The sequence below is a fragment of the Chrysemys picta genome, chromosome 12 (assembly GCF_011386835.1).
Source record: "Chrysemys picta bellii isolate R12L10 chromosome 12, ASM1138683v2, whole genome shotgun sequence".
In the NCBI taxonomy this organism is placed as follows: Eukaryota; Metazoa; Chordata; order Testudines; family Emydidae; genus Chrysemys; species Chrysemys picta.
Window position 1 is genome coordinate 11,648,018 of NC_088802.1, and position 120,897 is coordinate 11,768,914.

Consider the following 120,897-nt stretch of genomic DNA (forward strand, 5'->3'; position numbering starts at 1 on the left):
GATTCCCCACTTGCCGCCTGTGCACTGTCTTCCTCCTCCTCCTCCTCCTCCTCTTCGTCCTCCAATGACTCTTCCTCCTTGCTCCGTGCAACTCCCTCCTTGCAGGTGTCCACGGACAGTGGTGGGATAGTGGTGGCATCACCCCCCATAATTACATGGAGCTCACAGTAGAAGCAGAATGTATGGGGCTGTGACCCAGAGCACCCATTTGACTCCCTGGCTTTTTGGTACGCTTGCCTGAGCTCCTTGATTTTTGTATGACAGTGCTCTGTGTTCCTGGAGTAGCCTCTTTCCATCATGGCCCTGGAGACTTTAGCGTAGGTATTTGCATTCCTTTTTTTGGAACATAGTTCTGTCATAACAGACTCGCCTCCCCATCATGCGATGAGATCCAGTATCTCCCGTTCGGACCATGCTGGAGCTCGTCTGCAAATCCGGGATTGCTTGATCTCTGGTGATGGTGGACTCTGCATGGTCGCCTGTGATGGTGGACTGTGCTGATGGTAACCTGTGCTCATGGTGACCAAACAGGAAATGAAATTCAAAAGTTCCCAGGTCTTTTCCTGCCCACCTGGCTAGTGCATTGGGGTTGAGAGTGTTGTCCAGAGTGGTCACAAGGAAGCATTCTGCAATAGCTCCCAGAGGCCAATAATGTCGAATTGCATCCACAATACAATACAATAGCTCGGGATTGTGATCTCGATTTAAGAACTACTTCACTTGCTGAGGTGGCGTACAGAAATCGGATTAAAGAGCCCTTTAAATCGAAAAAGCTGGTTTGGTCATGTGGACGGAATCATTTTTTTTTTCAATTAACTTGGCTAATTCCAAAATAACAGACTAGTGTAGACCAGGCCTAAGGAGTGATAGTCAGGGATGGTAGAATTTTTTTTGATAATATATAATTTTTACAGCTAATGTTTATTTTAAACAATTTTTATATTTGTTGATTTAAACTTTCACAGTTGCACAACAATCTGGGTTTTAAGCATTTCATTTGAGTTAAAATTTTCACGGTTGTGGGAAATTATGGGGGGATCAGACAATATTTTGGTCAGACCAGAACTATTTAATGACACTAGACACTGAGATGCAAAAAGTTGAAGCTTTAGAACTGTTAAAATTGTCTGTGAGCAGGTAAATCTACTCCCTCCCCCAGCAGCTCCCCCAGGGCAATGACCCAGTGCCTCCCCCACCACCACACGGACTGAGGCCGAGAGTCCATCTGATGGTGGCTCAGGGGCCTGTGGAATGTGCTGCGATCTCTGCCTGGGCCCTAGTGGGGCAAGTGACCCTATAATACAACCACACCCAGCAAGGCCTGCACCTATTTTCTCCCTTTTTGTCAATCCCAGCAGAGAGACCAGGGACTGCAGGGAGACCAAGTTCCTGTCCCCCAGGTGAGGGTTGAGGCCCAATGGCCGAGGGCAGCGAGTGTGTGGGGAGCTCAAACTAGGGGCCTGCAGGGTACCTGGTGTGGGATAAACAGAGACCTCTCAGGCCACTTACCCATTGCGGCTGCAGGAGGGGATGTGGGGACAGACTGAGGAGGCCTGGGGCAGTCTGGGAAGCCGCCATCGGGGGAGCTGTGCTGGGCAGAAATGCTGCTGTGGATGCAGCTAGTTCCCTGGGTCCAGTGTTGCAGCAGTTTAACAACGTGGTTAATAGAAATGTTGTAGCTCAGCAGAGTGAAGTGCTGATCTTTTGCTATTCTCCGCGTGGCTTGAGATTTGCAGCCACCATTCAACCACCTTTCCCCTGCTGCTGTCTCAGGTACCTGGGTCTTCACTCAGCACTGCAGAGCAGAGCAGATTCAGTGCTTTGGTACAGGGTTACAGGAAGGAAAAAGACTGGAATGGTACATATAGTATCTGTAATTTCTCTCCCCTGGCTGTCGGACGTACCATGTGCAACTGTCAAGTATCAGAGGGGTAGCCGTGTTAGTCTGAATCTGTAAAAAGCAACAGAGGGTCCTGTGGCACCTTTAAGACTAACACAAGTATTGGGAGCATAAGCTTTCATGGGTAAGAACCTCACTTCTTCAGATGCAAGTGTGCGTGTGCAGCTGGTTACTTTGAGACATTCAGTCAGACAGCTGGGGTGGCTTTTTTGTGCTCTGCCCCTTTCTCAGTAAATGGAGACTTTTCAGGATCGGGACACTGAATCGTAAGCTTTTCAGGTCTATTTAATAACGTCTGCTTATAGCTCAGCACCATGGGGGTCTCGTCCTCCATAGACTGTAATGCAAACAGACATACAGGCATTGAGCAGATGAGTAAACTGAGGCAGGAAGAGGCTGGTTCAATAGGCCCCCTCTTCAGTGTCTGTAAGGGCCAATGCAGACCTTAGAAGCAAGTCCTGAGCTCCAGCTGCATCCCTGGTTTAATGGTCCTAAGGGGCTTTGCCAGGGTCCAGAGTATAAGAGATGCAGCTTCACCCTGGCCACCCCCCTCTATCCCTTTCTGCCCCTTCCTCCTCCAGCCTGTCCGTGCCCCAATCCATCTCTCTCCCGCCCCTCCCAGGAGCACTCCCTGTGCCTGCAGCTGCTGGGGAGGAGGCACAAACAGCCATGCTAGCCGGCACAGGAGCCAGACCACAATGATGGGCTGGGTCCAAATGTCAAGAATGTCTATTGATTTAGGGTCCAAATTTGGGTCCTGACCTAAGTGCTTAGGAGCTGATTATCCAAGGGGCTGGGCACCAGTAGCACCCACTGACTCGGGTTCCTGCTGTCGATGCAGATGGAACACGTGCCCTGGAGTCCTGTATTTTGAAGAGGTAAATCAAGACACACAGAATTAGGCCATTGTTTTAAATTGAGGCCTTACCGATTTGCCCATTGTGACATTATTGAAATGAACTGTGACCGTATAGATCACTGTTGCAATCAAGGTCCCATCGTTGCACCAACTATTGTACAAAGAAGGTCAAGTAAGGTGTCTATGAAAAGGTTGTAATTTGCTGGTTATGGTTATGCTTTCTGTATGTGTGTATCATTTTTGTATTTGAAGTTATGAATATTGGCTATCTGCTTGTTTCTCAATGTGTTTGATTCTAAGTAGCATCAGTGAAGCATTTGATCAGCATCTTGAGAAAGGACTATTCTGAGTAAGTGCTCAATCAAGAAACACTTAACTGACAGTGGACCTTGGGAGACTTCAATCCGCATCTGAGGAGCCTTCCTGGGAACTTTCAAGGTAATATGTGAGCAATGGAGGAGCAGTGAAGATCCAGATCTGCAATTGGACTTAGGTGCCTAAAGCCCAGGTTTAGACCCCTGACTCCCAGAATCGGGTGCCACTGAAATCCAGAAAACCTCGGCCTGGCTGCTCACTCAGCACCAACATTTCTATGGTAAAATTTCCCAAGGTTCCTAAATTTCTGCTTCTGGGCCTGGGCACTGCTGCTGCCTCACTCTAGCCACCCAGACACCTGCCTCACACCTAAACCCCAGAAGGATCCTCAATCAGAAGGCCTGCAGTGGAAATCCTATCTTGCCTATGGGGCCCAATCCTGTAAGAGTGCGCTGAGCACAGCTTTTGTATCATGGTTCAGACAAAATCCAGAGGAGGTGCTGGCAGAGGCTCCATTATAGCTTTGAGCCCAGTGGTTAGGGCAGTTGCCTGGCACATGGGAGACTCAGGTTCTACTCCCTGCTCTGCCTGTTGGGGAGGAAGGGTTTGAACAGAGATTTGCCACATCTTAGGTGACTGATCTGGGGCTCCCGCAATCTCTTCTGATCAAACTGTTCCACTTTGGCTAAATAATTAAATAGTCCTGGGTCAGATCGAGAAAGTGACAATGACTCTGTAGCCTGGGGGTCAAAACACTGGGAGGTAGAAGATGCAGGTATAGGACCCTACTGCAATAGCTGTGTAATTATAGTCCCTTTTCTGCAGGAGGGGGCGTTTCATTGCAACCTTGTGACTTAACACTGGACCTTTCCTGGGGTTGTGACCTAGGCTCAGTCAAGAGAGTCCCCTAGAGTTGCTGCTTCTGGAGCACTACCAGCCCCCAACACTAGGGGGAGCAACAGAGTGAGACCATGCGCAGAGTCACCAACATGTCAGTGCCTAGAACTGTCACTGGAATAGGTCACTTGTGGGAGGGCAGGGAGCAGCACACGCTCTCCTGCTGGGACGATCTCAGAGAGACTCAAGGAGAAATTATCACCGTGATTGATAACTGCACTGTGATGGCAGAGTTTGTCAGAAAACAGAATTTTCCTGTTTTGTGAAATTTTGACCTTTTGCAATTACTTCCCTCTTGGGATCAGACTGAAATGTGAAGGTACTGAAAATGTTCCCGGAACTAACTATTGTGAAATGTTTTCTTGCAGAAATGTGGAAACCGAAAATGTGGACCCTTTAGGCTGAAAATGAAATGATTGAACGGTTTGAAATTACATTTTGATTCTCCTCATCAGAATCTACAGTAATGTCATAAAAATCAATATTTCCAGGGAAACCTTGATTTTGCTGAAGCCACACTTTCAGGTGAGAGATGTCAACAAGCTATAATTATGGAGCGCTTAAGCTACAGAGGAATAGAAATTTCTAATAGAGTTTATTTGAATTTTTCATATGTGACACGTGGCTGGAAAGTTTTAAGCATCCTGCAGGATAAATGACCCAAATTCAAACTTTAAGGGCATTTTGGTAGATAATGTTTGTGTGTTTGCATGTATATTGGTAGAGATTAACAATGTAATCAAATGGTCCCTGTCTGTGCTGTATTCTGTTAATTCAGAGATCAAAAGAAGATCTTAACATTTAAATGAACTGTAAATATAGTAATGTCATTGTACTGATTTCTCTTTGAGGTATATAGCAAATCACCTGGGAATGGTACAAAATGGGCAGTTGCCTTATGTTAGTCTGTGTAGCTAGATACCGATGAGTCTACATTCCATATTATCTACACATTATCTACACAAGGTCGCAACAGCTTCTCACACAGTTCTTTCCCCCTTGCCTCACACATTCCTCGCTTCTACAAATTTCACGTTATTAGGGTTACAGTTAGCCTGACTCTTGCTAACGAACTGTCATGCATTGCAATCCCCTTCCTGTCAGTTCTTTCTCTGCTTCCACAGACTGTAACCTATGGACGAAGGGTTTGTCTATACTACCAAGTTGTCAACAAAACTTTTGTCTTTCACAGGTGCTTAAAAAAGCCCCCACCCCCGAAAGACAAAAGTTTTGCTGCGACAAGTGGCAGTCTGAATGGCACTTTCTCAGAAAGAGCATTCTTCTGCCGACAAAGCGAACACTGCCTGCGGGGGTAGAAGCATTTTTTCAGCAAAAGTGGTGACACAGTGCTGACAAAGAACGTTTACACACGCTGACTTTTAGCAGATTTATTTGGGCATAAGCTTTCGTGAGTAAAAAACTCACTTCTTCTATGCATCCGAAGAAGTGAGGTTTTTACTCACGAAAGCTTATGCCCAAATAAATCTGTTAGTCTTTAAGGTGCCACCAGACTGCTTGTTGTTTTTGTAGATACAGACTAACACGGCTACCCCCTGATACTTGACTTTTAGCGAGAGGGCTGTGTTGACACAGCCCTATCACTAGAAGCTGCGTGGTGTAGACAAGTCCTAACTCTGTAGTAACTCTTTGCTACTGCAAAGCTCAACATCTGTACTCTGAATCTGCTCTCAGAACTGTATTCATGTCTGTATGTGTGCGGATCTCTTTTAACCAATATTCTCTCTCTTTTCTTTTTTAATAAATAGTAGTTTTAGTGAATAAGAATTGGCTGTAAGTATGTATTTGGATAAGATCTGAAATACTCATTAACTTGGGAGGTAATGTGTCTGATCTTTTGGGATTGGTAGAACTTTCTTATATAATGAATACAATTTTCAGTGATCCTCATCATATTTGACTTGGGTGTCTGGGTGGAGGTCTAAGGCTGGGTTTCTTTAAGGCAACTTTCTTGTTGGCTTCTGGGTAACCAGTGAGGTATCATAGAGGCAGTTTCATGCTGGCTGGGTAAATCTAAATATTGGAATATCCACCAGCTTTGGAGAGTGGCTTCTGAGTAGGGTGACCAGATAGCAAATGTGAAAAATTGGGACGGGGGTGGGGGGGTAATAGGAGCCTATATAAGAAAAAGACCCAAAAATTGGGACTGTCCTTATAAAATCGGGACATCTGGTCACCCTACTCCTGAGATATAGTTTTAGTGAAAACAAACAGGAGTTTATTAGCTAAGATTGAAGGGATAGTAAGCAAAGCAATAAGACCAACAGGTTACACACCAAACAGCAGGTATAACAGGATCCAGATAGGCTGAGTTTAACTTTAACAGGTAAAATCCATGGCTAAAGCATTCTCCCAGGGTCACTAGCAACCACTGCTGCGATCCCCTTCTTCATGAATGCAAAGAATGCTCTCCTTTTGGCTTCCTGAAGGATTGCAGGGTGCTGTTCTTGTCCCCCAGTTGTAGTCCAGTAAACCGCTGAAGTGGTCCCCCCACTATTGTCTGTTCTCCAGTGTGCTCTCTCTGTTGGTCCTATATGCCCAGTGGCTCTCAGCCTTTCCCCACCACTGTACCCCTTTCAGGAGTCTGATCTGTCTTGCCTCCTTGGCTGACTTAAAAATGACTTGCTTCCAAAATCTGCCGACTGCTCAGCTGACTACCCTCTACCCGGAGAGCCAGTTGCAGTGTTGGACACTGAGGAGTTGCTGATATTCAGAGCAGAGTTTGAGCCACTGTTTCCATAAAAAGAACAGGAGTACTTGTGGCACCTTAGAAACTAACAAAAGCTTTCGTGGGCATGGGATGGGGACGAGAAGGGAATGGGGAAGCGGGGGCAGGGAGGGAAGCTGGAGCCCGGCATGAGGCATCCCCTTGTCAGAAGCTGGGCTCCCCTGTTAAGCAGGCCCATCTAACCCTCATCCTGACAAGCCCCACCTCCCCTGCATCTGTATCACCCCAATGAGCCTCCCGGACACCCTTCCCACTAAGCCCCAGCCACCTGCACCTGGACCCCCATCCAAATGAACCCCACCTCCCCTGCACATGGACCCTCCCCGCTGAGCCCCAAACACCTTCACCTGGGTGTGGTGGGGGGAGGCTGCAGGGTGATCTCCCACCTCCATGCAACCAGTGGCCTGTGTTCCCCACTGCCATGTTGGAGCCTCCACATTTATTTATTGACAAATAAAATTTGCAGAATTTTAAAATAGTGTGTGCAGAATTTTTAATTGTTTGGTGCAGAATCCCCTCAGGAATATGGGGTGTGTGCAGCTGTGATGCTGATAGTGTGAGGAAGGAGGTGGGCAGTGGCGAGATCCATGGGTGGGGGGCACTGGGTGAGCAGTGTGGTGTGCAGGGTGTTCTGCAGTTGTGGTGGGAGGCCAGCCGGGGAGGTCTCTGGGGGAGGGGGCACAGGGCATAAGGATGGGGCTCTGGGCAGGGGGTGGTGTGGTGCGGATTCGCCCGCAAGGGGAAGGGGCACGTTGGCAGCACAGCGCTGGGCTGGTTTGTAAACAGCGCCCTCTGCTGGGTTGCGCAGAGCGAGGCCACTCCTGCCATGCTGTGCCTCATAGCGCCCAGCCCGCCCTTCACTCTGGAGACTGACCATCCCAACCCCTGCACCTTGCCCCAAGGGGGCCCACAAGTATGTTTGGCACCGGGCCCACGAAAAGTTAATCTGGCCCTGCAGAGTGGAGCTAAAAGTTTTCCTTTCACCTTTCCGATTGTGTCCTGATTTTTTTTATTAGCTGCTGTTTAATAAATTGCATTTGTGCTGAACTATAGACAATGGTCAGGGAAGCATCCAGAGCAGAGAAAGTACCCGGAGTGGGGACACTCTAGCCCGTGTCCTGAGTGGTCACAACCAGGGTTGGGGGCGAGCCCCTCAGGAAGCCTGGGCCCAGCCTTGTCAGGGTTATAAGGACTTTTCCACACAGGAGAGTGGAAGGGGAGCCCGCAAGGTGAGGCAGGCTCTGGGTGAAGGGAGTGGGAGCGAGGACTCAGATCCTTCTGCTATTCGACTCCACCCGAGAGGTGTTTAAGTCAGGAAAGTTCCCCCCAATAGCGGGACCATGTCCCCGCTTACCTCTGTGCATGTTTACTGGTTTCTCCTAAAGTTCACTAAGTATTTTAGAAAGAAGTGTCAGCGGCCACCATCCAGAGTTGCTGGCCTTACTCTGAGGCTGCCAAAAATTTGTTTGTGAGAACCCCTGGGCTAGATGCTCATGTCGGGCCCTACTAACCCTAGAGCCTGTGAGTCTAACAGAAGCCAGACACAGAGAGGCGAGTCAAAGTGCGGTGGCAGGGGGCTGTAAAGGGATAGGTTGATCGCTAGGACCCAGGAGCAGATGGGAGGCGGCTCTGGGGGGAGCGATCGCTGGGCTCAGGCCCGGCAGCAGGAAGTGACTCGCAGCCGCTGCGGTGACTCTGTCTCCAGGCTCCTGGCGAGATCCCCGAGCCCCGGCGGCTGGTGCTGGGAGCCCGGAGCCCTGGCTGCAGCCGGGAGAGGGGAATCTCCAGCAGGGCCCTTCCCGCTGCTCCCCAGGAGCCTCTCCCAGGGCAGAGCCCCCAGCCCGGCCAGGCCCCTTCCCGGCCCGGCCCCTGCCCCAGGCGGGCCCCGCTCGGAGGGAAGGTGAGAGAGACCCACCCCCCCCCCCCGTCACCCCCGGGCTGCAGTGGGAGGTTTGGCCCCAGGCTGCTCCCAGCGGAGCTGGCTGCGATTCCCGCCCTGGCCCCGGGAAAGCTGCCGTCAGCTCCCGTTGTGTGCGGGGCGGGGGCAGGATCACGTTGCCACCCATCCTTTTCCCCCCTCCATCTGCTGCTTTGTTTCCCTGCCCCTGGCCGCGCTGGTCTGGACGGAGGCTGCAGCTCAGGGAGATCTGAGGGGGGCAAATAGGAAGGGGCAGAAGGTGGTCAGGGGCCAAACTGAATGCAGGATGGGGGACCCTTGGGGGCCGGGGAAGGAGAGGGGCCCGGGGCACAATCAGGGCCGTGGAAGGAGGGGGGCAGCACAGGCGCTCGATCTAGGCTGGTGGGGCCCTGCTGCACCCCCTGGCTTGAAGGGGTTTCCATCCTATCCAGGGTTTACAGTCTGGTTCAATGGATCTCAGCGTCCCCCACTGTACAGACTCTTTCAGCCCCCCTGCCTGGGACTGGGAGCCGGGGATAAGAATGGGGTACAGCCAACAGGGGGTGAACCTAGGGCTGGGGGAGGCAAGCTCCCCTCCCCACTGTAGGGGCAGGACCCCAGCCCCTGAGCACCACCCAATATCCACCCCCCCACCCGCTGTGCATGTGGCCCCAGCCTCCCCAGCTCCAGGGCCCAGGGAGGGCACACGGCCAGCCTGAACCCCTGGGGCAGCCTAAGGAGAAGCCTGACCCGCTCCTCACAGGGGTTGTGCACCCCACCTCCGCAGTCAGCTGTGACTCTCAGCCAGCTTGGAAAACAGACGGGTTTATTGGTCACTGGGAACACAGCACAGAACAGAGCTTGTTAGCACAGAAATCAGGAGCATTCAGCAAAAACCAGGAGACTGACCCACTTCCAGCCCCCCATCCTCAGTGATGCCCAGCTGCCCTCCTCCCTGCTTTCTCTCTTTCCCAGGAAAACAGGTCATCTGGCCTCCCCCTTGTGGGGAAAAAGAACTAGGTAGCCCTCTTAATTGCAACCAAAGTAACACCGAAGGCCCAAATTCAGGCCCTCTGACAGAAGCTTTTTTACACAGACGGCCTTTACATAAAACAGTACAGGCCAGAGCCTGAACAAAACTAGGCTGTGCAATTCCCTGCCAAATACGGTCATGGGCCATGACCAAAGAAGGGAGGGGCGGAAGCCATGCGAAAGGCCTTAGCAACATGATAACTGCTTATAGATAAAGAACATGATAACTGGTTGGTGATGAAACATAGTAACAGCTTATATGAAGAAATTGCTTCTAGTAAAGGTCAGCTCCTTCTCTGGCTCCAGTTACCTGCTATCAGCCAATCATATATCATCTTTGGGCTTCCTATAATAAACCTCCCCGGAAAACAATAGGTACCCTGACGAAAAACAACACCCTCGCTGGTGCCAAGCCTCCCCATGTCAAAACCACGAAAAAAAACCCCACCCAATAGGCACCCAATTCTCGTAAATAATGAGGAAGCTACTGGGAAAAAGGAACAGACCCCTACTCTTATTTTCGCATAAATGACGTATTATTTGTAATACGCTTGCGGTTTGACGGAATAAAGCAGCCTGCGAGCTGCTGCTGGGTATGACAGTTTTCGGACTGTTACCCCAACGCGTTGGTATGTATTGCGATAAACTGGCCTCAGGCTTGAGTCTGTGAACTAAAATCAATGGGTGGGTGAGTTTTTCCACGACACCCTGTCCCTTGGTTCTCCAACACTTTCAGCTGGCTGGCTCTTTGCAGAGGACGGGCTTCGGTCATCCCTTGCCCGGATACAGAATTTTGGCCATTCTTTATGCCCAGGCAGCCGCTCTGCAGTCACACCTGCCCTCTAGAGGTCTCTGCAATGATCACTCACCTGTATCCCACCAGCTTGATACCTGAGTAACACTTGGGGAAACTGAGGCACACAGTCGGTATTCAGAGAAAACATTAAGAACATTCCCGCTTCATCACACCCCTCTGAGACCAGCCCAGGGGCACTTTCTCCAGTGGCTGGAACCACTGTAACCATACCAGCTCCTGAGCCTCCAGGTGATGGAGAGACCTGGGGAAAGGACTGGAGCCGGGCAGGGAAATGACTCTGTACAAAGGGCCCCTTTCAGGGACCAGCTGGTGAGTTTGGCCTACAAGGGGAGGGGCTCCCTGTGTCTGTGAGTCCCAGAGCTGCTACCCTCAGTGACAGAGCCGGGTTCAACCCCCGTTACCAGTGTCAGTGGCTGAGCTGCCTAATGAGAGCAAAGGCCCACGACAATGGGGCAGTCGCCCATTCTCCCAGGGCGAGGGAAGAAGATAAAAGGGGAGAGTGGAGAGACTTGAAGGGCAGCAGGAGCAAGAAGTGGGGAGGGAGGTTCCCAGCCCTGCCCAGATCCATTCCCTGCACCCCCGGGGCAGTCAGCTCTCCTGGGAACAAGGGGAGGAGCTGAGAGAGGAAAAGCCAGTTGCTCACTCTGCTGAGCACCGCAGGACTGAGGGAGACGGGGGAGAGCTAGAGGGGTTATAATACACTGTGGGGCAGTGCCGTAAAGTGACTCCTTTGATTCTGCTCTTTTTCCAGCGTTTGGCTCAGAGCTGCTGTTCTGGGGAGGTTTAGAAGGGACGTGCTGGGTTTAGTTCTAATGTGAGGGGAGGGGGCCTGGCTGGGGTGGTAATGAACTAACTGTGTTTCTTCCAAGCATGGCAGTCATAGAATCATAGCATCTGTCTGCAGGGAGCGAGCCTGGGGGAATTAGGGAGTGACATGGATTCCAGCCCCTTCTGTAACCTCCCCCATCGCCCCTCTCGCCTGACAGGCTGAGGATCGCGTCCACATTTTGCTTCAGATCCTCCCAACTTCCAGAAGACAGGGCAGGGTAATGGCTGTGCTGGAGCCAGCTCAGGTAGGTTATTTTTAGGGAGCTTTTGGTGGTGGGGGAGGGGTATTGTAGAGGGGTTAAACACACAGGGTGGGACGACGGGGTGTGATAAACCTGCTGGAACATGATCACCCTGGGCCTGATTTTCTGAACAGGCCCATTGGCGTGTGCGGGGGAGGGGAAACATTCCCATATTTCTGAACCAGGAAACACCCTGCTGGGCAGGGCTGGGAAAACTGACCAGACTCCCAGTGCTGGAGCCTGACCCCACTGGCCAGAGGCTGCTGTGAAATACAAAGGGAAGCCCGTCCCCGGGTCAGAGCTCTGCTTCCAGTATCAGCGTATGGCTGGCAGGTGTGTGGTAAATGACAAGAACCTGCCTTGCTCAGTCTGCTGCGGGGGACAAGGAGGTCTTGCTTGAAAAATCCCCCCCCTTGAAGCCTCCTGGCTGCTCTGAGCAGGGTGGGGGGAGGATTCTGCTACTCTGGCCCTCCCCTGTGACTAGAGGGATTGTGGCTGGGGCAGCAGGATCTGAGTGGGGGATTCTTGTTATTTCAGATGCCGGTGACTTTCGAGGAGGTGGCTGTGTATTTCACCCAGGGGCAGGGGGCTCTTCTGGACCCCGCTCAGAGAGCCCTCTACATTGACGTCATGCGGGAGAATTACGAGACGGTGACCTCGCTGGGTAAGGGATTCCTGATGCCTTGGTTATTGGAAACTGGGGTGGGGGGAGTCTGCATGTCTGACACCGGTTAGGTTCTTCCCTCATCACTCTCCAATGAGACCAGAGAGTCAAAACCTAAGGCACATACTAAATCATCCCCACTCAACCCCGCTAGCTTGCAAGGTGGAGAAGCCGTGTGTTGTCCTGTCTGTGTTGTTTCTCAGTCCCACACAGAATCCCTCTTCTCCCTCCTCCTTGGGAATAGATCCAGCAATGTTTAGGGCTCTGGGCTCTGCAGGTTTAGAAATAGGCAGGGGTTTAACACTGGAGTTGGGTGTGCGTCACAATTCCCCTCAGCTCGCCAGATGTCTGCCTCCCCCGAGGGGGCTCAGTGACCATGTTTCTGTCCTCTTAGATTCCACATTCCCCAGCACAGCACAGGGACAGTTTCCGCTCACGGAATGTCCTTTCTGACAGACGCTCTCTCTTTCTGAGAGATGCTCTCAGTCCTCCGCACACCCTGATCTGGTCTGATTTCACTCCCTGCACAGGATTCCCCATTCCCAAACCTGACCTGATCACCCAGCTGGAACGAGGGGAAGAGCCGTGGGTGCCCGATCTCCAGGCCTGTGAGGAAAGAGAGATCCCGAGAGGCACCCACACAGGTGAGGACTGAAACACAAACCATCTGGGGAATGAAGGAAAAAGTTGAGAATCCCAAAAATGTGATATCAATAAGTGCCCTCAGTTCTTCCTCATCTCACGCAGGGCAGGGCTAGAGTCAGCAGATATCACTGACATTGCTTCCCACGTGTCCTGTTAACAGCAGGAGTTTCCTTCCCAACGTTCCTTCTCTGTAAAAGTTTGGGTGGGAAGTTGAGGCAGAATCCAATTGCTCCATCTGCTTTAGTATGGTGGGTTTTCCCTTGGTGCTATTCCTCTTAATTTCTCTCCAGCACAATGACTCCTGTCTGGATTCTCTCTCTCCCCACAGGTGACGAGACAGTGAGTGAGAACGAGGAGGTGAATCAACAGCAGGATGTTCCTGGGTCTGGGGAATCACAGGGGACCTTTGTGGGAAGAGCTGAAGGGAATTTTCCCCAGTGCTTGGAACAGGGAGAAGCCTGGGGAAATTGGCAGAGGTCAGAGAGGCTGCCGGGAATCCACTCAAAGGAGCAAATGGATGAATCTGTTATATATGTGGAAGGACACAGGAATCCCGCAGACCAGCAGACAACCCCCAAGGAAGACAAACACTATAAATGCCTCAGTTCTGTTACGCTTCAGGCAATAAATACTGGAGAGAAAACACTTCAATGGTTGGACTGTGGGGAACACTTCAATAAGGGCTCAGATCTTGCTAACCATGGGAGAAGCCACCCGGGAGAGAGACCCTCTCAGTACCTTGAGGGCAGCAATTGTTTGATTTGGAAGTCAGCACTGATTAGACATCAGAAAATCCACACAGGGGACGGACCACATAAGTGTTTAGACTGTGGGAAAAGTTTCACATGGAGATCAGCCCTTGTTAGACATCAGGCAATCCACACCGGAGAGAGACCCCATAAGTGCTTGGAGTGTGGGAAAAGTTTCAAACAGAGGTCAGTCCTTGCCAAACATCAGGCAATCCACACAGGAGAGAGACCCCATAAGTGCTTAGACTGTGGGAAATGTTTCAGACACAGGTCAACCCTTCTTAAACATCAGGCCATCCACACAGGAGAGAAATCCGATAAGTGTTTGGACTGTGGGGAAAGTTTCACACAAAGATCAAATCTTATGGCACATCAGAGAAAACACACTGGAGAGAGACCCCATAAGTGCTTAGACTGTGGGAAAATTTTCATACAGAGGTCAGCCCTTGTCCAACATCAGATACTCCACAAAGGAGAGAAATCCCATAAGTGTTTGGACTGTGGGAAAAGTTTCATGAAAAGATCAAATCTTATGGCACATCAGAGAATACACACTGGAGAGAGACCCCATAAGTGCTTAGACTGTGGGAAAAGTTTCATACAGAGGTCAAACCTTCTCGTACATCAAACAATCCACACTGGAGAGAGACACCACAAGTGCTTAGACTGTGGGAAAAGTTTCAAACAGAGGTCAGCCCTTATCCATCATCAGGCAATCCACACTGGAGAGAGACCCCATAAGTGCTTAGACTGTGGGAAAAGTTTCACATGGAGGTCAAACCTTCTCGTACATCAAACAATCCACACTGGAGAGAGACCCCACAAGTGCTTAGACTGTGGGAAAAGTTTCAAACACAGGTCAGGCCTTGTCAAACATCAGACAATCCACACTGGAGAGAGACCCCATAAGTGCTTAGATTGTGGGAAAAGTTTCAGACACAGGTCAACCCTTCGTAAACATCAGGCCATCCACACAGGAGAGAAATCCCATAAGTGTTTGGACTGTGGGGAAAGTTTCACACAAAGATCAAATCTTATGGCACATCAGAGAATACACAGTGGAGAGAGACCCTATAAGTGCTTAGACTGTGGGAAAAGTTTCATACGGAGGTCAAACCTTGTCCAACATCAGAGAATACACACCGGAGACAGACCCCATAGGTGCTTAGACTGTGGAAAAAGTTTCAAACAGAGGTCAGCCCTTCTCATACATCAAACAATCCACACTGGAGAGAGACCCCACAAGTGCTTAGACTGTGGGAAAAGTTTCACACAAAGATCAAATCTTATGGCACATCAGAGAATACACACCGGAGACAGACCCCACAAGTGCTTAGATTGTGGAAAAAGTTTCATATGGAGGTCTGACCTTGTTAAACATCAAGCAATCCATACAAGTGGTAGACCATAAGTGCTTGGACTCTGGGAAAGGTTTCAAAAACAAATCAGCCCTTCTAAACATCAGGCAATCCACACATGAGAGAGATCCCCATAAGTGCTTAGATTATGGAAAAACGTTTCAAATAGATGTCATCCCTTTTTTTTACATCAGAGAATCCACACAGAGGAGAGACCCCATAACTGCTTAGCCTGTGAAAGACGTTTTAAATGGAGGTCAGAACTTGTTTCACATCAGGCAATCCACACAGGAGAGGGACCCCATAAGTGTCTGGACCATGTGAAAAGTTTCACCCAAAGATCAAATCTTATAACATTCAGAGGATCCACACAGGAGAGAGATCCCATTAGTAATCAGACTGGAAAAAGATTCATATGGAAGTCAGCCCTTATTAAACATCAGGCAATCCACACTGGAGAGAGACCCCATAAGTGCTTAGACTGTGGGAAACATTGCAGAAATTGATCAGTCCTTGTTTTACATGAGAGAATCAGGAAGACTCCATAAGTGCTTGGACTGTGGCAAAAGTTGTACACAGAGATCACATCTCATTAAACATTGGAGAATTCACACACGATCTCAACTTCTGTGAGATCTGGCCCGAAAGAGTTAAGAACCTTGCCAGCTAATTGACCCAGCTTCAACCTTTAGAGACATGTTAGAAAAGTGTATAAATGGTATCTGGGGCCATTCCAAGTAATATAGACTAGAACTTTGAAATGTAACCTGGTATTGTTAAGAAATTGGAAGAAGATAGTAGTGCTGTTGATTAATTGCAGTTAACTTGCGTGATTAACTAAAAAAAAAATCATCGTGGTTAGAAAAATTAATCTTGATGAATCACATTGTTAAACAATAGAATACCAATTGGAATTTGTTAAATGTTTTTGGATGTTTTTCTACATTTTCATATACATTGATTTCTATCACAACAAAGAAGAGAAAGTGTACAGTGCTCACTTTGTATTATTTTTATTACAAATATTTGTACTGTAAACATGCAAAACAAAAATAGTATTTTTCAATTCACCTCATACAAGTACTGTAGTGCAATCTCTTTATCAGGAAAGTGTAATTTAAAAACATAGATTTTATTTCTATAAGTCCACTCAAAAATAAAGCAATTAAAAACTTTAGAGCCTAGAAGTCAACTCAGTGCTACTTCTTTCTCTGCCACTCGCTATGACAAACAAGTTTGTTTACATTTACGAGAGAGAATGCTGCTTTGTTTCTGATTTATTATGTCATCCGAAAGTGTGAGAAGGTGTTTGCATGGCACGTATGTAGCTGGCAATGCAGGTATTTATGTGCAAGATATGCTAAACATGCATATGTCCCTTCATGCTTCGGCCACCATTCCAGTGGACATGCTTCCATGCTGACGATGCACGTTTAAAAAAAAATGCATTAAATTATATTTGTGACTGAACTTCTTGGAGGAGAATTGTATGTCCCCTGTTCTGTTTTACACACATTCTGCCAAATATTTCATAATATAGAAGTCACGAATAATGACCTAGCACATGTTTATTTTAAGGGCACTTTCACTGCAGATTTGACAAAATGCAAAGAAAGTAACTGTGATGAAGTGGGACTGTTCTTACTGTTTCCTCTGAATACTGTGTGGGTGCCTCAGTTTCCCCTATACATTTCTTAAGTCTCCAGTGTGCATGAATGGCCGACACTCTGTCTCCTGGCAACAAATGGCCGGGGCCCTTCCCCCCTGCAAGGGGATAGGTAAAGGTGAACAAAAAGATCAGGTGACCTCCTGGCCCGGGAAAGAGACAAAGGCCAGAAAGGAGGGGCTGGAGGGAGTTTTGCAGTTTGGAGCTGGCTGGGGACGGGAAGTGAGTGCAGACGGGGTTGTCTGGCTCGCTGGGCCCCAGAATGGACCTGTCTGAGGCATCCCGTTCTCTGTACCTACAAGCTCTGTTTTAGATCGTCTTCCTGTCATCTAATAAACCTCTGTTTTACTGGCTGGCTAAGAGTCACGTCTGACTGTGAAGTGGGGGTGCGTGCAGGACCCTCTGGCTTCCCCAGGACCCCCCCTGGGCGGACTCACTGTGGGAAGCGCATGGAGGGGCAAAGGATGCTGAATGCTCCAAGGTCAGACCCAGGAAGGTGAAGCCATGTGAGCTTCTTGCCCTGAAGACAGTCTGCTCCAAAGGAGAGGAGGCTCCCCAAAGTCCTGACTGGCTTTGTGGGGAGAAGTTCCAAAGCATCGCCCGGGGACTCCGTGACAGCTGGTGGAAGCGGGGGATGTACTGCACCCCGTGGATGGCGTTTCTTGCAGTAAGTGACTGGGGAGCAGTAAAACGAAGGGGGGTTGATGAGGACTAGGCGTGCTGAAGACTCAGAGAGGGACGGTTTCAGGGGGCGATTAATCTCTGGGAGTGTGTGACCGGTGAGAAGGACGTTTGCAGTAATGGGGTTCCTCTGGGGATTGCAGCAACCAGTCTCGGGGTGGAGGAGCCTACAGCTCGACCCTGGCAAAGAGGTGGTGACCTTGAGAAGGGCTGGCACACTAGGGGTTCTTTCTGGTGTGGGGGAATAGGCCTGGCTGGCCTCCCTTGCACCGATCAGAACACCGGTGAAGACTCATCATATAGGCCCGCCCTGCAGGCCACAAGCCTGAACTAGGCTAAGTGACACAGCCTCCTGCCAAACTCAGTCAAGGGTCATGACCAGAGGAGGGAGCGGGGGGCAAGGAGAGAAAGAATAAAAAGCCAAAGCAGCAGCACTAATGAAATATGTTCATGGCTGATAAAATATAATAACCACTTGTGTGAAGCAATAGGTAACTTTAGCTAAATGCAAACTGACTAAATGCAGCTTCTCCTTTGGGTGATCTGTGACCTCCCCCGCCGCCCCCTGGTGATTCCAGCTAACTGCCAAACTAGCCAATCATATATCTTCTTTGGGCGTCCTGTGATAAACCCCTATGCCCTTAACCGTAAAACCCCGGAAAAACAATATGTACCCTGACAAAAAAACCACCCCAACTGGTGCCAAGTACCACCCATGGCGAAAACCACCAAGAAACCCCTCACCCAATAGGCACCCAATTCTCGTAAAATAATAAGGAAGGTACCGGAAAAAGGGACAGACCCCAACTCTTATTTCACGCAAATGACGTATTATTTGTACCATGCTTGCGGTTTGAAGGAATAAAAGCAACCTGCGTGCTGTGCTGGGTGTGGTAGTTTTCGGACTGCTACCCCAACGCGTTGGTATGTATTGCAATAAACTGGCCTCAGGCTTGAGTCTGTGAACTAAAATCAATGCGTGGGTGACTTTTTCCACGACAGTTTTGGGGGCTCATCCGGGATCACTCGACGTCCCACCAGACCGGAGGACCGTGGACAGCTTTCACACCGATCCCAGGTGTCAGGTAAGAGACCCTTGTCTCTATTTCGGCTTCGGTGGGGAGCTGCCCGTAGGCTCTGGGTTCAGGTAAGGGCGCGCTGTGATCCGAACCTTTTGAGGCTAGGCTCATTTGCCTGACGCCTGTTTGTTTTGTGTGTGTCCGTTCTGTAACTTGTCTGTGTTGGGTTTTGTTTGTTTTGTGTTAGTTGGCTTCGTGTGGCTCAGCCTTCGGGGATTGGTCCCCCTGGAGGACGATTGACTGGCTGCTGGGTGACCTTGGAAAAGTGGATCCTACCATAGGTAGGGCGGAAATCCAAGGAATCCCTGGATCCTACCATGGGTAGGCCGGAAATCCAGGGAATCCCGGAGCGGCCGAGGGGATTGGCAGGGCTCCCACCAGCAATAGGCTGTGGTAGATTGGCGAGAATTGCCCGGCAGGGCTCCCACCAGCAATAGGCTGTAGTGGACTGGTGAGAACTGCTGTAACAGATATCCCTCCTGAATTAGGTGTGCTGTGTGACTGTGGGTCGTAAGGGGTCCCCTATCCTTGCCTTTCTGTGAAGTGCCGAATTACGCCCCTCCTTGCTCAGAGAGCAAGGAGGTCCCGGGAAACCGCCCACGTACTCCTGGGCATTAGAGTATCCCATCCCATTCTCTTAAAGGCAGGCCGGTGCTCTCTGCCAGAGGAGAGGTGTGCAGGGACCATGCCTTTCCTAACCCTTTGTATGGCTGACCTACAACCGAAACCTTACCCCAGACCTTCCTCTTGGAGCCGTGGGCTCCCTCCCCTTGCTCGGAGAGAAGGAGAGTCCCTGGAAATCGCCCACTGCACCAGAGGCAGTAGGATATCCTACCCCCTTCCTTTAACGGGTGGGCTGGTGCTCTCTGCCAGAAGGAGCGTGTGCGAGGACCTCCCTTATAAATCCTCCCTATTGGTGTGAATGTTGAGGAGTTAGCTTCACCTGAACAAGGAAGCTTGGGGATTGGCCTCGCCTGGAACGGAGGCCAGGGCTTACTGCAGTATTCTAGTCTTGTTTAACTGTTCTTTCTGTATAATAGCAGTTGCTTTATTAAATAATTTATTAAATAATCCTCCCCTACGAGGGGGGGTTGCATTGTCTAAATTTAATTCACTATATGTATATAGAATTGAGGTAAATCGAGCCCTTCGTGTTGTCCCCGGTCGGGGTGCTGCATCTAGTACCAACAGGGATACTACAAGTCTGCCGGGCTTGGTGTGGGGCCCTGGTGGGGGGAAGGGAACACCATCCCTTGTTTGGGGGCGGCTGGTTTTGTTTGGATTACCTTTGTGGCTCGGTAGGTGGTCCACGCGAGGGGTTGTTTGACTGCTCACCTGCACCTGTTAAAGGGGGGTTTGTTCGGGCAAAGCCATCTGACCATGGGAACCTCACAATCCAAGCAGGTCTCAGTGCCGGAAAAGGGCACTCCGGCCACGTATATGTATTCCTACTATGGACCCTTGACCTGCAAATTTCTAAAGGAGTGGAATTCGAATACCAGGGATAATCCAAGTTTGCAGTTCCCAGAGGAAGGGACTTTTAATTAAATCAAAAAGGGGGAATTGGAGAAACGTATTCGGGATGACCCTCTCCGCTTTAAAGAGGAGTTGGAGGTTGTTATTAATTGCTATAACCCCACTATGGGAGACCTAGACCAATTCCTGAGAAGCATAATGCCCAGAGAAACACAAAGGCGTCTTTATGAGACAATGGAGTGGACAGACAAAGTGGAACCGGATAGAGAACAGTTGGCCGAGAGGAGAGGAAAATTGTTAGAAGCTATTCTTAAGGTCTGCCCACCAAAGGCCGATTGGACTAAAATAAACACTTGTAAACAAAATAAAGGGGAGAACCCTGCTGATTATTTGGACCGGTTAAAATCTAAGCATGCTAGATAGGAGTCCTCCAAGGTCATAGAGACTGGGGTCCATGAGGCTAGAGAGGCTGATTTCTGGTTCTCTCCTCTGCAGTGTGTCTCAGGGACACAGTCTGAGCTAGGATCCCGCCACCATCCGGAGCCAGGGTCGGATTCTCTCCCCAGGGATGGAGCCCGGAGGGAAAGTGAAGGTCGGGACCTCATCACCACCATCAATAAATGTCACCTGCCCCCGGGCACAGTCCAGAGAAACCCGGATCCTGCTGGGGGCCCGGCCCAGGGGCAGGGGGGTCACAGGGGAGGTGAGAGCTCGGAACTGACCCACCCACTGCACAGCCCAGATCCCCCCCCTGTTGTCCCACAAACTTATACAGGATCGTTTTAGGGGTCAAGGCAAAGATGCCACATTTATTAATCTGTAACTATTAACAAATACCTCAATGCTTATACACATACAGTCACACACACACACACACACACACACACACACCCCCCAAAATGTTCTGCAGCTGCTGGATAGTTACCAGTCCTGAGTGTAGTTTGAGTTCGCAGCTTGGGATCGTAGCTCGTGACAGCTAACTGGCCAGGAAAGCTGAGCACGAGGGGGAGCCGGGTCTCTGTCGGGCGCGCACCGATGCTCCTTGATGTTGATAGCAGAACGTTACCCAAAGTCTCTCATCTCACCCTTCCTTTTTTATAGGAGTTTTTGGATTCAAAGTCTCTAGGTCTCGCTGTGTCACGCCGCCTCTGGGTTTGACTTGATCACCCGTCAATTGCAGGCATGACTGTCAGCCTGGGACCTGGCTTTGATCTTTCTTCTGTTGTTTCTTTTTAAGGTGGATGCTTCTTGCTTGAGTTAGGGCTGTTGTCTAGTTCTTCAGCTGTTGGTATTTGTTGGTATTTGAACTTTATCTCATCAGGACGGGCTGGTGCTGGAGGTTGATTCTATCACCCATACATCCCTCATTCACACATTTTAACTAGACTAATAAAGTTACAGCTGGGTTTGCAAAAATGAAGGTTGCAGCAAGCCCTTACCAAATGGAGTAAGCGTTTTAAAATGGGATTTGAATTACAATATGGCACAGAAGTTACAGTGTAGGCAAAATGGCAAGTGTAATGAAAGTTACAATGTAGTAACAGAAGTTACAATGGTACAGTGGATAACTTAAAAACAATTTCATTCACATTGGTTCTACACCCCCAGGACTAAGGCTGATCCATCCCTTCCTCCCCACAGACTCTCTGGCCACCCAGAGAGAGAATCAGAGCGTTAGGGGCAGAGCTCAGCCCTGGGGGAGGCTGGGACCAGTTCTCACACTCCCCAGCAGCCCAGTTCTGGCTGGGACAAGCCTGGATCCCAGGGAGTTGCCTCTGTCCTGGGCCCCCGAGACTGAGCAGGGATGTCACTGCAGTTCCTCAGTCTGTGTAAGGAGACCCACTTCATTAGTTTCCCATTTGCTTGCATAAGCTTCAGCTCCCAGCTACTCCTGTTGGTTCTGCTCCATACCCAGCGTCAGAGTCACAGTAAGGAAGGTTTTAGTGAGGAGGGAGCAGAGGAAGCAGGTACAGTTTTGAACCCCAGAGGGAATCTCCCTCCTTTAATGCAGCCTCCATTCCCAGATCTGGGAACAGAGGAAGGTGCAGCATTGGGGAAGAGCTGCTTAATATCAGACAGTAAGAGGTGGCATTGGGTGAAGTAGCCCCATCCCCAGCCCAGAGAGAAGGGAGGAGCTACCAGCATCAGAGGGAGAGAATCTCCCCAATCCAAGAAGCAGGAAGCAGCTTCAGTTGGGGAGCCCAGCCCTGCCCAAAGGAAAGGCAGGATGTTGGAGAAGTTCGGGTGCTGCTCAGGGAGAGTGTCTTTGTTCATTAGAATGGGCATGAACTCAGCACTAAGCTTGGTGTCAGGATTATTTGTGTGATGTCAGCTTGGGATGTCCCCAGGTGTTCCGGCACCTTGGTAGAAGTTGGGGAGGGGGGTACTAGGTCCCACCACTGGTGGCCCTGCCCTCTCCATGGCCCTGCCCCACTCTTTGTCTTCCCACCAAGGCCCTGCCCCTGGCCAGGCTGGGAGCCTTGGCTACTATGGAGAGCCCCTAACCCTCCCCCTTCCCATGTCCCCACTCTCTGGTGTGCACCACCCAGGGCAGGTGGAGGGTCCAGGGGAAAGAGGAGCAGGGGTGGGGCCATTGAGAAGGGCCAGCTCCGGGAAGAGGCTGCGCTGCACAGAGGGGAGCTGATCAGCTGCCCAGCCACAAAGCACAGCCACTGCCTGTGATGGTCCATGCCTTCCCAAGGCTTCCAGTTTGGGGTGGCCAACATGGCCCCCTGCCCCTAAATTATGCCTATGTTAAGAAGTAGGTGGGCTTGGCCCCTGACCCCCTATATTCCAGTGCCCCTGGATCTCCTCACTGTTTAATGGGTTATTTTTAGGGCTGTGTGTCATGGCCACTGTTGATTTGGTTGGTGACTTTAGTTATAGTCTCATGAAGATGCTTTCACTGGAATTTTCTCATAATTTAAAGACAATCTTCACCTGCAAACTCACCCTGTCTGTGTGCTCCTAGGGGTTCCCCAATCTGTGTCTCCAGTGCAGATGGCAGAGTTTCTGGTGGGGGAAAGGAGAATAGAGACGAGATTTCAGGCTTTCACATTTATAACAGCGTCCCCACTCTGAACACATAGAACTGTGTTTTCATCATGACAGAAACAGACAGAGAGACCCAGAGACACACTCAGGCATTCAATATAAACTAATCTGAAAACTTCTATTTCCTCTCTCATCCCAGGCATCTCCCAGCAATGGAACCAATGTCCTTGCAGCCTCACAACCATCACAGGACGGACAACATGTAAGTGCGATTTATTTTTCCCCTCATCATGCCCTCCCAACCCTCAGACTCCAGTTGGTTTGTCTCATTCACTTACGGCCTTTTGTCATACCATAGACCCAGATCATACAAAACCTTTGTCATAAAAGTAACTTTACCCACTTTGGTCCCTTTGGCCAGGGGTAGGCAGCATCATGTTGTGTGACAGACACTTGACAAAATTACCGGACTTAGTGATGGACATTGGGGGGAGGGGGAGGGTTATGTCATTCAGTCATCATTCAACCCATAAAATAACGCACAATTTTCCACACTGAAAAAACCATGACCTAGCTAGCTAGTTAATAAATAATAAACAATAATAATAATAATTAATAATACATTCAACTCATTTTAGTGTTTTTGAATGTACCTCACTGTCACAGTCAATATTTTTTTGTAGGATGGGGGCATTGAAATAAATATTTATCCTAAAACCATATATCAGTGCATTATTGTCACTACTTTTTAAATTTTCTTGTTTAAATAATATGTCTTATGGGAGGAGGAGTGTGTGTGTGTGTGTGTCCCATCTCTACACCGCTTACCCTGTGTCTCTCCCCTGTCTGTGTCCCTTACATGGAAGCCCCCCCGTTATGTCACAGGATGTGGGAAGCAGAGGAGGGGGGTCTCTCAGGGGAGCAGGGTTTCCCATCCCCACACTGTGACCAGGGCACCCCCCTCCAGGCAGGGGTTATCTCAGGGTGGGTGGGAACCTCCTCTGCCTCCTGGCCAGGACATAGGGACAAGCTCTGGCTGTGGGTGGGGGTCTGTTGTGAGCAGGGGCCAAGGTGGAACAAATTCTTGGTGGGAGGGACTCACCTCTGGAGGCTCCCTGAAGTGGCTTCCCATTGTCCCTCATCCCTGCTGCTGCTGGGGAGCTAGGCTGAGGGGGTCTGTGCAGTTGGGGGGGGGGGCGGCACTGAAGGGCTGGAGCTAGTCTGAGGGGGGCTGTGTCAATTCTTAGTTTGTAATTGTAATTGAAAGGTATGTTTTTGGTGCAATCAAAGGTTTGAATTAATCAACCTGAGTGTCTTGGACCCAAGTGCATGACATTCTCACCCAACAATTAAATAGAAGCATCATCTAATTGTGAACCAATTGACCAGCACCATTCTCTTCCCACAGTCTCAGAGGCTCATCCCAATTTCTATTCCTAGATCCATTTTAGGTACCTTTGAACTTCCTCAGAGTCTCCAATAGCAGAATAGCTTTCTGGGAGAAATCGCTGACTTGCTCTTCCAGTTCAAGAGAAATCTCCTCTGGCTGCTGGAACTTCCCCTTCTCACACCTAGAGAGAAACAATTTCATGTGATTATATTTCACTGAGTGACTCATTATAAGTTCTGGCTAGTGAGTCGGTGCTCTAATGGGCCTGGAGTTCAAATTCCTCGTTCGAAGTAGAGAAAGAATTGACGGGGATTTGAAGTGGATGTCAAATTCAAACAGTCCCCTTATGTGAGCAAGAGTCAGGCTAGCTGTAACCCTAATAACGTGAGATTTGTAGAAGCGAGGATTGTGTGAGGCAAGTGGGAAAGAACTGTGTGAGAAGCTGTGACCTTGTGTTAGGGTATGTCTATACTTACGCGCTGGTTCGGCGGCAGGCAATCGAACTTCTGGGTTCGATTTATCGCGTCTTGTCTGGACGCGATAAATCGAACCCAGAAGTGCTCCCCGTCGACTCCGGTAATCCTGCTCGGCAAGAGGAGTACGCGGAGTCGACGGGGGAGCCTGCCTGCCGCGTCTGGACCGCTGTAAGTTCGAACTAAGGTACGTCAACTTCAGCTACGTTATTCACGTAGCTGAAGTTGCGTACCTTAGTTCGAATTGCGGGGTTAGTGTAGACCAGGCCTTAGATAAGTATGGAATGTAGGCTATAGTCTAAATAGGTGAGAAAAATAAGATATCAGGATGACATATGTATAAACAAAATGCAGCTGTTGCTCATTATTGTATGTAACAAAAGATATAAATGCTTGTGTAATTGTTTACCTGGTGAGAGACCTGTTCTGCTCTCTCCCTCCATGCAATTACTAGAGAAAATAAAGAATCTGATTTGCTGCACCCAATCTAAGAGTGAGAACTCTGTTTTTCTCTGACATTCTGGCTAGTGAGTCGCTGCTCTAATGGGCCTGGAGTTCGAATTCTTTGACTTCTCCCAGCCTCAGAACAGGGGCAACACAGCCCATGGCTGTGCAACCTTCCCTTCAAAGGACTCGTTAATATTCTTCAACTCTGGTCTGGAGAGATCAGCTCTGGGGACAAAAGGGGAATTGAGTCTCCATGGCCAATTCACTCCTTGGCCTCCATGCTCTGAGGGACAGGGGTTCCTATGTGAAGTGCTGTTGAATCTGTCCACTAGGAACTAGACTGAGACACCAACTCCCCCCTCCCCAGCTCATTCCACACAGGTCTCCTAACAACCCTCAGGCTGGGAAAGACTCAGATGGGAAAGACTCTTGGCCACAGCTGCCCTGGGCTGAATGGTGACCAGGGCCCCAGCAATGATAGGCCCATATTCCATCCCCACAATCCTGAGGCAGCCAGTCCCCAGGGATGTGACATCTCTAGCAAACACTTGAGGTCAGTCCTTCCCACTGAATGAAGAATTCCAGAGTCTTCTGTACCAGGGTGAGAACCTCAGGATTAAATTTATCTGAGAGATTTGTATCCAAAATGTGACCTTCCCCACACTTGTTGCTGTGGAGATGCAGTGCTAACATCATCACCATGCTCTATCCCAGCATTGCCAAGTATGTGTGGGAGTAAAAGAGAGCCACGTACCTACTCAAGGTGCTTCTGACATCCTAGAGGAGAGAGAGAGAGGAGAGAGAGATTAAAAAAAATGTCAGTACCATCTGACACACACTTGGGATTCCAGGAAAGGGATTTTGCAAATACAGGGAAAAACAGCCCTGCCTGGCCCCAGGGCCATGGTTTCCTTGAGCTAATGGGGCTTTTCCATTTCTAATATCAATGTGTCTGTGAGTCTGCAAAGAACAATAGTCATTCTTGTTTCAGCAATGCACACATTGAGTTACATGCAGATCTCTGACTGCTGGACCCCTGTACCCAGAGTCATATGTGCCAAATTTCCCTGGCGCCGGTGGGTGCTCGCGCCCCCCGGCCCCGACTCCACTCTTGCCCCGCCCCCGTTCCAACCCCTTCCCCAAAGTCCCCACCCCAACTCTGCTCCCTCCCTGCCCCTATTGGACCCCTTCCCCAAATACCTCCCCCGGCCCCGCCTCTTCCCTGAGTGCAATGGGTTCCCCCTCCTTCCCCCCTCCCTCCTAGCTATGCAAAACAGCTGTTTTGCAGTTCAAGGGCTGGGAGCTAGGGGGGAAAAGCGGGCACGTGGCATGCTTGGGGAGGAGGTGGAGGCGGAGGTGAGCTGGGCGGGGAGCTGCCGGTGGGTGCTGAGCACCCAGCAATTTTTCCCCGTGTGTGCTCCAGCCCCGGAGCACCCACGGAGTCGGCACCTATGCCCACAATTCAGGAGCTGTCCTGTCCCTGTGCTGGGATTTGGGATGTTTCCAGCTCAGTCTCACCTGCAGGAATTCACTTGCTGGCTTCTGACACTTCCCCTCCAGCTCACTGATCAGTTCACTGAGACGGGAAATCTGCTTGGAGAGTTTGGTGATATTTTCATTCTGGATCTTCACAATTGCCTCATCCAGCTTCTCCAGCTGGGCCAGCAGGAGTCGCTCTTATTCCTCCAGGAACTGCCGCAGTTGCTGAAATTCAGACACAATCTTCTGCCTCTCGGTTTTGGTCTGTTTCTGTAAGAAATAAGGAAAGGGCTGGTCAGAAACATGGACAGAGCCTGATGACCTTTCATACAGTCTTACAAGAGAGAGTTTCTTTACAATCTCTAACCCATCTGTGTAGAGACCAGGACATGAGCCGTCAGGAACTACAGCCAAAAGTAAGGGGACTGTTGCCCCCTTACTAACATTCAGTGTGTTGTTTTGGTTGGCTAACTCCCAGCACAATGGGGAGAGGCCAATGCTCCAGATCAGCCTGACTGACAAGGTGGGGAGGCTAATCAGGGAGTCAGGAGGCCAGGGGGGGTTCCGTCCTCTGTGTGAGCTGGAATTGCCTGGGTCAGACAGAGTGGGGCCGAGCTAAGGAGTGAGCAGGGGCCCAAGATAAGCTGCTGGGAGCAGAGCTGCAGCCCAAAGCCAGAGCACGGCCCAGAGAGAGCAGAGCTGCCCTGGAAGGAGAGCTGCAGCAACCAGAGCCAGAGGGGTCAGACAAGCAGCCCAGGAAGCAGGTCAGAGCTGGGAGCAGAGTCACAGAAGCTAAGGTTACCATATTTCAATTTAAAAAAAGGAGGACACTCCACTGGGCCCTGGCCCCGCCCCAACTCTGCCCCTTCCCCGTCCCAACTCCGCCCCCTCCCCTGAACGCTCTGCCCCCCTGCTCCTCTCCTTCTTCTGTTTCCCGCGAATCAAGTGTTCGCGGGAAGCCTGAAACAGGGAGGCAGCAGGTAAGCTGGGGCTGCGGCTGGCGCTGGGGCTGGGGTGGGGCGCGAGGAGGCGTGGCCCAGTCCGGCCCCCCCAGCCGAGCAGTTCCCTCCGGCGGCCGGCCGGCCCCAGCATCTCCCGCCCAGCTCGGCTCAGGCCCTGGGGCGCCGGCCCTGGTTCTGGCCGAGCAGCTCCGGCCCGCCCTGGCCCCAGCAGCTCCTGGCCCCAGCTGGCCCCAGCCCAGCTCGGCTCGGGCCTCGGTTCCGGCCGAGCGGCTCTGGCCCGGCACTGGCCCTTGCCGAGCACTGCCGGCCGGTGGCCGAGCACTGCCAACCGGCGGCTCTGGCCCGGCACCGGCCCTGGCCGAGCACCGCCGGCCCCAGCAGCCCAGGCACCGCTGGCCCCAGTCCCAGTTCTGGCCGAGCGGCTCCAGCCGAGCACTGCCGGCCCCAGCAGCTCGGGCACCCCCGGCCCTGATCCCAGCGGCTCCGACCCAGCTCGGCTCGGGCCCCGGTTCTGGCCGAGCGGCTCCAGCCCGGCCCGGCACCGGCACTGGCCCTGGCCAAGCACCCCCGGCTGGCGGCCGAGCACTGCCAGCCCCAGCGGCTCCAGCTCCAGCGGCTCCTGCCCGGACCCAAGCCCCATGACCCCTCCCTCCCTATTTTCCCAGACATTTCCGGCTTTTGGGGATTTCCTCCCAGACGGGAATTTGAGGACCAAAAAGACGGACATGTCTGGGAAAATCCAGACGTATGGTAATCCTACAGAAGCAGCCTGCAGAGCAGACCTGCCCTGGGAGCAGAGCTGTAGCAGCCAGAGCCAGAGAGGCCAGAGAAGCAGCCCAGGGAGCTGAAGGCAGAGCAGCAGCAGCAGCCGTGCTGAGGCAGAGTGGAGCTGGAGCTGGAGCCAGGGCTGGAGCAGTCCGGAGCTGAGTGCGGTGAGCAGCTGGGGAGAGTGAGGAGGACCCTGGGCAGTGGGCCCAGCGCAGGGAGACGCCTCAGCCAAGAGGCTCTGCAGGCCAGACTTGGAGGGGGATCGTAACCCTGACAGGGTGGGAGCGACGCTGGGAAGAAGGGTCCTGCCACCTAGAGCCTGAGAGCATGTGGCCACCGCCAGAGCAAGTGTCCAACCCGCAGCGTCTCTGCAGCACAGCCAGGGCCTGAGAAGGAGCCTGGGACCTACAAGGAACAGACTGTGAACTGCCCTGACGTTCCAGAGACACTGGTTGTGATGTTCCCTGCCACAGAGCGGGGTGATGTGTTTTCCTTTAACTTTTCCCATTTTTCCTTATTCTTTTATTAAATTAATTGTTAATTAAACAACTTGTATTTGCTTTAAATTGTATTCAATGATCAGCAGGTCAAGTAGGTGCCCAGTGCAGAGAGAGTACCCCAGAGTGGGGACACCCTAGCCACTGTCCTGGGTGACCACAGCAGGGTTGGGGGTCGAGCCCCCCAGGAATCCTGGGCCCAGCCTTGTCGGGGTTACGAGGACTCTGCCAGACAGGAGAGTGGAAGGAGAGTCCTCGAGGGCAGTGAGGTCTCTGGGTAAAGGAAGTGGGAGCGAGGACTCGGATCCTTTCGCTAGCCCATTTCACCGGGGTAGTGCAGAAGCCAGGAAAGTTCCCCACAATAGCGGGACCATTCCCCCACTTACACAAAGTCAGAGCTGGAGTCAAAGTCAGGATCTCACCAACGGTTGGGGCTACAGTCAAGCTCAGGAGTCATGCCAAAGGCTGAGCCAGAATCAGTGTCTGGAGTCACACAGGGGATCAGGACTGGAGTCCGAGTCATGCAGCCACATGAAGGGTCAAGCCGGAGTCAGATAGCAGTACTACAGGTCAAACCTGAGCCGGGAACAACGCCAGGGCCAAGCCAGAGTCAGGGTCCAGTCCAGCAGCAGATCGGGAGTTCACTCACTTGTTTGGACAACTTCCAGTGACTCCTGCTCGCATAAGTCATGCATCTGAACGTCTGCTCCAATCAGGAGCTTCGTCGGCAGATTCTCTGGTGGGCCGGAGTTCCACTAGCCCCTCCCCTGATGGCTCTGGAGAGTGGTTGGGTTGTAATGACAGTCTCTGTGGACTTAGGTTCAAAACCCACCATTCTTCACATCCTGACACTTGACTATACATTGTGATCACAAGGGAGAGGATTTTCTTACAGTTTCCCATTTGGCCCCAATCTCTCTGAAAGGGCTGTCTCCATTTCTACTGGGATATAATCAGTGCAGTTTGGGAGAAATGTTGTGAAAGCCACAAGGCACAGTAATTAGTTCATTAATTAAAATGCATCTTAAATCCTGCAGAAGACACCGTTGTCCTTCTCCAGGGAGAGAACATTTGTGATATGCACACCTGTACACACACACACACACACACACACACACACACACACAGAGTATCCCATGATCATGGAGAAACACACAAGGCCACAGAGAAATCTACCAATAAACATCCCTACCACCTCCATGTCCAAGCAGGTGAAGAACAATAGGCACCTATCAGATACTCCTGGCTTCTCTTCTCTCCAGTCACTTTAAATCTCAGCAGCTTTTCTCTCTCTTCCCTCAGAGTCCTCAGATGGGCTTGTATTTTTTCCTGGCAAACAGAAATGATTTGGTGGGTTTATTTTGAGGGCTGTAGGGGGTGAAGGGGGTGTTTTTTCCTCCAAAATTCAACAGCCAGTCTTCCTAGATAGACTAGATAGACTAGGTCAGGTGGGTAAGGCAATATCTTCTGCTGGCCCAGCTCTTGTTGGTAAGAGAGTTACACACAACTCCGCTCTGGGGAACATACTCTTTCCTGGGCCTAAAGAAGAGCTCAGTGTAAGCTTGAAAGCTTGTCGTGCACCCACAGAACCTGGCATGAGCAGATATTACTTCACCTCCCTTGTCTCTCTAATAGCCCGGGACCAACACAGTTACAACAATACTGTGTACAACAGTGGGTCTTTCTAGAAGTAGGACATCAGAGACAACAAGGAAATGAAACCTTATTTATGGAAACTGGGCGGGTTTTGTATTCAGATGGTTTGAGGTTATTACGTCCACTTTCTCCATTGAGTCGAATCAGTGGAAAACTGGTGTCCCATGGCAGTGAATCTATAAAGCTGTTTTTGAGAAGATTTAACAAACAGTGATACCAATCCCAGAGGCCACCGGGGCATCCATATAGGCTGGGATGCTCAAACGAGTCCAACTCCATTGATTTTCTGCTCTGTACCCCTGGGGATTGGACGGGTTGGAGAGCACTGATCTAGGGACTAGGGCAAACCCCATTAGATGTGTTGATTTGTGTTATTAACAGCTGGGGTTTGCCCTAGTGCTGTCCTAGCCCCTTTCTGTGGCAACGGCATCTGGGTAGCTACCCCACCGTCCCCAGCAAAGGTCCCGGAAGCAGTGGATTCTGGGAGATTTCAAAAGGCTGCCTGGTGGGACTAATGGAACCACTTTGGCTGGTCCTTGCCCATGAACACACGAGAACAGGTCAGACTGACACAGGTCCGCACTGCCCAGGGGTTAGTTTTGCTGAAGATAAGTCTAATCCCAGTGGCATGTGGCATGGAGCTGCGCAGTTTGGAGCCATTGTGGGTGTGGACTCAAGGTGCTCGGGGTCCCACACAGCGTTTAGCCCAGTGATCTCTAGTGCAGGCCGGCAGCATCTGAGTTTAACCCCTCATGAAGCAGCACAGGAATTCACAATCCCAGTGGGAAACCTCCTCTCCTGCTGGGCCTAGGACCTATATCACGGAGTCTTTTCCTCCTACTGTCTGCACTTCATCACTGCTCAGTGCTGCTGAAAGGGGCAGAGTAGCTAGTGGTTGGGGCACTGAACTGGGCCTTGGAAAACCAGGTTTTTATATCCAGCTCTGCCACTGATCTGCTAAGTCACCTTGGACAAGTCACTTCCCCTCACTGCACCTCAGTTTCTCCTCCCACCCTTTGTCTGTCTTGTCCAGTTAGACTCTAAATGGCTCGGGGGAGGGATTGTCCCTCCCTGGGTTTTGTGTAAGGTCCTCCACAATTGACATCAGATCTCATCTGGGGTCTGTAGGGGATGCAAATAACAATAAACACTGTGATACAACCCGGAATACCAGCCACAGCTTGTAACTCCCCTATCAGCTTTCATGCAATGAAGGCTACACACAGCTGAATGACACAGTTACACCATTAACCTGTAATTAACATCCAGAGTTATTACCCATTAGACTGGACTATAGGCGCTGACTCCATGGGTGCTCCGGGGCTGGAGCACCGACAGGAAAAAATTGGTGGGTACTTTGCACCCACCAGCACCTCCCCACCTCACCCCAGCTCACCTCCTCCCTCCCAGGCTTGCCGCAAAAAAAACTGTTATTTCCTGCGGCCCTCCCTGCGCCCCAGCTCACCGCCGCTCTGCCTCCTCCCCTGGGAGGGAGGGGCGAGGAGGAGAAATGCGGCACACCCGGGGGAGGAGGCGGAGCGGGGGATTTGGGGAAGGGGTTGTAATGGGGTCAGGGAAGGGGCAGAGTTGGGCATGGCCAGGTGCAGGGAGAGGGCACGAGCTCCCATCGGCGCCGGGTAAAGTCAGCACCTATGGCCTGGACAGCAACTCGGTACCTTGTGCTCCTGGGCAGCCTCCTGTATGGGAATCACTGTGTGAGCGCGGTGAGCCCGGGATCTGTCGCACACCACACAGATGGGGGTTTGATCCTCTTCACAGAACAGTTTCAGAGCCTCCTGGTGTTCCCCACACACCCCGTCCCCTCCTGCTCCCTTTGCTGCCTGTAAACTCAGCCGCTTGGCGATTTCTACCATATTTGCCAGCTGCCTGTTGGGCCTGAGGTTTGTCTGCTGCACAGTTTTTCTGCACTGAGGGCAGGAAGTGGCTGTATCGGATCCCTCCCAGCACTGGCTGATGCAGGCTCGGCAGAAATTGTGCCCACACTCCAGAGTGACAGGTTCTGTGAAATACTCCAGACAGACGGGACATGTCGCTTCCTCCTGGAGACTTTCCACGGGGTTCTCTGCAGCCATGGCTCCTCTGGGCAGTTTGTAACAGGCTTAGTTCCAATTTCCTGAATTCACACTATGCCCCGCCTGCAGCAGCAAGCAGGTGTTTCCTTTCCTAAAAATGACTCCTGCTGTTTGCTGAGCAGGAAGAACCCAGCCAATTTCACCCCTGGAGGCTTTAGTGAAAAAATGTACAGTCACACCTGTGACAGGAAACTTTCAGTGAAATTAGCCTGTACTTAAAACCCCAAAGGGCTCCTGGCCTCCAGTCAGTGTGTGTTAGGAGTGATAGTCAGACTCGGTGGAATTTTTTTTAATGCTATATAATTTTGACAGATAATGCTTATTTTAAGCAATTTTTATATTTATTGATTTAAACTTTCACAGTTGCACAACAATCTGGGTTTTAAGCATTTCATTCCAATTAAAATGTTCATGGTTGTGGGGAATTATGGGGGGATCAGACAATATTTTGGTCAGACCAGAACTATTTAATGACACTAGACACTGAAATTCAAAATGTTGAAGATTTATAACTGTTACAATTGTCTGTGAGCAGGTAAATCTCCTCCCTCCCCCAGCAGCTCCCCCAGGGCTATAACCCAGTGCCTCCCCCACCCCCATAGGGACCGAGGCTGAAAGTCCATCTGATGGCAGCTCAGGGGCCTGTGGAATCTGCTGGGATCTCAGCCTGGGCCCTAGTGGGGCAGGTGACCCTGTAACACAACCACACCCAGCAAGGCCTGCACCCATTTGCCCCCTTTTTGTCAGTCCCAGCAGAGAGACCAGGGACTGCAGGGAGACCAAGCTCCTGTCCCCCAGGAGCAGGGCTGGTGGAAGCCAGAGGAGCTGGGAGCTCCAGCCTGGAAACCCCCCCAGGCTGCAGGCCTTGTGCAAGTCCTACAAAGGTACTGGGGTTGCAGAGGTGCAGCCTAGGGCAGGCAAAGGCAGCAGGTCCAAACCCTTCTTTCCTATGATGAGTGGCATTTACACTGCAGTCTGCCCCAGGGAACAGGGCTAGTTGATGACTGGCAGTGGGCATAGATTGAGGTGAGGTGGGGGTAGAGGGCGGCAGGGCTGCGAGCTCCTGCTGGGTGACACGGTGCAACTAGTGGGAGATCTTTGCCCTTGTTTATAACTGTTTCCCCTGAGGTTGGTACTCACGTTCGTGAGCTGCTGTATACAGCTTGATGGGAGAACTGAACATCTTTAAAAAAGGGAAGAAGGAGGATCCGGGGAACTAACGGCCAGTCAGCCTCACCTCAGACCCTGGAAAAATCATGGAACAGGTCCTCAAGGAATCAATTATGAAACACTTTGAGGAGAGGAAAGTGATCAGGAACAGTCAGCATGGATTCACCAAGGGGAACTCGTGCCTGACTAACCTAATTGCCTTCTATGATGAGATAACTGGGTCTGTGGATGAGGGGAAAGCAGTGGATGTGTTATTCCTTGACTTTAGCAAAGCTTTTGATACGGTCTCCCACAGTATTCTTGCTGCCAAGTTTAAGAAGTATGGGCTGGATGAATGGACTGTAAGGTGGATAGAAAGCTGGCTAGATCGTCGGGCTCAACGGGTAGTGATCAATGGCTCCATGTCTAGTTGGCAGCCGGTTTCAAGTGGAGTGCCCCAAGGGTCGGTCCTGGGGCCAGTTTTGTTTAATATCTTTATTAATGATCTGGAGGATGGTGTGGACTGCACTCTCAGCAAGTTTGCAGATGACACTAAACTGGGAGGTGTGGTAGATACGCTGGAGGGTAGGGATCGGATACAGAGGGACCTAGACAAATTAGAGGATTGGGCCAAAAAAAACCTGATGAGGTTCAACAAGGACAAGTGCAGAGTCCTGCACTTAGGACGGAAGAATCCTATGCACTGCTACAGACTAGGGACCAAATGGCTAGGTAGCAGTTCTGCAGAAAAGGACCTAGGGGTTATGGTGGACAAGAAGTTGGATATGAGTCAACAGTGTACCCTTGTTGCCAAGAATGCTAACGGCATTTTGGGCTGTATAAGTAGGGGCATTGCCAGCAGATCGAGGAACGTGATCGTTCCCCTTTATGCGACATTGGTGAGGCCTCATCTGGAGTACTGTGTCCAGTTTTGGGCCCCACACTACAAGAAGGATGTGGAAATATTGGAAAGAGTCCAGCGGAGGGCAACAAAAATGATTAGGGGTCTGGAGCACATGACTTATGAGGAGAGGCTGAGGGAACTGGGATTGTTTAGTCTCCAGAAGAGAAGGATGAGGGGGGATTTGATAGCTGCTTTCAACTACCTGAGGGGGCGTTCCAAAGAGGATGGAGCTCAGCTGTTCTCAGTGGTGACAGATGACAGAACAAGGAGCAATGGTCTCAAGTTGCAGTGGGAGAGGTCTAGGTTGGATATTAGGAAACACTATTTCACTAGGAGGGTGGTGAAGCACTGGAATGCATTACCTAGGGAGGTGGTGGAATCTCCTTCCTTGGAGGTTTTTAAGGTCAGGCTTGACAAAGCCCTGGCTGGGATGATTTAGTTGGGAATTGGTCCTGCTTTGAGCAGGGGGTTGGACTAGATGACCTCCTGAGGTCCCTTCCAACCCTGATATTTTATGATTCTATGATTCTATTCTATGTGGGTCTCCCACGTGCCGGCTGAGTGCTCTCACCATGGGGCTAAAAGTTATAAGGCAGGTGATATCTAAAAGTTATAAGGCAGGTGATATCAAAACCACCCCCTCCTTCTCTCCCTCCACCCCCTTTCCTGTGGAGCGAGGCAGGTGCCTACCTCATTCCAGCAAGAAACGCCTTCGGCGCCTGAGCCACCTGACATCAGGCGCTGGGTTCCCGTCGGTGGGTTGCTAAGCAGACATAGATGCCCCTCTGCAGCCCTGATTTAGGCACCTGTCTGTGAGAGGGGGCAGGGATTAGGACACCCCTCCCCACTTGTCACCTCTCCCATTGGCTAGCTTAGATGGTTTCCCGCCTAGTGAGCTGGCTTTTGTGAATTGCACTGTAAGGTGCCTGTGATGGCCATGCATTGTCTAGGGAGTTTAGGCCCCTCATTCAGCTTTGCAGAGTTGCAGACGATGATTTTCTAGTTGCCTACAAATTAAGGACAGAGACAGAGCAAGGCTGGAAAGTGACACATCCCAGTAAAACCCAAACTCATCCTAGGGGCACAATATTCCCTGTGGGGGTTGGGGGGACACAACCAAGTCAGTAAAAAGAACAGGAGTACTTGTGGCACCTTAGAGACTAACAAATTTATTAGAGCATAAGCTTTCGTGGACTACAGCCCACTTCTTCGGTCTGCATCCGAAGAAGTGGGCTGTAGTCCACGAAAGCTTATGCTCTAATAAATTTGTTAGTCTCTAAGGTGCCACAAGTACTCCTGTTCTTTTTACGGATACAGACTAACACGGCTGCTACTCTGAAACCAAGTCAGAAAGCAAATCCCAGGACTCTGCCCCCAGCACCAGCAGCTGGGACATGAAAGTGGAACAAACACGAAGAATTGTTTGTAATGTTTTATTTACAGTAAGTAACTAAAGGTGGTAGGTAAATGGAGCCGAGAAGGAGCCTTAATAACCACAGCATGGAAAGGAGATCCCGAGCTACTGAGAACAGTTTTCTTAATGGCACTACAACAGTACAGTCATCTAGGAATGAATATAGGGAATTAATGAGTTACAACGTCACTTTCAGTAAAATGTAATAAATCTCTCCGTCCCGCTCAGGTTCCCTTTCTTTTCCTACTGTCCTTTTCTATTCATTATTGTTCTAGCCCTCACTTCCCACCTCTGTTTATTTTCCTGTGTTTCTCCCACTCGCCTCCCCTCCCTGTCACAGATCATCCCCCTTGGCTGCTCCCTTCTTCCCCCTGATTTTATCCCTTCCCATTTTGCTGCCCCTGGCTGGTTCCCCTGTCAGGGATATTTTCCTGTCACTCTTCTCATTTCTGTTTTCCACCATTTCTCATAGACTCTACCTTTATTCTTGTTTTATTTTAATTCACATTTTTCTTCTTGCGTCTTCTAATTCCCTCTGATTAAACCCGCCCTGTCCCTGCCTCCCCCAGTGCTGCCAACCTCAGGAGTTTAAAAAAATCATGAGACTGACTCAATGATGATTTTTTTAAGGATATATAATGGTTTTTCCATCAATCTGAACCCATCTTCTCCTCCCCACCAGGGGTGTGTTTGACCATTACAGTGTTACCAGTTGCCCTGTAGTGACTGTGGCCCCTGCAGCAGGATCTAAGGACACAGATCTGTACAAAACGCTCCAAGCTGCTGCTTCTCTGCAACCCCCAAAACCCTGGGCTGTATCCCTGCCCAGACCCCACCTCTGCCCCAGGGGTTCTTCCCCCTCCCCTTCCCATCCCTGGGACTGAAGAGAGGGAGGAGGAGGCACTTCTAGGGGTCATAGAGATGAGGAGCCAGGGGCTGGGTAGATGGGAGTCCTCCAAGGTCATAGAGACTGGGGTCCATGAGGCTAGAGAGGCTGATTTCTGGTTCCACTCTCGGCTGTGTGTCTCAGGGACACAATCGGAGCTGGGTGTCTGTGTCCCACACCCAGAGCCAGGGTCGGATTCTCTCCCCAGGGATGAAGCCCGGCGGGAAAGTGAAGATCGGGGCCTCATCACCAGCATTGATAAATGTCACCTGCCCCCGGTCACAGTCCAGACAAACCCGGATCCTGCTGGGGACCCGGCTCAAGGGCAGGGGGGTCACAGGGGAAGTGAGAGCCTGGAACTGACCCCTGCACTGTTCCACAGCCCAGATCCCCCCCTCAGGGCTATGGCTGATCCGTCCCTTCCTCCTCACAGACCCTCTGGCCACCCCCACAGCCCAGCATCCCCCATCCCCGACCTCCACCTCCCAGCAATGTCTCCCCGAGGTGAACCCCTCACAGCCCAGCACACAGGCCCAAGAGTCAAATCTCTCAGGGTTGTTGGGTAGTCGCTGCCGTGTGTCTCCCCGTATCACACTTTTCCGATCCTCAGACAGGACAAGGTTGGGATGAGCCGTGTCTGGATCCAGAGTCACATTCTCTGGGGAGAGAGAATCAGAGCGTTAGGGGCAGAGCTCGGCCCTGGGGGAAGCTGGGACCATTTCTCACACTCCCCAGCAGCCCCGTTCTGGCTGGGACAGGCCTGGATCCCAGGGAGCTGCCTCTGTCCTGGGCACTTGAGACTGAGCAGGGATGTCACTGCAGTTCCTCAGTCTGTGTAAGGAGACCCACTTCATTAGTTTCCCATTTGCTTGCATAAGCTTCAGCTCCCAGCTACCCCTGTTGGTTCTGCTCCATACCCAGCGTCAGAGTCACAGCAAGGAAGGTTTTAGTGAGGAGGGAGCAGAGGAAGCAGGTACAGTTTTGAACCCCAGAGGGAATCCCCCTCCTCTAATGCAGCCTCCACTTCCAGGCCAGGGAACAGAGAGGAAGGTGCAGCATTGGGGAAGAGCTGCTTAACACCAGATAGTAGGAGGTGGCATTGAGTGAAGTAGCCCCATCCCCAGCTCAGAGAAGGAAGGAGCTGACAGCCTCACAGGGAGAGCGTCTCCCCAATCCAGGAAGCAGTGAACAGCTCCAATGGGAGTGCCCAGCCCTGCCCACAGGAAAGGGAGGACCTTGGAGAAGCACGATGGGGAGACCCCCTGCACCGGGGTAAAGCAGAGGGATGTGTCAGCCCTCAGGTCAGAGAGCTCTGTTCACAGGCTGCTCAGTGAGAGTGTTTCTGTTCATTAGCATGGGCATGAACTCAGCACTAAGGTTGGTGTCAGGATTATTTGTGTGATGTCAACTTGGGATCTCCCCAGGTGTTCCAGCACCTTGGTAGAAGTTGGGAAGGGGGTACTAGGTTGCATTGCCTGTGGCCCTGCCCTCTCCATGGCCCTGACCCCACTCTTCATCTTCCCACCGAGGCCCTGCCCCTGGCCAGGCTGGGAGCCTTGGCCACTATGGAGAGCCTCTGATGCTCCACCTTCCCACGTCCCCACTCTCCAGTGTGCACCACCCAGGGCAGGTGGAGGGTCCAGGGGGAAGAGGAGCAGGGGTGGGGCCATTGAGAGGGGCCAGCTCCAGGAAGAGGCTGCACTACATGGGGGGAAAAAGAAGAACAGGAGTACTTGTGGCACCTTAGAGACTAACAAATTTATTAGAGCATAAGCTTTCGTGGACTACAGCCCACTTCTTCGGATGCGAAGAAGTGGGCTGTAGTCCACGAAAGCTTATGCTCTAATAAATTTGTTAGTCTCTAAGGTGCCACAAGTACTCCTATTCTTCTTTTTGCGGATACAGACTAACACGGCTGTTACTCTGATACATGGGGGGAGCTGATCAGCTGCCCCACCACGAAGCACAGCCACTGCCTGTGATGCTACATGCCTGCCCAAGGCTTCCAGTTTGGGGCTCCAACATGTTCCCGTGCCCCCAAACTATGCCCATGTTAAAAAGTGGGTAGGCTTGGCCCCCTGGTCCCCTATGTTCCAGTGCCCCTGGATCTCCTCACTGTTTAATGGGTTATTTGTAGGACTGTGTGTGTCATGGCCACTGTTGATTTGGTTGGTAACTTTCATTACAATCTCATGAAGATGATTTCACTGGAATTTTCTCATAATTTAAAGACAATCTCCAGCTGCAAAAAGACAGTTACCTTTTCTGTAACTGGTGTTCTTTGAGATGTGTTGCTCATGTGTATTCCACAATAGGTGTGTGTGCTCACCACGTGCACTGGTGCTGGAAGTTTTTCCCCTAGCAGTACCTATGGGGGGGAGTGCCCCCTGTAACCCCTGGAGTGGCGCCTGCCTGGCGCGGTATAAGGGGAGCTGTACGCTCCCCCTACCCTCAGTTCCTTCTTGCCAGAAAACTGGCAGAGGGGAAGGAGGGCAGGATGTGGGATAGACATGAGCAACACATCTCGAAGAACACCCGTTATGGAAAAGGTAACTGTCTTTTCTGTGTATTCCACAATAGGGGATTCCAATTATATGTGCTGGAGATGGTTAGGAGTTCACAAGTTCTCGGGATGGAGGACTGCCCTGCTGAACCTGGCATCATCCCTGGTTTGAGAGAGACTATCGCATAGTGCGAGGTGAACGTGTGAACTGAAGACCAGGTGGCGGCTCTACAAATGTCCTGTATAGGGACGTGGGCCATGAAGGCAGCTGACGAGGCCTGTGCCCGAGTCGAGTGTGCCCTCACAATGGGCGGCGGGGGGACACCCGCCAGCTCATAACAGGAGCGGATGCATGAAGTGATCCAATTAGAAAGCTGCTAAGTGGAAATCAGCCGGCCCCTCGCATGCTTGGCCAAGGCAATGAACAGTTGTGAGGACTTTCTGAACAGCTTGGTCCACTTGAGGTAGAAAGCCAGAGCTTGTCTCACATCGAGCATGTGGAGATGGCGCGCCTCACTAGTCGCATGAGGTTTGGGGCAGAGGACTGGTAGAAAAATGTCCTGACCCATGTGGCAGGCGGAGACCACCTTCAGGAGGAACGCGGGGTGTGGGCGGAGTTGGACCTTCTCCTTATGAAAGACTGTATATGGCGGCTCGGAGGTCAGGGCCCTGAGCTCAGAGACCTGCCTGTTCAACGTGATAGCAACCGGTAAGGCCACTTTCCATGAGAGTTGAGACAAGGAACACGTGGCTAACGGTTCAAACGGGGGCCCCGTAAGATGAGCCAGCACCAGGTTCAGGTCCCACTGTGGGACCAGGGGTTTAGAATACGGGTAAAGCTGGTCCAAACCCTTAAGGAACCGACCAGTCATAGCATGAGAAAATACCGTGTGTCCTTGCACTGGGCATGGAAGGCCGATATGGCCACCAGGTCCACCCTGACTGACGAGGGCGCCAGGCCCTGGGCCCGCAGGTGGAGGAGGTAATCAAGGATAAGCCAGATCAGGTCAGCCGTTGGGAGCACATCCTAGTCCACCACCCACCTGGAAAACCGAGACCACTTCACCAAGAAAGAGCGGCGAATGGAGGGCCGTCTCCTTTCGAGGAGGACATGCTAGATCAGTTCCGAGCATGTCCTTTCCTTGTCACCTAACCACTGAGCAGCCACACCATGAGGTGAAGAGCTGCTAGGTTGGGATGGAGGAGGCAGCCCTGGTCCTGGGAGAGCAGGTCCGGGCGGAGCGACAACAGCCACGGCGGAGCCACCACCAGGCCAGAGAGGGTCCCGTACCAGTGCTGCCTGGGCCACGCCGGGGCAATGAGGAGGACCCTGACTTAGTCCATTTTTATTTTCTCCAGGACCCTGCTGATCAGAGGGAACGGGGCAAAGGCATAGAGAAGCCGGCCTGACCAGGACAGGATAAAGGCATCGGAGATAGCTCCCCTCCCTAGGCCCCCCAGAGAAGAAGCGGGGGCATCGTCGATTCTGCTGGGTCGCGAATAGGTCCATCTGGGGAGTTCCCCACCATTGGAAGAGCTGGTGGGCCACTTCCGGGTGTAGAGCCCACTCGTGCTGAGAGGAAAAGTCTCTGCTCAAGCGATCCGCCCTCACGTTCCAGGCGCCCAGCAGGTGGAAGGCTTTTAGGTGGATGTCGTGGGCTATACAGAAGTCTCACAGACTGAGGGCTTCATGGCAGAGGGAAGAGGATCGGGCCCTGCCTTGCCTGTTGATATAGAACATCGAGGCATTGTTGTTCATGAGGACCCTGACTACCTTGCCCTTCAGGTACGAGCGGAAGGCCATACACATGAGTCCCACCGCCCTGAGTTCCTTGACATTTATATGAAGGGGCAGGTCCTGCAGAGACCACAGGCCTTGGGTCTGAAAGTTCCCTACATGGGCCCCCAAACCCAGGTCCGATGCATCGGACACCAGCTCCAACAACGGGGCCCTGTCCCTGAACAGGACCCCTTGGAGCATGTTGCTTGGGGCGTGCCACCACCGCAGGGTGGTGAGCACTGAGCTTGGCATGGTGAGGACCTAGTCCTCCTGCGGGATGGAGGGGGATGGGGTCACAATCAGGTCCTCTGGACGGGGCGAGGAGGCCGGCGTGGTGCTTTGGGTGTTGGCCGGCACCAGAGGATCCACCACCTGGTCGGTCTCCAGGCACAGTACCAAGGACACGGGTCCCACCGATTCCTTTCCCGGCAGTCTAGCGGAGGCCAACGGTGCTTCCCACGCTCCGGTCACTGAGCGAGCTCACACCAGGGGCTGCGCCGGAGGCCACGGTGACCACTGGTACCACTGGGCTGGCCACAATGCTCGGTGCCATCGCACTTGCTGCGGCACTGGCGGATCCAGCTGTTCGGGTTGGCTAGCCTGGCCTGTAGATGAACGGCAGTGAGCGGAGGCCGGGCTGGCATACGATCAGCTGCTGTCTCTGGACCGGGAATAGAGGCAGTATCGGGATCTGCGTCAGCCACAGGACCGCAATCTCGACACGGAGGAACAGCACCAACAGTAATAGCTGCTCCGCGATCAGTCTTGACGGGCGGACCCACGACAGCGGGATGCTGGCGATCGACGCCCAGGGCTATGGTGACTGGGTGGAGACTTGGAGTGGGAGTCTATGCGGGAACGGCATCGACGATCACGCCGCGACCGACTGCGGTACCTCCTTCGAGATGAGGACTGCTGGCGACCTCCGCCACGGTCCCGTCGATATTCGCTCCGCAAAGAGGAGCGGTGCCGGGAGTCCCAGTCAGATGGCACCCATCCAGACAGTCTGGCCGGCATTGAGAGTGATCCACATGGACTGGGCCCTGAATGGTCGCTAGGCGGTGAGTGGTGTCAGGAACGTTCCCTCGACCAGTACCGGGCCGGCGGCGACTGTGGCGATCCGAGCAGCGGCTTGCCGCTGGAGCGTGGGGCAGCTCCCCTTATACCAGGCAGGCACCAATCCAGGGTTTGCGGGGGGAGCTCCCCCCCCCACGGGTACTGCTAGGGGAAAAACTTCTGGCACCGGTGCACGTGGCAAGCATGCACACCTATTGTGGAATAGACATGAGCAATCACTCAAAGAAGAACTCACCCTGTCTGTGTGCTCCTAGGGGTTCTCCAATTTGTGTCTCCAGTGCAGACAGCAGAGTGTCTGGTGGGGGAAAGGAGAAAAGAGACAAGATTTCAGGCTTTCATATTTGTAACAGCGTCCCCACTCTGAACGCATAGAACTGTATTTTCATCATGACAGAACAGACCAAGAGGCACAGAGACACACCCAGGAATTTAATATAAACTAACTGAAACCTTCTCTTTCCTCTCTCATTCAGGCATTTCCCAACAATGGAACCAATGTCCTTGCAGCCTCACAACCATCCCAGGACAATCTGTAAGTGAGATTTACTTTTCCCCTCATCATCCCCTCCCACCCTTCAGACTCCAGTTGGTTTGTCTCATTCACTTACTGCCTTTTGTCGTACCCTAGACCCAGATCATACAAAGACTTTATCATAAAAGTAACTTTACCCACTTCGGTCCCTTTGGCCAGGGGTAGGCAGCATCATGTTGTGCGACGGACACTTGACAAAATTACCGAACTTAGTGATGGACATTGTTGGGGTGTTATGTCATTCAGTCATCATTCAACCCGTAAATTAACACACAATTTTCCACATTGAAAAAACCATAACTTGGCTAGGTAGTTAATAAATAATAAACAATAACAATAATAATAAATTCAACTCACTTTAGTGTTTTTGAATGTACCTCACTGCTGCAGTCAATATTTTTTTTGTAGGATGGGGGCATTGAAATAAATATTTATCCTAAAACCATATATCAGTGCATTATTGTCACTGCTTTCTTGTTTAAATAATATGTCTTATGGGAGGAGGAGTGTGTGTGTGTGTGTGTCCCACCTCTACTGAAGGGCTGGAGCTAGGCCGAGGGGGGCTGTGCAGTGGGGGGAGGCACTGAAGGGCTGGAGCTAGGCTGAGGGGGGCTGTGCATCCAGCCACAAAGAAGTGCAGGGGAGGGCTCTGAGTTAGAGAAAATTCTTTCCTAGGTGTCTGTCTGTTGGGTCTTGCTGAAATGCTCAGTGTCCAACAGACCACCTTATTTGGGATAAGGAAGGAATTTTCCACCAAGTCAAATTGCCAGAGGCCCTGTTTTTGTTTTGTTTTGTTTTTTGTACAGAGGCTATACTAGAATAAATGGTGGATTCTCTGTAACTTCAAGTCTTTAAATCAGTATTTGAGGACTTCAGTAATTCAGCCAGAGTTTAGAGGTAAATTGCAGGAGTGGGTGGGGAAGTTCTGTGGCCTGCAATGTGCAGGAGGTCAGAGAAGATGGATCAGGATGGTGCCTTCTGACCTTAAAGTCTATGGGTCATTTCTTACTTTGTAATAGTAATTGAAAGGCATGTTTTTGGTGCAAACAAAGGTTTGAATTAATCAACCTGAGTGTCTTGAACCCAAGTGTCTGGCATTCTCACCCAACAATTAAATAGAAGCATCATCTAAGTGTGAACCAATTGACCAGCAACATTCTCTTCCCACAGTCTCAGAGGCTCATCCCAATTTCCATTCTTAGATCGATTTTAGATACCTTTGAATTTCCTCAGAGTCTCCAACGGCACGATAGTTTTACGGGAGAAATCGCTGACTTGCTCCTCCAGTTCAGGAGAAATCTCCTCTGGCTGTTGGAACTTCCCTTTCTCACACCTGGAGAGAAACAATTTCACGTGATTATATTTCATGGTGTGACTCATTATAAGTTCTGGCTACTGAGTCGCTGTTCTAATGGGCCTGGAGTTCAAATTCCTCGACTTCTCCCAGTCTCAGAGCAAATGCAACACAGCCTACGGCCGTACAACCTTCCCTTCAAAGGACTCATTAATATTCTTCAGCTCTGGGGACAAAAGGGGAATTGAGTCTCCATGGCCAATTTACTCCTTGGCCTCCATGCTCTGAGGGACAGGAGGTTCCTATGTGAAGTGCTGTAGAAATCTGTCCACTAGGAACCTGACTAAGACACCAACTCTCCCCTCCTCAGCTCATTCCACACAGGTCTCCTAACAACCCTCAGACTCTTTACCAGTGCTGACCTGGGCTGAATGGTAACCAGGGCCCCATCAGTGACAGGCCCATATTCCATCCCCACAATTCTGAGGCAGCCAGTCCCCCAGGGATGTGACATCTCTTGGAAATACTTTAGGTCAGTTCTTCCCACTGAATAGATAATTCCAGGGTGAGAACCTCAGGATTAATTTTATCTGAGAGATTTGTATCCAAAATGTGACCTTCCCCACACTTGTTGCTGTGGAGATGCCATGCTAACACCATGCTCTTTCCCAGCATTGCCAAGTATGTGTGGGAGTAAGAGAGAGCCACGTACCTACTCAAGGTGCTTCTGACATCCTAGAGGAGAGGGAGGAAAGAGAGATTAAAAAAAATCTCAGTACCATCTGACACACACTTGGGATTCCAGGAAAGAGATTTTGCAAATACAGGGGAAATCAGCCCTGCCCTGGCCCCAGGGCCATGGTTTCACTGAGCTAATGGGGCTTTTCCATCTCTAATATCTCTGTGTCTGTGACTCTGCAAAGAACAATCGTCATTCACATGTCAGCAATGCACACGCCAAGTTACACTGAGATCTCTGACTGCTGGACCCCTGTGCCTGTAGCTCAGGAGCTGTCCTGTCCCTGTGCGGGGATTTGGGAAGTTTCTAGCTCAGTCTCACCTGCAGGAATTCACTTGCTGGCTTCTGACACTTCCCATCCAGCTCACTGATCAGCTCAATGAGACGGGAAATCTCCTCAGAGAGTTTGGTGATATTTTCATTCTGGATCTTCACAATCTCCTCGTCCAGCTTCTCCAGCTGGGCCAGCAGGAGTCGCTCTTGTTCCTCCAGGAACTGCCGGAGTTGCTGAAATTCAGACACAATCTTCTGCCTCTCGGTTTCTGTCTGTTTCTATAAGAAATAAGGAAAGGGTTGGTCAGGAACATGGATGGAGCCTGATGATCTTTCATACAGTCTTACGAGAGAGTTTCTTTACAATCTCTAACACATCGGTGTACGGGCCAGGACATGAGTCGTCTGGCCTAGTGCTCAGAGCTGCAGTTGGAAGTCTGGAACTACAGCCAAAGTCAGAGCTGGAGTCAAAGTCAGGATCTCACCAAGGGTTGGGGCTACAGTCGAGCTCAGGAGTCATGCCAAAGGCTGAGCCAGAATCAGTGTCTGGTGTCACAGGGGGGATCAGGACTGGAGTCAGAGTCAGGCAGCTACGCGAAGGATCAAGCTGGAGTCAGATTTCAGTACTGCAGGTCAAACCTGAGCCAGGAACAATGCCAGGGCCAAGCCAGAGTCAGGGTCCAGTCCAGCAGCAGATCGGGAGTTCACTCACTTGTTTGGACAACTTCCAGTGACTCCTGCTGGCATAATTCATGCATCCGAACGTCTGCTCCAATCAGGAGCTTCGTAGGCAGATTCTCTGGTGGGCCGGAGTTCCACTAGCCCCTCCCCTGCTGGCTCTGGAGAGCGGTTGGGTTGTAATGACAGTCTCTGTGCACTGAGGTTCAAAACCCACCACTCTTCACATCCTGACACTTGACTGTGATACACTGTGATCACAAGGGAGAGGATTTTCTTACAGCTTCTCATTTAGCCCCAGTCTCTCTGAAAGGACTGTCTCCATGACTACTGGGATATAATCAGTGCAGTTTGGGAGAAATTTTGTGAAAGCCACAAGGCGTAGTAATTAACTCATTAATTAAAATGCATCTTAGATCCTGCAGAAGATGCTGTTGTCCTTGTCCAGGGAGAGAACATTTGTGATATGCGCGCGCACACACACACACACACACGCACACACAGACAGTATCCCATGATCATTGAGAAACACAGACAAGGCCACAGAGAAATCTACCAATAAACAGCGCTCCCACCTCCATGTCCCAGCAGGCGAAGAACAATAGGCACCTACCAGATACTCCTGGCTTCTCTTCTCTCCAGTCACTTTAAATCCCAGCAGCTTTTCTCTCTCTTCCCTCAGAGTCTTCAAATGGGCTTGTATTTTTTCCTGTCAAACAGAAATGATTTGGTGGATTTATTTTGAGGGTTGTAGGGGGTGGATGAGGTTTTTTTTTACCCAAAATTCAAGATAACAGCCAGTCTTCCTAGATAGGCTAGGTCAGGTGGGTAAGGCAATATCTTCTGCTGGCCCAGCTCCTGTTGGTTAGAGAGTTACACACAACTCAGCTCTGGGGAACATACTCTTTCCTGGGCCTGAAGAAGAGCTCTGTGTAAGCTTGAAAGCTTGTCGTGCACCCACAGAAGCTGGCCATGAGCAGACATTACTTCACCTCCCTTGTTTCTTTAATATCCCAGGACCAACACAATTACAACAATACTGTGTACAACAGTGGGTCTTTCTAGAGGTAGGACATGAGAGACACCAAGGGAATTAAACCTTATTTATGGAAATTGGGTGGGTGTTGTATTCAGATTGTTTAAAGTTATTACGTCCATTCTCTCCATTGAGTTGAACCAGTTGAAAACTGGTGTCCCATGGCAGTGAATCTATAAAGCTGTTTTTGAGAAGATTTAACAAACAGTGATACCAATCCCAGAAGCCACTGGGGGCAGCCATATAGGCTGGGATGCTCAAAGGAGTCCAACTCCATTGACTTTCAGAACTGTACCCCTGGGGATTGGACGGGTTGGACAGCTCTGATCTAGGGACTAGGGCAAACCCCATTAGCTGTGTTGATTTGTGTTAGGAACAGCTGGGGTTTGCCCTAGTGCTGTCCTAGCCCCTTTCTGTGGCAATGGCTGCTGGGTAGCTCCCCCACCATCCCCAGCAAAGATCCCGGAAGCACGGGATTCTGGGAGATTTCAAAAGGCTGCCTGGTGGGACTAATGGAACCACTTTGACTGGACTTTGTCCATGAACTCAGGAGAACAGGTCAGACTGACACAGGTCCACACTGCCATGGGGTTCGTTTTGCTAAAGATATGTTTAATCCCAGTGGTATGTGGCATGGACCTGAGCTGTCTGGAGCCCTTGTGGGTGTGGACTCAAGGTGCTTGGGGTCCCACACAGTGTTCAGCACAGAGATCTCCTCTAGTGCAGGCCGGCAGCATCTGAGGCCTGGTCTACACTACGAGTTTAAGTCGACTTTAGCAGGGTTAAATCGAATTAAGCCTGGACACGTCCACACGACAAAGCCCTTTCTTTCGACTTAAAGGGCCCTTTAAACCGGTTTCTTTACTCCACCTCCGATGAGTAGATTAGCGCTTTGCGGGTCGGATTTGGGGTAGCATGAACGGAATTCGACGTTATTGGCCTCCGGGAGCTATCCCACAGTGCTTCATTGTGACCGCTCTGGACAGCAGTCTCAATTCAGATGCACTGACCAGGTAGACAGGAAAAGCTCCGCGAACATTTGAATTTCATTTCCTGTTTGCCCAGCGTGGAGAGCACAGGTGACCACGCAGAGCTCATCAGAACAGGTAACTGTGATGGAGTCCCAGGATCACAAAAGAGCTCCATCATGGACCGAACGGGAGGTATGGGATCTGCTCGCCATATGGGGAGACGAATCAGTGCTAGCTGAACTCCCTAGCAGTAAACGAAATGGCAAAATATTAGAAAAGGTCTCCAAGGCCATGAAGGACAGAGGCCATAACAGCGACGCACAGCAGTGTCGAGTGAAAATTAAGGAGCTAAGGCAAGCCTACCACAAAGCCAGAGAGGCAAACGGAAGGTCCGGGGCAGAGCCGCAAACATGCCACTTCTATGCGGAGCTGCATGCCATGCTAGGGGGCGCAGCCACCACTACCCCAACCGTGTGCTTTGACTCCTTCAATGGAGAAACACACAGGGAAGCAGGTTCGGGGTATGAGGACGATGAGGATGAAGATAATGTGGATAGCTCACAGCAGCAAGGAAGCAAAGAACCGGTTTCCCCAACAGCCAGGATATGTTTATCACCCTGAACCTGGAACCAGTAACCCCCAAACTCACCCAAGGTGTGCTCCCAGACCCTGAGGGCACACAGGGGACCTCTGGTGAGTGTACCTTTGTAAATATTACACATGGTTTAAAAGCAAGTGTGTTTAATGATTAATGATTAATTTGCCCTGGCAATCGCGGCCAGTACAGCTACTGGAAAAGTCTATTAACGTGTATGGGGATGGAGCGGAAATCCTCCAGGGACATCTCCAGAAAGCTCTCCTTCATGTACTCCCAAAGCCTTTGCAAAAGGTTTCTGGGGAGGGCTGCCTTATCCCGTCCGCCATGGTAGGACACTTTACCACGCCAGGCCAGTAGCACGTAGTCTGGAATCATTGCATAACAAAGCATGGCAGCATATGGTCCCGGTGTTTGCTGGCATGAAGACGACATCCATTCCTTATCGCTCTTTGTTATCCTCAGGAGAGTGATATCGTTCATGGTCACCTGGTTGAAATGTGGTGATTTTATTAAGGGGACATTCAGAGGTTCCCGTTCCTGCTCTGCTGAACAGAAATGTTCCCCGCTGTTAGCCACGTGGTGGGGGGGGAGGGGTGAAGTGATCATCCCCGAGAATTGGGTGTGGGGGGGATGGGGGTTAGTTGGGTTTGTGCTGCATGTTAACCCGGAAACCACAGCCCCTCCTTTTACATTGCAAACCCATTTTAAATGGCCAACCCAAGGGGTGATTGGTATGGGAAATGAGGGCGCTACTGTTTGAAACCATTCCCACCTGTTAAGAAGGTTAAAAAAGCCAAAAGACTGTGGCTTACCATGGCTGCCTGCAAGCCGAAATCTGTTGCCTGGCACGGCGTGAGTGGTCTCTCACACCAAACCGGCAGGCCCTCAATATAAGAGGAAAAATGCGACCTTGTAACAAAAGCTGTGTAATGTGAACAGCAAAATGTAACATGAAAGAGTGTACCCATTGTTCTCTAAAAATGTGTCTTTTTTAACCACCTCTCCCTTCTCCTCCACCAGCTGCAAATGTTTCTCCTTCACAGAGGCTAGTGAAGATTAGAAGGAGAAAACGGCGGACTCGGGATGATATGTTCTCGGAGCTCCAGATGTCCTCCCACGCTGAGAGAGCACAGCAGAATGCGTGGAGGCAGTCAATGTCAGACTACAGAAAAGCACAATATGAACGAGAGGAGAGGTGGCGGGCTGAATCGTGGGATGAACAGAGCAAGTGGCGGGCTGAAGATGATAGGTGGCATCAGTTTGCAGACAGAAGGCAAGAGTCGATGCTCCGGCTGCTGGAGCATCAAACTGATATGCTCCAGCGTATGGTTGAGCTGCAAGAAAGGCAGCAGGAGCAGAGACCGCCGCTACAGCCCCTGTGTAACCAACAGCCCTCCTCCCCAAGTTCCATAGCCTCCTCACCCAGATGCCCAAGAACACGGTGGGGGGGCCTCCGGCCACCCACTCACTCCACCCCAGATGATTGCCCGAGCATCAGAAGGCTGGCGTTCAATAAGAGTTAAAGTTTTAAACTGCAGTGTGTCCTTTTCCTTCCCTCCTCCCCCACCCATCCCGGGCTACCTTGGCAATTATCCCCCTAGTTGTGTGATGAATTAATAAAGAATGCATGAATGTGAAGTAACAATGACTTTATTGCCTCTGCAAGCGGTGCTCGAGGGGGGGAGGGGAGGGGGGTGGTTGGTTTACAGTGAAGTAGAGTGAACCGGGTGGGGGGGGCGGAGGGTTCATCAAGGAGAAACAGACAGAAGTTTCACACCGTAGCCTGGCCTGGCCAGTCACAAAACTCGTTTTCAAAGCTTCTCTGATGCGCACCGCGCCCTGCTGTGCTCTTCTAACTGCCCTGGTGTCTGGCTGTGCGTAATCAGCGGCCAGGCGAGTTGCCTCAACCTCCCACCCCGCCATAAATGTCTCCCCCTTACTCTCACAGATATTGTGGAGCGCACAGCAAGCAGCAATAACAATGGGGATATTCTTTTCGCTGAGGTCTGAGCGAGTCAGTAAGCTGCGCCAGCGCGCTTTTAAACATCCAAATGCACATTCCACCACCATTCGGCACTTGCTCAGCCTGTAGTTGAACAGGTCCTGACTCCTGTCCAGGCTGCCTGTGTACGGCTTCATGAGCCATGGCATTAAGGGGTAGGTTGGGTCCCCAAGGATCACGATAGGCATTTCAACATCCCCAACGGTTAGTTTCTGGTCCGGGAAGAAAGTCCCTTCCTCCAGCTTTCAAAACAGACCAGAGTGCCTGAAGACGCGAGCATCATGTACCTCTCCCGGCCATCCCACGTTGATGTTGGTGAAACGTGCCTTGTGATCCACCAGGGCTTGCAGCAGCATTGAAAAGTACCCCTTGCGGTTTATGTACTCGGTGGCTTGGTGCTCCGGTGACAAGAGAGGGATATGGGTTCCGTCGATCGCCCCACCACAGTTTGGGAATCCTATTGCAGCAAAGCCATCCACTATGGCCTGCACGTTTCCCAGAGTCACTACCCTTGATATCAGCAGGTCTTTGATTGCCCTGGCAACTTGGATCACAGCAGCCCCCACAGTAGATTTGCCCACTCCAAATTGATTCCCGACTGACCGGTAGCTGTCTGGTGTTGCAAGCTTGCACAGGGCTATCGCCATTCACTTCTCAACTGTGAGGGATGCTCTCATCCTGGTATTCTGGCGCTTCAGGGCAGGGGAAAACAAGTCACAAAGTTCCATGAAAGTGCCCTTACGCATGTGAAAGTTTTGCAGCCACTGGGAATCGTCCCACACCTGCAACACAATGCGGTCCCACCAGTCTGTGCTTGTTTCCCGGGCCCAGAATCGGCATTCCACGGCATGAACCTGCCCCAGTGACACCATGATTTGCACATTGCTGGGTCCTGTACTTTGTGAGAGGTCTATGTCCATGTCAATTTCCTCCTCACTCTCGTCGCCGCACTGCAATCGCCTCCTCGGCTGGTTCTGGTTTTGCTTTGGCATGTCCTGGCTCTGCATATACTCCAGGACAATGCGTGTGGTGTTCATAGTGCTCATAATTGCCACGGTGATCCGAGTGGGCTCCATGATCCCAGTGCTATGGCGTCTGGTCTGAAAAAAGGCGCGAAACTAGTATCTGACGTATGGAGGGGGGGGCGAGTGACGACATGGCGTACAGGTTCAGGGAATTAAAATCAACAAAGGTGGCTGTGCATCAGGGAGAAACACAAACAACTGTCACACAGAACAGCCCCCCCCAAAGATTGAACTCAAAACCCTGGGTTTAGCAGGCCGTTGATTTCACGGAGGGAGGGGGAAGCAAATGAATACAGAGCAAATCTATTTTTTACATCTTAAGCTGGCAGACGACGGTGCAGCATGACTGATAGCCCTCGGCATCTTCTGGGTGCTTGGCAGAAAATAGCGTACTACGACTGATAGCCATCATCATCATTGGGAAGGCAGCAACTGGGGGACATATGGAGTTTCAGCCACTGCAGTACGACGACGACGGATACCAGTCGTAATACACCATCTTCTACCAAATGGCAAGGGGCTGCTGCTGTGTAGCAATGCAGCCCCACGTCTGCCAGCACCCAGATCGCCGATGAAGGCTACCAGTCATACTGCACCGTCTACCGCCAAAAGGCAATTAGCTGCTGCTGTGTAGCAATGCAGTACCACGTCTCCTGGCACCCAGATGACATATGGTGACAGTGAGCTGAGCTGAGCTGAGCTGAGTGGGCTCCATGTTTGCCGTGGTATGTTGTCTGCACAGGTAACCCAGGTAAAAAGGTGCAAATCGATTGTCTGCCGTTGCTCTGACGAAGGGGGAGGGGCCTGAGGACATGTACCCAGAACCCGCTGCAACACTGTTTTGCATCATTCAGGCATTGGGATCTCAACCCAGAATTCCAATGGGTGGCGGAGACTGCGGGAACTGTGGGATAGCTACCCATAGTGCAATGGTCCGGAAGTCGACGTTAGCCTCGGTACTGTGGATGTGGTCCACCGACTTAATGCACTTAGAGCATTTTATGTGGGGACACACACAATCGGCTGTATACAACCGATTTCTATAAAACCGGCTTCTATAAATTCGACCTAATTTCGTAGTGTAGACATACCCTTAGTTTAACGGTAACCCCTCATGGAGCAGCACAGGAATTCACAATCCCAGTGGGAAACCTCCTCTCCCTGCTGGGCCTAGGACCTGTATCAAGGAATCTTTTCCTCCTACTGTCTGCACTTCATCACTGCTCAGTGCTGCTGAAAGGGGCAGAGTAGCTAGTGGTTGGGGCACTGAACTGGGCCTTGGAAAACCAGGTTTTTATATCTAGCTCTGCCACTGATCTGCTGAGTCACCTTAGACAAGTCACATCCCCTCACTGTGCCTCAATTTCCCCTCCCACCCTTTGTCTGTCTTGTCCAGTTAGACTGTAAATGGCTCAGGGGAGGGATTGTCCCTCACTGGGTTTTGTGCAAGGCCCCCCACAATCGAGGTCAGATCTCATCTGGGGTCTGTAGGGGATGCAAATAACAATAAACACTGTGATACAACCAGTAATAGCAACCACAGCTTGTAACTCCCCTATCAGCTTTCATGCAATGAAGGCTACACACAGCTGAATGACACAGTTACACCATTAAGCTGTAATTAACATCCAGAGTTATTACCCATTAGACTGGACAGCAACTCGGTACCTTGTTCTCCTGGGCAGCCTCCTGTATGGGAACCACCGTGTGAGTGCGGTGACCCCGGGATCTGTTGCACACCACACAGATGGGGGTTTGATCCTCTTCACAGAACAGTTTCAGAGCCTCCTGGTGTTCCCCACACAACCCGTCTCCTCCTGCTCCCTTTGCTGCCTGTAAACTCAGTTGCTTGGCAATTTCTAGGACATTAATCAGATGCCTATTGGGCCTGAGGTTTCTCTTTTGCACAGTTTCTCCACACTGAGGGCAGGAGGCGGCTGTATCGGATCCCTCCCAGCACTGGCTGATGCAGGCTCGGCAGAGATTGTGCCCACACTCCAGAATGACAGGTTCTGTGAAATACTCCAGACAGACGGGACATGTAGCTTCCTCCCGGAGACTTTCTATGGGGTTTTCTGCAGCCATGGCTCCCTCTGGGCAGTGGATCAGGGTTAGTTTCAATTTCCTGAATTCACACTATGCCCCGCCTGCAGCAGCAAGGGGGTGTTTCCTTTCCTGGAAATGACTCGGGCTGTTTACTGAGCAGGAAGGACCCAACCAATTTCACCCCTGGAGGCTTTAGTGAAAAAAAATGTACCACTAGCGCTCTGGTCCTGCAATCAGCCCCTGTGCTGGTGGGGAGGGTCACTGAGGCATCCCCCTGTGAGGATGAGCCTGGAGGAGTAGGAGCTGTGTCTAAGGAGTGATAGTCAGGCTGGGCAGAATTTTTTTATAATATATAAATTTGACAGATAATGTTTATTTTAAGCAATTTTTATATTTATTGATTTAAACTTTCACAGTTGCACAACAATCTGGGTTTTAAGCATTTCATTCCAATTAAAATTTTCACAGTTGTGGGAAATTATGGGGGGAATCAGACAATATTTTGTTCAGACCAGAACTATTTAATGACACTGGACACTGAGATTCAAAAAGTTGAAGCTTTATAATGGTTAAAATTGTCTGTGAGCAGCTAAATCTCCACCCTCCCCCAGCAGCTCCCCCAGGGCAATGACCCAGTGCTTCCCCCACCACCACATGGACCGAGGCTGAAAGTCCATCTGATGGCGGCTCAGGGGCCCGTGGAATGTGCTGGGAGCTCAGCCTGGGCCCTAGGGGGGCAGGTGACCCTGTAACACAACCACACCCAGCAAGGCCCACACCCATTTTTTCCCTTTTTGTCAGTCCCAGCAGAGACACCAGGGACTGCAGGGAGACCAAGCTCCTGTACCCCAGATGAGGGCTGGGGCCCAATGGCCGAGGGCAGCGGATGTGTGGGGAACTCGCACTGGGGGCCAGCAGGGTACATGGTGTGGGATAAACAGAGACCTCTCAGGCCACTTGCCCATTGCGGCTGCAGGAGGGGATGTGGGGACAGACTGAGGAGGCCTGGGGCAGTCTAGGAAGCCGCCATCGTGGACAAGGAGAGGGAATTCAGCTGTGGCGGGGAAGCCATTCTGTGCAGAGATACTGCTGCAGATGCAGCTAGTTACCTGGATCATGTTCACATTGGGGGCACCATCATTGACAGGGTGAGCAATGCACTCTGGGTACAGTGCAGTGTTGTGGGAAGGAAGAGCTGATCGCTGTGCATCTTGGGATTCTCTGAGTTCTCCCACAGCCCCCTCAGCTGCCGCATGAGTAGCTTTCAGAGTAGCAGCCGTGTTAGTCTGTATCCGCAAAAAGAAGAACAGGAGGACTTGTGGCACCTTAGATTTGTTAGTCTCTAAGGTGCCACAAGTCCTCCTGTTCTTCTTTTTATGAGTAGCTTTGTGAGCTCTGCATGCTGAGGAATGGCAAAGGAGCACAGCAGACTGTTCCCCTCCCCCTGCAGCAGCAGTCGGCCTGCTGCGGTGTTCCTGGTGCAGAGCAGAACAGGAGCATTCCAATGATTTGTTCTGTGTTTGTTCCCCAAATGGAGCAGCACACTCAGCTGTCAGATACTTCCTGGAGCTTTGAAAGGGGAGGGGCGCATGCCTGCAGGGCAGCAGAGATCAAAACACTGAGCAGAGCATTCAGGGCAGGCATTGTGGGACCCTGAGGGAAGCCAGTTCTGTCCACAAAACAATCAGCAGTGTCTACACTGGCTCTTTGTCGACAATAAAGGGAGGGGAAAAGACAAAAGTCTCTCCTAGGGGTTGTGACGTTGCACTCCATCCCCATATGCCTTATGAAAATAGGCTTATGAATCTGAAAATGACATAGCTGGAATGTGCTTTATGCCAAAGGTTTCTTATAACATATTGTAAACTGGAATGTCTGGAGGCGTGCCCGTTCTGGCAGGACAGTTGTTCTCAGTGGTACCCCAGCGCATCAAGTGACAGTCTCAAAGGGGTCTCTGTGACCGAACCTGTCACAGGAGTGGACGTTTTTTGTTGCCACAACAGGGCATTTTTCACAACAAAAGTCCCATTGCAGTGTATACGCTCTTGCTGTTTTGTCGCCAAAAGGCAGTTTTTGGCAACAAAACTTGATAGTGCAGACAAGACCTAAGACACTTACATCTCCCCAGAACTCGGGCTTTGCGGCTCACAGTGTTGTTCCATTGATTTTCTAGGCAGCTACAATTTAGATGCAATGACATTCAGCATTGCAATACTTGATCCCTTCATGGAGCTCACTCTTTGTCTCCTACTCTAAAGTATCAGAGGGGTAGCCGTGTTAGTCTGGATCTGTAAAAGCAGCAAAGAGTCCTGTGGCACCTTATAGACTAACAGACATATTGGAGCATGAGCTTTCGTGGGTGAATACCCACTTCGTCAGATGCATGTCCGATGAAGTGGGTATTCACCCACAAAAGCTCATGCTCCAATACGTCTGTTAGTCTATAAGGTGCCACAGGACTCTTTGCTACTCTAAAGTAGAGATCAAACTCACCCAGCCTGCTTTTCCTGAGCCCAGATGGCCCCCAGGACTCCCAAGGGAAGGGGGAGCTAATGAAGGGCACTGCAGTTAGCTTGGTCATTTTGTGCTATGTGATCTAAACTCTCTTCTGTTTTCCTGGTTAAGTGAAAGAGCAATAATGTGTTGGACATCTGCAAAGAGTCTCTCTGTATGTTAAATGCTTCACAACTACTGTGTGCCTCTGGAGAGAGTTCAGCTGAAAACCAGCAGGCTCTCACCTTAGCAAGGAGTTCTGGGAGATGGTGTGTTCAGGCATGCGGGAGTCTGGAGGGTCAGCTCTGCACCGGGGATTAGGCAGCAGGTTTCACACCTTAGAGAGTGGGCTAGAGAGCCCCCCAAGAATGTGCACATGGACCCCAAGATTTGAGCAGTGGATGGGCTCTGTTCCAGTCCCAGAGGCTTGAATTATCTGGGCATCCTGGGGCTCAGATGCTTGGGTTCCCCTTACAGCAGTCCGGTGGCACCTAACCAGGTCTGGGATAAACATACACCAGTAAACAAAAACCTTCTCAGTGCCCAGCATCCAAACACCCTTAACTCTGACCAGGTGGGTTCTGGTGACTATTTCTACATGTCTGAAATATTAAATTCAGAGACATGAATGGAGAGGTCTCTGTCTCAGGGCTGTCACATCCCTTTCCCTTGGGCTGAAGCGGGCTCTTTCCTGTTTCTGGATGAGTGAGAGGCTCTCCCCCCAGTGCTGCAACCTCCTGCTCCTTGGGGTGGGAAGGTTTCTATTAATGGTTCTTCCTGGGCTGGGGAGAGGCCGCCTCCTGTTCCACGTCTTCCACCGTTCTCTTTGGCCAGGATAGAGCAGCTGGTGGCTTTAACCATAGAAACTGTGTGCAGGAGCGTCCCCGACTCTGCTGCTGGGAATGTGGCAGCCCCACTGGGGGAGCAGGGGAGGAGGCAGAAAAACAGCCAGATAGACCAGAGTACCCAAGGGGACTGTCTGTGACTCCACATTCAGGCAGTTATAGTGATTGAAGGGTTCACACTTGATACCTGGTAGTGAAAGCTAAATATTGAACTCACAACCTGTGTGGGGTTTGTGGCCTTGTTTGTAACTGTTTGCCCTGAGGTTGGTCCTCACCTTCCTGAGCTACTCTAGACAGCGTGACAGGAGAACTGAAGCTGGTTGTCCCACATGTCAGCTGAGTGCTCCAACCACAGAGAGGGTAAAAGTTATAAGGCGGGTGACATTATGGAAACCACCTCCCTCACGCACATTTTGTGTGGAGCGAGGCAGATGCCTACCTCGTTCCAGCAAGAAACACCAGACACTGGGTTCCTGTCTGTGGGTGGTTAAGTAGAGATAGATGCCCCTCTGCAACCTCTCTGTGAGAGGGGGAAGGGCTCAGGACACCCCTGCCCTTGTCTAGCTTAGCTGGCTCCCTGCCTTATGAGCTGGCTTTTGTGACTCACGCTGTAAGGGGCCTGTGATGCCCATGCCCTGTATAGGGAGTTTAGGCCTGCGATGTTCTAACTGACTAAAAACTAGGCCCTGTGATGCTCAGCAGTGTAACACCTGAGTCCCTGCATAGATTGCCCCCTGTGCAACCAGCCACCTCTCCACAGAGCACAGCTGAGCAATTCCTGATTGACATGGGTGTGCACAGGACAGAGACAGAGCACAGGCTGGAGAGTGACACATCACATTAAAATCCAAACTCTCTTCCTAGGCCTTGGCTACACTTGCAGCTGTACAGCGCTGTGAGGTAAACCTGTCTTCGTACAGCTGAGTAGGGAAAAGCGCTGCAGTCTGTCCACACTGCCAGCTGCCAGCGCAGTTGTGTGGCCACACTTATAACATTTGCAGCTGTGTTGGGAGCAGTGCATTATGGGCAGCTATCCCAGCATTCATGTGGCTGCAACGTGCTTTTCAAAACGGGGAGGTGGGGGTGGATTATGACAGGGAGTGTTGGGGGAGAGAGAGTGCTTTTTGGAGCATGTCAGCTCTCTATTTTGCAAGTTCCGAGCTCCGGGCCCCATGCTCATTCCTTTACTCACTCAAAGCAAGCTGCAAATTGTTTGCTTTTCTCTGCAGTAGGAGCTTTGAAACCGGCACTTCCGCATTCCTGCAGCTGGTCACAACAATGGAGAGGATTGGCCACTTGACAAGGTGATTAGTACAGCGCTGCAAGTGTTTACACTCACACCTGTGAGTCCTAGCCACTCCGCTACAGCTGTTATTCCTCTCGGAGATGTGGAGTACCTGCAGCGGTGTACCCAGGGAGATACCCAGGGAGATACAGCGCTGCAAGTGCCCTGCCAATGTGGACGGGGAGTGAGTTACAGCGCTGAGGGAGGCTTTACAGCGCTGTAACTTGCAAGTGTAGCCAAGGCCCTAGAGGCGCAATATTCCCTGTAGGGGCTGGCAGACACAACCAAGCAAATCCAATGACGCTGCCCCCAACAACTGCAGCTGGAACATTAAAGTGGAAGAAACAGGAATTATTTGTAATGTTTTATTTACAGTAAGTAGGTGGAAAGCAGGAAAGTAAAAGGAGCAGAGAAGGAGCTTTAATAACCGCAGCGTATGGCCAGGAGATCCCCAGCTACTGAGAACAGTTTTCTTAATGGCACTAAAATAGCACCAATGGCCAGGAATTAATGAGTTCGTCTCACTTCCAGTAACATGTTATAAATGTTTCTGTCCCTTTCATGTTCCCTTTCCCTTCCCCTTCATACTGTCCTTTTCTACTAAGCATTTTTCTAGCCCTCACTTCCCACTGCTGTTTATTTTCCTTTCCCACTCTCCTCTCCTCCCTCCCACAGATCATCCTCTTTGGCATCTCCATTCTTTCCCCTGATTTTATCCCTTCCCCTCTTGTTGATCCCGGGCGGGGAGACCCCAATGATATCTCAGGACACAGATCTGTACAAAACGCTCTCTGCTGCCAGGGAGCTTCCAGCTTCCCTGATTGATTCATTCTGTGTCCCTGCCCAGCCCCCACCTCTGCCTGTGCCCAGCCCGGCTATTAGTTCTACCTCCTGCCCAGCCCCCACATCTCCCCTCAGGGCCCCTGTGCTCCTCCTGCAGCTCCTGGGGTTCTTCCCCATCCCCCTCCCATCCCTGGGGCTGCAGGGAGGGAGGGGAAGGAGCTTCTAGGGGTCATAGAGATGAGGAGCCAGAGGATTGGGTAGCCAGAAGCCCCCGTCTCAGGAACACAGGCAGAGCTGGGATCCCCCAACCCCCAACCAGAACCAGGGTCGGATTCTCTCCCCAGGGACGGAGCCCGGCGGGAAAGTGAAGATTGTGGCCCCGTCACCAGCATCGATAAATGTCACCTGCCCCTGGTCACAGTCCAGACAAACCCGGATCCTACTGGGGACCTGGCTCAGGGGAAGGGGGGCCTCAGGGGAGGTGAGAGGCCGGAACTGACTCCCGCACTGACCCACAGCCCAGATCCCCTCCTCAGGGCTAAGGCTGATCCATCCCTTCCTGCTCACAGACTCTCTGGCCACCCCCACAGCCCAGAGTTCCCCATCCCCCACCTCCACCTCCCAGCAATGTGTCCCCGAGTTGAATCCCTCACAGCCCAGCACACAGGCCCTAGAATCAAATCTCTTAGGGGTGTCGGGCAGCTCCTGCCATGTGTCTCCCCATTTCACACTTTTCCCATTCTCAGACAGGATGAGTTGGGGCTGAGCCGTGTCTGGATCCAGAGTCACATTCGCTGAGGAGAAAGAATCAGAGCGTTAGGGGCAGAGCTCAGCCCTGGGGGAGGCTGGGACCATTTCTCACACTCCCCAGCAGCCCCGGCCTGGCTGGGACAGTCCTAGATCCCAGGGAGCTGCCTCTGTCCTGGGCTCCTGAGACTGAGCAGAGATGTCACTGCAGCTCCTGTCTTTTTCTCTTCAGCTCCCTGGTCCCCTTGCTGGGGCTGCTTCATTACCAGTGGCAGAGACACAGCCAGGAAGGTGTCAGAAGCTTTTATTGAGGAGGCAGGAACCAGCTTTAAACCCCAGAGGGAAGCTCCCTCTCCAATGCAGAGACAGGTCAGTGATGGATCTTTCCCCTCCTGCCCCCACCTCTCCCCAGGGAGGGGACTAGAGACTCTGGCAGCCACAGCAGATGGTGCAACTCAGTGAACATTGACAGAGCTCCCCTCCCCCTCCCCACCTTAAATCTCACTGTGTCCCAGCTGCCCTGTGCTGGACTTTGCTATGGGGCCTCCCCACCACACCCAGCCTGCTCTGAAATGTCACAGCTCGGGAGCAACAGGCCACGGTACCAGGACTGAACCTGTCCAGAATGTTACTGCACAGCAGCAGTTGCAGCACAAAACTACATTAGCTTGGGGGAGGGAGGGATTAACACAAGTGAGGGGGGTTCAGGGTGGAATGAGGCAGAAGCTACAAGTGTGGGGGGTCTCCCTGGCAACAGGCCCGGTGCACCCCTGCAAATAGTCAAAACTGCCTCTTTCCCTGCCTCTTGCCCTTAGAGGGCCCAGGCTGTGTGGCAGAGCGGGACTGCTGCTGAGACCAACACTTCTGGTCTCTGGGTCTTTTGTACGGGGGCTCATATCTGCTCCTCACAGGTTGAGCCGCCGGGAGCGATTTGGCCTTGTCCTTAGCCGGGGGGACATAGAGGTGGCGTGTGAATCTTTCATCCCATGCAGCCTGACGTCCATCTGGTCCACAAAGAGCGCCTTGCCATCGAATGGGAGGTCCTGCATAAGAGACTGGGCCTCCATCGACAGTCCGGACAACAGGAGCCATAATGCCCTGCGCATGGCAATCGAGGAAGCCATTGAGTGCACCGCCATGTCAGCAGCATCGGACACTGCTTGGAGGGCCGCTTTAGCCACCGCCGACCCCTCTTCTACCAGGGCCTTGAAGTCCTTCCTGTCCCAGTCCGGCTCAAATTTAGGCAGGAACTCCCATAGGTTGAAGTCGTACCTGCTGAGCAAGGCCTGGTGGTTGGCTACGCGAAGCTGGAAACTAGTCGACAAATAAAATTTTCTGCCAAAGGAGTCCAGTCTCCTGGTGTCTTTGTTCTTGGGGGTGGGTGCATGCTGGCCCTGGTCCTCTCTGTGGTTTACTGATTCCACTATGAGCGAGTTGGGTGCCGGGTGGGAATAGAGGTATTCATGGTCCTTCGCCAACACAAAGTATTTCCTCTTGGCCTTTTTCGAGCTTGGGGCCAGGGACGTGGGAGTATACCACAGGGAGGTAGAGATATTGGCAATACCCTGGTGCAGAGGCAGGGCCACGTGGCCCAGTGCCGTGGGAGACAGGACGTTAAAAAGGGTATCAGATGGACCTTCCATCTCCTCGGTCTGCAGCTGGAGGTTGGATGCCACCCACTTTAGCAGGTCCTGGTGTGCCTTAAAGTCCTCCTGTGGGACTGATGGCAGAGGTGCTGCTATGGTCTTGTCCCGCACCAGAGAGAGAGCCCGCATGGAGCTGGGGGGCCTCGGTGGGTACTGGGGCGTCAAGACCGAGGTCAGAGTCCTGGCGTGGGTCCGTCGACTCATGACCCGCACACTTGTCCTGTGGGTGGCCAGATGAGGCCGATGGAGCTTGGGACGCTCCAGCAACTGAGCGGGCCTCCATTGGGACTGGCATCGATGGTCACGGTGCCCACTGGCACCACTGCACTTGTCACGGGGTCCCTTGCCATTGGTTTGGCTGAGCCCATGATGGCAATATGTGTCCCGGCGGAACAGACCATGCCGAGGATGGATGGGCAGGTGCTGAGGCCGAGATCGCCCACGAGCGCTCGGTGCCGTGGGAGCAGTAGGAGCGGTGTCTGTGATGTCATCTAGCTCGGGACCGGGATCTCTACATCGATGAACGGTACCCATACGACGAACTGCTTCGGTACGCATGATGGCGACGCGAAGCCCGGTGCCCTGATGCTGAAGTACCCCGAGGGGAGCCTCTGGTGTGACATCCAGACGAGCGGGAGCTGGAACTGGAATGCCAATATCTGTGCCATCGAGAGCGGCTCCAGTGGCTATGTCTAGCAGGTGAGCGCTCTCAGTGCCTCTCTCGGTGCCTACACTCGCTGGCAGGTGGCAGAGAGGATCCCCGCGACCCCCGTCCCAACGGTGCCCTGGACGGTCTGGACGGCGTCGAGGGTGGCTGGGAGCTGTGAGAAGAGTGGCTGCTGCGTGCCGAGCAGTGCAGGGAGCAATCCTCAGAGCGGGAACTGCGGCTGCTTGGAGAGGTCTGGTGGGCCCCCAACGGGGGCTTGCCTCGCGACCTAGTGCCCGGGCCCGTTTGTGAGCTCCAGATGGGCAAAGACATAATGTCCTTCACAGCCTGCACCACCTCCGGCATCGACGGCATCCATACCAGTGGGGATGCCTGGGCCGACGGTACCGGGCTGCTCCGCTCCATGTGAGTTGGAGCTTTTGAGCACGGGGGGATCGAGGGCTGCCCAGCGCGGGACCAGCCTCCCCCTTATCCTTGCTGCAGCATCGTTACGAGGCCAGTCCCTTCCCTTGCTTTTTGGAGGGAGAGTGGTGCCAACTAGTCGAAGGGGCCTCGCTATGTACCGATGACGTGGCGGCCGGCACGGAGTCCGATCTGCATACCGGCGTCGGGGTCAGCGCCGACTCCATCAGGAGAGCTCTGAGTCTAAAGTCTCTCTCCTTCTTGGTCCTTCGCTTGAACGACCTACAGATCTTGCAACGGTCACTAATGTGTGGTCCTTCGCTTGAACGACCTACAGATCTTGCAACGGTCACTAATGTGAGTCTCACCCAGGGAGCGAAGACACTCAGTGTGAGGGTCGCTCCTGGGCATAGAACGGCGACAGGAGTTGCATGACTTGAAGCCTGGGGCACGGGTCATGCCCTGAGCCCACTCTAACAATTGAAGGACGATCTACCAACGGTCCCACCAAGGTCGAGAAGAAGGGCTACAGCAGACCTGGAGTATGGTACTGCTAAGGGAAACACTTCCGGCACCCGTGCATGTGGGAGCATGCACACCTACTGTGGAATACACAGGAGCAATCACTCAAAGAAGAACTACATCATTACATTACCATGAATTACAGTGTATTAAAATCATGGTCGCAGCATCTCCAGCGGCCTGGCTGCAGGCATCTGTTCCCCAGCCAGGGCAGGTTGGGGCTAGGCGTGGTGGGGGCCAGGGAAGGGGAATAGCTTAGAGGGAACTTAGGTCCAGGGCTTCTCCTTTCCCCCCACCCCACCCAGTGTGGCTCCTGCCGGGGTCTGGGGCTTTTCCTTCCCCTAATTTGCCACTGCACCCATCCAGCGCGTACATCTAGGAGCCCTGCAGCCTGCTGGGGCATTTTCAAAGGGCCTGGGGCTCCCAGCTGCTGCCACCACTACCAGGCACTGGCAGCAGCTGCGACTGGGGGCCCCGGATGTCAGGTGGTTGGTTCCTGTTTGTGGGTTGCTAAGCAGAGACACACACCCCACTGCAGCCCAGATTTAGGCACCTATTCATGAGAGGGGTGTGGTTTAGGACACCCCTTCCCCCCTTGTCGGCATCTCCCATTGGCTAGCTGACATGGCTCCCCGCCTACTGAGGTGGCTTTTGTGAATCTCATTGTAAGGTGCCTGTGTCGATCATGCACTGTCTAGGGAGTTTACGCCCCTGACTCAGCTGTGAGGGTCACAGTGCTGCTGCTGTTCCTGTGATTTTCTCGCTGCCTAAAAATTACTCACTGTGATGCTCAGCATTGCAACACCCGAGTCCCTTCATGGATTACACCCTGTGTAACCAGTCACCTCTCCGCAGAGCACAGCTGAGCAATTCCTGATTGACATGGGTGTGCACAGGACAGAGACAGAGCACAGGCTGGAGAGTGACACATCACACTGGAAAATGCAAACTCTCTTCCTAGAGGCGCAACATTCCCTGTGGGAGCTGGGGGGACACAACCCAGTCAGAAGCAAATCCCATGATGCTGCCCCCAGCACCTGTAGCTGGAACATTAAAGTGGAACAAACAAGAAGAATTGTTTGTAATGGTTTATTTACAGTAAGTAGCTGGAAAGTAGTAAAGTAAAAGGAGCTAAGAAGGAGCTTTAATAATTGCAGCATGGCAAGGAGATCCCCAGGTACTGAGAACAGTTTTCTTTATGGCAATAAAATAGCACCAATGACCAGGAATTAATATAGTGAATTAATGAGATAAAGTCTCACTTTCAGTGACACGTAATAAATCTCTCCGTCCCACTCACATTCCCTTTCCTTTCATACTCTCCTTATCTATTCATTATTGTTCTAGCCCTCACTTCCCATCCCTGTTTATTTTCCTGTGTCTCTCCTCCCTGTCACAGATCATCCCCCTTGGCTGCTCTATTCTTTCCCTGATCTTATCCCTTCCCCTCTTGTTGATCCCGGGCGGGGAGACACCAATGAGATCTAAGGACACAGATCTGTACAAAACACTCCCTGCAGCTGCTGCTTCTCCCCAACCCCCCAAACCCTGATCCATTCATCCTTTGTCCCTCCCCAGGCCCCACCTCTGCCTGTCCCCTGCCTGGTTGTTAGTTCTACTCCCTGCCCAGCCCCCACATCTACCCCTTAGGGCCCTTCTGCTCCTCCTGCAGTCCCAGGGCTGCAGAGAGGGAGGGGGAGGAGCTTCCAGAGGCCATAGAGATGAGGAGCCAGGGGCTGGGTAGATGGGAGTCCTCCACGGTCATAGAGACTGGGGTGTGTGAGAGTAGAGAGGCTGATTTCCAGTTCCCCCCTCTGCTGTGTCTCAGGGACAGAGTCTGAGCCGAGATCCCCCCCCACACCCAGAACCAGGGTCGGATTCTCTCCCCAGGGATGGAGCCCGGCGGGAAAGTGAAGATCGGGGCCTCGTCACCAGCATCAATAAATGTCACCTGCCCCCGGTCACAGTCCAGACAAACCCGGATCCTGCTGGGGAACCGGCTCAGGGGCAGGCGGGTCACAGGGGAGGTGAGAGCCCGGAACCGACCCCCCCAGCACCACTCCACAGCCCAGATCCCCCCCTCAGGGCTAAGGCTGATCTGTCCCTTCCTCCTCACAGACCCTCTGGCCACCCCCACAGCCCAGAGATCCCCATCCCCCACCTCCACCTCCCAGCAATGTCTCCCTGAGGTGAATCCCTCACAGCCCAGCACACAGGGCTCAGTGTCAAATCTCTCAGGGTTGTTGGGCAGTCGCTGTCGTATGTTTCCACATTTCACACTTTTCCTATCCTCAGACAGGACGAGTTGGGGATGAGCCGTGTCTGGATCCAGAGTCACATTCACTGGGGAGAGAGAATCAGAGCGTTAGGGGCAGAGCTCAGCCCTGCAGGAGGCTGGAACCATTTCTCACACTCCCCAGCAGCACGATTCTGGCTGGAACAGGCCTGGATCCCAGGGAGCTGCCTCTGTGCTCGGCACCTAAGTCTGAGCAGAGATGTCACAGCAGCTCCGCAGTGTTTGTAACGGGTCCCACTTCATTAGTTTCCCATTTATCACAGAGGCTTCAACTCCCAGATCCCGCTACTGATGCTGCCCCATTCCCAGTGGTAGAGACACAGCCAGGAAGGTGTCAGAAGCTTTTATTGAGGGAGCAGAAGTGGCAGGTACCAGCTTTAAACCCCAGGGGGAAGCTCCCTCCCCTAATGCAGCCGCCACTCCCAGGCCAGGGAACAGAGAGGAAGGTGCAGCAATGGGGAAGAGCCACTTAAGACCAGAGAGTAGGAGGTGGCTGTGACGGGTTGGATCACAGAAACCCCCTTGGGAGCTGCCACCCGATGTGCAAAGACTACCCCTGCTTCTGTTTTCCCTGCCAGCTCAGGACTCCAGCACCCTGTCTTGCTGAGCCAGACACTCCTGTTTGGCTCCAGACACAGATCCAGGGTCTGAATCACTTGTTCCAAAGCTGCAAGTTACCTGAAAACAGCGTACAGAAGTGTGCTTGTCTTTAGCACTCAGATGCTCAACTCCCAATGGGGTCTAAACCCAAATAAATCTGTTTTACCCTGTATAAAGCTTATGCAGGGCAAACTCATAAATTGTTCGCCCTCTATAACACTGATAGAGAGATATGCACAGTTGTTTGCTCCCCCAGGTATTAATACATACTCTGAGTGAATTACTAAATAGAAAGTGATTTTATTAAATACAGACAGTAGGATTTAAGTGGTTCAAAGTAGTAACAGACAGAACAAAGTAAGTCACCAAGCAAAATAAAATAAAATGCGCAGATCTATGCCTAATCAAACTGAATACAGATAATTTCCTCACCAGTTCCAGAGTGCTCCCTTTTACAGGCTAATCTCCTTTTAGCCTGGGTCCAGCAATCACTCACACCCCCTGCAGTTACTGTCCTTTGTTTCAGTCTCCTTCAAGTATCCTGGGGGGTGGAGAGGCTCCTTCTTTAGCCAGCTGAAGACAAAATGGAGGGGTCTCCCACAGGTTTAAGTAGACTCTCTCTTGTGGGTGGAGACCTCCCTCCTCTGCAAAGCCCAGCTCCAAGATGGAGTTTTGGAGTCACCTGGGCAAGTCACATGCCCCTGCATGACTCAGTCTTTGCATTGTCCACATGGCATCTTGCATGTCTCCAGGAAGACTTCTCATGTGGATTGGAGCATTCCAAGATGCATTGTTCCCTAAGCGTCTCCTGATCAGGTACTTAACCTGGCAAATTCCTTCCTAAAGAAGCTGACCAAATGCCTCACAAAGCTTACTTAGAAATCAGGCAAGCATACAGCCCATATTCTTAAGCTCGAGTAGAAAATGATATATACGTACAAATAGGATGAATAGATATAGTAGATCACAACCCTTACGGAGATATGTTACATGGCACAGGCAGCACAAAACATATTCCAGTTATGTCATACATACATTAATAAGCACCCCCTCCCCATAAAGCCTTATGGGGTACACTGTCACACCCTCCCCCTGAACTTACTGCCAGAGACTTGGACACTGTCCATGGCGGAGGCAGTACCTGTAAAATTTCTGTTTGTTTCTGGTCACACTTCCTTTCAGTACCTTGAAACCATATGGTGTCACTCCTGGGGGTTCTAGCCCGTTTTGGGGTCCCTGGTCCCCAGATGCTTGCAAACAGGTAGGGATGTAGTATTGCTAACAGAATGCAGGCAGAAATACTCATTAACGTGGAGGTATCTTGGCATTTAGCCACCAATGCCATGAGGCGGTGTGCCTCAGTTTCCCCTTCTACACAGCAGCATAGGCCTGTTATGCTTTTGCTGCTTTTTACAGGTATGGGCTGTAAAGTAACACGCTGGTGGGGCTGTCCTTTCACCATCCCCAGCATGTATAACAGCTTATTCCACAAATCAAATATGTTCCACATCTTTAAAGGGTTTACCACTAGTGTGAATTCTTTTGTTTTATCCCATAGGTGAATTAGCAAAAGACACAAGGTTAACAGCAAATCTACAGTGGACAGGCTTCGTTCACTCAATTTGACTTGTTTAGCATCTATTGCATTTTCCCAGTTCTCTGTGCCCTCTGGTAGACCCTCTGATGCAGATTCCTCTGCCTCTTTGGGGAAGACTTCTAGTTCGGGCATGTGCTTGGGTCTTTGGCCAGGAAAGGGTGTACTACAACCATACTTGTCCTCGGCCCCTCCCTTTGGAGTTTCTCTGGGCTGGGCCCCACTCCCTTGTGAAGTTCCTCCCATGAAGAGATTTCCCCCCCCCTGTCTTGGAGAGAGAGTTTTATCTCTTGCAAGTGTAGCAAGAACAGCAGCTTTCCCTGGGGTGCTCTGGACCCCTTTGGGCACCCCACTTTCTGTTTCCCATGGGTCAGCTGGATAGACCCCCTCATCCTGGAGACCTGACCCCCAGGTTTCCCTTAAAACCTGATCCACAGGAGAGGGGGCTGGCATTTCGAATACAGACTTTTCACCCTCCTCCTGGGAAAGCCCCTCCCCACAAAAGGTGGGTGGACTCTCTGGCCCCCCCTGACCTTCCATCTGGGCTTCCCTCTTTGATCTCCCCTCTGGGTCCGACACTCTTGTGTCCCCTGAAAGGGAAGGTGATCCTGCCCCAGCTGTGGACTCACAGCTACCAGCTATGACAGACCTCTCGCTGGCCAGCAAAATCCCTCCCCTTCCACTCGGGTTGGGCTGGCACTCAGCTATAGAGTCCTTGGGGCCTGTTCCCACCACAGCGGTCCCCAGGACCCCAACTTCCACCTTTGGGACACACGCCTCTGTGCACCCCAGGGCAGGCCCAGCCCCCTGCTGACCTGCAACTTCCTGGCAGTCAGCAGCTGTGGTGGCCTCCTTGCTACAAGGTGGTACATCCCCCTCCCCAGGGGAGATGATTACGGGACAGGAGCTGGCTTCATCCAGCTCCTCCCTCTGGAACTTCCCTTGAGCCCCAGGGCTACAGGAACTGGCCACAACCAGCCCTGCCCCCGAAGCTGCATCCTTTACTGCTGCAGAGGAACCTAAGAGACATTCTCCTATTCCCCCAGCAGTCCGTGTGACTTCACCCCCCCCTTTGGGGCTTTTAGCACAAGATTCCTTCTCACTGCTAACCAACCCTGGGACCGATTCTGCCACACTAAAGAAATCATTCCCCAGTAGAAATGGTGCAAAATTGTTTGCCACCGTTGCAACAGTCAGCTCAGCCTGCAAATCCCGAGTTTGCATGTGTACTTTAGCTAAAGGTGCAAGGACTTTGTAACCCCCGACCAGCTCTAATTCTGCCATTTTACCTGGCAACAGATCCTTCTCCTGGATTAGGTCCCTCCTGACCACAGAAATCTCAGCACCCGTGTCCCTTAATCCAAGAAGCATCTGACCATTCAATTTAACAGCATGCATATGCTCATTGCTTGGTTGTGTGGAAGCAAGCTTTACAAACCCTGTGTGGAAAGAGGCCACAGCCTGGCTCTGAGAAGCCGCAGCTTCACTCAGTAAGGGACACTTATTCCTCAGGTGTTCAGTGGACTTACAATGATAGCACCTCTTGGGCTCCTCTGCTTGCACAGGAAATTTGGGTCAAGTACCAGGGGAATGGGGAGGTGACCGCCCAGCCTCTTTTTTCCCAGACCCAGGGGTAAAACGGTGATTCTGCTTTCCCCCAACCTTATACCCTTCTACCAGTGGTTTGTGTTTGATTGCAGCTTGGGCTTGTTCATAAGAGTCAGCATACTCAGCTAATTCACCCACTGCATTTACCTTTTTGTCCCACAAATACTGTTTTACCTCATCACTGCACATATTCAGGAAATGTTCCTGAGTAACTAGATCACACATCCCTTCAAAGCTGGTAATGCCTCTCCCCCGCACCCATTTATCTACCAAATCTCTCATTTCATTGGCATAAGCCACATTACTTAATCCAGATCCCCTCTTAAGGCTCCTGAATTTAACCCTGTAGGTTTCAGGTGTAACCTGAAACTGTTTCAAAACCAGTTCCTTAAATTTACCATAGTTTGAAGCATCATCAATAGGCATCTTATTGAATATGTCCAGAGCTCTGCCAGTCAATTTTGCTATCAATGTGGTCATCTTCTGATCCTCAGGGATGGCATGGAGGGTGCACAGTCTCTCAAAGGTGATGAAATATTCGGCGATATCGCTGGACTCATCATACTGTGGACATAGCCGCTCCCATTTGTGGATTTTTGGGGAAGTGGAGCCAGCAGGGGGAGGGTTTCGTCTCTTTGCCTCCATAATAGCCAGTTCATGCTTCCGGGCCTCCCTCTGGGCCTCCATAGCCCTCTCGTGGGCAGCTGCCTCTCTCGCTGCCTCTCTCGCTGCCTCTGCCTCCGCCCTCGCTGCCTCGACCTCCATAGCTCTCTTGTGGGCAGCCTCTTCCCTTGCATGTTCTGCCTCCATGGCACTAATTTCTAATTGTCTTAGTTCCAGCCGTCTCTTATGTTCACTTTCTCTCTCTTTTGCTTCCAACCTGGCCAGCTTTAGTTTAATAGCAGCGTCACTGGTACTCATTGTCCTGCTTTCTCGTGCTGGGCTACAACCACTCTGCAGTTCACTGGAACTGAGATCACTAGTACTCATTGTCCTGCTTTCTTGTGCTGGGCCACAACCCCTCTGCAGTTCACTGAAACTGAGATGCACTCAGTTCAGGGGATTCTTAGTTAACAGAGAGCTTCCTTTTCTGTCCCTACTTCCCTTGCCCGAAATAAGCAAACAGAAAATAACAAACCAGTAACCACTTTGTCTGTTCTCCAGCCACCACACTTAAAACTCACTTAAAATCACTACCAGTATCTCAAAGCAATCAGCTGTGCACAGATCCTGCCGACTACGCCACTGTGACGGGTTGGATCACAGAAACCCCCTTGGGAGCTGCCACCCGATGTGCAAAGACTACCCCTGCTTCTGTTTTCCCTGCCAGCTCAGGACTCCAGCACCCTGTCTTGCTGAGCCAGACACTCCTGTTTGGCTCCAGACACAGATCCAGGGTCTGAATCACTTGTTCCAAAGCTGCAAGTTACCTGAAAACAGCGTACAGAAGTGTGCTTGTCTTTAGCACTCAGATGCTCAACTCCCAATGGGGTCTAAACCCAAATACATCTGTTTTACCCTGTATAAAGCTTATGCAGGGCAAACTCATAAATTGTTCGCCCTCTATAACACTGATAGAGAGATATGCACAGTTGTTTGCTCCCCCAGGTATTAATACATACTCTGAGTGAATTACTAAATAGAAAGTGATTTTATTAAATACAGACAGTAGGATTTAAGTGGTTCAAAGTAGTAACAGACAGAACAAAGTAAGTCACCAAGCAAAATAAAATAAAATGCGCAGATCTATGCCTAATCAAACTGAATACAGATAATTTCCTCACCAGTTCCAGAGTGCTCCCTTTTACAGGCTAATCTCCTTTTAGCCTGGGTCCAGCAATCACTCACACCCCCTGCAGTTACTGTCCTTTGTTTCAGTCTCCTTCAAGTATCCTGGGGGGTGGAGAGGCTCCTTCTTTAGCCAGCTGAAGACAAAATGGAGGGGTCTCCCACAGGTTTAAGTAGACTCTCTCTTGTGGGTGGAGACCTCCCTCCTCTGCAAAGCCCAGCTCCAAGATGGAGTTTTGGAGTCACCTGGGCAAGTCACATGCCCCTGCATGACTCAGTCTTTGCATTGTCCACATGGCATCTTGCATGTCTCCAGGAAGACTTCTCATGTGGATTGGAGCATTCCAAGATGCATTGTTCCCTAAGCGTCTCCTGATCAGGTACTTAACCTGGCAAATTCCTTCCTAAAGAAGCTGACCAAATGCCTCACAAAGCTTACTTAGAAATCAGGCAAGCATACAGCCCATATTCTTAAGCTCGAGTAGAAAATGATATATACGTACAAATAGGATGAATAGATATAGTAGATCACAACCCTTACGGAGATATGTTACATGGCACAGGCAGCACAAAACATATTCCAGTTATGTCATACATACATTAATAAGCACCCCCTCCCCATAAAGCCTTATGGGGTACACTGTCACAGTGGCATTGGGTGGGGTAGTCCCATCCCCAGCCCAGAGAGAAGGGAGTAGCTGCTGGCATCACAGGAAGAGCATCTCCCCAATCCAGGAAGCAGTGAGCTGCTCCAATGGGAGAGCCCAGCCCTAAAGGCAGGATGTTGGAGAAGAGCGATGGGGAGACTCCCTGCACCGGGGTAAAGCAGAGGAATGTGTCAGAGAGCTCTGTTCAGGTGCGACTCAGTTAAGAATGTTTCTGTTCATCAGAATGGACATGAACTCAGCACTAAAGTTGATGTCAGGACTTTTTGTGTGGCCCCGCCCCTTCTCTGGCCCTGACCAAGGCCCTGCTTCCCGGCCAGGCTTGGAGATTTGCCTGTTATGGAGAGCCCCTGACACTCCACCTACTCTGGACATGGGTCTGGGGGGCTCTGAGAGCAGCTGCCGGCCCATGTCCCCGATCCCTGGGGTATGCCACCCTGGGCAGGTGGAGGGTCCAGAGCTCCCCAGTGCAGCCTGGGCTCCCTGGGTGGCACCCCGGCTCTGGCTTCTGGCCTGGCCAGGGCCACAGGGAAAGAGGAGCAGGGGTGGGGCCACTGAGAGGGGCCAGGGCTGCGAAGAGGGAGGAGCTGATCAGTTGCGCCATCCAAAGCAGAGCCACTGCTTGCTTGCGACGCTCCATGCCTACCTGAGACTTGCAGTGTGCGTGTGTGGGGGGCAACGAGGAGCTGGGGTGGGGCCACTGAGAGAGGCCAGCACCAGGAAGAGTTTGATGCCACAGGCACGGCCTGTGCTACACAGAGAGGAGCTGATCAGCTGACCTAACCGAAACACAGACACTGCCAGTGATGCTTCACACCTACCCATGGCTTGCAGTGTGTGGGGGGCAATGTGGCCCCCTGCCCCCAAACTATGCCCATGTTAAAAAGTGTCCTGGTCATCCCACTTTTAAAAGTGTGTGTGTTGGGGGGACATGGGTCCCTGGATCTCCTTACTGTTTAATGTGTTATTTTTAGGGCTGTGTGTGTCATGGTCGCTGTCAGTTTGGTTGGTAACTTTAGCTACAATGTCATGAAATGTTTTCACTGGAATTTTCTCATAATTTAAAGGCAATCTTCACCTGCAAACTCACCCTGTCTGTGTGCTCCAAATGATTCTCCCCTTTTTCTCTCCAATTCAGACGGCAGAGTGTCTGGAGGCAGAAATGATAAGAGAGGTGAGATTTCAGACTTTCATATTTATAACAGTGTCCCCACTCTGAAACTGTTTTATAACTATGACAGAGAAACAGACAGAGAGGCCCAGAGACACACTCACGTATTTAATATAAAAAGGTCTGAAACCTATTTCCCCTCTCAATCAGGCATCTCTCAGCAATGGAACCAGCATCCTTGCAGCCTCACAACTATCCCAAGACACACAATCTGTAAGTGAGATTTACTTTTCCCTCATCATCCCCTCCCACCCTCCAGACCCTGGTTGGCTTGTCTCATTCATTTGCTGCCTTTTGTTGTATCCTAGACCCAGAGCCTGCAAAGTCTTTGGCATAAAAGTAACTTTACCCACTTGGGTCCCTTTGATAATAATGGGATGTTGAGAGTTTCTGAAATCCTGGCTCTAATTGTGAGCTGTTGGGTCTGTTTACTCAGTGTCTCTACAGCGAGCAGCATGAAGGGGCCCTCGTCCTCCATAGGCAGAAATAGGAATACTAATAAATTCATTTTATCCATGTGGGAATTGAAGCAGGGGAAGGTTGGCTGCATGGGCCAGATTCACCCCTGTACCGGCGAAAGGAGAGAGGGGAGGGGCCATTTGTGACTCCACTGTTCAGTGGCTGCAGGGGCTGGTGCAGACCTTGGCACAGGCTGAGGAAGTTCTGAAGCCAACCAGAGTTACATCCCGATGACAATGGCCCCCGTGTGTCTTGCCCAGTGTGCAGAGTGTCAGAGGCCCAGCTTTACCCTGTCCACATCCCTCTGTCCCTCGTCCATCCCCTCCCTCTTCCACCCGCCATGACCCCCACCCCATTCCCAGCCCTCTCAGGAACACACCTTGTGCCTGCAGCTGACGGGAAGGAGGCACAAGAGGCTCCTTTGCTAGAGGGATCCCTCAGTGTGGGGGAGGGGCTTTCTTCTTCCTTACGGCCCATTTGGCCCAGACTAGCTGCAAACGGGACCCGAGCTCAGTGATGGGCTGGATCCGCCTTTGAGAAATGTGCCCCATGGCTGGTGATGGGGCAGTAGACGGGGAGGGCTCTGAGCTATAGAGAGTTCTTTGCCATGTGTCTGGCTGTCGGGTCTTGCCAGAATGCTCGGTATCCAACTGACCAACGTATTTGGGGTCGGGAAGGAATTTCCCCCCCAGTCAGATTGACAGAGAGCCTGGTATTTTTTTTTTGGCCTTCCTCTGCAGCGTGGGGCATGGGTCAGTGGCAGATTTAAACTAGTGTCAATGGTGGATTCTCTGTAACTTGTGTAGTGGAGCAGTTACCCCACTCCTGGGATAAAAGGAGTTAAAAGGTGAAAAGCAGCTGAGGTCGGCTGATTGGGGAGGCAGCTACAGCAGGGGCCACATTCAATTAGGCCACAGCTGGCCCTGGGAGCACAGGGTAGCATAGACAGAGCAGTGCTGGGGAAGGGCAGGCAGAACTGGGGAGATCTGGCCTGGCAAGTCCCCAGGCTGAGGCCTTGCTAAGGGCCAGGGATGGTACTAGGGCTGCAGGGAGGCATGTGGGGCTAGAAAAGCAGCACGTCCAACCCCCTTGCCAATGCAGAGTGGCGTCTGCAGACTGCCCCAGGGAGCGGGGGCTAGATGATGACTGGCAGTAGCCACTGAGGCAAGGTGGCTATAGAGGATTGGGAGGGGAGACCCAGAGTGTGGGAGTACTGCTGTGGCAGAACCCCAAGGTAAGGGGCACCGGGGTCCAGGAGGGACATGGGGGGCCTGAGGCAGGAGAGACACCGGCCAGAAGGGGGCGCTCTGGAGCTGAAAAGCTAATTCCCAGACTGACCAGCAGGAGGCGCTGTGCCAGCGAGTGTGCAACCTGTTACACTTGAAGTTTTTAAATCAGGGATTGGCAACCTTTGGGACGCGACCTGTTAGGGCCAGTTTGTTTACCCTCCACATCTGTGGGTTCGGCGCATCGCAGCTCACACCAGAAGTGGTTTGCCGTTCCAGGCCAACGGGGGCTGCGGGAAGCGGCAGCCAGCACATCCAAAGGTTGCCGATCCCTGCTTTAAATCATGATTTGAGGACGTCAGTAACTCAACCAGAGGTTAGGGGTCAGTTGCGGGAGTGGGTGCATGAGATTCTGTAGTCTGCAGTGTGCAGGACATCAGACTAGATGATCATGATGGCTCCTTCTGGCCTTAGTCTTTGAGTCATTTTTTACTATGAGTCATTTCTTACTTTAAGGGTAATGGTCATGGCAAGGCAGGCTTTTGGTAGAAATAAAGGTTTCAATTAATCAATCTGAGTGACTTGGACCCCAAGTGTCTGGCATTCTCACCCAACAATTAAATGGAAGCATCATCTAAGTGTGAACCAATTGACCAGCACCATTCTCTTCCCACAGTCACAGAGGCTCGTCCCAATTTCCATTCCTAGATCCCTTCTAGGTACCTTTGAACTTCCTCAGAGCCTCCAATAGTGCAATATTTTTCTGGGAGAAACCGCTGACTCGCTCTTCCAGTTCAGGAGAAATCTCCTCTCGCTGCTGGCACTGCTCCTTCTCAAACCTGGAGAGAAACAATTTCACGTCATTATATTTCATTGTGTGACTCATAAGTTCTGGCTAGTGAGTCGCTGCTCTAATGGGCCTGGAGTTAGAATTCCACTTCCCCCAGCCTCAGAGCAGGTGCGACACAGCCCATGGCCATACAACTTTCCCTTCAAAGGACTCATTAATACTCTTCAACTCTGGTCTGGAGAGATCAGCTCTGGGGACAAAAGGGGAATTGTGTCTCTGTGGCCAATTCACTCCTTGGCCTCCATGCTCTCAGGGACAGGAGGTTCCCAGGTGAAGTGCTGTAGAAATCTGCCCTCTAGGAACTAGACTGAGACACCAACTCCCCCCTCCACAGCTCATTCCACACAGGTCTCCAAACAGTCCTCAGGTGGGGAAGACTCTTGATCGCTGCTGCCCTGGCCTGAATGGTGACCAGTGCCCCAGCAGTGACAGGTCCATCCTCATAGTCCTGAGGCCACCAGTCCCCTAGGGATGTGATATCTCTATGAAATACTTGAGGTCAGTCTTTGCCATTGAATAGCTAATTCCAGAGTCATCTGTAGAAGAGTGAGCACCCCAGGATGAAGTTGATCAGAGATTCATATCCAACACATTTTCCCACACATTTTGCTTCAGAGATCTGGGGAGATGAGGTGCTAACATCACCAAGCTCTTTAGCTTTGTGAAGTGTGAGGGAGAGTGAGAGAGAGTCACCTACCTGCTCAAGGTGCTTCTGATGTCCTAGAGGAGAGAGAGAGGGAAAAGAATTTCAGTCCCCTCTGACACACACACAGGGGATTCCAGGGAAGGGACTTAAGAAGTATGGGGAAGCGAGGCCCTGCCCTGGCCCCAGGGCCATGGATTCCCTGAGCTAATGGGGCTTTTCCATCTCCCCTATCTCTGTGTCTGTGACTCTGCATGGAATAATAGTTATTCACATGTCAGCAATGCACACGCTGAGTTACACTGAGATCTCTGACTGCTGGACTCCAGTGCTTATGATTCAGGAGCCCTCCCTTCCCTGTGTGGGGATCTGGCATGTTTCTAATGATTGATGTTGGTTTCCAATTGTCCCTGGGGGTGCTCAACCCCACCCCCCACCCCCACTCCAAACCTTCCCCCAATGCCACACCCCAGCCCAACTCTTCTCGCTCCTACTCCACCCCCACCCTGCCTCTTCCCCACCTCCTCTTGTGGGCACACTCCCTCCCCAGTCCTCCCCCTCCATCCCAGCATCTGCTGCACCCAGTCGAACAGCTGATCGCAAATACGCAGGTGGCGCTGGAGGGAGGGGGAGGAGTTGATCGGCAGGGCAGCCGGCAGCCGGCACTGAGGGGGGGAGCTGGCTGCCTTGCAGCACCCACCTGTGTTTCTCACTCAGTCTCACCTGCAGGAATTCACTTGCTGGCTTCTGACACTTCCCCTCCAGCTCACTGATCAGCTCACTGAGATGGGAAATCTGCTCGGAGAGTTTACTGACATTTTCATTCTGTATCTTCACAATCTCCTCATCCAGCATGTCCAGCTGGGCCAGCAGGAGTCGCTCTTGTTCCTCCAGGAACTGCCGCAGTTGCTGAAATTCAGACACAATCTTCTGCCTCTCGGTTTGTGTTTGTTTCTGTATGAAAATAGGGCAAGGGCTGGTCAGGGACATGGATGGAGCCCGGGGTCCTTTCATGGAGAGCTGAGTGTGCAGGAGGCTGAATTTCTTTGAAAATCAAAAGATTTCTGACATTTGACTGTATCCTGTGTGTACTAGGCAGGGGATTCTCTCACACCTTCCCCTTTGGCCCCTGTATCGCTCTGAAAGGGATGTTTCCATGCCTGTCATTGTCAGCATCTTCTGTTATTTATGGTATCTGGAAGTTCAGACCCAGAGCAGCAGGAGGCAGGACTCAGCACTACACTGACAGAGACACCAGGGGAGTTAAAAGAAACACACATTTAAAAAATGCACAAAATGACCAGACACGGGGGACAGCACTTCACAGGGACATTCAGTTCACTTGGGGAGGATTTCTGTGAAAGACACAAGGGCTAGACATTAACTCATCAACTGCAATGGAAGCTTAGGGCTTGTCTACACACGAATCTAACCCAGCAATCCATGATGATGGAGAAACACACACAAGCCCATGTTCACCAAGGCCACACAGGAGTCTGCCTCCAAACAGACCTCCCACTGCCCGTCCCTGCTGGTTCATAACAACAGGCACCTACCAGATACTCTCGGCTATTCCCCTCTCTAGTCGCTTTGAATCCCAGCAGCTTTTCTCTCTCTTCCCTCAGTGTCTTCAAATGGGCCTGGATTCTTTCCTGAAGAAACAGAAATGATTTGGAGGTTTCATCTGAATACTTGAGAGGTTCTTGGAAGTGGGTGTTTTTCCAATTGAAACCCAAGATGACTGGTTCTAATCGCTTTGTGACATCAGGACCACAAAGGAGATGAAACCTCATTAATGGAGACTGGGAGCATGTCATATTCTGACTTGTTACCAATTCAGGTTCAGTGTTTAGCCCAGTGACCTCTAGTGCAGGCCGGCAGCATCTGAGTTTAATCCTTCATGGAGCAACACAGAAGTTCACAATCCCAGTGAGAAACCTCCTCTCCCTGCTGGGCCTGGGACCTTTATCAAGGCATCCTCCTAATGGACACACTTCATCCCTGGCCGGGGCTGATGCTAAGATGGCAGCATGGCAAAGTGGTTCGGGTCTTGGACTGGGTCTGGGGAGATCTGGGTTCTCTGCTAAGCTCTGTCACTGACATGCTGAGTGACTGTGGGAAACTCGCTGCCCCACTTTGTGCCTCAGTTTCCCTTCCCACCTTTTGTCTAGCTAGACCAGTGGTCGTCTACTGGTCGATTGCGATTGACTAGTCGATCCTGGAGACTCTCCCAGTTGATTGTGATCTCCGGCAGCACAGCGGGGTTGCCGTTGCTGCTGAGGCTGGCTCCCTGCCTGCCTCAGGCATATGGCACTCCCAGAAGTGGCCAGCATTCCCATGCAGCCTGGGGTGAGGGCAGGGTTCTCTGTATGAGTCTCCTGCCTGCAGCACCACCCCCGCATTTCCCATTGGCTGGGAATGGGGAACTGTGGCCAATGGGAGCTGCGGGAGCGATCCCTGCAGAGAGGGGCAGTGCACGGAGCCACATCCCTCCTTCAGGGGCCACAGGGGTGCATTGGCCCCTTCCGGGAGTGGTGTAGGGCCAGGGCAGGCTCGCCTGCCTTATCCCTGCTGCACCAATGACTGGGAGCCACCTGAGGTAAATTAGTGCCACCCAGCTGGAGCCAACACCCATTACCCCATCCTGCACCCAACACCCCATACCACCTCCTGAACCCCAACCCCCTGCACCAGCCCAGAGCCCCCTCCTGCACCCAAGCTCCCTCCCAGAGCTTGCACCACTCAGCCCCTCCTGCACCTCAACCCCTTGCCCCAAGCTGAGCCCAGAGCCTGCATCCCTACACAAATCCCTGCCCCAGACCAGTGAAAGTGAGTGAGGGTGGGGGAGAGCGAGTAACGGAGAGAGGGGGGTATGGAGTGAGTGGAGCTTTGCAGGGGGCATCAGGAAAGGGATGGGGTAGCTCCTGCTTTCAAGTCTTGATATTTTGCCTCTGTTGCCATACTGCCAGACCATTAATTTTGCTACTGCATCTCCCCATACAATGAAGACTTTACAGAGCTGAATGATGACTCACACCTGTGACAGGTAACTCTCAGTGAAATTAGGCTGAAATTAAAACCCAAAAGTTAATCATTTAACTCTGACAGCAATTCCCTACCTTGTACTCCTGGGCAGCTTCCTGTATGGGAACCACCGTGTGAGCGCGGTGAGCCCGGGATCTGTCGCACACCACACAGATGGGGGTTTGATCCTCTTCACAGAACAGTTTCAGAGCCTCCTGGTGTTCCCCACACACCCCGTCCGCTCCTGCTCCCTTTGCTACCTGTAAACTCAGCCGCTTGGCGATTTCTACCATGTTTGCCAGCTGCCTGTTGGGCCTGAGGTTTCTCTGTTGCACAGTTTCTCTGCACTGAGGGCAGGAGGCGGCTGTATCGGATCCCTCCCAGCACTGGCTGATGCAGGCTCGGCAGAAATTGTGCCCACACTCCAGACTCACAGGTTCTGTGAAATACTCCAGACAGACGGGACATGTAGCTTCCTCACGGAGACTTTCCACGGGGTTCTCTGCAGCCATGGCTCCCTCTGGACAGTGGAACAGGGTTAGTTTCAATTTCCTGAATTCACACTATGCCCCGCCTGCAGCAGCAAGGGGGTGTTTCCTTGCCTGAAAATGACTCATGCTGTTTGCTGAGCAGGAAGGACCCAACCAATTTCACCCCTGGAGGCTTTAGTGAAAAAATGTACAGTCACACCCGTGACAGGAAACTTTCAGTGAAATTAGCCTGTAATTAAAACCTGAAAGGGCTCTGGTCCTGCAATCAGCCCCTGTGCTGGTGTGGAGGGTCACTGAGGCATCCTCCTGCGAGGATGAGCCTGCAGAATTTTTTTATAATATATAATTTGACAGACAATGTTTATTTTAAGCACTTTTTATATTCATTGATTTAAACTTTCAAAGTTGTACAAGAATCTAGATTTTAAGCGTATCATTTCAATTAAAATTTTCACAGTTGTGGGAAATTGTGGGGGGATCAGACAATATTTTGGTCAGACCAGAACTATTTAATGACACTAGACACTGAGATTCAAAAAGTTGAAGCTTTATAAGTGTTAAAATTGTCTGTGAACAGCTAAATCTTCCCCCTTCCCCAGCAGCTCCCCCCGGGCTATAACCCAGTGCCTCCCCCACCCGCATAGGGACCGAGGCTGAAAGTCCATCTGATGGCGGCTCAGGGGCCTGTGGAATGTGCTGGGAGCTCAGCCTGGGCCCTAGTGGGGCAGGTGACCCTGTAACACAACCACACCCAGCAAGCCCTGCCCCCATTTCCTCCCTGTTTGTCAGTCCCAGCAGAGAGACCAGGGACTGCAGGGAGACCAAGCTCCTGTCCCCCAGGTGAGGGCTGGGGCCCAATGGCTGAGGGCAGCGAGTGTGTGGGGAGCTCGAACTAGAGGCCTGCAGTGTACTTGGTGTGGGATAAACAGAGACCTCTCAGGCCACTTGCCCATTGCGGCTGCAGGAGGGATGTGGGGACAGACTGAGAAGGCCTGGGGCAGTCTGGGAAGCCGCCATCGGGGACAAGGAGAGGGAATTCAGCTGTGGCGGGGGAGCTGTGCTGTGCAGAGATGCTGCTGTGGATGCAGCTAGTTACCCAGGTCCATTGTTGCAGCAGTTTAACAACGTGGTTAATAGAGACGTTGCAGCTCAGCGGAGTGAAGTGCTGATCTTTTGCTGGTCTCCGCGCAGCTTGAGATTTGCAGGCATCGTTCAAACACCTTTCCCCTGCTGCTGTCTCAGGTACCTGGGTCTTCACTCAGCATTGCAGAGCAGAGCAGATTCAGTGCTTTGGTACAGGTTTACAGAAGGAAAAAGACTGGAATGGTACATATAGTACCTGTAATTTCTCTCCGCTGGCTGTCGGATGTACCATGTGCAGCTGGTTACTTAGAGACATTCAGTTACACAGCTGGGGGGGCATTTTTGTACTCGACCCTTTTCTCAGTAAATGGTGGCTGTAATTTTACCCATTTTGGTCCCTTTGGCATCACTGGGACACTGAGACTTTTCAGGATCAGGACACTGAATCGTAAGCTTTCCGGGTCTATTTGCTCAGTGTCTGCTCAGAGCTCAGCACCATGGGGGTCTCGTTCTCCTTAGACTGTAATGCAAACAGATGTACAAACATCGAGCAGATGGGTAAACTGAGGCAGGGAGGGGGATGGTTCAATAGGCCCCCTATTCAGAGGCTTCAAGGGCTAATGCAGACCTTAGCAGCAGCTGGGCAAGTCCTGAGCTCCAGCCAGAGCTGCATCCCTGGTTTAATGGTCCTCAGGGGCTTTGCCAAGGTGCAGAGTAAATGAGGTGCAGCTTCACCCTGGCCGCACCCCTCTATCTCTTTCCGTCCCTTCCTCCTCCAGCCTGTCTGTGCCCCAACCCACTCCCTCCCGCCCCTCCCAGGAGCACTCCCTGTGCCTGCAGCTGCTGGGGAGGAGGCACAAACAGCCGTGCTAGCTGGCACAGGAGCCAGAGCACAATGATGGGCTGGGTCCAAATGTCAAGAATGTTTTTTGATGTAGGATTCAAATTTGAGTACTGACCTAAGTGCTTAGGGGCTGGTTCTCCAAGGGGCTGGGGACCCACAGTGCCCACTGACTCCGGCTGCAGCTGCGAATGCAGATGGAACACGTGCCGTGGAGTCCTGTATTTTGAAGAGGTAAATCAAGACACACAGATTTAGCCCACTGTTTTAAATTTAGGCCTTACTGATTTGCCCATTGTGATGTTATTGAAATGAACTCTGACCGTATAGATCATTGTTGCAACCAAGGTCCTATAGTTGCACCAAATATTGTACAAAGAAGGTCAAGTCAGGTGTCTATGAAAAGGTTGTATTTTGCTGGTTATGATTATGCTGTCTATATGTGTGTATCATTTTTGTATTGGAAGTTATGAATATTGGCTAGCTGCTTGTTTCTCAATGTATTTGATTCTAAGTAGCAACAGTGAAGTATTTGGTCAGCTTCTTGAGAAAGGACTATTCTGAGTAAGTGCCCAATCAAGAAACACTTAGCTGACCATGGACCTGGGAGACTCCAATCCACATCTGAAGAGCCTTCCTGGAAATGTTCAAGGTAGCATGTGAGCAATGGCTGCTCTCCCTGCAAACTGAGTCATGCATGGATCTGTGACTTGCCCATGTGACTCCAAACTCCGTCTTGCTGCTGTGATTTTCCACAGTAAGAACAAAGGGGTGTCCTTCCACAAGGCAGAGGATATAAAAGGCCCTGGAAACCCCTTCATTTTGGTCTTCAATCCTGCTTCTGACATCTGGAGGAACTTTGCTAGAAACTGAAGCTCTGAAGCAAGGACTGAATGACCCATCCAAAGCTGTGGATGTACTCCAGAGACTTGATTTGAGCCTGCAGTTTCTTCTACCACTGCTACAAGCCTGCACCAAGAACTTTGCAATTGTTAAATGGAATCAAATACATACAACCTGTGACATTGTGCAGTCTATATGGTTTCATAAAATATATGGTAATGAGTGAATATAATGTAACTGAAGTATGCTAGGGTGATGCCCTTGAAGGAGCAGAGGCCTTGGCTACACTTGCGAGTTACAGCGCTGTAAAGCCACCCCCAGCGCTGTAACTAACTCCCCATCCACACTGGCAAGGCATTTGCAGCGCTGCATTTCCGTGGTTGCATCGCTGCATGTACTCCACCTCCTCGAGAGGAATAGCGAGTATTGCGCTGCCGCTGCAGCGCTGCAGCACCAGTGTGGCCGCCCAATGCACTGGGACTGGCCTCCAGAAGAATTTGGCAGTATCCCACAATGCCTGTTCTAGCCACTCTGGTCATCAGTTCAAACTCTACTGCCCTGGCCTCAGGTAACCAACCACGTGATGAGCCTTTACATTCCCCAGGAATTTCAAAAATCCCCTTCCTGTTTGCTCAGCCTGGCATGGCGTGGAGTGCTATCAGCGAATCTTTCCAGGTGACCATGCCTCCACACGCCAAGCGAGCCCCAGCATGGAGCAATGGCGAGTTGCTGGACCTCATCAGTGTTTGAGGGGAGGAAGCTGTCCAGTCCCAGCTGTGCTCCAGCCATAGAAATTATGATACCTTCAGGAAGGTATCAAAGGACATGATGGAAAGGGGCCATGACCGGGACGCCCTGCAGTGCAGGATTAAGGTGAAGGAGCTGCAGAGCACCTACCACAAAGCCCACGACGCAAACGGCCGCTCGGGTGCTCCCCCCATGACCTGCCGATTCTACAAAGAGCTGGATGCGATACTTGGGGTTAAGCCCACCTCTACTCCGAGCACCACCATGGACACTTCAGAGCCGGTGTGGGGGGGGCGGGGAGGAGGAGGAGGAGGAGGAAAACGGGAGTGAGGGTGTTGGGCCGGATGGAGACACCCTGGAATCCCTGGAGCCATGCAGCCAGGAGCTCTTCTCGAGCCAGGAGGAAGGTAGCCAGTCACAGCGGCCGGTACTTGGTGGAGAACATACAGAAGAGCAGGTTCCCAGTAAGCGTTTATTTTTTCGGGAAGGAATTTTTTCAGTGCAGGCTCTTTGGGAGAGGAGGGTTAGGCATGCATGCCTAGATGCGGAATAGTGCATTGATGTGGTTTATCACATCGCGGTAATCGGCCTCGGTAATCTCCTCGAATGTCTCATCCAGAACGTGTGCAATGCGCTTGCGGAGGTTTATCAGGAGAGCCACCGTGGTCCTTGTCCCAGCCAGGCTAACGTGTCCGCGCCACTGTGCCGCGAGGGGCGGGGGGACCATTGCTGCATACAGGCAAGCTGCATATGGGCCAGGGCAGAAGCCGCATTGCAGTAGAAGACCCTCCCTTGCTTCCCAGGTCACCCTCAGCAGCGAGATATCGTCCAGGACGAACTCCTGTGGAAAATGTTTGGACAGTGTTCAGTCTAGGTGCCCCCTGAAGCTGTTGGCTCTCCCCAAGGCACAGAAACCCAGAGGACAGTGCAGCCCAGCCCTGAAACAATCAGTCCCCCTTACTCACCATTTTGAGGTTCCCGTGGGATATGTGTGCTCTGTTTGGGATGGGAAAATTATGCTCTTGTGTGACCCTGTGTGTTTTATGCTCCTTAAGTGCGGGGGAATCATTACTCTGTCTGGTATAAACAATGTTGCCTCTGTTAAATGTTGCATTTTGCCTATACAGCTGCATCAACCTTGAGACCTCCGCCGTCCCTCTTATCGCCTGCTCAGAGACTGCAAAGACTCAGGAAGAGACCGCGAAAAAGCAAAGAAGACATGCTGCAAGAAGTCATGCGGCAATCTATTAAAGAGAATGAGAAAGAGGGAGAGAGAAAGCAGGATCCGCCAGGAAAACGCAGCGCACCGGCGGCAGAGCACGGAGCACTGGCAGCAAAGCATGGATCGGCTCATAAGCATCCTGGAGCGCCAAGCAGACGCTATCCAGGAGCTCGTAGCCACGCAGAAGGAGCAGTACTGGAAACGCAAACGCCCCCCCCCCCCCCCAGCCCTTGTCCCAAAACTCTATCCGTTGTGCCCCACTGTCACTTCCAACCCACTTTCCCCAACTTCCGTGTTCTTCACACCACCAGCTGCCTCCAACACCAGTATCTTCACCACTCAGCCCTGAAAACTACGACCCTTACCCTGTGTACTCAACCCCCATGAGCATGCAATATAGCTATTCTGAAGTGCAGCACTCACTGTACAGCACACCAGATAGGACATACGCGGATCTGTGATTGAACTGTTCCCCACTTCACCCCCGTCACCCCCTTGCCCTTTCTGATTCCTAGCAGTTGTGTTTCTTTTCAATAAATACATTTTCTTTTCAAGAAATGGATCTTTTGGCTTTGAAAACATTCTTTATTATTGCGTAAAGTAAAAGACTCCTTAGCCCAGGAAATAAACAGGCACTGCAAGTCTGCTTGTCTGCTTAGCAACCACTGATTCCTAAAGCTTGGAACTACTGCACTTCACTCCCGTGCAGGGCACCAGATATCACTGCTGGTTTTCAGCCTCAAATTGCTCCCTCAAGGCATCCCTAATCCTTGCAGCCCTGCACTGGGCCCCTGTAATAGCCCTGCTCTCTGGCTGTGCAAATTCAGCCTCCAGGTGTTGAACCTCGGAGGTCCATGCCTGAGTGAAGCTTTCATCCTTCCCTTCACAAATATTATGGAGGGTACAGCACGCGGCTATAACCGCGGGGATGCTGTTTTCAGACAAGTCCAGCTTCCCATACAGAGATTGCCAGCGGCCCTTTAAACGGCCAAAGGCACACTCCACAGTCATTCGGCACCGGCTCAGCCTGTAGTTGAACCGTTCCTTGCTGCTGTCAAGACTCCCTATGTATGGTTTCATGAGCCATGGCATTAACGGGTAAGTGGGATCTCCAAGGATCACAATGGGCATTTCAACTTCCCCTACTGTGATCTTCCGCTCTGGGAAAAAAGTCCCGGCCTGCATCTTCCTGAACAGCCAAGTGTTCCAAAAAATGCGTGCGTCATGGACCTTTCCGGGCCAGCCTGTGTTAATGTCAATGAAACGCCCACGGTGATCCACAAGCGCCTGGAGAACCATAGAGAAGTACCCCTTCTGATTAACGTACTCGGATGCTAGGTGGGGTGGTGCCAGAATAGGAATGTGCGTCCCATCTATTGCCCCTCCACAATTAGGGAACCCCATTTGTGCAAAGCCATCCACTATGTCCTGCACGTTATCCAGAGTCAATGCGATTAATGGCCCTGCAAACTTGCATCAACACGATTCCAACGGTCGACTTTCCCACTCCAAACTGGTTTGCGACCGACCGGTAGCAGTCTGGAGTTGCCAGCTTCCAAATTGCAATAGTCACCCGCTTCTCCACTGGCAGGGCAGCTCTCAATCTCGTGTCCTTGCACTGCAGGGTGGGGGCGAGCTCCTCACACAGTCCCATTAAAGTCGCTTTTCTCATCCGAAAGTTCTGCAGCCAATGCTCGTCATCCCAGACTTCCATGACGATGTGATCCCACCACTCGGTGCTTGTTTCCCGAGCCCAAAAGCGGCATTCCATGGTGCTGAGCATGTCCGTGAATGCCACAAGCAATTTCATGTCGTACGTGTTACGCGGCTCGATAGGATCGTCGGACTCCTCACCCTCACTCTCACTGTCACTTTGGATCTTAAGGAATAGTTCGACAGCCAAACGTAACGTGCTGATGAGATAAGTCAGCATACGCCTCACCAGTTCGGGCTCTATTTCCCGCAGACAGATCATGCTGCACAGAAACCGTTGAAAGATGGTGCGAAAGGTGGACAGAAACAAAGGGATTTCTGGGATGCGAAGCGATGCATCACGGGGCGTTGGAACAGGACCCAGAATGCCCCGCACCCACACCCCCTTCCCACAACCCACGGCACCAGAATGGGAAGAGGTGCTCTGTGGGATAGCTGCCCATAATCTACCGCTCCCAATGGCGCAGCAAATGCTGCAAATGTGGCCATGAGAGTGCGCTGGGCAGCTGTCAGTGTGGACAGACTGCAGCGCTTTCCCTACTCAGCTGTACGAAGTCAGGTTTAACTCACAGCGCTGTACAGCTGCAAGTGTAGCCAAGCCCAGAGTCTGTGTGTCTGAGGAGAGATACTCAGCATTCACTGATAGATTAAATATATGTCTGCCAGTTTTAAGCATTTTTTCCCAATATTTATTGAGTTAAATGTTCACAATTGCACAAAAATCTGGGTTTTAGCATTTCCTTCCAATTGTTCTCAATTTCAATTTTCACAGTTGTGGGAAATTATGGGGTGATACGTCAATAGCGAGTCAGACCACAATGATTTAATGTCAGTAGATTCAAAAAGTTGAAGCTTTATAACCATGAAAACAGAGATGGTCAACGTTACCTGTCAAAAGGTGCAGAGTCACTCTCCTTCAATCAAAGGCAAATAAGTTCTCAAACAGCCTTGTTCTTACTTTGCGTATCTGTAATTTTCATTCATTATCAATTGAAATATTTTTTCATTGCTCTGTGTGTAGATAGCAAAAGCAACGGTTGCCAACATTTATGAATAAAAGCTAATCCTTCCAAGCCTCGTTATAAACTCTCAGGCTAAAAGCTTGGTTAAGTTGGAATCAGTGTTTTTGAGACCCGATTCTCATTTACACTAATGCTGCTTTGGTTCAGTGGAAAGCAGCTGCAGAATCACGAACTCTCATGATTTTATCATGAGTCTTGCAATATTTGGTGTGTTTGATGAAGCCCCAGCTCCTGGAAGCATGTGAGGAGGTAGACTCATAGACTTTAAGGTCAGAAGGGACCATTATGATCATCTGGTCTGACCCCCTGCATGCTGCAGGTCGCAAAACCCTTCCCTGGACTCCGCCGTTGAAGTCCCCAATCCTGTGTTTTAGTGACTTCAATCGGCAGAGACCCTCCTGCTAGTGATCCCTGCCCCATGCTGCGAAGGAAGGCGAAAAACCTCCAGAGGCTCAGCCAATTTACCCTGGAGGAAAATTCCTTCCCGACCCCAAATATGGCGATCAGTAAGACCCCGAGCATGTAGGCAAGAGTCTCTAGTCTGACCCCTGTTGGCCATTATACTATTTACCTACCATTGGTTGGTTTTCCTTGGCTACTATGTTTTACCATTAAACCATTCCCTCCATAAACTTATCTAACTTAATCTTAAAACCAGACAGGTCCGTCGCCCCCACCGTTTCCCTCGGAAGGCCGTTCCAATATTTCACCCTCTGACGAGAGGTGAGACTCTCAGCTTTTGTTTTCTAAATAAAGGAAGTATCTAGCTCTTTTTTTTTGCAGAAAAAAATATAAAAATTTCACCTCAGTGCAGTCAGGGCTCAAGCATAATTTTTTTGGGCCCAGTACAAACTTGTAACTCAGGCCCCCTCCCACACATGGTAATGGGGGTTGCAGCCCGGGCTGGGCCCCCAGGGTCTCCGGACCCTGGTAAAGTGTACCCTTCCCCCCCATGTGGGGGCCCTGAGTACAGTCTAAAGCTCTGAGAAACCAAAAGGTAAATAAAATAATACTAATATTTACTATTTATTATTATTATTATTATTAAATCTCATGATTTGGGGGTCTGGCCTGATTTAAGATTTTTAAATGCCTGGGGTTGGCAGTGCTGTGCCAGTGAGAATTCAGACCATAAATCTCTATCAGTTACCCAAGGAAATCCCCTAAATGAGTGTCATCATTGATCTAACACAGCACAGTGAATAGAAAGGGAAACGGACACAGAGGACAAGCTATGGGAATGCACATGGAGCCAGGCTGTGGGCCCCAAGCGGGACATGAGCACAGACCCCCCAGACCCGCCTACAGCAATTCTGGGCCCCAGGGCAGAACAGTCAATGGGTCCCCGCTGGTGCCCACGTGAACAAGCCGCGCTCACGTGGAATCCGTCCGCCTGACATTTGGGGGGTGCTGCGCCTGTGCTGGCTGGTGCTCAGCGAGCTGCCGGCTGCCCTGCTGGGCGCGCTCTTCCGGCATGGCCAGGGCTTCCACATGCCCACCCGGCTGCCTTTGCTGACGCTGGTACCACCCATATGTGCTATAGGTGCTGACTTTTGGTTGTGCTGGTGGGTGCCCCATCCCGGCTCCTCCCCCTTCCCCAAGGCCAAGCCCCCACTTCACCCCACTCCACCTCTTCCTGTCCCTGCTCTGCCCCCTCCCTCAGGTCCCCTCCCCTGACAGCCTCCTCCTACCCACTGCTCACTCCTTTCTGCCCCCTCTTGCCTTAAGGGTGAGATGTGTGTGTCTGGGGGGGCTCAGCCTGTCCCCAAAACTGACAATTTTCAGCATATTTATACACTTCTTTCATACTCTAGTTATTGAATGTGTGTCTATCACTGGTATCCTAACAATGCCATCATTATTAAAATAGTAATGAACTACATCATTACATTATCATGAATTACAGTGTATTAAAATCATCACCCTCAGCTACACGCTGTCTTCACTAACACCCCAGTCTCTGTGCTTCACCCCTGCTTAGGGCCTGTTTGGGAGCTGTGGGCCACTGATGGCTGTGGGAAGAAGGTGGATGGGAGACACAAGCAGTGGGGAGTTTTTCCCCTCTCCCTTCCCCTTTCCCTTGCTCTTGTTTCTTTGCTAAGTCCTTGCTCCCCTTCCTGATGTTTCCCCCTTCTTGCTTCCCACCCATGTCCATTTTCTATATAATAATAATATATGGAGATATACCTATCTCATAGAGCTGGAAGGGACCTTAAAGGTCATCAAGTCCAGTCCCCTGCTTTCATTAGCAGGACCAAGTACTGTCCCTGACAGTTTTTTTTGTCCCAGATCCCTAAATGGCCCCCTCAAGGATTAAGCTCACAACCCTGGGTTTAGCAGGCCAATGCTCAAACCACAGAGCTATCCCTCATGTCTTTCTGCTCCCCCACTTCCTGGTGGCTCTGTCTTGTGCCCGCTCCCACCAACTCACTCAAAGTGGCAGAGGAGGTTCCCCTTCCTCGGGTAGGAAGGGTGTCCCAGTGGTTAAGACACAGGCCTGAGGCTCAGGTGTGCTGGGTTTGGTTCTCTGCTCTGCCACTGACTCTCTGCTTAGCCTTGGGAAAGTCACTTCACCTCTGTGTATCCTAGATCCCACCTGCCAAATGGGGCTAATGCTGACCATGCCTCCTAGGCTGAATCCCTTCATGGTTGTGTGGTGAGGGGGGAAACGGAGATACCAAGGTGAGTAGATTTGGGCTGAATTTCTCCACAGCCTGAGAGTTAGAGCCAGCTCCGTGCAGGGGGCACGGGAGAGAGAGGGACTCAGGCCATCTCTGCACAGAGGGGGGTCGGGGCTTCAGTCCCACATCTTCTTGCCCCCCACCCCACCCTGCCGGAGTCCAGGGCTTCTTCTACCCACCCTTGGCCAGTGCAGCTCCTGCTGGAGTTTAGGGCTTTTCCTTCCCCTAATGTGCCACTGCACCCATCCAGCGCAGGCGCCTAGGAGCCCTGCAGCCTGCTGGGGTGATTTCAAAGGGTCTGGGGCTCCCAGCCACCACCACCACTACCAGGCACTGGCAGCTGCCGCGACTGGAGGCCCCAGACGTCAGGTGGTGGGTTTCTGTTTGTGGTTGCTAAGCAGAGACAGACACCCCTCTGCAGCCCAGATTTAGATCCGTGAAAGGGGTGTGGCTTAGGACAACCCTTCACTCCTTGTTGGCATCTCCCATTGGCTAGCTTACATGGCTCCCCGCCTACTGAGGTGGCTTTTGTGAATTGCATCGTAAGGTGCCTCTGTTACCCATGGATTGTCTAGACCAGGGGTCGGCAACCTTTCAGAAGTGGTGTGCCGAGTCTTCATTTATTCATTCTAATTTAAGGTTTTGCATGCCGGTAATACATTTTAACATTTTTAGAAGGTCTCTTTCTATAAGTCTATAATATATAACTAAACTACTGTATGTAAAGTAAACAAGGTTTTCAAAATGTTTAAGAAGCGTCATTTAAAATTCAATTAAAATGCTGATCTTACGCCACCAGCCTGCTCAGCCCACTGCCAGCCTGGGGGTCTGTTCACCTAGGCCGGCAGCGGGCTGAGTAGGGCCTGTGGCCAGGACCCCAGACCTGGGGGTGGGTGTTTCAGGGGTCAGGGCAGAAAGCTGTGTGTGTGGGGGGGTTCAGGGCAGAGGAATAGGGTTGTGGGGGTGCAGGGCAAAAGCGGCTCAGGGCAGGGGGCTGTAAGGGATATGCCCTGTTCCAACCCCTTCCCCCAGGCTTTGTCCCTACGTCTCTCTGCCTCCTCTACGGAGCTGTGAGCAGGTTGCCGCCCTTCCCCTGCCCCCTCGCTAGGGCCATCAGCTGATTGGTGCAGGGAGGGGGAGGAGGAGGAGGAGGGGAGGAGGAGCTGGAAAGCACCACGCAGGGGGAAGAAGCGAGTGAAGGGGGAAGCTTGGCTGCTGCGGAACCAAGCTTCTGCCTCCTGCCCCCGCAGGGGAGAGCGGTGGGCAGGGGGGCTGAGTGGGGCAGGGGGCCGGGACCGTGGCAGGGAACTGCATGCAACTCAGAATCGGCTCGCGTGCCGTGTCTGGCACGTGTGCCGTAGGTTGCCGACCCCTCGTCTAGGGAGTTTAGGCCCCTGATTCAGCTGTGAGGGTCACAGTGCTGCTGCTGTTCCTGTGATTTTCTTGCTGCCTAAAAATTACTCACTGTGATTCTCAGCATTGCAACACCCGAGTCCCTTCATGGATTACCCCCTGTGTAACCAGTCCCCTCTCCGCCGAGCACAGCTGAGCAATTCCTGATTGACATGGGTGTGCACAGGACAGAGACAGAGCACAGGCTGGTTAGTGACACATCACACTGGAAAATGCAAACTCACTTCCTAGAGGCGCAATATTCCCTGTGGGAGCTGGGGGGACACAACCCAGTCAGAAGCAAATCCCATGATGCTGCCCCCAGCACCTGTAGCTGGAACATTAAAGTGGAACAAACAGGAAGAATTGTTTGTAATGGTTTATTTACAGTAAGTAGCTGGAAAGTAAAAAAGTAAAAGGAGCTAAGAAGGAGCTTTAATAACCGCAGCACGGCAAGGAGATCCCCAGCTACTGAGAACAGTTTTCTTTATGGCATTAAAATAGCACCAATGGCCAGGAATTAATATAGGGAATTAATGAGTTACAGTCTCACTTTCAGTGACACGTAATAAATCTCTCCATCAAGCTCACGTTCCCTTTCCTTTCATACTCTCCTTTTCTATTCATTATTGTTCTAGCCCTCACTTCCCATCCCTGTTTATTTTCCTGTATCTCTCCTCCCTGTCACAGATCACCCCCCTTGGCTGCTCTCTTCTTTCTCTGATCTTATCCCTTCCCCTCTTGCTGATCCCCGGCTGGGAGCCCCCAGTGAAATCTAAGGACACAGATCCCTGCTGCTGCTGCTTCTCCCCAACCCCCCAAACCCTGATTGATCAATGCTGTGTCCCTGCCACCCCCTCATCTGCCTGTCCCCAGCTGGGCTGTTAGTTCTGCCCCCTGCCAAGCCCTCACCTCTGCCATTCAGGGCCCCTCCTGCAGGTCCAGGGGTTCTTCCCCCCTCCCATCCCTGGGGCTGCAGAGAGGGTGGGGGAGGTGCTTCCAGGGGCCATAGAGATGAGGAGCCAGAGACTGGGTAGATGGGAGTCCTGCAGGGTCAGAGACTGGGGTGTGTGAGGCAAGAGAGGATGATTTCCAATTCTCCCCTCAGCTGTGTGTTTCAGGGACACAGGCTGAGCTGGGATCCCTGGCACACCCAGAGCCAGGGTCGGATTCTCTCCCCAGGGATGGAGCCCGGCGGGAAAGTGAAGATCGGGGCCTCGTCACCAGCATCGATAAATGTCACCTGCCCCTGGTCACAGTCCAGACAAACCCGGATCCTGCTGGGGAACCAGCTCAGGGGCAGGGTGGTCACAGGGGAGGTGAGAGCCTGGAACTGACCCCACCAGCACTCCACAGCCCAGATCCCCCCCTCAGGGCTATGGCTGATCCGTCCCTTCCTCCTCACAGACCCTCTGGCCACTCCCACAGCCCAGTATCCCCCACCCCCCACCTCCACGTCCCAGCAATGTCTCCCCGAGGTGAATCCCTCACAGCCCAGCACACAGGGCCGAATGTCAAATCTCTCAGGGTTGCTGGGCAGTCGCTGCCGTGTGCCCCCCCATCTCACACTTTTCCGATCCTCAGACAGGATGAGTTGGGGATGAGCCGTGTCTGGATCCAGAGTCACATTCACTGGGGAGAGAGAGAATCAGAGCATGAGGGGCAGAGCTCAGCCCTGGGGGAAGATGGGACCATTTCTCACACTCCCCAGCAGCCCCGTTCTGGCTGGGACAGTCCTGGATCCCAGGGAGCTGCCTCTGTCCTGGGCACCTGAGACTGAGCAGAGATGTCACTGCAGCTCCACAGTCTTTGTAACGGGTCCCACTTCATTAGTTTCTCATTTATCACAGAGGCTTCGGCTCCCAGATCCCGCTACTGATGGTGCCCCATTCCCAGCAGCAAAGACACAGCCAGGAAGGTGTCAGAAGCTATTATTGAGGGAGCAGAAGTGGCAGGTACCAGCTTTAAGCCCCAGAAAGAAGCTCCCTCCCCTAATGCAGCCGCCACTCCCAGGCCAGGGAACAGAGAGGAAGGTGCAGTATTGGGGAAGAACCACTTAAGACCAGAGCATAGGAGGTGGCATTGGGTGGGGTAGCCCCATCCCCAGCCCAGAGAGAAGGGAGGAGCTGCCGGCATCACAGGAAGAGCATCTCCCCAATCCAGGAAGCAATGAGCCGCTCCAATGGGAGAGCCCAGCTCTGCCCAAAGGAAAGGCAGGATGTTGGAGAAGAGTAAAGGGGAGACCCCCTGCACCGGGGCAAAGCAGAGGGATGTGGCAGAGAGCTCTGTTCATGAGTGACTCAGTTAAGAGTGTTTCTGTTCATCAGAATGGGCATGAACTCAGCTCTAAGGTTGGTGTCAGGACTGTTTTTGTGTCCCCGCCCCCTCCGTGGCCCTGACTGAGGCCCTGTCCCCTGGCCAGGCTGGGAGACTTGCCCGCTATAGAGAGCCCCTGACACTCCACCTGCCCTGGACATGGGTCCATGGGCTTCTGGGAGCAGCCACCGGCCCATGTCCCCGCTCCCCAGGGTGCACCACCCTGCACAGGTGGAGGGTCTAGGGCTCCCCAATGCAGTCCCTGGATGGCAGCCCGGTTCTGGCTTCTGGCATGGCCAGGGACTTAGGGAAAGAGGAGCAGGGGTGGGGCCACTGAGAGAGGCCAGCACCAGGGAGAGGTTGGTGCCACGGGGCACGGGCTGTGCTACACACAGAGGAGCTTATCAGCTGCCCTACCCAAAGCACAGACACTGCCCACGATGCTCCATGCTTGCCCAAGGCTTGCAGTGTGGGGGAGCAATGTGGTCCTCTTCCCCCAAACTATGCCCATGCTGAAAAGTGTCCTGGTCATCCCACTTTTAAAAGGGTATATGTGGGAGGGGGGACATTGTCCCCTTGATCTCCTTACCGTTTAATGTGTTATTTTTAGGCTGTGTGTGTCATGGTCACTGTCAGTTTGGTTGGTAACTTTAGCTACAATCTCATGAAGATGTTTTCACTAGAATTTTCTCATAATTTAAAGGCAATCTTCACCTGCAAACTCACCCTGTCTGTGTGCTCCAAATGATTCTCCCCTTTTTCTCTCCAATTCAGAGGGCAGAGTGTCTGGAGGGAGAAAGGAGAAGAGAGGCGAGATTTCAGACTTTCATATTTATAACAGCATCCCCACTCCAAAAATGTTTTATAATTATGACAGAGAAACAGACAGAGAGGCACAGAGATACACTCAGGTATTTAATATAAAAAGGTCTGAAACCCATTTCCCCTCTCAATCAGGCATCTCTCAGCAATGGAGCCAGCATCCTTGCAGCTTCACAACCATCCCAGGACAATCTGTAAGTGAGATTTATTTTTCCTTCATCATCCCCTCCCACCCTCCAGACTCCAGTTGGTTTGTCTCATTCACTTGCTGCCTTTTGTCGTAACCTAAACCCAGATCGTACAAAGACTTTGGCATAAAAGTAACTTTACCCACTTTGGTCCCTTTGACACTAACGGTATGTTGAGAGTTTCCTAAATTGTGGCTCTAACTGTGAGCTGTTGGATCTGTTTACTCAGCATCTCTACAGAGAGAAGCACAGCGGGGCCTTGTCCTCCATAGGCAGAAATAGAAATAATAGTAAAACCATTTTATCAAGGTGGAAATTGAGGTGGGGGGAACGTTGGCTCAATGAGTCCGATTCCCCCCTGTACCGGCTAAAGGAGAGAGGGGAGGGGCCATTTGTGACTCTGCTGTTCAGTGGCTGCAGGGGCCGGTGCAGACCTTGGCACAGGCTGAGGAAGTTCTGAAGCCAGCCAGAGTTACATCCCGATGACAATGGGCCCCGTGAGTCTTGCCCAGCGTGCAGAGTGTCAGAGGCCCAGCTTTACACGGCCCATGTCCCTCTATCCCTCGTCCACCCCCTCCCTCTTCCACTCCATGCTCACCACCCCCACCCCATTCCCAGCCCTCTCAGGAACACGCCTTGTGTCTGCAGCTGCTGGGGAGGAGGCACAAGAGGCGCCTGTACTGGAGGGATCCCTGATCATGGGGGAGGGGCTTTCTCCTTCCCTACAGGCCATTTGGCCCAGACTAGCTGCAAATGGGACCAGAGCACAGTGATGGGCTGGATCCGCCTTTGAGAAATGTGCCCCATGGCTGGTGATGGGGCAGTAGATGGGGAGGGCTCTGAGCTATAGAGAGTTCTTTGCCATGTGTCTGGCTGTTGGGTCTTGCCAAAATGCTCCGTATCCAACTGACCGCCATATTTGGGGTGGGGAAGGAATTTCCCCCCCAGTCAGATTGACAGAGAGCCTGGGGCTTTTTTCCCTGCCTTCCTCTGCAGCGTGGGGCACAGGACAGTTGCTTTTAAGCTAGAGTCAATGGTGGATTCTCAGTAACTTGTGTAGCGGGGCAGTTACCCTGTTCCTGGGATAAAAGGAGGTAAAAGGTGAAAAGCAGCTGAGGTCAGCTGATTAGGGAGGCAGCCACAGCTGGGGCCACACCCAATTAGGCCACAGCTGACCCTGATAAAAGGGCTGGAAGGTAGGCAGGCAAGAGTCTTACTGCAGGGCTGCCTGGGAGTACAGAGTACCTTACACAAGGCAGCGCTGGGCTGGGCCGGGCCGGGCCAGGCAGAGATGGGGAGTTCTGGCCTGGCAAGTCCCCAGGCTGAGGCCTTGCGAAGAGTCAGGGACGGTACTCAGGCTGCAGGGAGGCAGCTGGGGCTAGAAAGGCAGCAAGTCCAACCCCCTTGCCAATGATGAGTGGACATTGTGGACTGCAGGCTGCCCCAGAGAAAGGGGGCTAGATGATGACTGGCACTAGCTACTGAGGCAAGCTGCGTATAGAGGGTTGGGGTTCCCCTGGGAGGGGAGACCCAGAGTGTGGGGGTACTGCTGTTGGCAGAACCCCAAGGTATGGGTCACTTGGGTTCAGGAGGGACATGGGGGGCCTGAGGCAGGAGAAACACTGGCCAGCAGTGGGCGCTCTGGAGCTGGAGAGCTAATTCCTGGACTGACCAGCAGGACGCGCCTCACCAGTGAGTGCTCAACCTGTTATACTTGAAGTTTTAAAATCATGATTTAAGGACTTCAGTAACTTCGTCAGAGGTTGGGGTCAATTGCAGGAGTGGGTGAGATTCTGTGGCCTGCAATGTGCAGGAGGTGAGACTGGATGATCACGATGGTCCCTTCTGGCCTTAAAGTCTTTGAGTCATTTCTTAATTTAACAGCCTCATCCAAGTATGAACCAATTGATCAGCACCATTCTCTTCTCAGAGGCTCATCCAAATTTCCATCCCTAGATCCCTTCTAGGTACCTTTGAACTTCCCCAGAATCTCCAATAGCGCAATAGTTTTCTGGGAGAAACCACTGACTCTCTCTTCCAGTTTTGGAGAAATCTCCTCTGGCTGCTGGAACTTCCCCATCTCACACCTGCAGAGAAACAATTTCACGGGATTACATTTCACTGTGTGACTCATTATAAATTCTGGTTAGGGAGTCACTGCTCTAATGGGCCTGGAGTTAGAATTCCTCAACTTCTCCCAGCCTCAGAGCAGCTGCAACACAGCCCATGGCCATGCAACCTTCCCTTCAAAGGTCATTAATATTTTTCAACGGTGGTCTGGAGAGATCAGCTCTGGGGACAAAACGGGAATTGAGTCTCCATGGCCAAGTCACTCCTTGCCCTCCATGCTCTGAGGAACAGGAGGTTCCCAGGTGAAGTGCTGTAGAAATCTGCCTCTAGGAACTAGACTGAGACACCAACTACCCCCTCCCCTGTTCATTCCACACAGGTCTTCAAACAGTCCTCAGATGGGGAAAGACTCTTGAAAACTGCTGCCCTGGGCTGAATAGTGACCATTGCCCCAGCAGTGACAGGCCTATAGTTTATCAATCCTGAGGCAGTCTGTCCCCCAGGGATGTGAGATCTCTACAAAATACTTGAGGTTAGTCTTTCCCACTGAATGGAGAATTCCAGAGTCTTCTGTACAAGAGTAAGCACCCCAGGATGAAGTTGATCAGAGAGATTTGTATCCAACATGTGATCTTCCCACACATTTTCCTGTAGAGCCCTGGGGAGATGTGGTGCTACCCTCATCATCAAGCTCTTTCCCAGCATTGTGGAGTGTGAGGGAGCCACATACCTGCTCAAGGTGCTTCTGACATCCTAGAGGAGAGAGAGACAAAAGAATTTCAGTCCCCTCTAACACACACACAGGGGATTCCAGGGAAGAGACCCTGCCCTGGCCCCAGGGCCATTGATTCCCTGAGCTAATGGGGCTTTTCCATCTTTCATACCTCTGTGACTCTGCTAAGAATAATACTCACTCAGATGTCAGCAATGCACACGCCGAGTTACACTGAGATCTCCAACTGCTGGACTCCAGTGCTTATGATTCAGCAGCCCACTCCTCCCTGTGTGGGGGTCTGGCATGTTTCTAATGATGAGTGCTGGTTTCCAATTGCCCCTGGGAGTGCTCAACCCCATGCCCCACCCCCACCGCACCCCTTCCCCATGCCACACCGCAGCCCAACTCTTCCCGCTCCCACTCAACCCCCACCCTGTCTCTTCTTTGCCTCCTCTTGTGAGCTGCCATAAATATAAAGGAAAGAGTAACATAAAATACCTCCTTGCAGCTGTACTGAATCGCTTTATCTGTAAGGGGTTAAGAAGCTCAAATAACTTGGTTGGCTCCTGACCAGAAGGACCAATAAGGAAAGCAGATACTTTCAAATGTGATGGGTTGGGGGAGGTTTTGTATGGGCTCTGTTTGTTTGTTCCTCTCCTGACGGAGAGATAGACCAAGCAGGTACAACATCTCCTGAAAATCTACCTGAAATGATCCATCTAAGATTACAAAAATTCTAACTAAGGCAAGGAAATACGTTAGGTTATTTTTTGTTTTAGCTTGTGAATTTTTCCTATGCTAAGAGGTAGTTTTATTCCTGTTTTTGTAACTGTGAAGCTGAGTCCAGAGGGGAGTCCTCTGTGTTTTAAATCTTTTTATTACCCTGTAAAGTTACCTTCTATCCTGATTTTGCAGGTGTGATTCTTGTACTTTTTTTCTTTATAATAAAGTTCTTCTTTTAAGACCCTGATTGATTTTAGTGTCCTAAAGATAGGGGTCTGGTCAGTACTTACATTAAAGGCAATTGGTTGCTATATTATTCTCAAGCCTCCCCAGGAAAGGGGGTGAAGGGGCTTGGGGGGATATTTGGGGGGAATAGGGATTCCAAGTGACCCGTCCTTGAATTTTTGTTTAAATCACTTGGTAGTGGCAGCAATACCAGTCCAAGGACAAGGAAAGGAATTTGTGCCTTGGGGAAGTTTTTAACCTAAGCTGGTGGAATATAAGACTGGGGGTCTTTCATGTGGGTCCCCATATCTGAACCCCAGAGTTCAAAGTTGGGAGGGAGTCCTAACATGAGCACACTCCCTTCCCGCTCCTCCCCCTCCCTCCCAGTATCTCCTGCACACAGTGGAACAACTGATTGCAGCAGGCAGATGGTGCTGGAAGAAGGGAGAGGAGTTGATCGGCAGGCTGATGGTGGGTGGCACTGAGGGGGAGAGCTGGCTGTCCTGGAGCACCCACCTATGTTTCTCATTCAGTCTCACCTGCAGGAATTCACTTGCTGGCTTCTGACACTTCCCCTCCAGCTCACTGATTAGCTCACTGAGATGGGAAATCTGCTCGGAGAGTTGACTGTCATTTTCATTCTGGATCCTCACAATCTCCTTGTCCAGCTTCTCCAGCTGGGCCAGCAGGAGTTGCTCTTGTTCCTCCAGGAACTCCCGCAGTTGCTGAAATTCAGACACAATCTTCTGCCTCTCGGTTTGTGTTTGTTTCTGTATGAAAATAGGGCAAGGGCTGGTCAGAAACATGGATGGAGCCCGGGGTCCTTTCATGGAAACCTGAGTGTGGTTTCTGACATTTGACTCTACCCTGTGTGTACTAGGCAGGAGATTCTCTCATACCTTCCCCTTTGGCCCCAGTAGCCCTCTGAAAGGGATATTTCCATGTCGGTCATGGTCAGCATATTCTGTTATTTATGGTCTCTGGAAATTCAGACCCAGAGCAGCAGGAGGCAGGACTCAGCACTACACTGACAGAGACACCAGTTTTAAAAATGCACAAAATGTCTAGACACAGTGGACAGCACTTCACGGGGACATTCTGTTCACTTGGGGAGGATTTTTGAGCAAGCCACAAGGGCTAGACTCACTAATTGAAAGAGAAGCTTAGGGCTTGTCTTCACATGAATCAAACTCAGCAATCCAGTGGAGAAACACACATATAACCCCATGTTCACCAAGGCCACACAGGAGTCTGCCTCCAAACAGACCTTCCACTGCCAGTCCCTTCTGGTTCATAACAACAGGAACCTACCAGATACTCCTGGCTATTCCCCTCTCCAGTCACTTTCAATCCCAGCAGCTTTTCTCTCTCTTCCCTCAGAGTCTTCAAATGGGCCTGGATTCTTTCCTGGAGAAACAGAAATTATTTGCGAGGTTTCATCTGGATAGTGGAGAGGTGCTTGAAAGTGGGTGTTTTTCCACCCAAAACCCAAGATGACTATGGTTCTAATCACTTTGTGACATCAGGACCACCAAGGAGATGAAACCTTATTAATGGAGACTGGGAGCGTGTCACAGTCAGACTCATTACCAATTCCGGTTCAGTGTTTTTAGTAATTAGAGATTTCAATTATAAGCAAGCTTTACTGGTATTTGTGAACTGATTAGTGGTACAGCGCATAACAGGGCACCAAAGTCACATGGGGGTGAATCAATAACCCTGTTTTGTAGGAGGTTTAACAAACAAAGTGATACAAATCCCAGAAGCCACCAGGGTTTCAATATGGGCTGGGATTTCAGCCCTGAAGCCCCCAGGGACTGCACTGGTTGGGCAGAGCTAGTCTAAGCACCAGGGCAAACCCCCTGAGATGCCGAGAGGCCATACATCTGGTTTGAAGCTGCGCAGTTCCAGTGTTGTGGAGCACTATCCCTGTCCGGTAGGGACCCAGCACTGGACGTGGCTTTGTCTGCTGCAAAAGGGAGAGGAGGAGACTGAGGATGCAGGAGGACACCGGTGGGCGTGGCACCTTCATACAGAATGATGCACGTGGGTGGCACACTGAAAAAAGCAGTGGTGGGCCCACACAGGGTGACTGATACTGGTGAGGATGGGCCCATGCAGGCAGGCGTGGGCATGTCCAATGTTCTGGGGATGCCTCAGTGACCACCCTAATTAGATATGATGCAGATTTGTATAAAGAACGGGTTGGGGTTTGCCCCAGTGTTGTCCTAAACCCTTTCCATGGTAATGCCCCCTGGGCAGATGCCCCACGGTTCCATTCCCTGGTAAAGATCCCAGAAGCAGTGCATTCTGGGAGATTTCAAAAGGCTGCCTGGTGGGACTAATGGAACCACTTTGGCTGGTCCTTGCCCACGTACACAACAGAACAGGTCAAACTGGCACCGGTCAGCTCCAGCCTGTGGTTGGTTTTGCTACAACCCAGTCTAATCCCAGTGGTACTTGGCATGGACCTGAGCCGTCTGGAGTCCTTTTGTGTGCGTACTGAAGGTGCTCAGGGTCCCACACACTGTTTAGCCCAGTGATCTCCTCTACTGCAGGCCGGCAGCATCTGAGTTTAATCCCTCATGGAGCGATACGGGAGTTCAGAATCCCAGTGAGAAACCACCTCTCCCTGCTGGGCCTGGGACCTTTATCAAGGTGTCTCACCCACCTAACGTACACACTTCATCACTGGGTGGGACTGATGCTCAGCTGTCAGCATGGCAAAGTGGTTCGGGTCTTGGACTGGGTCTGAGGAGATCTGGGTACTATGCTAAGCTCTGTCACTGACATGCTGGGTAACTATGGGCAACTCGCTGCCCTGTTTTATGCCTCAGTTTCACTTCCCATCTTTTATCTAGCTAGACCAGTGGTCACCTACCAGTCCATTGCGATCTACTAGTCGATCCTGGAGAGTCTCCCAGTTGATCGCGATCTCCGGCGGCGCAGCAGGATTGCCCGCTCATGCTAAGGCAGGCTCCCTGCCTGCCCCAGCTGTACAGCACTCCCAGAAGTGGCCAGCATGCCCCCGCAGCCTGGGGTGGGGGCAGGGTTCTCATCACGTGGCTCCTGCCTGCAAGCACCACCCCCGCAGCTCCCATTGGCCGGAAATGGGGAACTGTGACCAATGGGAGCTGCAGGAGTGGTTACTGCAAAATGGGGCAGTGCGCTGAGCCACATGCCCGCCACAGGGGCACATTGGCCCCTTCCAGGAGTGGCGTAGGGTTGGGACAGGCAGGGAGCCTGTCTTAGCACTACTGCACTGCTGCCCGTGACCCGTCCGAGGTAAGTCAGTGCCACCCAGCTGGAGCCAGCATCCCATACCCCCTCCTGCACCCTAACCCGCTGTCCCAGCCCTGACCCTCCTCCCAGAGCCAGCACCCTGTACCCTTTTCTGCACCCCAACACTCTGCCCCAGCCCGGAGCCCCCTCCTGCACCCCAACCCCCTGCCCCAGGCTCAGCCCAGAGCTCCCTCCCAGACTGCAAACTCCTCGACCCCAGCCCAGAGCCCACACCCACACCTGAATCCCAACCTCCTGCCCCAGACTGGTGAAAGTGAGTGAGGGTGGGGGAGAGCAAGCAATGGAGGGGGGGTATGGAGTGAGCGGGGCTTCTGGGGGGGTGTAGATCCTGCTTTCAAGATTTGATATTTTGCCTCTGTTGCCACACTGCCAGATCATTAATTTTCTTAAAGCATCTCCCTTACAATGAAGACTTTACAGAGCTGAGTGATCAGTTACACCCGTGACAGGCAACTTTCAGTGAAATTAGCCTGTAATTAAAACCCAAAAGTTAACCCATTACATTTGACAGCAATTCCCTACCTTGTATTCCTGGGCAGCCTCCTCTATGGGAACCACCGTGTGAGTGCGGTGAGCCCGGGATCTGTCGCACACCACACAGATGGGGGTTTGATCCTCTTCACAGAACAGTTTCAGAGCCTCCTGGTGTCTCTCACACACCCCGTCCCCTCCTGCTCCTTTTGCTGCTTGTAAACTCAGCCGCTTGGCGATTTCTACGACATTTGCCAGCTGCCTGTTGGGCCTGAGGTTTCTCTGTTGCACAGTTTCTCTGCACTGAGGGCAGGAGGTGGATGTATCGGATCCCTCCCAGCACTGACTGATGCAGGCTCGGCAGAAATTGTGCCCACACTCCAGAGTGACAGGTTCTGTGAAATACTCCAGACAGATTGGACATGTCGCTTCCTCCTGGAGACTTTCCACGGGGTTCTCTGCAGCCATGGCTCCCTCTGGGCAGTTTGTAACAGTCTTTGTTTCAAATTCCTGAATTCACACTATGCCCCGCCTGCAGCAGCAAGGGGGTGTTTCCTTTTCTGAAAATGACTCCTGTTGTTTGCTGAGCAGGAAGGACCCAACCAATTTCACCCCTGGAGGCTTTAGTGAAAAAATGTACAGTCACACCTGTGACAGGAAACTTTCAGTGAAATTAGCCTATAATTAAAACCCAAAGGAGCTCCTTGCCTGCAATCAGCCCCTGTGCTGGTGGGGAGGGTCACTGAGGCATCCTCCTGTGAGGATGAGCCTGCAGTAGCTGTGTGTTTAAGGCGGAATAGTCAGGCTTGGCAGAATTTTTTTTATAATATATAATTTTGACAATGTTTATTTTAAGCAATTTTTATATTTATTGATTTAAACTTTCACAGTTGCAGAAAAATCTGGGTTTTAAGCATTTCATTCCAATTAAAATTTTCACGGTTGTGGGAAATTATGGGGGATCAGCCAATATTTTGGTCAGACCAGAACTGCACCGCTACCTCGATATAACGCCACCGGCTATAACACGAATTTGGATATAACGTGGTAAAGCAGTGCTCCGGGGGCGGGGGGGTGCACACTCCAGTGGATCGAAGCAAGTTCAATATAACACGGTTTCACCTATAACACGGTAAGATTTTTTGGCTCCCAAGGACAGCGTTATATCGGGGTAGAAGTGTATTTAATGACACTAGACACTGATATTCCAAAAGTTGAAGCTTTAGAACTGTTAAAATTGTTTGTGAGCAGGTAAATCTCCTCTCTCCCCCAGCAGCTCCCCCAGGGCAATAACCCAATGCCTCCCCCACCACCAGGGGCGGCTCTAGGCACCAACTAAACAAGCAGGTGCCTAGGGTGGCAAAATGTATGGGGTGGCAAAACACTGGGGCCCCACCTCAAGCAGCGTCCTGGGCTGGATCCTGACCGCCCCGGGGGGCGGTAACCAGCCTGTTCTGCCACAGGGTGAAGCGAGGCAGGGAGCCGACTAAGTGGGGAGCATGTCCCCGCTGCTCTCCCGCGGGCAGCGATCAACCCCCCAGGCGGGAGCCGGAAGCGCGGCCCTGCCCCAGCTGCAGAGGACAGACATCTCCTACTCAGCTCATCCCCGCCCCTGCAAGCTGAGGAGCGGCCCGTCCTCTGCAGCCGGGACAGGGCCGCGCTACCGGCTCCTGCCTGAGGGAGATGTGGCCACTGCCCGTGGGAGAGTGGTGCAAACAAGCCGAGGAGCGGCCCATCCTCTGCAGCCGGGGCAGGGCCGCGCTATGAGCTCCGCCTGGGGGGTGTCCGCTGACAGCAGGAGAGCAGTGGGAGCCAGTAGCGCAACGCTGCCCCGGCTTCAGAGGATGGGCTGCTCCTTGGCTTCTTCGCGCCGCTCTCCTGCAGGCAGCGGCCACCCCCCCCCAGGCGGAAGCCGGTAGCACGGCCCTGCCCCGGCTGCAGAGGATGGGGGAACAGGGCGCCCCGGCGGTCCGCTCCTCCTCAGCTTGTCCCCGCCTCTGACTCCTCCTCCCCTCTGCTCAACCTCCTGCCATGGGAGGGGAGAGGGGAGCAGAGTGGCAACCTGGGCTGAGCCCAGCACGTGCCGGGACCAAGGCAAAGACCAAGGATGAGCAGGGCTAGGATCCAGCAGCAGCCCCAATCCCTGGCCCTGGGAGCGGCGGTGACCGGAGATGAATCCACCTCCGGCCAGATCCACAGCAAGGTAAGAGTCGGGTCAGGCGGGAGGGTCCCCGGGACCCCTGGGGACCTTCTGCCTGCTGCAGCCCCAGAGAATGCTGCCTCCCTCCCCAGCCCCTCACAGCACTCCAGTGCCTGGAGTCTCCTTCTGCCTCTCCTCCTGCAGGGGGCGAGCAACCTGGCAGAGAGGGGCAGAATCTGTCCAGGAAGCCCAGCACCTCTTCCTTGGTTCCTCCAGCCTGAGAGCGCTCTCCATTGCATGCCCGCTGGGCGGCCTCTGCGCTGGGAAAACGCCAGCAGGGCTGGGTCCAGTGTGTATTCGAGCTCGTGGGGAGCTCTCACACCCCAATGACTAGCGCCTTACCTACGGCAAGTACAGTAGTGCAATAGGAGTGTGACGTGAAAAATATCATGTCACGTTGTGACAGTCACTCAAATCACGATTACGTGTGTGTACTGTGCTGCCCTATCGGCGCCATTCATGCTAATTTCCGTTTCGCGTCGGTGACAGTGGTTATAGGGCTAAAATGCCAGAACAAAAATGAAAATGACTTTCTGGTACTGCTTACCGGCAACAAAGACAGAAATGGCAAAAAGGATCAGAAAAAGTATTTTAAAAAAATTGACTATCAAGGAGAAAGCTCTAAGCAATGCATTGAAGGTGATGAAGACTGATCGAACCAAAGATTACCTTTATCAACTGATAAAGATGAACAACAATCTGATAAAAGATTATCTTCGCTAACTGATAAAGACAAACAATCACAATCCATCCAAAGATTTACTACTTCAGCTGAAGAGTCCAGCAATGAAGAACTGTTATACAAATCTAAAACTGAAAAACAATTATTGGAAGGAGGAGAGACTGACATAGGATCGGATCCAAGTATATGGCCGACAATAATTACTGATACAATGCGAATTGTTATTGTGAAAAAAGGTCCTTCAAAACTAGATCCTACATTTGAATATCCATTTAATCAGTTGAATCGTCAATTTATGCCATCCAGTATGTAGACAAAAATGAAAAATGGGGAACAAATTAATAGATCGTGGTTAGTGTATTCACAGACCAAAGATGTAGTTTTTTGTTTTTGCTGCAAACTGTTCTGTAACTCGGACAGTCTTCTGGCAACTGCAGGTTTTAATGACTGGTGAAATTTGTATCAGCATTTGAAAGAACATGAAACATCAAAAAATCATTTACGCTCATTGACACATTGGATTGAGCTGTCAAACAGATTACGTACTGGTACAACAATCGATTCGGTACAGCAACGTCAACTAAATTCAGAAATTCTACGTTGGCAAGTGGTGTTGGAACGTTTACTGGCAATCATTAATATCCTAGCCGAACAGTGCCTCGCATTCTGTGGATCCTCGGATATTTTATATGAGAATAACAATGGAAATTTCTTTAAATTGGTTGAATTATTGGCAAAATTTGATAATGTTATGGCTGAGCATGTACGAAGAGTGAAAGATGGAGAGATTCACACCCATTATTTGGGTAAAAATACACCAAATAAAGTAATAGAATTAATTTCTAATGGAGTGCGTAATGAAATTTTATCGAATTTGAAACATGCCAAATATTACTCAATTATAGTTGATTGTACTCAAGATCTGAGCAAAACCGAGCAAATGTCAATAGTTTACAATTTCTGAAAATTGATGAAAATGCAGAAGTGAAAATTTGTGAACACTTTCTAGAATTTATACCAGTAAACGAAACTACTGGGAAAGCCCTTACAGATGTAATTCTACAGAGATTGGAACACTATGGAATACCTTTAGAAAATATGGGCGACCAAGGGTACGATAACGGCTCAAACATGCGAGGACGACATACAGGTGTACAGCAAAGAATATTGAATTTAAATGATCGAGCTTTTTTCATTCCTTGCCATGTGCATTCGCTCAATCTGGTTGTCAGTGATGCCGCCAAATCATCTAAAGATGCTGTTTCATATTTTATCACTGTGAAAGCATTTTACAACTTTTTTAGTCCTTCCACACACCGTTGGGCAGTCTTGAAGAAGCATCTTGAACAAAAACTCACACCTAAACCTCTGAGTCAAACTAGATGGGAAAGCAGGATAGAAGCTATTAGACCATTCCAATATTCATCAGGAGAGATTTACGATGCACTATTCGAAATAAGCCAGGACTTGTCGTATGATCCTTCATTTTGACATGAAGCTGAAACATTGGCTCAGAAAATGATGCAGTTTCAATTTTCATGTTACACGGTTATTTGGCACAATATTCTAAATCAAATTAATTTGACCAGCAAAGTTATGCATAACAGAACCATAGACATATCTGAGGCAAAGACGATTTTGAATAAAACACTGGAGTATTTAAAAAAATACCGTTCAGATGAAGGATTTGAAGAAACTGTCAAAGAAGCAACAACAATAGCAGAGGATCTTGATTTTGAACCAATGTTTGCACCTCAACAATTCATTCGTCCTCGGAAAAAAACAAGACAGGTTTTGTTATGAGGCTCATGATGATCCTATTCTCGATCCAAACGAAAGGTTTAAAGTTGAATGTTTCTATTGTATTTTGGATGTAGCTATAACTTCCACTGAAGAAAGATTTTGTCAGTTGCATGGTCATTGTGAAACTTTTGAATTTTTATACGATATTGGAAATATTAAAAATCAGTTTTCCAAAGAAGACCTCATGAAGCAGTGCCAAGACCTACATTTAGCGCTCAGTACTGATAACGCTACTGACATTGATGCAGTAGAATTGTATGATGAATTAATAGTTTTATCTGAGCTAATAAGTCCTAAAACTTCTCCTCTAAAAGTATTAGAATTTATAGCAAGAAATGATTTTTTCACTCCAAACACTGCTGTGGCATTACACATTCTTTTAACATTACCAGTATCAGTGGCTTCTGGTGAGCGCAGTTTCTCAAAACTGAAATTACTAAAAAATTATTTGAGGTCCACCATGTCTCAAAATCCTATGTCAGGACTGGCATTAACTTCAATTGGAAGTACTATTGAAAAAAATTAAGATTTCACTGACTTATTAAAAGACTATGCAAGTATAAAAACCAGAAAAATTCAGTTCATATAAATTCTTTTAATATATGAGAAACTGGAAGACACTAACGTTTTTCATTACAGTGTATAGTTGAACTCAAATTGTTTGTAACTGTGTTTGGGTACATCTTCACTACCCGCCGTATGAGCGGGTAGCAATCGATTTATCCGGGATCGATATATCGTGTCTCGTTAAGACGCGATATATCGATCCCCACACGCGCTCACCGTCAACTCCGGAACTACAGCAGAGCGAGCGGCAGTAGTGCAGTCAACAGGGAAGCTGCGGCCGTCAATCCCGTGCCGTATGGACCCCAGGTAATTCGATCCAAGATACTTCGACTTCAGCTACGCTATTCGTGTAGCTGAAGTTGCGTATCTTGGATCGACCCCCCCGCCCCCTCCGTAGACCAGCCCTTTTTGTTAAAATTAAATGTTAAGATTACACTAGTAGGAAATTGTTTTATTTCACTAACTACATATTCTCGGTTTTCATTTTTTAAAAATTTTAAACAGTCAAAACAAAACGGCAAAGTGCAAACATGTGTAAAAGCCAAAAAAAGCAGGGATGGCAGCCAAAATTTTTTTTGCTTGGGGCAGCAAAAAAACTAGAGCCGGCCCTGCCTGCAAATGTGCCGCCCCAAGCATCTGCTTGCTTTGCTGGTGCCTAGAGCCGGCCCTGACAGAAACCTTCTCAGTGCCCAGCATCCAAACACCCTTAACTCTGACCAGGTGGGTTGTGGTGACTATTTCTACATGTGTGAAATATTAAATTCAGAGACATGAATTGAGAGGTTTCCCCATCAGGGCTGCCACATCCCTTTGCCTTGGGCTGAGGGGGGCTCTTTCCTGTCTCTGGGTGAGGGAGAGGCTCTGCCATAAGTGGTCCCACCTCCTGCTCCCTTTGCCTTGGGGTGGGAAGGTTTCTATTCATGGCTTTTCCGGATCAGGGGAGAGGCTGTCTCCTGTTCCACGTCTTCCACCGTTCTCTTTGGCCAGGATAGAGCAGCTGGTGGCTTTAACCAGAGAAACTGTGTGCAGGAGCTTCCCTGACTGCTGCTGGGAATGTGGTAGCCCCAACAGCACGGGCAGGGAGATGCAGCAGGGGAGGAGACAGAAAAACAGCCAGATAGACAGGAGTACTCAAGGGGACGGTCTGTGACGCCACGTTCAGGCTGTTATACTGATCGAGGGATTCACATTTGATACCTGTTATTGAAATCTAAATACAGAACTCACAACCTGCATGGGGTTTGTGCTTTGGTTTGTAACTGTTTGCCCTGAGGTTGGTACTCACATTCGTTGGTAGAACTGAACTTTCCTGTCCCACATACCAGCTGAGTGCTCTAACCACAGAGAGGGTAAAAGTTATAAGGTGGGTGACATCGCGAAGACCACCTCCTCCCCCACACACACATTTTGTGTGGAGCGAGGCAGGTGCCTACCTCAGTCCAGCAAGAAACTCCAGATGCTGGGTTCCAATCTGTGGGTTCCTAAGCAGAGATAGATGTGCCTCTGCAGACCTGATTTAGGCACCTGTCTGTGAGGGGGGAAGGGCTCAGGACAGCCCTCCCCTTGTCAGCATCTCCCCTTGTCTAGCTTAGCTGGCTCCCTGCCTAGTGAGCTGTTTTTTCTGAATCACACTATAAGGTGCCTGTGATGCCCATGCATTGTCTAGGGACTTTATGCCCCTGACTCAGCTCTGAGGGTCACAGTGCTGCTGTTCCTGTTATTTTCTTGCTGTCTAAAAAATACTCACTGTGATGCTCAGCATTGCAACACTTGAGTCCCTTCATGGATTGCCCCCTGTGCAACCAGTCACCTCTCCGCAGAGCACAGCTGAGCAATTCCTGATTGACATGGCTGTGTACAGTTCAGAGAAAGAGCAAAGGCTGGATCGTGACACAGCACAGTAAAACCCAAACTCTCCTCCTGGGCACGGTATTCCCTGTGGGGCTGGGGGGACACAACCAGGTTGGGAAGCAAATCCCATGACACTGCCCACAACAACTGCAGCTGGAATATTAAAGTGGAAGAAACAAGAATTATTTGTAATGTTTTATTTACAGTAAGTAGGTGGAAAGCAGAAAAGTAAAAGGAGCAGAGAAGGAGCTTTAATAACCGCAGTGTATGGGAAGGAGATTCCTCAGCTACTGAGAACAGTTTTCTTTATGGCACTACAATAGCACCAATGCCTTGGAATCAATATCAGGAATTCATGAGTTATAGTCTCACTTTCAGTAACATGTAATGAATTTCTCCGTCCCACTCACGTTCCCTTTCCTTTCATACTTTCCTTATCTATTCATTATTGTTCTAGCCCTCACTTTCCATCCCTGTTTATTTTCCTGTGTCTCTCCTCCCTGTCACAGATCATCCCCCTTGGCTGCTCTCTTCTTTCCCTGATTTTATCCCTTCCCCTCTTGCTGATCCCGGGCTGGGAGATCCCAATGAGATCGAAGGACACAGATCTGTACAAGGTTTCAGAGTGGTAGCCGTGTTAGTCTGTATCAGCAAAAACAACAAGGAGTCCTTGTGGCACCTTAGTGACTAACAAATTTTTTGGGCATAAGCTTTCGTGGGCTAAAACCACTTCATCAGATATGTGGAGTGGAAAATACAGTAGGAAGATATATCTATAACATTACATGAAAAGATTGGAGTTGTCTTACCCAGTGGGAGGCTGAGACAAATCAATTAAAGTGGGCTTTTATCAACAGGATGAAAAAACAATTTTTTAGTGGTAATCAGGGTGGCTCATTTCAAACAGTTAACAAGAAGGTGTGAGTCACAGTAGGGGCAAATTAGCATGGGGAAATTAGTTTTTTTTTTTGTTCTTGTAGTGAGCCATCCATTCCCAGTCTTTATTGAGGCCTAATTTGATGATGTCCAGTTTGCAAATTAATTCCAGTTCTGCAGTTTCTCATTGGGGTCTGTTTTTGAAGATTTTTGTTGAAAAATTGCCACTTTTGCTTAGAGACTGTCTTGTTTGGCCAATGTACCTGGTAGATATGCAGGTGAATTAGCCCCTGATGGAGTCGATAATGTGGTTAGGTCCTATGATGGTGTCCCTTGAATAGATATGTGGACAGAGTTGGCAACGGGTGTTTGTCTCTGTCTGAGGGAGTGGAGCAAATGCAGTCTACAGCCACTAGCTGTCACTTTCAGCCCCCAATTAAAACCTCTCCCGTGCATCTTCAAAGATCTACAGCCTATCCTGAAGGATGATCCCTCACTCTCACTGACCTTGGGAGACAGGCCAGTCCTCGCTTACAGACAGCCCCCCCAACCTGAGGCAAATACTCACCAGCAAGCACACATCACATGACAAAAACACTAACCCAGGAACCTATCCCTGCAACAAACCCCATTGCCATCTCTGTCCACATATCTATTCTAGGGACACCATCATAGGACCTATCCACATCAGCTACTCCATCAGGGGCTCATTCACCTGCACATCTACCAATGTGATATATGCCATCATGTGCCAGCAATGCCCCTCTGCCATGTACATTGGACAAACCGGACAGTCTCTACGCAAAAGAATAAATGGACACAAATCTGACATCAAGAATTATAGCATTCCAAAACCAGTCGGAGAACACTTCAACCTCCGTGGACACTCAGTAACAGACTTTAAAGGTCGAAATATATGTTCCATTCGACGCATCTGATGAAGTGAGCTTTAGCCCATGAAAGCTTATGCCCAAATACATTTGTTAGTCTCTAAGGTGCCACAATTACTCCTTGTTGTTTCAGATCTGTACAAAACGCTGTTGCTGCTGTTGCTTCGCCACCACCTTCCCAAACCTGACTGATTCATACGGTCTCCTCGCCACCCACACCTCTGCCTGTCCCCTGCCCAGCTATTAGTTCTTCCCCTGCCCAGCCCCCATCTCTGCCCCTCAGGGACCCTCTGCCCCTCCTACAGCCCCAGGGGTTGTTCTCCCTTCTCCTTCCCCCTCCCATCCCTGGGGCTGAAGAGCGGGAGAGGGAGGAGCTTCCAGGGATCATAGAGATGAGGAGCCAGGGGCTCGGTTGATAGGAGACCTCCAAGATCATAGAGACTGGGGTCCATGAGGCTAGAGAGGCTGATTTCCTGTTCCCCTCTCTGCTGCGTGTCTCAGGGACGCAGTCTGAGCCGGGATCTCCACACCCAGAGCCAGGGTCGGATTCTCTCCCCAGGGACGGAGCCCGGCGGGAAAGTGAAGATCGGGGCCTCGTCACCAGCATCGATAAATGTCACCTGCCCCCGGTCACAGTCCAGACAAACCCGGATCCTGCTGGGGGCCCGGCTCAGGGACAGGGGGGTTTCAGGGGAGGTTAGAGCCTGGAACCGATCCCCCCACCCCACAGCCCAGATCCCCCCTCAGGGCTGCGGCTGATCCATCCCTTCCTCCCCACAGACTCTCTGGCCACCCCCACAGCCCAGTATCGCCCACCCCCCACCTCTACCTCCCAGCAATGTCTCCCTGAGGTGAATCCCTCACAGTCCAGCACACAGGCCCAAGAGTCAAATCTCTCAGGGTTGTTGGGCAGTCGCTGCCGTGTGTCTCCACATCTCACACTTTTCCGATCCTCAGACAGGACGAGTTTGGGATGAGCCGTGTCTGGATCCAGAGTCACATTCACTGGGGAGAAAGAGAATCAGAGCGTTAGGGGCAGAGCTCGGCCCCGGGGGAGGCTGGGACCATTTCTCACACTCCCCAGCAGCCCTGTTCTGGCTGGGACAGGCCTGGATCCCAGGGAGCTGCCTCTGGTAGACTGAGCAGAGATGTCACTGCAGCTCCTCAGTCTTTGTAATGGGTCCCACTTCATTAGTTTCTCATTTATCACAGTATCAAAGGGGTAGCCGTGTTAGTCTGGATCTGTAAAAGCAGCAAAGAGTCCTGTGGCATATTATAGACCAACAGATGTATTGGAGCATGAGCTTTTGTGGGTGAATACCCACATGCATCCGAAGAAGTGGGTATTCACCCACAAAACCTCACACTCCAATACGTGTTAGTCTATAATGTGCCACAGGACTCTTTGCTTCATTTATCACAGAGGCTTCAGCAGCTCCCAGATCCTGCTCCTGGTCCTGCCCCATTCATAGTGGCAGAGACACAGCCGAGAAGGTGCTAGAAGCTTTTATCGAGGAGGGAGCAGAAGAAGCATGCATATACCAGCTTTAACCGCCCCGCTCCCGAGGGAAGCTCCCTCCCCAAATGCAGCCTCCACTCCCAGGCCAGGGAACAGAGAGGAAGGTGCAGCATTGGGGAAGAGCTGCTTAAGACCAGAGAGCGGGAGGTTGCATTGGGTGGGGTAGCCCCATCCCCAGCCCAGAGAGAAGGGAGGAGCTGCCGGCATCACAGGAAGAGCATCTCCCCAATCCAGGAAGCAGTGGGCAGCTCCAATGGAAGAGTCCTGCCCTGCCCAAAGGAAACGCAGGATGTTGGAGAAGAGTGAAGGGGAGACCCCCTGCACCGGGTGAAGCAGAGGGATGTGGCACAGAGCTCTGTTCGGGTTCAACTCAGTTAAGAGTAACAGAGGGTCCTGTGGCACCTTTAAGACTAACAGAAGTATCAGAGCATAAGCTTTCGTGGTTGAATGCCCACTTCTGTTAGTCTTAAAGGTGCCACAGGACCCTCTGTTGCTTTTTACAGATTCAGACTAACACGGCTACCCCTCTGATCAGTTAAGAGTGTTTCTGTTCTTCAGAATGGGCATGAACTGAGCACTAAGGGTGGTGTCAGGACTCTTTGTGTGGCCCCGCCCCCTCCGTGGCCCTGAGCGAGGCCCTGCCCCCTGGCCAGGATGGGAGACTTGCCCACTATGAAGACCCCCTGACACTCCACTTGCCCTGGACATAAGTCTGGGGTTCTGAGAGCAGCCCCCGGCCCATGTCCCCGCTCCCTGGGGTGTGCCAGGGCTCCCTAGTGCACTCTGGGCTCCCTGGCTGGTGTCCCGGTTCTTGCTTCTGACCTGGCCAGGGGGCAGGGCCTCAGGGAAAGCGGAGCAGGGGTGGAGCCACTGAGGGAGGCCAGCACCAGGGAGAGGTTGGTGCCACGGGCACAGGCTGCACTACACAGAAAGAAGCTGCTCAGCTTCCCTGCTCTAAGAGCACAGATACTACCTGCGATGCTCCACATCTGCCCAAGACTTGCAGTTTATGGGCAACATGGCCCTCTCCCCCCAAACTATGCCCATGTTGAAAAGTGTCCTAGTCATCCCACTTTTGAAAGTGTGTGGGGGGGGGGAGGGGAGGGGAACATCGGCCCTTGGATCTCCTTACCATTTAATGTGTTATTTTAGGACTATGAGTGTCATGGTCGCTGTCAGTTTGGTTGGTAACTTTAGCTACGATCTCATGAAGATGTTTTCTCATAATTTAAAGAGATTTTCACCCACAAACTCACCCTGTCTGTGTGCTCCAAATGATTCACCCCCTTCAATTGAAAGAAAAATGATTTTTCTCTTCAATTCGGACAGCAGAGTGTCTGGAGGGAGAAAGGAGAAGAGAGGTGAGATTTCAGACTTTCATATTTATAACAGCGTCCCCACTCTGAAACTGTTTTATAATTATGACAGAGGCACAGAAACACACTCATTTATTTAATATAAAGAGATCTAAAACCGTCTCTTTCCTCTCTGATTTGTACATCTCCCAGCACTACAGCCAGCATCCTTGCAGCCTCAAAACCATCCCAGTATAGACACTTTGTAAGAAAGATTTACTTTTCCATCATCATCCCCTTCTACCTTTCAGACTCTGGTTGGTTTGTCTTGTTCACTTACGGCCTTTTGTCGTAACCTAGATCCAGATCGTACAAACACTTTGGCATAAAAGTAACTTTACCCACTTTGGTCCCTTTGACACTAACGGGATGTTGAGAGTTTGTGAAATCCTGGCTCTAATTGTGAGCTGTTGGGTTTGTTTACTCAGCCTCTCTACAGAGAGCAGCACGACGGGGCCTCGTCCTCCATAGGCAGAAATAGAAATAATAATAAAACCATTTTATAAATGTGGAAATTGAGGCGGGGGAAGGTTGGCTCAATGGGCCCGATTCACCCCTGTACCAGCGAAAGGAGAGAGGGGAGGGGCCATTTGTGACTCTGCTGTTCAGTGGCTGCAGGGGCCGGTGCAGACCTTGGCACAGGCTGAGGAAGTTCTGAAGCCAGCCAGAGTTACATCCCTATGACAATGTCCCCTGTGCGTCTTGCCCAGTGTGCAGAGTGTCAGAGGCCCAGTTTTATACTGCCCACGTCCCTCTGTCCATCGTCCCTCGTTCACCCCCTCCCTCTTCCACCCACCCTCACCACCCCCACCCCATTCCCAGCCCTCTCAGGAACACGCCTTCTGCCTGCAGCTGTGGAGGAGGCACAAGAGGCGCCTGGGCTGGAGGGATCCCTCACCGTGGGGGAGGGGCTTTCTTCTTCCCTGCTACAGCCCATTTGGCCCAGACTAGCTGCCGTATGGGACCAGAGCTCAGTGATGCGCTGGATCTGCCTGTGAGAAATGTGCCCCATGGCTGGTGATGGGGCAGTAGACGGGGAGGGCTCTGAGCTATAGAGAGTTCTTTGCCACGTGTCTCGCTGTTGCGTGTTGCCAAAATGCTCCGTATTCAACTGACCACCATATTTGGTGTGGGGAAGGAATTCCCCCCCCGTCAGATGGACAGAGAGCCTTTGGGTTTTTTTCGGCCTTCCTCTGCAGCGTGGGGCATGGGTCAGTGGCAGATTTAAACTAGTGTCAATAGTGGATTCTCTGTAACTTGTGTAGCGGGGCAGTTACCCTGTACCTGGGATAAAAGGAGTTAAAAGGTGAAAAGCAGCTGAGGTCGGCTAATTGGGGAGGAAGCCACAGCGGGGTCCACTCCCAAGTAGGCCACAGCTGGCCCTGGGAGCACAGGGTACCTCAGACAGAGTAGTGCTGGGGAAGGGCAGGCAGAGCTGGGGAGCTCTGGCCTGGCAAGTCCACATCTGAGGCCTTGCAAAGGGCCAGGGATGGTACTAGGGCTGCAGGGAGACAGCTGGGATAGAAAGGCAGCAGGTCCAACGACTTTGCCAATGATGAGTGGACATTGTGGACTGCAGGCTGCCCCAGAGAAATGGGGCTAGATGATGACTGGCAGTAGCTACTGAGGCAAGGTGGGTATACAGGGTTGGGGTTCCCCGGGAGGGGAGACCCAGAGTGTGGGGGTACTGCTGTGGGCAGAACCTCAAAGTAAGAGGCATCGGGGTCCAGGAAGTACAAGGGGGCCTGAGGTAGGAGAGACAATAGCCAGCAGGGGGTGCTTCGGAGCTGAAGAGCTAATTCCCAGGATGACCAGCAGGAGGTCCTGCACCGGTGAGTGCTCAACCTGTTACACTTGAAGTCTTTCAATCATGATTTGAGGACTTCAGGAACTCGGCCAGAGGTTAGGGGTCAATTGCAGGAGTGGGTGGGTGAGATTCTGTGGCCTGCAATGTACAGAAGGTCAGACTGGATGAGTGTGATAGTCGCTTCTGGCCTTAAAGTCTTTGAGACATTTCTTACTTTACAGTAATTGTCATGGCAAGGCAGGCTTTTGGTAGAAATAAAGGTTTGACTTAATCCATCTGATTGTCTTGGACCCCAAGTGCAGGGCATTCTCACCCAACAATTAAATAGAAGCATCATCTAAGTGTGACCCAATTGACCAACACCATTCTCTTCCCACAGTCTCAGCGGCTCATCCCAATTACCATTCCTAGAACTATTTTAGGTACCTTTTACCTTCCTCAGAGTCTCCGATAGCACAATAGTTTTTTGGGAGAAATTGCTGACTTGCTCTTCCAGTTCAGGAGAAATCTCCTCTGGCTGCTCAAACTTCCTCTTCTCACACCTAGACAGAAACAATTTCACGTGATTGTATTTCATTTAGTGACTCATTATAAATTCTGGCTAGTGAGTTTCTGCTCTAATGGGCCTGGAGTTAGAATTCCTCAACTTCTCCCAGCCTCAGAACAGGTGCAACACAGGCCATGGCCATGAAATGTCCCCCTCAAAGGACCATTGCTCTGAGGGACAGGAAGTTCCTGGGTGAAGTGCTATAGAAATCTGACCACTAGGAACTAGACTGAGACACCAACTCCCCTCTCCCCAGCTCATTCCACACAGGTTCCAAACAGCCTTCAGGCTGCTGGCGTGGGCTGAATGGTGACCATGGCTCCAGCAGTGACAGGCCCATATTCCATCCCCACAATCCTGAGTCAGCCTGTCCCCCCGGGGATGTGACATCTCTAGGAAATACTTGAGGTCAGTCTTTCCCACTGAACGGAGAATTCCAGAGTCTTCTGTGCAAGTGTGAGGACCTCAGGATGAAGTTGATCAGAGAGATTTATATCCAACATGTGACCTTCCCCACACATTTGGCTGTAGAGCCCTGGGGAGATGCAGTGCTAACATCACCCCCAAGCTCTTTCCCAGCGTTGTGTAGTGTGAGGGGGAGTGAGAGAGCCATGTACCTGCTCAAGGTGCTTCTGACATCCTAGAGGAGAGAGAGAGAAAAGAATCTCAGTCCCATCTGACACAAACAGGGGGTGCCAGGGAAGGGATTTAGGAAATATGGGGGAGGAAGGCCCTGCCCCAGCTACTATGCTCCAGTGCTGATATTTTTCATTCAGTCTCACCTGCAGAAATTCACTCACTGGCTTCTGACACTTCCCCTCCAGCTCACTGATCAGCTCACTGAGACGGGAAACCTGCTCGGAGAATTTACTGTCATTTTCATTCTGGATCCTCACAATCTCCTCATCCAGCTTCTCCAGCTGGGCCAGCAGGAGTCGCTCTTGTTCCTCCAGGAACTGCCGCAGTTGCTGAAATTCAGTCACAATCTTCTGCCTCTCGGTTTGTGTTTGTTTCTGTATGAAAATAGAGCAAGGGCTGGTCAGGACATGGATGGAGCCCGGGGTACTTTCATGAAGAGCTGAGTGTGCAGGAGGCTGATTTTCTTTGAAAATACTAAGATTTCTGACATTTCATTCTACCTGTGTGTAGTAGGCAGGGGATTCTCTCACACCTTCCCCTTTGGCCCCTATATCCCTCTGAAAGGGATGTTTCTCTGTCGGTCATGGTCAGCATATTGTTCTTTATGGTTTGTGGAAATTCAGCAGGAGGCAGGACTCAGCACTACACTGACAGAGACACCAGGGGAGTTAAAAGAAACAAACGTTTTAAAAACGCACAAAATGTCTAGAACCAGTGGAGAGCACTTCACGGGGACATTCAGTTCACTTGGGGAGGATTTTTGAGCAAGCCACAAGGGCTAGACTCACCAATTGAAAGGGAAGCTTAGGGCTTGTCTACACATGAATCAAACTCAGAAATCCAGTGGAGAAACACACATATAAGCCTATGTTCACCAAGGCCCGCACAGGAGTCTGCCTGCAAACAGACCTCCCACTGCCAGTCCCTTCTGGTTCATAACAACAGGCACCTACCAGATACTCCCGGCTCTTCCCCTCTGCAGTCGCTTTCAATCCCAGCAGCTTTTCTCTCTCTTCCCTCAGAGTCTTCAAATGGGCCTGGATTCTTTCCTAAAGAAACAGAAATGATATGGGAGGTTTCATCTGGATAGTTGAGAGGTCCTTGGAAGTTGGTGTTTTTCCACCCAAAACCCAAGATGACTGTGGTTCTAATCACTTTGTGACATCAGGACCACCAAGGAGATGAAACCTCATTAATGGAGACTGGGAGTGTGTCACATTCAGACTCATTACCAATTCCGGTTCAGTGTTCTTAGTAATTAGAGATCTCAATTATAAGCAAGCGATATTTGTGAACTGATTAGTGGTACAGAGCCTAACAGGGCACCAAAGTCACATGGGGGTGAATCAATAACCCTGTTTTGTAGGAGGTTTAACAAACAAAGTGATACAAATCCCAGAAGCCACCAGGGTTTCAATATGGGCTGGGATTTCAGCACTGAAGCCCCAGGGACTGCACTGGTTGGGCTTAGCTGGTCTAAGCACAGGGGCAAACCCCACGAGATGCCGGGAGGCCATATGTCTGGTTTGAAGCTGCGCAGTCCCAGTGTTGTGGAGCACTATCCCTGTCCGGTAGGGACCCAGCACTGGACGTGGCTTTGTCTGCTGCAAAAGGGAGAGGAGGCGACTGAGGATACAGGAGGACACCGGTGGGGGTGGCACCTTCATACAGAATGATGCAGGTGGGTGGCACACTGAAAAAAGCAGTGGTGGGCCAACACAGGGTGACTGATACTGGTGAGGACGAGCCCATGCAGGCAGGCGTGGGTATGTCCAATGTTCTGGGGATGCCTCAGTGACCACCCTAATTAGATATGATGCAGATTTGTATAAAGAACGGGTTGGGGTTTGCCCCAGTGTTGTCCTAAACCCTTTCCATGGCAATGCCCCCTGGTAAAGATCCCAGAAGCAGTGCATTGTGGGAGATTTCAAAAGGCTGCCTGGTGGGACTAATGGAACCACTTTGGCTGGTCCTTGCCCACGTACACAACAGAACAGGTCAAACTTGCACCGGTCAGCTCCAGTACCCTTTTCTGCACCCCAACACTCTGCCCCAGCCCGTAGCCCCCTCCTGCACCCCAACCCCCCGCCCCAGGCTCAGCCCAGAGCCCCCTCCCAGACTGCAAACCCCTCGGCCCCAGCCCAGAGCCCACACCCCCACCTGAATCCCAACCTCCCGACCCAGTCTGGTGAAAGTGAGTGAGTGTGGGGGAGAGCAAGCAATGGAAGGGGGGTATGGAGTGAGCGGGGCTTCTGGGGGGGTGTAGATCCTGCTTTCAAGATTTGATATTTTGCCTCTGTTGCCACACTGCCAGATCATTAATTTTCTTACAGCATATCCCTTACAATGAAGACTTTACAGAGCTGAGTGATCAGTCACACCCGTGACAGGCAACTTTCAGTGAAATTAGCCTGTAATTAAAACCCAAAAGTTAACGCATTACATTTGACAACAATTCCCTACCTTGTACTCCTGGGCAGCCTCCTCTATGGGAACCACCATGTGAGTGCGGTGAGCCCGGGATCTGTCGCACACCACACAGATGGGGGTTTGATCCTCTTCACAGAACAGTTTCAGAGCCTCCTGGTGTTCCCCACACACCCCATCCCCTCCTGCTCCCTTTGCTGCTTGTAAACTCAGCCGCTTGGCGATTTCTAGGACATTTGCCAGCTGCCTGTTGGGCCTGAGATTTCTCTGTTGCACAGTTTCTCTGCACTGAGGGCAGGAAGCAGCTGTATTGGATCCCTCCCAGCACTGGCTGATGCAGGCTCGGCAGAAATTGTGCCCACACTCCAGAGTGACAGGTTCTGTGAAATACTCCAGACAGACGGGACATGTAGCTTCCTCACGGAGACTTTCCACGGGGATCTCTGCAGCCATGGCTCCCTCTGGGCAGTGGAACAGGGTTAGTTTCAATTTCCTGAATTCACACTATGCCCCGCCTGCAGCAGCAAGGGGGTGTTTCCTTTCCTGAAACTGACTCCTGTTGTTTGCTGAGCAGGAATGACCCAACCAATTTCACCCCTGGAGGCTTTAATGAAAAAATGTACAGTCACACCTGTGACAGGAAACTTTCAGTGAAATTAGCTTGTAATTAAAACCCAAAGGAGCTCCTTGCCTGCAATCAGCCCCTGTGCTGGTGTGGAGGGTCACTGAGGCATCCTCCTGTGAGGATGAGCCTGCAGGAGCTGAGTGTTTAAGGTGGAATAGTCAGGCTTGGCAGAATATTTTTTTTATAGTATATAATTTTGACAATGTTTATTTTAAGCAATTTTTATATTTATTGATTTAAACTTTCACAGTTGCACAACAATCTGGGTTTTAAGCATTTCATTCCAATTAAAATTTTCATGGTTGTGGGAATTTATGGGGGATCAGCCAATATTTTGGTCAGACCAGAACTGCACCGCTACCTCGATATAACGCCACCGGCTATAACACGAATTTGGATATAATGCGGTAAAGCAGTGCTCCGGGGGGACGGGGCTGCGCACTCCAGTGGATCGAAGCAAGTTCAATATAACACGGTTTCACCTATAACGCGGTAAGATTTTTTGGGTCCCAAGGACAGCGTTATATCGGGGTAGAGGTGTATTTAATGACACTAGACACTGATATTCCAAAAGTTGAAGCTTTAGAATTGTTAAAATTGTTTGTGAGCAGGTAAATCTCCTCCCTCCCCCAGCAGCTCCCCCAGGGCAATAACCCAATGCCTCCCCCACCAGCAGGGGCAGCTCTAGGCACCAGCTAAAAAAGCAGGTGCCTAGGGTGGCAAAATGTATGGGGCAGCAAAACGCTTGGGCCCCACCTCAAGCAGCGTCCTGGACTGGATCCTGACCGCCCCGGGAGGTGGTAACCAGCCTGTTCTGCTGCAGGGTGCGGTGAGGCAGGGAGCTGAGTAAGTGGGGAGCGTGTCCCCGCTGCTGTCCCGCAGGCAGCGGTCACCCCCCCAGGCGGGAGCCGGTAGTGCGGCCCTGCCCCGGCTGCAGTGGACAGACATCTCCTCCTCAGTTCGTCCCCGCCCCTGCAAGCCACGGAGCGGCCCATCCTCTGCAGCCGGGGCAGGGCCGCGCTATGAGCTCCGCCTGCGGGGTGCCCGCTGACAGCAGGAGAGCAGTGGGAGCCAGTAGCGCAACCCTGCTCCGGCTGCAGAGGATGGGGGAACAAGGCACCCTGGCGGTCCGCTCCACCTCGGCTTGTCCCCACCTCTGCCTCCTCCTCCTCCTCCCCTCTGCTCCACCTCCTGCCAGGGGAGGGGAGAGGGGAGCAGAGTGGCAACCTGGGCTGAGCCCAGCACGTGCCGGGGCCAAGGCGAAGACCAAGGATGAGCAGGGCTAGGATCCAACAGCAGCCCCAACCCCTGGCCCTGGGAGCCGCGGTGACCGGAGATGAATCCACCTCGGGCCAGATCTGCAGCAAGGTAAGAGTCGGGCCAGGCAAGAGGGTCCTCGGGACCCCTGGG

The 120,897-nt window shown here is 51.4% G+C and overlaps 6 protein-coding genes and 2 long non-coding RNA genes across 13 annotated transcripts; 2 read left to right on the plus strand and 6 right to left on the minus strand.

Annotated features, from left to right (window-relative positions):
* The first annotated feature begins 8,346 nt into the window (after positions 1 to 8,346).
* LOC103307469 (zinc finger protein 585B-like) lies at positions 8,347 to 16,126 on the plus strand. 5 transcript variants are annotated; one of them, XM_065564475.1, is made up of 5 exons: positions 8,347 to 8,617; positions 11,333 to 11,536; positions 12,071 to 12,197; positions 12,728 to 12,841; positions 13,171 to 16,126. In XM_065564475.1, the coding sequence occupies exons 2-5, from the start codon at positions 11,513 to 11,515 to the stop codon at positions 15,000 to 15,002; spliced, it is 2,097 nt and encodes a 698-aa protein (XP_065420547.1). In that variant the 5' UTR covers positions 8,347 to 8,617; positions 11,333 to 11,512; the 3' UTR covers positions 15,003 to 16,126. The 5 variants fall into 5 exon arrangements, with proteins under 5 accessions (XP_065420547.1, XP_065420548.1, XP_065420549.1 ...); XM_065564476.1 differs by having other exon boundaries at positions 11,368 to 11,536; XM_065564477.1 differs by having other exon boundaries at positions 11,450 to 11,536.
* A 4,490-nt stretch (positions 16,127 to 20,616) lies between these two features.
* On the minus strand, positions 20,617 to 27,454 carry LOC135974989 (uncharacterized). Its single transcript, XR_010592058.1, has 4 exons — positions 26,674 to 27,454; positions 25,910 to 25,932; positions 24,301 to 24,416; positions 20,617 to 22,863 (listed from the first exon to the last, which is right to left on the minus strand). It is a non-coding gene; the product is annotated as an uncharacterized LOC135974989 (long non-coding RNA).
* An 8,628-nt stretch (positions 27,455 to 36,082) lies between these two features.
* On the minus strand, positions 36,083 to 53,615 carry LOC103307126 (zinc finger protein RFP-like). The gene is made up of 7 exons (XM_065564596.1): positions 53,140 to 53,615; positions 46,453 to 46,548; positions 45,210 to 45,440; positions 44,862 to 44,884; positions 44,073 to 44,188; positions 42,559 to 42,618; positions 36,083 to 37,621 (listed from the first exon to the last, which is right to left on the minus strand). Exons 1-7 carry the CDS (start codon positions 53,554 to 53,556, stop codon positions 37,104 to 37,106), a joined length of 1,461 nt encoding a protein of 486 aa, XP_065420668.1. The 5' UTR covers positions 53,557 to 53,615; the 3' UTR covers positions 36,083 to 37,103.
* Positions 53,616 to 58,491: 4,876 nt separating this feature from the next.
* On the minus strand, positions 58,492 to 59,739 carry LOC135974847 (butyrophilin subfamily 2 member A2-like; the record flags this gene model as incomplete). Its single annotated transcript, XM_065563886.1, has 1 exon — positions 58,492 to 59,739. A coding segment is annotated over one exon (540 nt), but the record flags the coding sequence as incomplete, so codon positions are not given.
* A 4,243-nt stretch (positions 59,740 to 63,982) lies between these two features.
* On the minus strand, positions 63,983 to 79,343 carry LOC135974953 (zinc finger protein RFP-like). 2 transcript variants are annotated; one of them, XM_065564564.1, is made up of 7 exons: positions 78,927 to 79,343; positions 77,364 to 77,459; positions 76,531 to 76,761; positions 75,862 to 75,884; positions 75,038 to 75,153; positions 72,549 to 72,608; positions 63,983 to 65,250 (listed from the first exon to the last, which is right to left on the minus strand). In XM_065564564.1, exons 1-7 carry the CDS (start codon positions 79,341 to 79,343, stop codon positions 64,547 to 64,549), a joined length of 1,647 nt encoding a protein of 548 aa, XP_065420636.1. In that variant the 3' UTR covers positions 63,983 to 64,546. The 2 variants fall into 2 exon arrangements, with proteins under 2 accessions (XP_065420636.1, XP_065420637.1); XM_065564565.1 differs by lacking the exon at positions 78,927 to 79,343 and having other exon boundaries at positions 72,537 to 72,608; positions 77,364 to 77,624.
* LOC103307125 (uncharacterized) lies at positions 72,574 to 85,743 on the plus strand. The gene is made up of 4 exons (XR_010592053.1): positions 72,574 to 72,632; positions 72,780 to 72,842; positions 77,433 to 83,300; positions 83,964 to 85,743. It is a non-coding gene; the product is annotated as an uncharacterized LOC103307125 (long non-coding RNA).
* Positions 85,744 to 91,230: 5,487 nt separating this feature from the next.
* LOC135974979 (zinc finger protein RFP-like) lies at positions 91,231 to 102,469 on the minus strand. The gene is made up of 7 exons (XM_065564695.1): positions 101,751 to 102,469; positions 99,237 to 99,332; positions 98,465 to 98,695; positions 96,993 to 97,015; positions 96,164 to 96,279; positions 93,909 to 93,968; positions 91,231 to 92,498 (listed from the first exon to the last, which is right to left on the minus strand). Exons 1-7 carry the CDS (start codon positions 102,165 to 102,167, stop codon positions 91,984 to 91,986), a joined length of 1,458 nt encoding a protein of 485 aa, XP_065420767.1. The 5' UTR covers positions 102,168 to 102,469; the 3' UTR covers positions 91,231 to 91,983.
* A 6,515-nt stretch (positions 102,470 to 108,984) lies between these two features.
* Positions 108,985 to 120,097, minus strand: LOC135974964 (zinc finger protein RFP-like). Its single transcript, XM_065564626.1, has 7 exons — positions 118,899 to 120,097; positions 117,389 to 117,484; positions 116,579 to 116,809; positions 116,414 to 116,436; positions 115,676 to 115,791; positions 113,344 to 113,424; positions 108,985 to 111,573 (listed from the first exon to the last, which is right to left on the minus strand). The coding sequence occupies exons 1-7, from the start codon at positions 119,313 to 119,315 to the stop codon at positions 111,266 to 111,268; spliced, it is 1,272 nt and encodes a 423-aa protein (XP_065420698.1). The 5' UTR covers positions 119,316 to 120,097; the 3' UTR covers positions 108,985 to 111,265.
* Positions 120,098 to 120,897: the final 800 nt, after the last annotated feature.

Excerpts from the sequence above, each read along its gene's own strand:
- LOC103307469 (XM_065564475.1), top strand. The coding sequence starts at position 11,513 with ATGGCTGTGCTGGAGCCAGCTCAG. Across the intron at positions 11,537-12,070 it reads CTGTGCTGGAGCCAGCTCAG|ATGCCGGTGACTTTCGAGGA; the intron begins GTAGGTTATTTT and ends TTGTTATTTCAG. Across the intron at positions 12,198-12,727 it reads CGAGACGGTGACCTCGCTGG|GATTCCCCATTCCCAAACCT; the intron begins GTAAGGGATTCC and ends CTCCCTGCACAG.
- LOC103307126 (XM_065564596.1), bottom strand. The coding sequence starts at position 53,556 with ATGGCTGCAGAAAACCCCATAGAAAGTCTCCGGGAGGAAGCTACATGT. Across the intron at positions 44,189-44,861 it reads GTCAGAAGCACCTTGAGTAG|GTGTGAGAAAGGGAAGTTCC; the intron begins GTACGTGGCTCT and ends GTTTCTCTCCAG. Across the intron at positions 42,619-44,072 it reads GACTCTGAGGAAATTCAAAG|ACACTCTGCTGTCTGCACTG; the intron begins GTATCTAAAATC and ends TTCCCCCACCAG.
- LOC135974953 (XM_065564564.1), bottom strand. The coding sequence starts at position 79,343 with ATGGCTGCAGAGAACCCCGTGGAAAGTCTCCGTGAGGAAGCTACATGT. Across the intron at positions 75,154-75,861 it reads ATCAGAAGCACCTTGAGCAG|GTTTGAGAAGGAGCAGTGCC; the intron begins GTAGGTGACTCT and ends GTTTCTCTCCAG. Across the intron at positions 72,609-75,037 it reads GGCTCTGAGGAAGTTCAAAG|ACACTCTGCCGTCTGAATTG; the intron begins GTACCTAGAAGG and ends TTCTGCCTCCAG.
- LOC135974979 (XM_065564695.1), bottom strand. The coding sequence starts at position 102,167 with ATGGCTGCAGAGAACCCCGTGGAAAGTCTCCAGGAGGAAGCGACATGT. Across the intron at positions 96,280-96,992 it reads GTCAGAAGCACCTTGAGCAG|GTGTGAGATGGGGAAGTTCC; the intron begins GTATGTGGCTCC and ends GTTTCTCTGCAG. Across the intron at positions 93,969-96,163 it reads GATTCTGGGGAAGTTCAAAG|ACACTCTGCCCTCTGAATTG; the intron begins GTACCTAGAAGG and ends TTCTCCCTCCAG.
- LOC135974964 (XM_065564626.1), bottom strand. The coding sequence starts at position 119,315 with ATGGCTGCAGAGATCCCCGTGGAAAGTCTCCGTGAGGAAGCTACATGT. Across the intron at positions 113,425-115,675 it reads GACTCTGAGGAAGGTAAAAG|ACACTCTGCTGTCCGAATTG; the intron begins GTACCTAAAATA and ends TTCTCCCTCCAG. Across the intron at positions 111,574-113,343 it reads ATTTGGAGCACACAGACAGG|TGAATGTGACTCTGGATCCA; the intron begins GTGAGTTTGTGG and ends CTTTCTCCCCAG.